Consider the following 144,179-nt stretch of genomic DNA (forward strand, 5'->3'; position numbering starts at 1 on the left):
AAGAAGAGGGATGAACAAATGTGAGGAACAGTGTACTTGTCAGTAATGTACTATTGCAAGGATCTGCTCCTCAATAGTAACACTTCATGCCATTTCATGGGTGCAACCATGGCAGAGTAATAGCCATTTTCTCACGGTGGACTTACCTAATTTGTGGCTTGGCAGAAAACTTCATACTTCAGTCCTCAGAGCAAAGAACTGAAATTTAGGCATGCATCAAAAGTGGTTTAATTCTTTAAAGCTGCTGAGCAAGCACTGTTCTCATGGACTTCATTAGGAGAGCTAGGCCACCTATAAGTAGTTACATACAGACTCTGCAATCCATTTTAACCTTTTAATACTGGTACTTTTGACCAGTGTCCTTTACCTTCTCTACAGTCAATTGAAAAATGAAACACTTGGCCATGTTCCAGACAAGAGCTCAATAAGTGCTCCCTTGCTGAGCAGCCACAGTTACCTTATGGTATTTTTAATACCCTGTGGAGTGCTGGCAGCACCCTAAACCCCTTCTGAGACTTGGAGAAACTGCTCACCTCATCTACACATCTCCCTTGTATTCATCCTGAACTCAGCCTGACCTCTGACTGACCACCAACCCCATCTGACCTGGAGAAGACGTTAGGGTTGTCCTGGGGCCTTGGGCTGTTCTGGTTGTCATGCACCAGGGTTACATGGACGTATGAGACACATGGAGAGGGCCAGGTCTTTCACAGCATACCAGGATCCATTGCCAGGATCCATCCACAGGTGGATTTTTAACCATACGGAGTAGCCTGGTATTTCTTTCTAAAGCAGGCCAGCTGGGCTGCCCCAAACCCCAAACTGACAGTTCTCCAGCAGGTGAGTGACGTGGTAGTAACTCAGGTACACTTCTAGCCAGTGAATCTAGTACCAGTGTTGTCTAGAGTGCTAGCACACAATAAATATTCCACCCTTTGCCAAGTCCTGCAGAGTCCTGAAGACAGAGGATGAAGGTACATCACCACCGAATCAATAAAACTATACTTTGGACCAGCCAGTCTCTCTTTAACTTTCTCTAAAACATCTCAATAGAAAATGAGCCATAATCTATAATACACAGAAAAAAATAGGACAGACTCTCTCACAGAAAATTACATGTTCACAAAATAATTACATCGTTTTCTTGTTAATCACTGAATCCATGTTTATAATTTGGTCAAATCATCCTGTAACCAGTCTGTAATCATGGCAGCCATCTCCTTGCTGGCATCTAGCACAAAGGCGTGGCGGAGCCCTTTCTCACAAAGTCGAATGTCCCCGTCTGGAAAATCCATCTTGATCTCATCGTAGTAGTGCTGTGGACACCAGCTGTCTCCAGTTCCATAGTAAAAAATCAGCTAGAAATCAAAGCACATCAAATCATTAATTTGAAAAGTTACTGATGAAGCAACCAATATCCAAACAAAGAGCACTGAATTATCGGGAAATAAGTGATGCTTCATGACCCAAGATAGACTGTAAGGAATAGCAAATTGGTAGTTCTTGGTTGTTTCCAAGTCTGCAATTATGATGAAGCCAATTAAATGCTCTGTGACTCAGTTTCCTCACCTGTAAAACTGTGGAACACAATACAGGCTTAACTCTGAAAATAGAGATCTGCTGATGAAAGTCTGGCTGTCTTAAGAAATTTGTTATTATGACTCAAAACATCTAGTTGTCCATGGAGTCCATCCCTAACCAGCCAACCTGCTGTGTTTTCCCTAGCTATTAGCTGTTCTCTATGTTAGCTTTCTAGCTATTTCATCAAATAGAAGAATTACCAGTAAACTTGATGCTATGTCCCAGCTGAAAGGGCTTAACCATTATGGCTTTCTTCTGGATATAAACTAAGAGAAAGTAGGAGGTTATTCCACATTTGTGAGTAGCTCAGTCTTACTGGCATCTGTTAAGTGCGATCTCAAACCACCTGTCTGGTTGGGGCCTTAGGTGGAGGAGCACCTATTTTTTTTAACCTCGGTGTTAGATGTAAACTAGAGGTGATTTACTCAGCCATGTTAGAATAGCAGCAATTATGGTTATTCTCAGAAGCAAAACTTTTTTTGCTTGGAGAATTTCATAATCATAGAATCTTAGAATCATAGAATAGTTTGGGTTGGAAGGGACCTTTAAAGGTCATGTAGTCCAACCTCCCTGCAATGAGCAGGGACATCTTCAACTAGATCAGGTTGCTCAGAGACCCATCCAACCTGACCTTGAATGTTTCCAGGATGGGGCATCTACCACCTCTCTGGGCAACCTGTTCCAGTGTTTCACCACCATCATGTTAAAAAAATTCTTCCTTATAGCTAGTTTGAATCTACCCTCTTTTACTTTACAACCATTATCCCTTGTCCTATTGCTACAGGCCCTACTAAAAAGTTTGTCCCCATCTTTCTTATAAGCCCCCTTTAAGTATTGAAAGGCTGCAATAAGGTCACCCCAGAGCCTTCTCTTCTCCAGGCTGAACACCGCCGACTCTCTATCTTATCTTTGTGAAGTGCTGCCTGTGTAGAGCACAGGCACCTCCCAGAGATCAATGAGCAATTTTCTTTTGGGTTGTAATGTGGAACTAAAATTCTATCAAAGTCCATTTCATTTTGATCTTGCCCTAAAAACCTTGTTCAATGACATACATGAAGCCGGTGCTACAGGGCACATCTAAACACAAAAGCAATAAATTCCAAGCAAATATCATATTCAATGAAGTGTCTTTTCTCTTTGTTAGAAACATGGACTGTCACTCTTTCCCAAGCCATCATTTCCCCCCATTTTCATCTCAACTTTGCATACTATAGCTACGTTTTTCAATTTCTATAAAATATTTGAAGGGAGAGTGGTTGTCTGGGAGAGAGTAAAAACCTATGGATTTAAAACTATACAGGAACAAGATTAATGATGAGGACTCTTTATACTAAAATGTTTGAATGCAGGTACCAGAAGGATGTTGATTGCTCAACATATCACACACACAGCTTGGCCCAATTCCATTACTCTCATTTGTTTCGTATTTCATTTCTGTACTTCAGTGAATAATTGAGCAATGCTAACATACATTAGGGGACAAGAAGTTTTCCTTTCATCACAACAATCTTCAATTCCATAATTTTTGTAGCCATGTGGAATATAAATAAATAAATGCACTCAGTGGGGCAGAGGTGGGCTAAGAGCCCAGACTGCACTTCACAAAATGTTACAAGTTTTTGTCTAAATCGCTTCTCTCTTGTTGAAGTGTACCCAAATCTTGGACATTACTGACTACTGGCTGTATCCAAAATATATCATCTCAGTTGCATAGACACCAACCTAGGTTATACTTCTATGTATATGTAAAACACAGAACATAAACCACCCCATGTTAACAAACATTATTGGTTTCCTTTGTCACTCACTAATTGCTGGAAACAAGGTATGTCATTTTGCTTTAGCAGAAAACTTCTTTTGATCTTGCCTTCGACACTAGGAAAAATTTCTACAAAAAAGCCAATGTAAAATGGCCAGCTGCATTCAGGCCTTTTGAAAGCCGAACATATGACCAAATTACGTTTAACCCTGGGCTCTGTTACCAACAGATGCAAAAATAAAGATTATGAAACTGAGAAAAAAAGAAATGGAGCAATTCCAGTTTAATGGAGTAGTCCTTACAGTTATTAGATATTTTGATAGGCTAGTTGTAGAGTCTCATCACATGATGATTTAGAAAAAGATGAAAAGTCATTTACACTTACAAAGGTGGATAAAATACTTGGCTTAGTCTGCATGAACTGCAAAATGGGCTGTTCTCCAGGTAGGGTTGTAAACTTGAGAACTCACAGATTTGGAAATGCCTAAACAAAAGATTTATGTATGTGCGTTCTTAGCTTGCCTCTGGTATATTAGCATTATGGTTTAATCTTTCATTATGTGATCCAAAGGATCCTTGATTCATTCAATCCACTGACAGAATGACGTTCAGCTGATGAGCTGCTATTTGATAGTATTTTTTGTTTTAAATTCTGTGTGTGGTCTGAGGATTTATTTACTACATATTTAATGGTTTACAGACAGAATTTATTTTCTTATGTGCATTCCTCTGGCATGCACCACTACAGGATTTGCATGCTCACATTTATTAATTTAGTTTTGTGACACCTTAGTGGCCATTTTTATCTCCATTTTGCAGATGGGGAGCACATAAATTAATGATGTCAAACTACATACATTAATTTGAAAGTATGTAGTGTAGTCTGAAACACCTACAGCTGGTTTTCCAGTGTGCGTAGCATTACACAGTATTGACTATGCTCAAAAGATAGCACTCCTGGACTTTATTTGCAGGTGCTCTGAAACACTGTCTATCTGTCTGCAAAACAGATTTCAAGGTGTTAAGTGAGATACTCAGAAAAGTGAGGACAAACTGTGACCATCTATGAAAAATATTAATGACTTCACCAAAAGTCCATTCTTGGATGTGAAGTTTAGATGTCTTTACCACTAAGCTATCCATTTTTACTTCATGTAATTCCCAGTTTCTTTCAACAGGCATTTTACCGCTTCTGCCACAAATGAGGTAGGAATTCTGCATCCTGTTGTCTCCTTCATTACACAGCTCTTTTTGTTAATGAAAGAGGAAAAAGTAAGAGTGATGTTTTAGTGAAAGACCACCTTTTAATGCGTACATAAAAGGCGTCTGAATTAAGATCAGTGCTCCCTAACTTTGAAATGCTTGGTAATGCAATACCAACTGGCTTCAGCAGAGCTTGTGTATACAGTCTGCTAGACTTCAAAGGAGGTAAACCAAAACCCAGGTATTTTACATGTGGCACCTACATCTATTTGCAACAGTGTTAGCACCTCTAGATCTGCTGCTTTAGGCCTCTGTCCCTTAAGGTAATGGTGTAATTGAAAGAAGTAGCACTGTCAGCTTCTGGCCAGAGGAACATAGAATCATTTAGGTTGGAAAAGACCTTTAAGATCAAGTCCAACTATAAACCTAACCGTGCTAAGTCCACCACTAAACCATGTCCCTAAGCACCTCATCCACCTGTCTTTTAAAAACCTCCAGGGATGGTGACTCCACCACCTTCCTGGGCAGCCTGTTCCAATGTCTGACAACCCTTTCAGTGAAGAAATTTTTCCTAATATCCAGTCTAAACTTGCCCTGATGCAACTTGTGGCCACTTCCTCTTGTCCTATCACTTGTCACTTGGGAGAAGAGACCAATATCCACCTCTCTACAACCCCCTTTCAGGTAGTTGTAGAGAGCAATAAGGTCTCCCCTCAGCCTCCTCTTCTCCAGACTGAACAACCCCAGCTCCCTGAGCCACTCCTCATAAGACTTGTGCTCCAGACCCCGCAACAGCTTTGTTGCTCTTCTCTGGATGCGCTCCAGCACCTGGGACACCTTCCTGCTGGGTGTCACACTGAGGGTGTCCAGCACAGACATTAGTGATTTAGTTTGGATCTGTTGTGTGTTTTTGAAGCAAATGTCATGTTTGTCCAGACTTACCATGCTTTGGTTCACATCGTGGAGTAGTCTCGGAGTGCATGAACTCCTTTCAACTGAAACTAAGGCAAAGATGCTCTTCAGGATCAGTTAGTGAGCTCCAGCCAGTAATGGACATTCAGTCCATGGGACCAGACAACTGTTGGCTAAAGTAATAACCCTCTGAGATGCCTACATTGGGAACATCAGGTCCTCACTACTTGCTATTTATCTCTACAAATTCTCTTCTATTGTGCTGCTCCTGTTTTTAAGGTAAACATAGCCAAAAGCACCTGCTGAGTACAGGAAGGATAAGATTCTGGAAATTTAGGTTCCATTCCAAGCAGAAAAGGGCAGAGTATTTACCAACTACTGGCATTGCTGTCCAGTTTTTTGTCCAGTCTTTCCAAGTATGACTTCTGTCTTGTCCCTTTCTGGTATCAGGACTGCTCTACCCACCTTTGGCTCGTTGTTTGAGCTCTATTCTCCCTACCTAGTCATTCCCAATTTCCACTACTTCTGCTTCTTATTCTAGTCCCACATTCTTGCCCTGCCAAGTCCAAATTTTAGTCTTCTGGTTTCTCCATCCCATTCTGAGTCTCAATTCCAACTCTGGCTGCTTTTTCCCCCAGCAATTCTCCACTTTTTTATCAGTCTAGAATGTCTATTCGCAGCCCTACTCCTCAAATATCTCTCAAACTATCAGTTGTTCCTAGTGTCAGGGTTGAGTTCAGCATAAAAACATCTAAGTATAGGTAACTGTATTGTGGTGTTTACATGTGTACCAGGCATCCAAATTCCCACTACACAGTCAGGAAAGATATACTCAATAAAGCCGTCAGCTCCACTAAGAACTGAGTTGCCTTGGTGTAGGTGTAGGTACCTACTGCCATTTGAGATGCCCTAGACATCTGAGGCATCTGCATGAGACTGGCAGGTATGACAGATTTTATAGGATACCCACAACTTTCTAGCAAAACAGCTGGATGCCAGATGGGGGTATGCCACAGTGCCCAAAATTAAAACAGATGTCCAGGTTTAAGGGCCAAATTCCACCTTGACTTCTTCAGTAGATTTCTATTGACTCTAATGGGGTCATCTACAACTCTAATGCCTACTGCACCTGTAGATTCCTAGAAGTAAACTCATAAAGCATAATTCAAATGCCCATACATAAATACCTGGTACTGTTAGGTTAACGGTTGGTCTCAATGATCTTAAGGGTCTTCTCCAACCTAAATGATTTTATGATCTCATACAACTTAAGACTGATATGCTAGCATATCCTGTTTGGTCTCCACTGCTGCTACAGGCAGCTCGTGTGTCTCATATGCCGGTCTTGCTTGGGTAGCTCAAATCCACCATCTCATATAGCACCAGAAGCCTACCTTTGGCCAAACAAATGGAGCCTTTGGTTCTTCTTGTCTCCTACTCGTCCTCTCTGTTTACCCCTCACTCGCTAGTTCCCTCTATACTAGCTCAGCACATATCTCCTCTGCACTGGAATGAATAGCTTCCTTCTCCAAGTCAAGAATTTTACTATGAGAAAACAATGTGTTTTCCCCTGAGCCTTATTTGTAGGCATTGTAGAACTCTTTGGACTGAAATAAAAAATAAACAGTCAAGGTAGGATAGACTCTTGTGTCATAAATGCAATTAAAGTTTGGGTACATTATAAACAACTAACTAAGAACAGTTTTATAACAGGAAGACTTGGGGAACTTTATTTGATGCTGCAGTTATTTTGTCTACTTTTTTTGTGTGCAGATGTTGGTGTGCGTGTTCTGTGTGTCTATGTGCGTATGCCTGCAAATCTAAAACTTTAATACACATGTTTCTTAATTAGAAACTGCCAACAGAATTCAGAATTGTTTTCAAAATGCTTCCCTACTAATGGATTATGCAATAAAATCTAAAAACAGGATTGCAATTAAGGTGTAAATCTTCAGTGATCCAGATGGTGGTACAGGGCTTATGAAACCTGACAGACACTTGAGTGTCATTTATAGCGTTGAGGATCTCCCTTTGAATGACAAAATGTCTGTGCTCTTTGCCTATCCCACACACAGCCACAAAATATACAGATGTTAGGATGTTACCTGTATTCCTTATAAAGACAGATTCATTTTAGACATATTTAAACAAAAGTTTCCAGAATCCAAATGTTCTCATCTTCATTTTAACATCAGGAGCTTTGCTACCGTAGCACGCACGCAGGCATAATTAACGAACCACGTGTAATCAGAGGCACATGGGATCTTCATTAATGGTAGGAAACACTGGTGTGCACTATATAATTTACATGGATCTGTAAAGTACACATTTTCCTGTGGACTGTGAATGGCTGTAAAGACATCCTGAGTCAGCACAACCACTGTATCAGCAATGGAAAACTGCTGTCAACCTAAGCATTCAAAAATGGTGAGTCAGGCCCCCAAAATAATGAGACTAGCTTAAAAAAACCCCAGATTTACAAAACAATAAATAGAAGGTTCTTTCCATTTTTCTTCTGGGCTTAAACTTTTCAATATTTGCATTTTTTAACTCTTCTGCCATGTGGCAAGAGGATTATTTTTTATTCTTTTGCAATTATTGAATGCTGAGACTTGCAGGTATTCCTGACTCAGAAGGGAAATAGCAGCTACCACTGGACATGACAAAGACTTTATATGATTCCTGATGCAATACCCTGCTTGTTATGAGTGATCTCTTTCAGGATCTGACAATGACAGCAGAGTAAAGGGGATGTGGGTTATCTTTGTTGGCCATTTCAATACCGTGTTTGAAATAGTTATGCAATTTCTAAGTTTCAAATAGTTTGAAAATAACAGGAATGTAATCGTAAGCTGTTTTACCATTGAAGTGCTCAGAAGTATTTTCAGCCTTAATTCTGTAAAATAAAACGCAAGTCAGAATAGGACTCTGTCAGCCTAGGACCCTGTAATACGGTATGTGTACTCAGACACTGCACAATGATGGCAGCTGCTAAGTAAACATCAGAAGAATCTGAGATTCGTATCAACAGGATGTTTACATTTTAAAGAGTTTCTAAGAAAATAATAAAGATTTCCTGCAGTTGACTCCATTGGCACTTGTTTTAGTATGTATGACAGTTCACAGAAGTATAAATTACAGAGATATTTCTTTTATGCTTCTTCTGTGGGTGTCATAGGTCAACGCTGAAAAACAAATCCAAAAAGTTAAAAAATATTAATTGAGTTTCCTCTATCTCTCTGGAATTTGGTACATGTTATAACAACTTTAGGATCTTATTACATCAGCAGGCACTACTTCAGCTGATGGCAAAGAGTGAAGGACTGCTCTCTGCGGATATAAACCAGCGGCACATGTGCCATGGCAAGCAAGACTGTACCAGTGTCCTTGCTGACAGCCTTGCCTCTGATGCATTAACTTTTTATCAGTATTACTCCCACATGCATTGACTGGATGAGACAGCAGCTTCTCTCTGGGTGACATCTCCCAACAGTAACCAGCGAATAGTTTCATTTGCTCTTGAATAAAATCTAGTTTAAAAGGCATTAGCCCAGAATTCATTTTAGTTTCAATCAAGGTTTATAGAAAATGACAGCTTCTCTGGAAATTACTAAAGTGTCTCCACCTTATCCTGCCAAACGAATAGTATAAATGACATGGGAACAGACTGGTTTGGGACACACTTTTTTTTTGGACTTGCTTCAGTTATACTTTAACTTTACTAATCAGTTTCTGGGAAGAACTCAAAGAGCTGGCATTGTCTTAGGAAGCCCTAAATGCTTTGGGATCTGGTTCTCTGAGACGCCATCTCTCTCGCCTCGTGATCCTGCCGTGGTTGAGATCAGTCAGTTTGATGGCAAGGTCTTTGGAACTTGATTCTCAGCTTGTTTTACCAGAATTGGGATTTCTCAACTTTCCAAGGGCAGTGTGAAGCCAAACTTTTTCTGCTGAACCGTTTTGAGATGATGCAGTTGACAATCTGGGGTACACAATGCTATTTTTAAATACTAACCTGTAGGGGTTGTAGGAAAAGGTGTAATGGGTAGCTCAAGTATTTGTGGTGATTTTATTTAACATAAGGAAGGTGGCCAGTTTTGTTAAACCAACATAAATAATAAACAAAACCAACCTCCCTGCCTGGAAAGGGAGTGGAGAAACGTTTTACTTTCAGAGACATTAAGATTCAGCCAGGCAGAGTGGCCACTTTGCACATGATGTAAGATGTGTTAGTCCTCTCCCCGGTGTCAGGTATGGTGTTCTACCAAATGGGTAGGGTGCAGGCTCCCTGTTTTCATGCCTTTGTCAATGTTAACTGGAAATTTGGCAAATCAAGGAAAGGGAAAAGGCTTCTCTCTAACTTTGCCGTAGTTTGTTAGCAATGCTACTGGCAGCTCTGCACATAGACCCAAGAGATCAAGCGAGGCCACTTCTATTTCCACTTGCTCACAGATAACAAAGGGTCAAACTCAATGCAAAGCAAAAATGTGCTTTTAAAAAGGATGCACAAACAAACCACGGCGATTAACTTATTTATACTATCCATGTTAGTTTTAAAGACTTAAAAGCATTTTGAGGGTATATATTTAGAAGTGTCAGGAACATGAGTATTTCAGAAGTCAAGTCTGTATAAATACCAAAATAAAAACAAACAGACCTGAAACCGCTATTTAAGCAATACTATTACTGGGCCAGATTCTTCCAGCCATATTTACTGCAAACAGTATTTCCCTCTGAATATCAGCCTGACACTGTTTACATTCAGTGGGACTTTATCTAAGGTGAATCAGTCAGATCTCTCTTGCAACAGCAGGATCAGCACCTGGCTGTAAATGGCAATTTTGCCCACCACTGTGCAACGAGCTCTGTGGCAGAAGGAGGGAAGGTAAGCGTTGCCCTCAGCGATTAAGGGGTAGTAAGGGTTGGATGGTAACTTCTTCTGAAGTATTCTTCAGAAGGCTGGGGAAATATTGCTGGTTTTGCTCGCTGTGTGTAGCACACACCTTATACCCGTCCAAAAATCCTGGAAATCCATGTCAGCGCTTCTTTATTGGAATACCACACAGCATGAATGATGGTAACAGGAGCTCAGTTATAGAAAAAGTGAAATATCACAGCTAAGTATATTGTGGTCCATTGAACTTTTTGAATGCTCACTGGGATCCTTTTCCACCGAAAAGAGAAACTGCTGATGCCTGATTAGGCATTCTGGGTGCTTCAAAGAGAAGGTTGTTTTTGTGGTTAAATGACACAGGCACCAAAATCCCCAAGCACATGTGCAACTTCCCTAACTTCAACTCTGCACCTCCAGGGAGAGCAGGCCAAAAAGGATGTGAGACCAGCCAAAAAAGAGGTGTTCTTGGCTCGAGAGAGCACTTTGCACCTATTCAGAAAGAGTGTTCGGAAGGTTTTTCACAAATGTAGGCAAGCAACTCAGGCTGTGGGCAGGCAAAGTATTTGTAGTATTCTTTTAACCACTTATCTTCAGATCATGCTCCCCTCGCTGGGAATAATTACTAAACCCCTGTGATGTCTACAGAGACTCAAACAAAAACACTGGGCAACACCAAAACAGCTGCCTCGGGGGTCAAAATAGTTCTCGATTGCTCAGTTTTAAAAATTTTCTCTAGCAAAGACAATTTTTTCAAAAGAAAAACCTAGCACTTTTCTGTGGAAAGGAAATACTTCATTTTTGCAATTTTTACTCTAAATCTCTGCATATCACTGTTCAGTTGATACTCTTGGATAACACATTTTCTATGATATTACTGGTAAGATATAAACTTGTATTACTTTAAATTCTAAAGACACCACTGAAATAAGCAGGAAGGGGTAAACATATATTTCATTCATTTCGTTTTTTTCAAAAGAGAATTTCTTCCCCACCATCCACAGGCTGTTATAAGCCACCCCCAATACAGATTTCCTCAATCTGAGTGAAAATAGTTCCTGTGCCCATAAACTTCCAGTTTATACGTTTTCCCATCTGATTAAAAATGATTCTTCTCAGACAACAGATATTTTTCATCTTTGTATCTTTACTTCAGACGTTTCCTGTCTTTTTCCTTACACAATCAACATATCATCTGCTACACCAGACCACTGGCAAAACTAAACTGAAGAAGCATGTAAACTTGTTTTGGTTTAACATGCTAACCAAAAGAATCATGATTTTCAGTTACTGGAGGAGATGATTTATGGTCTTAAGAAATTATGAACCACTACAGAAAGTTCACTGCCAAACTGATCCAAGACTTCCTGAAGTCTGTGGGAGCTCTTCTATTGATTTAGATGGGCTTTGGAGCAGATTCTACACTTGAAAATAGGACTACTGTGTATTACACATGAAGTAATGAACAAAATTTATCTCAATAAACATAAAATCTGAGTGGCGATTTTTTTTTAAGCAAAATTTCCTCTGTAAGCACCCTGGTTTTACTCTTTAATGCAATATCTTCTTGGTTACAAGAGGGTTGTAAGTTTACTTGACAGAAAAAGAGTCAATAAGGTTAAGTCTTAAAATAAAGCAATGAATGTTGCATGGCTCAGACTTGAAAAGTTAAGTACTGTAGAGAGCCTCTATATGGAAATATCATTGTCCATCACAGGCACGCTAGTGAATGCCCAACATATTATTTTTCCCTTTCCTTTTTAAATTTTTATTCTATTTGTAAAAGCTCCATGATGCTCAATGCTGATCCATCTTTTAAGAATACGGAATTACACCCACTTCCTTTGGTGCGAGAATTACAATAAACTTCCTCTAGTACAGTAGTATCTTTGCTGGCAGTTTCTGTTAGGAACAGGAGTTGGTGTTATTACAGTGAAAGAACGTAGCTCAGCTGGCTTAGACACAATCAGCTAATAATAATTAACCATCAAAGCTGAGCAAATCTTGTATCAGTATCCCCTATCTTATTTGCTTGGATTTTGTGATTTATCACAACTCCCTGTGATATCGCAATAAGAAGCCTACTACATTCATGTACTGCTTGATCCAGACAAATAGCTTTAGAGCCAATATTTTAAATGCTCTATCATATATTACTTTGTTAGAAGGCAGCTCTCCATCCTCCTCAATACAGTTCCACTGCTATTTAATGTGCACAACTTCTGTCTTTAGAAGACTGTAAGTGAAATACCTCACTTAATTATCCAAATAATATTCCAGCTCCCATTCTTTCAAACTAAATCTGAGCAATTAGCATTGTAGACTAAGAATCTGGGGTCTGGAGATAAAATTTCTCCTGGTCCCTAACTAGTAATAATTATAGTTAAACCTGGGCATGGAAAGATTGGAATAATTTAGTGTCTCTTCTTCTTTCTTCTTCAGATCACAGAATGCAAATAAGATCCAGAAATAACTTTTCTATTCCACAGCAGCTGGCAAAGTCAGGTGTTAAGATTGGCTTTTAGCATATGATCACAGCGACTACTAAACAGTGTAAATTTTTTGAAGTGACAGCTTGGCAGTTCTATAGCAACTTGGACTATAGTTCCTGTTTTTATAAACTTCCAACCTTTATAAGTTAAGCCCATTTTTATTGTCAATATACTTCAAATTTAAAATAATGCCAACTCAAAAATCTTCCCTTAATTCTTACATTCCCAGAAATTACTAGAAGATGAAAAAACAGAAGCATTTAGCTTCATTTTTAGACCTGCTTTTTCTTCAGTTTGCCTACTGCTTATAAGCTCGCTTCAGCTTTTTGTTTTCTTGAGTATGGCTGCCACTTTAAAAGTATGATGACATAGAAGAATCAATAAAAGAAAGTTAACACAGGTTTTAAAAAAGCTCCTGCCTGGCAAGGCCATGCTTAGATTGACAGTCAACAAAAGCACAGATGAAAGAGATTAAGACACCTGCAAACTCTTAATGTTGGCTATGGGCCTTCATTCAGTACAAGAAATAAGCATTTTTGTAATGTGAAGCATCTGAGTAGACCACCTGAAGTCACTGGAGCTGCAGCTGATTGTCACCACTTTTGTCCTCATCCAACAAAGCTTTTATGCTTAACTTCAAGCACGTGTGCTTGTCATTAAAATTTCCAAAAGCACCTGAAGTCCTGATCCTGCAAACTCTTCACTTTTGTACCCTGACTAACACGGTAACCTGCAGAGTCTTACCCTCCATTTCAGGGCACTAACAGGCCTTAGCAGCCTCACCTGGGACTCTGACCTACACTCCCTGCCCATGGGTCCAGGGTCTCCATCTCTGTCCTTTGCCTTTAGTCTCTGCCTCTCAAGCTACATTGGAGGAGTATCTGTCTCCAGCCCTGTCCCTGGCCCTGTGTCCTAGATTGACACTGGACCTACATTGTACATAGCCTGTCACCTGGATGGATCCCACCTTGCAGCTTGTTTTCCACCATGTCTTTGGCCATGTCTGCTGGATGGACTTTGGACCCACGTTGTAGCCTTGTCTCTAGTCCTGTCTTTGGCCCCGTCTCCTTTTGTTCCTGACTGAATTCTCTGGAGGGATGCTGGATCTGGTTCGTTGCTTTGCCTTGTCTGGGACAGTTGGTGGACCCTGTTACCTTGCCTTGCTCAGGTGCTGTGGGACTGGACCCTGCTTGGTGAGGGCGATGCCTGTGCTGGGGTCACCTTCGGCTCATGGCTCCCTTTCCCTCAGGAAACAGGTGGACCCTGCAGCTCCCTGACACTCGGAGAGGTGATTCAGTCAGTAAAATCAAGTGTTTTCCTTGGATTCATTGGGCTTTGGATCAACCCATGGAAAGTTTTAAGACAATGAGACTAGCTGCAGTCTGTAAGATCAGCCCTTCAGTTTCTTCACTGAGATTCCCCCTGAAGTGCAGGAGAACTTTGAATGTTCTGCAATAAAATGTGAAAAACCAGGCATGCCTACTGCAGCCTAGTGTTCCTTGTTCATGTGTGCTATTTCAACCCCTTTAAAAAAACTAGAACTGAAACATCTGAACATACCTTTCAAAGTGCAGAGAAGGCAAATGGGGTAAGTAAAAAATAATTCCATTTTCAGCCAAAAAAAAGAGAAAGACTGATTTATGAAGTGAACTTTGTACCATATATATTTACAAGGCACAAAGTAATCCCACAGAGATCTAGGACCTCTGTCCTAGAAAATTTCATTCTCCAGGGAAAATCTCTGCCAGTGCAAAGTGCTGGAATCATTCTTCCAGCAAAAAGACAGGGATGATACAAAAAATGGAGGGAAGGAAGGGGAGACAGTAAAATGATATGTTTTACTGATTGTCTACTCACACAGAGGCTACACCAAAAGCAGTTTATTAAATGTGACAGTTTTCTGGCTCATAAGCCATCTGGAATTGTCTGACCATGACCACACCATTAAATTCTCTCAGCCTCCAAAACGGGGTGACCACATCAAAACTCCAATTAGGAACAGTTCCTGGCCTGTGCCAACCCCTGAACCGTGCCTGGGAATTGACTGGGAGAATGCTATCTCTCCAGACCAAAACTGTACCAGGATAGCTTTCAACAATAAATCCATACAGACAAGAAAGTTCAGTGCAGGAGAAAGGTCCCTGAAACTACTTCAGTTACTTGTATAGCAGTAGCTCCAGTCTCCCCAGAATGCACTTTCTGTATCTTTCTCTTACGCTACAGTCGAATGGCTGAAACTGTGGAGACACAATCATTTCGCTGACTCCTATTATGTTTTGATGCCATGGAAAAATCAAGCCTGTGGAATTCTGTGATATTAACTGACACCACACAACATGGATGGTACATCTTCTGCTTGATCTGTCCAGCAGCAAAGTCAGAGGATTTGGTCAATCAGCCTGCACTCATGTCCTGGCTGTCTGTCTGCCTGTCTGATCAGAACCCAGGTAACTACTGGCCTCCCTGGGAACCACATCTCAGGCTTAGCAAGAACATAGACTGTTTCTCCTCCACCAAGGCAAACATACTAGATGGGATACTACATCTGATAGTGGTGAATGCTACATCTACAAAGGTGTGGATTAATGACACTTTAATGATCAGCGACCTCTTTAATGGCTTGTCCAAAGTCAGCAGAATGACACTAACATAAAAGCAGAAACAAGCCTGCTGAAATTCTGGTTTTGTACAAATATAACTGGATGTAACATTTCCTGATGAATGTGGGATTCCCATGAAAACTCTGAGGATTAAACAGTTACCTTCTTTAAATTTTGCTTTATGGTTGTACTGTCTCTCTCCACAACCTTCATCATTTCTTGGCTTGCCATATACAAGATGTTGGCTGCAGAAAAAGAAACATGCAATAATGTAAGGACACAGAAAATCTTTTAGAAAAAACAATATGGGCCTAACCCTGCAAAAAGATAAGGCTACTAGAGCAGTCATCATCTTGACAACCCCACTGAAAAGAATCCCACTGACAGAAAGGGCAGAATTTATCTCACCTAACTGAATCATTAAAAAGGAATATAGACTAAATTAAGTCATCCCCCATTAATTATATCCATATTTAATGGAAAGGGAAAGACACCTTTGGAATGTAACTCCATCTATCTTAGAGACTTCTGAATCAGCCCATGACGACTCTCTCTGCTGACCAGAGAAAGAACTTTCATGACTAGCTTTCACTACATACTTTTAAAAAGGTAAAGGTAAGCATAATACATCACCCATGAAGTGTTTGCAAGAGTGGGCTTTTAAATACAAAGCATACATTAAAAGGCATTATTAATCAATAGATTATTAAATTATTGACATTTCAATATGCAAGCAATTCAAATATTCAACATAACAAATAATAAAAATAATGGCAAATACAAGTATCATTGAAAACTGCAGTCCTGCGTAATATTGATGATACTTACCCAGACAGGACTGGACTGGACGCCAAATCTCTAAGCCTTACCTTTCTGGGATGTAAAGTATTAAAAATAGCTCAGTGCAATTCATTGTGAGTTGGTCTGCAAGATACTGTCTCAGAGACATAAATGATTGAGTCTAACATTTGGACACCTAATTAAAAGCAGTCTAATTTTATGAGGTGTTGACTTCTGGCAGGTCTCATGTATGTTAGACAGCAGTGGGAACTAAGCACTTCTGAAAAGTGGGTCAGTTTGCCTGGATGCCTAAATATTCATAAATTTAAACATTTTGACACAGAAGGATCACCCTGTGTCCACTTAGCCTGGCTCCTGTTACAACAGAACCTACAGAAGCTCGGCAAGAATTTTCAGCACACAGTCCAAAACCACTTTGAACAAGCACGTACCTGTAAGATTATGAATTTTGCTGCTAGAATGAACTATTGAACTATGAATTCAACTGCAGAATCAAAAGTTGCTACATGACCATCAATGTTGCATTATGTCTGCAGATAGTGAGAGGTCCTCCAAAGGTTGTTCAGACTTACCTGGTTTTAATAGGCACTATCCATTTCTGACATCAGTGCTGTACTGAAGAAATGTGCAGAGATCACTATCCAAAGAATTAGCACTTCTTTTTACCCTTTTTTTCTGCCCAGTCAGTTTACTGTGCTAATAATATGGCCAAGCCTCTCCTGTCCTTACAATCTGAAGCCTTGCTTCAGATTGCTGGATCTCTCCTTGCTGGATCACAGAGACATTCATAACCTGCATGTGGGAATGAAGGGGAATATTCTTCTCCTTTCTCACCAGTTTGCAAAACCAATGGAAGACCCTGAATGGCTAAATTACCTTAAAGTGTTGCAATTTCCAGGTCCTAGAATGACTGAAAGTATTCTGAACTACTAATTTCTCTCCTGAAAAACAGGAGAAAATGGAAAGACTCTGACAATTTTTAAAATTTGAACCAGAGAAGTTTTGTGCACAAATAGTTAATGACAGTGTTGGATCTGATAATGCTCTGAGACAGGCGTAATACATTTTCACAATGTGTGATAGGGGAGGAAATAGCAATCACATAGGTCTTTGGTGGTGACCAAAACATGGAGTTGGCTGAATTCCAGCAGTGCTCTAAGGAAACAGAATGCCACCAGAGAGATGACTGATGGCTCCAGAGATCAAATGTTGAAAGACAAAGCCAGTGCTTTCAAGTGAAAAAAAAAAAATCCTAGAAAGTAGTATCTACTTCTGAGCCAGCCAAAGAAGATGCAATTCAGTTATATGCCTGCAGAGCTCTTGGCTTTTTCACGTTGAATGCCGCACCTTGAATTGCACCTCGAATACTGTGTTGCACCTCAAATGCTGTGTTCAGTTTTGGGCCCCTCACTCCAAGAAGGACATTGAAGTGCTGGAGCGTGTCCAGAGAAGGGCGACGAAGCTGGTGAGGGGTCTGGAGCACAAGTCTGATGGGAACTGGGGTTGTTCAATCTGGAGAAGAGGAGGCTGAGGGGAGACCTTATCGCTCTCTACAATTACCTGAAATTACTTCTCCCAAGTGACTAGTGGTAGAACGAGAGGAAATGGCCTCAAGTTGCGCCAGGGGAGGTTTAGACTGGGTATTCGGAAAAATTTCTTTACTGAGAGAGTGGTGAGACACTGGAATAAGCTGCCCAGGGAAGTGGTGGTGTCACCATCACTGGAAGTGTTCAAGGAACGTGTGGACGTGGCATTGTGGGACATGGTTTAATGGGCATGGTGGGGTTGGTTGATGGTTGGACTTGATGATCTTACAGGTCTTTTCCAACCTTAGTGATTCTGTGATTCTGTGATAGTGCAAGTTGTTCCTTTCCTAAACAAGACGAAAGGGTTGCAGATGAGACATCATATAGACAACCCAGCAAATTTGCAGGTCCCATCCTATCCTATTGAGCAAAGGGGCCTCCGTGCAGTTTTGTGTCTAGCAACCTGGTCATCTAATCCTGTGGTGCAGTAGGCAAAAGTCTGTCCATCCACGGCACTGCTGAGTTCATGCCCTGACATTGGTCTTCTTTTTCTCAATTCAGCTCCAAACACTGACACATTACACATCTTTGTTTTTAGAAGGACACACATCTTAGAATGCACCTTCAAAAATCATCTAGGAAAACCTTAAATGAGAGGTATGAAAGAAAATGAGGAATTCCATAGGCATTTCATTAATTTCAGATTGATTCCTGTTTCTAACGTGACAAATGTGATGTTAATGCTCAAAACTCCTACCTAGAAATTAAGCTAACTGTCTGTCAAAAGCTCTGTGTCAGAAGGAAAGGCAGAACATCAAGAGCAGCCCTTGCTACCCTAAGTGCTGGTCCTTCAAGTGATGGATGCGGCTTACTATGGATTTACAAGATTTCACAAAGCGCTAAGTGCAAGAGTCTGGATTTGGCAGAGCGTCTGTGGCAGTAGCACTTGTACCAACCCATTATATGAGGTTTTTAGCATGCCAGGCCTTTTACTTTCCAGTCCAGAATAAGGTTCTTCTTAGCAGGACACGGTGGATAGCCTACTTCCAGTCAGAACTTTTGCCATTACCTTGCAGCATCAGCAGTGGATGGTAGGCAGGGATGAAAATACTGGTGGCCATCAGCGCTGAACCTTACACATACCAGTTCATTCAACTTTACTGGGATTCTGCAGGCAGCTCTCCACCTTCAGGTCAATCATACAGCAAAAGTGAGAACAGTAAATACTCCCCTGCTCCCCTTCTCCCATCTTACTGGTTTCTTTGTCCTACCTTTTGTTCTTGGTGGGTTCTGCTCATATTTCTGAGTTGCTTGTGTGTTTTTTACAGTAAAAAATAAGAAATGAAGTGGAATTCACACACTTAGTAAACTTAGATTAGTCAAAAAGATCCTAAAAGTAAAACTGTAAGACAGCAAAGGCAATAAGGACAGTACTTCAAAAGGAACCATCTCTGAAGGCTTGTGTACTGTTCAAGAAAGGGAACCAGGAAGGCAGGATTAAGCTAAACTGGATGAATGGCAAGGTTCAAGAGTCTGTTTCAACCAAACAGAAATCCTTCAAATTTTGGAAACATGATCCTAGGGAAGCCAATAAACAGGAACTTAAACTTCAGCAGGCGTTAAGTAAGAGGAAATTGCAAAGAGCAAAAGTAGGTTTCCAAGAACAAACATTAAAAGATTTAAAAATAAACAATACAATATTCCTTAGGTACATCAGAAACAAGAGGCCTACAGCAGAATTTGTGTAGGCTAAGGGAGTAGCTAAAGAAGATAATTACACTGTTTGGAAGCTAAATGATTTTCCTTTTTTTGCACACACCTTTCTTGTTCAAAACGTTCAGGAGGCTTCTGCTCGCTATAATCTCTTTCTGGCAATAACAATGATTTCTCTTTGGATAGTGAGGTATCAAGAAGTAGCAGCTGTGGAGAACACAGAATATATCAGGGCTGGAAGGTACATTTGAGAGTTTTGAAGCACCTTAGATACAGAATTGCTGAGCTGATAACAATCCTGCTACGTGAGAATCACCCTGTCCAGTGGTTTGGCGAGTTAAAAATAGTGTCTAATCACTAATGATTTTACAAAGCAAAATAGCATTTTACTGATCTATAATTTCTTGAACGTTTCAATAAACACAACCAGATGACAAAAAATATAGGTCTTCTAAAAGCTCTCTGTTATATTTCACACAATAAACTTCGGTTGAAACTAAACAGCTGCAAAATGAAAGGTTGTAATGTGTTAAGAAATAGTCTGTAAGCAAAGAAAAAAGATTAGGATTAGATTAGATAAACTGGTTTTCATCTCAGCAAGGAATAAGGCCTGGATTCATCAAAAATACAAAAAAAGTAGGGATTATTACTAAAATCTGTAAATAATCATTGAACGCACCGGGTGATTTGCTCATTTCTGGGGTGGGTTAAATCACCTCTCAAGATTACTCTCTTTTCAGCGATAAGGTCTTTAGACCTTAACTTAAGTGCCTAAACTGAGGTGGGATGAATCCTGGCCTAAGATTCTAGTCCAGCTTCATATTAAAATCATGGGTAACTTATTTCTTAATGATCTGGTCAATGGATAAGTAGTTTATTGACAGCATTTGTACAGGACACAATGCTAGTCAGTTTGTGAGGACCAGGCAGTGAGAAATGTGAGAGAGACCTAAAGAGGAGAGAGAAAAAAATCAACGCGCTAGCAAGTGAAATTCAAATTGAAGAAACGGTAAGCAACATACATGCAGAAAAATACCAAAATATTCTTTTCCCTTACAAGCTTCTAAATAAATGCAAGGAATGGAATCAGAAACCCAAAGACCTCTAAGATGACTGTTGTTCACTGTGCACATCTACTCAAAATTCCAAGAAAATCATGTATTATCTTTCATAAATAATAGGAAGATGATGATGATACAGAATTCTGCAATGCTATTATATAAATCACATAACATGACCACACCTGAAGAACTATGTATGCTGATAGTCACAATCTCTGTGGGACACCGCAAAACTGAGAATGATGGTAAAAACAGTCCAAGAAGTACAACTAAAGATGTGTTGTTGCCATTATGTTCATGATACTTCATGATACACTGTTTTTCCCTCTCTTGCAGCATAATACATTAAAACTCAAAACAATAAAAGGAAGTACTTTTTTAATGTCATATGCAATTAATTGTGAACCTTACTGCCACAGGAAACTGATAAGCATACGTATTTGCTGCACTCACAAATAAGCATGTTGCCCTGAGCTCCTCTAATTGTAAATACAATTAATGCAATCAATCTTAGGGCAAATATTTTCAAAGGCCAGATAACTCATACTTCCAACAATTTCTCCTTTCCAGTACTGTTCTCTAGGTGTGCTATCATTCTTGCTTGGTTTCCTCTGGATATGTCCAGTGGCTCCTATGTCTCTTGAATTTTACTGACATGGTATTTCAGCTTATGCTGGAGAGTGTCTCTCCCTTCAACAGTAGAGCTGTAGCTCTTTCAGCCCATGTACGTCTTCATATGTACCAAAATCATGTTTGTCACTCTACAACATGACATGTTAATCCACATCAACTTGTGACCCACGATATTCCCAGGATTTTTTCCTGCAGAACTATTGCTTAACCAGTGTTTTACCATCCTTGTATTTAATTTATGTACAGAACAACTTGGCTCTTTAAGGAATGACAGCATTCTCCTCTTCCCGCCCGACCACTTCTCTTAGTTTGTGAAGGTCATTTTGATCCTGTCCCTCTCCAACACATCTGCAGCATATCCCAGCATGGTACTATCTGTAAACTCGGTAAACACACACTGTATTCCGTCAGTCACATCCCTAACACAACTACTGAACAGTAAAGGAATGAAGATAAGACTGTTACAAAACCCTACTAGCTACATCTTTCCAGTTTCAAAAATCCTCCTGAATCCCATTTTCCAAACAGTTGTACATCTGTCTAGTAGTTGTTTCAGATATGTCATATTTCCCAAACTTTGTCATAAGAACATAATGGGAGACACTGTAAAAATCTTCATTAAGGTCAAAATATCCTAAATCTATTGCTTCCCTCTAATCCACATCACACTGTAAGATGTATAATGGCTATAGAAAGCTATATCGAAAGAGATACCATTACACAGCAGGAACAGTAACCTCTCTCACTGCTGTGCAATGTCAAACTGGGCTTCTTCAGGAAAGCTATTTTTCTCAAAAGCTAAGTCACAAGTTCAGGGAGAAATCTCTCTGCTATTTCCTAACGCTATACTCTGCTAACCTTGGCATTTTTTGAATATTTAGTTCTTTCCTTTTACAAAAAAAAAGTTGTTCTGTTTCCTTATTTCATGAACACTGAGCTGCTTTTTCAAAGGAAAAAACTCTCAAGAATTCACTCGCTTTTTGTGTGTAATTAGAAAGTAATCTCAAAAGGCTCCCAGGGACTGTTACTATGAGCATTACAGCAGCTCTGAAAATCAGGCTGTGAGCTGGGCACCACCAGAAGCTGAGACATGCAAAATGACTGGCCTCTGAAATCTTTCTTTAGGCTATGGAGGGGAAGATCGACTTGTGAGATCCCCTTGTCAGTTCTTGCTACCTGGCGTTACAGTCTCTGGAAAGTCTTGAACCTGTGCTAATTCTTGCTTTAGCTGAAAGTCTCTAAAGGTTCCCAGAATCATTACCAAGAGTTCTGGAAAAATATTTATTGGTTTTGATTGTCATGATTTCAAGTACAATATAAAATGCAACCTAGAGCCCATGTGCTGAACTTCCTGAGCGATGAAGCTCTCTCACCGAAATCTGCAGAATTAGTCACTGCACAGAAGAAAGCACATCTGGGAGTCTGCAGGACCCTGGCTCAGAATGCAAACATAGGGAATTCCCATAACGGGCTGTGTGGAAGTTGTATTGGAATTGTGACCTTGGTGTCCATGCTGAAGTTAGGGTGAACACAGCTTCATGCTGTTTGGCATTCACCACTATATCTCACTACTCATTGAAGAGAAAAATATCTGGGGTTTAGTGAAGACAAAATAAGATTGAAATTAGTATTCTGAAAAATCATTACATGTGAAAGATAAGACTGTATGTGGGATGAAAGGTCAGGAGGCCTGGAATTTTTTGAACTATCACTGAAGTCCTCTGAGACACTGTGCAAATTACAAAATCTGTATGTCTCAGTTTCCTCATTTTAAAAACATGCTTCAGGCTGCTATGAGAATGAAATGGTTTTTGTAGACTGTCTTAAAAATACTTGAAGTGAAAAGCATTGTGTAAACATAATGACTACCAATTAGTCCTTGAAAAATATATTTCTTTAACAACAATCAAATTTACAGAGCCAAACTGATCATGTCCCTTTAGAATTGCCCACTACTACCTTGAACATTGCATTTTACAGTGAGCAGATAACAAAATCTTCAAAGCTATCCGAGGAAGAATACATCAAAAACAGAACTAAGGGCTAACCTGTGAGTACCCAAAGTCAAGATGTGTCTCTGTGAGAAAATTGTACCGTTGAACTTCAAATCTTTCTCTAAACTGGCTTAGTGAAGCCAGCACAAGAGGCTTGGAGGTCACAATACTGCGCACACATGCACTTTTGCATATGATCTGCTGCCTCTTTCCTTTTAACAGGAATGCTTAAAGTGAAAATGTTAAATCTTTGAAGGATCAGAACTGTCCTGTAGTTTGAACTAGGTATGTCTTCCATCAATCCCTAACTAATATTTGGTTCAACTGAAATAAGCTGATCTTGTCGTAAAATGAAGGTGTTCGCAGCATTTGCATGAGCTTTATTAAAAGTTGTGCAGTTGATACAGTTTTCTATTGAAAGCAAGCCAGTTCTACCTGCTTGCTGAAGGAGGAACTTAAACAGTGATAAATCATGAAAACATTCAGCATCTGAAGAACCCCACCACAGCACAGCTATGATGACATGTGTAAATGAGATGAACACCAAATACATCGGTTTCTTTGGTAACTTGGATATTCAGAACCCGAAATGAGAAGGGAGTTCTCATGGACATGAAAGTGAGCGCTTCAGAACTCAGCTCAGAGACCCACACAATGACTTGAGAGCACTTTACTTGGCATGGACGCTTTGCAGTATCAAGGCTGGAGCTGAAGCCTAAATCCTGGCTTGCAGAGATTTGACTCAAGAAGCCATCTCCATCCACTGAGGATACATAAACTGCAGTCCTCTCCTGAAAAGACTTTGGCACAAAGGAACAAAGTTTGTTCTTTTCTCATCCTTTGCCTGCATGGCAAAAGCCCAGTACCTCTGCACACTTGATTCCCATCTAGGAAACAGGCTCCTAAAGATTTGGTCTTGAATGAACCTAGGATTTCTAGGAAAGGAACGTATAGAAGCTCTTTAGCTTTTCCTGCCAAAATATTTTTGCTTATTCAATTTGTTTATCTGGTTTAACAGTCTAAAGCCAATTTCAGCCAGGTTTTTTCTTAATTTTTGTGGTCTAATCCCACTCCTTCAAATCTGTACTTATGCATATGGTGGACTGATACGTTATGAGTCGGCCTGGGTCAGTGGGGTAATCCAAAGCACAGAAAGTGAAGCATATGACATGAATCTTTGCAGTATCATGGCCTCTGTAAATATTCCTTCATGTGGGTTTTTCACATAGAAACTAGGAAGGGAAAAGCATTTCTCGGAAAAGAAAGAAAATGTGGTTGCAAAACTACAGAAACTGGCCAATGTACCTGGCAACAGCTGTAGAACCCCAAAGCATTTTTATTACATTCTATTCCATCTCAAGTTGCTGATACACCTTGTAATTCATAACCAAGTCACCAGAGTTTAATAATGAAAAAATCTATTGTTAATTACATAATTATCATAAACAATAAGGCTTTAGAGCTTAAAAGTGAAATCAAAGTTTTAACAGACAAGTACCGTGTTTATCATGCTTTTAACATATAAATACCTTCTTAAAATATCCTAACTTTCTATATGCAGATCTTTTACATACACAGATTACCTTGAAAATGGAAGCCCTTCATTTATTCCCAGGTCAGGCTTATGAAATTAACTGCCAACTTAGTTTCTCCCCATGATCCTGCCAATGACCTTTTTCTTGCCCTGGTAGGATCATTCCCTCTTCATGGATTAAAGGTGATTAAGGATCAGTGTCAGTTTAGTCTCATACATTTGCTAAGCAGAGACGACAAACTGTGCCAAAATGTGTTTGATTTATTTGTGGGGGTTTTGTGGTAGAGGAACCCTGATTGGGCTCAAATCAAGGATCCAGAAAAGAAAAGAGTCCTTTATATCATTGGTAGCTCTTTAACCCAAAGCGTCACAGCAAGGACTTAATATCCTTCAGCTAAATTATTAGTTTTCACAAACAATAACGACTGAAATCAATCAAGCTTTTCAGTGCTTAGGGTTATTTAACCACCAATTCAATTAGCCAGTTGTTAGATGAATACCTGTATCTACTGAGCTGAACTTCAAACACATTGATATATTCACAATGCAGTCAAGCAAGTAACATATGAAATAGAAGATTTCCCGATTTTTAAGAAACACATGTCTAGCAGCATTATCGTTACTTTCTGAAGATTTTAGAGCTATATCCTAAACCAATATGTTGTCAGATGACTCTATGGATATCAACAGATCTATGCTGGAACTTGGAAAGCTGTGCTAATTTCAGGGAAGAAACATGATTCTAACTCGGGACAGATAAACTGTCTCTTTATACTTGATTCTTGAAGCAATACAGAGATTTCCTGTATCTGGACTGAAATACGTGTTTCTCCTCAAGTCTTTAAACTTCTTGCTTGATTATTGAATATCCAAAGACCATTTGCTTGCTTATTTGCAAGAAAAAGATTAGATTAGGGCTAGATTAATCAGAAACTCACACCAGAAACTGAGGGGTCACATTATGTTGTCTGGAAATTCAAGATGAGTTGGAACTATGACTGTATGGAAAGAAATCTTAAAAAAAAAGACTTACACATGGTGCACATATCCATAAAATATAAAAGAGGGTGAAGTATTTCCAACTTAACCCCGATAAACTTTGAGAGATATACATGCCCTTGATTAATTTAAAAATCAACTCCGTGTTGTGGTGCCATGACTAGATCTTGTTCTGTGTAGTTTTGCTCTGTAGTCTGTATCTTAATTACGTAAAAACAATATTGTATTCTTTGCTGGGCTAAGGAGATGAATTTACTGTGACAGAAAGAATAGGCAAAAAGAGATGCCATACTAATGAAACAGCAGAGACAATAACAAAGAAAAAAAACCTTTTCAGCTTCATTGGCTAATGAATTTCAGGAAATAATCAGAATAGTTCCTTTTCCAACAAAAATGAGTGGTTGTGAAGATAGCCCCAATCTGGACGCTTTAATGGATGCACACACACATTCTTTAATAGCTTGTTCATCAGACTAAAATAAACATAAGACTACAAAGGGTTACCCGAGCTCACTTCATTTCCCTACTGCTGTTGGCTTCAGATCATGTTGACTCTATCAACAAGATTGTGGCTGTAGGTGTAAATTTATTAAGTCCCACACATCAAAATATTGCTCTATTTTGTAAGTTAGTAGGAGCTATGCTCTGGAACGGGTACAGGGAGAAACAAGAAGCCAAATTGTTACTTCAAGGTCCAGGCAGCACAATTTCAACAGCATTAACCTTAGAAGAACACACTATATGATTTTCAAGAGTGGACAAATTCAGAAGAAAAGAAGACCACAGCCCTACCTTCATCATGCTTCCCAAATGCAAATCTGGTGCCAGTACTCTTACCGTATTTTGACCAACTGAGCCCCTGAGCAGATGAATACAGAGAGTGGAGAGACTTCTTATGCTGTCTTACTAAGGCCACTGTATATGAAGGTATTGCCTTTTTTCACCAAGAAATGAATAAACTTTCTTTAGCTAGAACCAGAGGAGTTTGTAAGAGACCAGTGATCCTCTCGTGACTGTGGTGCAGGCTGTGGGTATTCTCTGTACTTCTATAGCGTATTCTGAGACCCTGCAGCATGTCAAATTTTATCACCCCTCCTGGCCTCCCTCACCCATCTGCTACTTCTAGCTCCCTTGATTCTGATCCCCACCTACAGAGAACCTATGTTTTAGATACTTTTTTTTTCGTATCTATTCTATTAGCTTTATTTTTCCAGGTTGAATGTAATTTAGTTAATTCATGTATTTTTCAGTCAAATAACATTTTCCAGCTGGTCTCTGTCCTCTCTTGTGTTTGAGGCATTTAATAAAAGACAGCTCATTAAAAAACACAAATCTGAAGTGCAACCAGGCCCAGAAGAGATCCTTTTAGTTATTCAAAAATCTTTTGCAACTCATTTGTAATACAAAGGAATATTAACAGGTAGAAATATCAGAACCTGTAAAAGGAAATCCATTTTACAGCACATACAATACAGCCCATAGGATACAGCCCTTTACAGTAAGAACCTCTCATGACCAAGAAAGTAGCAAGTGACAACAAAGACACTGGAAAACAACAAATACTTAGAACTCTCTTAACGAACTACAACCAAAATTTAGACCTACATACTACTACAAAAGCCTCAGGTCTTTAAGCCTCTACCTCTAAGAGCGATGCCTTTATTAATTGGCACACTATTCTACTGAAGAGTTTTTGCTCCTTTCTTGGAAGCATTTTGTTCTGACTATTGTTGGAAATGAGAGACTGGACAGGATGGACTTTGGATCTCATTTCCAGATATTAGTTCCTATGTAACTCAGTATATTTCAGTTAGTGTATTAATGCTTACATTCATCCAATTTTGAATTAATTTTTGAGCAATATTTGTCAGCATCTCTAAGAAAATATCCTGCTAGGTTAGTACTGTGTCAGCATGGCAAGTACTGAACATCAATTCTACTAGATTCAGGTAAAAAATTGAAGAGTGGCTACAACTTGTTTACCGAGTCCACATTTCTTTCATTAAAGTCTGAGCGAAGCTCTTTATTAGTTTGCCTTCCCTGACGTTAGAGACTTACAGGTTTACTCTTAACCAGGACATAGTATAGTTCTTGCAGACTTCCATAGCTTGATGGTTTGGAAAATGATGATTTACTGTCTGCCTTTAATTGTATCATCATCAAGTACTCGTTCGTTATAGCACAATCTGCTCTGTTGTTCCATAAACAGCAATCTGTAAAGAAAGTATTTCTACACCGGCTTGCTTTTGATAGCCTTTCCTCTTTTCACTGATTGATACCTTTGCAAAATGCCTTTCCTAGTCTATCTTACCCCCCTTCAAACATTACATGCACCACCTTTTGCTTTGACTTATCAATTTCTCAGCTTCTGCTTTGACAATTGTGAAGTCAAATTTCCACAGTCCATTTTCTCACAACTGTTTTCCAACAACCAAACTGTCACTGCTTTTGCAGGTATAAATATGGGCTATACCTGCACCATTGTACTAAAGGGAGCCAGGAACTATTTTGTGGCCCTGAGGCCAACTGGAATAGAATGGCTTGTTTTCACAGAATTAAATTTTTCCTCTACCCAAACTGCTTATTGGGAAGAGTGCATGGCAGTGCTAACTCCTGAACCATGACTGAATACTAGAACAATGCTAGCTGGAGAAGGCTAAAACCATACCAGAAAAGTCATTAATGGTTAAACAGTATGGATGATCATACTCGAGTGTTACCACAAGTCCTACACTCATTTAGCTGATTTCTAGAGGTACCGGCAGTACTGCCCATAGAAAAGCCTGAAACGATGCTTTCTTCTGTCACACAAGGCACTCCCACAGAACCTCCACAAATTCTTAGTCTCCTTCTCCCAGAAGGCTTCACTGACACCTCCCTCAGTAAATCTGCCTGGCAGCAGGATAATTTCACAATAATCTGCTATTACGAAATGCTTGAGAAGTATTTTAAAATATGCAAAACATTGGCAAGTTTTAATTCCCACTCCTGGCCTCTGTAAAGGTAAACTGGACAACATACAAGTAAATTGATAATTTGCTGGCAATTGTAGCAAAAGGGAAGAGTCCTAACTGACTGCCTGATCGGATCTTTTTAGTAACTAAGAATTAGTTATACTGTGTGGGGGTGCTAAAGGTCCTAGTCAGGGGTTGGCTTCAGTGTGTCACAGACTATTCAAACTATCAGGAAGAACATAATTTCTGCTCCACAGATTTTACAGTCTATTTCTAAATCCATGACTGTTCAACATCGAGTTGCAGATATGCATGCAGAGTTTTGCCTCTCCTGCTGAGGGACTACAAGCAGAGGGGAGAGAAAAAAGTAATTTGACTTCAATGGGACAATCATTGCTAAAGACTACTATTTTCATGTGCAACAGAGCTCATCTGTACTTTGACATACTGAAATACAACTCTTTCGAAAGTCCTATAAACTTTAAAGCAAAATTGCTTGAATTGCAAAGTGATGAATCAATCGGATTCCTATGCTAAATCAAAATGTCCTGCAAAACATAGATTGAACTTCTGAAAATAAGTTTTCCTCAGGGGATGTACTACTATCTGGTCACATTTTTTTCCTGGTAAGTTGCCTGTCTTATTGTAAGGTTCTTCAGAGGAGTATAACACTAGTTTCCTTTCCAGTTTATCCTTTGCTCTTGAGGAAGCAATCTCTGCCATTCCTCAGAAAGAGTCAGAAAACAGTGGTAAGAACTAATAATACCAAACGGCAGTGTAATTTCCTATGGGGAAAACATATTTTCTATCGGTAATTATTGCCAACAGCAATCTTGGAAATATCGTATAACTGATTGTTTAAAACATCAAACAGAAGGAACTGCTTAGTATCAAGGATGACTAACGCAGGAACATGTGCTTCCACACATGCACACACACATTAGATAAAATGTTGATGTCTAGAGGTTTACAAGATGTAAACATTGACTTTGGGTTCTGCTTAAGTTTACACTTGAATTTAGAATGAAAACATACCAGTTAATATATAGCCATGATCGACACAAATACGCAGAAATAGCTGCAATTGTTATGACGGACTTCTCCAATCTGCTTGGTATTAAAGTTGCAGGAAGATCAGAACTATACAAGAAAATCAGTCAGCTGTGCTTGAGAAAGCATGGTAGAGGCTGAAGGCAAAAAAAAAAAGTTATTCAACAATCATACCCAGGTGCTTTACAAACAATAGATGCTTTGTTGAAGTGTGCAAAAACCACTCATTTACCTTGTGTGATGAAGCATGTGCAGGTGAAGTGGGGTGTGTGATGGAAACTGAAATGTCTTTGGACTTAATCCTGCCCTAAGTTACTTTGGAACAACTCCCATCATCTTCAAATGACAGAACTATCCCTTAGCTGGAGATATTAATCTCCAGTTTAAGCTCTCACATGCCTTGGCAGATGGCTGTGATGATGGGATTTCTGCTGATTTTTGGTCATGGAAAGTGTCCGCTCTCTTACCCTGCAAGACGGGCATAGAAGGGTCCGGGGTAGGCAGTGCTCAGTCCCACAGGGAGTGGCCAGGATGGACAGTGTCTGCAGCAATTTAGCATTGCCACACTGTGGTTGCTGCCTGAGCTCTACTGGGAAATAATATGCTCTTCTAGACAAGGGTGAGTAGCATGGGAGTAGCTATATGGGGGTCAGTTTAGGTGCTTTTCTGGATTAGAACCTGATGCTGACTCTTTCTTGAGGAACCCTGGTGAAATTCAGCAACTGGACCACCCCTCCTTTGAATGAGATAAACTTCCTCTCAGGCGGAGTGGCTTTGATTGGTATGAACGGTGAACTTTACACCACCCTTTGTTAAACATAAACCACTGTTTTTAAAGCTCATTTTACATACACCTGACCATTGCACTAACCAGCAAGCACTCTCTTGCACCACTGGGTTTGCTCAAGATAAGCCAGCATTTCCTCCACAGGTATTTCTTCCTTGTCACGTTAAAGAATTAGGCAAGGGAGACGGTGTGCACTGGTGGACAATTTCATGACAACAAGCAACAGCAAAGCAGACTGCAATATTGTTTTAGATGACTGTGGGTATTACATTCAGACCTGTGTCCCCTTTAAGCGCATGGAATGACAGGTATTGCATTAGTTAGCAGCTTTGTAAATGTCATTTTCCAAAAAAACCTTATTCCAAGACAGAAATGCCTATACTTTACCCATGGGTATGGATTTAGCGGGTCTTTAAGTGCTTTGCTGGGACTGCATGATGAAGGAGTTTGATGAATCAAGCTAAATTCCCAACCAGTAAACACAAGTTACGACAGAGCCACGAGCTCTACTTCAGATATTCCTTGGGAGAGTTTAGACAGACACCTCTGAGACAAAAGGCATGAGCCTATCCTGCCCCTGAATTCAGGGAAAATAAAGTGTCAATTTGCAGATGACTGTCTGGCACTGGCTAACACAAAGCAACTGTAGCTGCTAGCACTTAACTGGCACGTACTTATTTTCAACATCCTTTCTGCTTTGTTGATCTTACCCCTTCCTTTTTCATGCCATTTGCAACACATAATTAGACTCCCTCCAAATTTGTGGGAATAAATCGTATCCCTGGGGATGAAACCCCACCAGGGGTGAATAAACAATCTCCCCTTCCCTAACCAAATCCCAACTGTGCCTCACATTTCATGGAAATGATCAGCAGTTCCACTATCAAAACATTCACGCCTTATGAGTAATATTTATGATGGGAGTTTTTTACGTTGGATTTTCCCCCCAAGAAGAAAAAGAGGAATAATTAACAGAAATAAACCCAATGAGAAATTTCCACATTATTACTATTATTTTCACAAGGCTTTCACAGGAAAGTAAAAGCTTTTGCAAGTAATAAAAGTCTTTGTTAAACATCTTTCTTTCTTTCTTTTGGAAATGGTGTAAATTATGAAGCAGATTGACTTTAAAAAATAAATAGGACTATAAATACATAAAAGTCATTGCCTTCCTCCAGTAATTTAATACGAGCATCCTACTCTGAAATAAGGAAAAGTTTAGTTCACTCACAGAAAGAATAAAGCAGATGTGAGGTTTTTCCGTCAGCTTAAGTACTGCCTTGGTAAGGTGAGTTGTCCGACTACATTAAACAAACATTTTAGTCAGGCATCACACAGGAAAATAAACAGTAGCAGAGGAAACATGAAAATATTAAAGACTGTTATTCTTTGGCCACTTTTCCTGCAAAGCAGGTGATAAAATATTACTGTGTTTCCACAGGTAAGGAAACACACTCTTAAACACTTTGCAGAAATACATATTACGATCATCACTTAAAATGTCAGAAGTGGAAAGGACTCAACTGTGACAGCACACAGCAGCCTGCCGAGAAACTCTCAGAAGCAGAGGATTTAGCACGCTGGGTCAGGCTGCTGGGCTACCTAAAGGAGCCTTCTGACCCTTGGCAATATCTGGCAGCAGCAAATTCAGATACAGGCAAAAACATCTTGCAAGAGACAGCTGTAGAGTTACCTGATTTCAGGAGAGATGACTTCTCTTGAATCCTAATTAGTTAGATGCTAGTGAGAAGGAGGGAGATTATCTGCTGTATCGTTTTGACCTCTTTATGCCCCACTGAGTATCAAAGAACGCACACAGGAAGAAGACAGGAGTCCTGCTGAGCTTCATCCTTCTTACCCACCTGTGATATACTACACTACACTGTACAAATTTAACATTATTTAGTTTATGCAGATGTAATTTACATACCATGTCAGTAACTTCTGTTGTCTGCGAAATTTTGTCTAGCTATACATTCATGTCTGAAATTCTATATGTATTTTCATTATAAAAGTAGAAAAATATCCTTGAAATGATTTCTGCATTCTAGCCAGAAATTATCTAAAACTTACATTCATCAGAAGAAACAAAACAATCACTTTTTACTACCAGGACTTTGATTTCAGTCAGCCTGGAAAACAAACTTAAAAATGTACTGGTCTAGGTTCAAAGATCTGCACAGCTGTCCAGTGGCGAGGGGGCAGGGAAAGCTTTTATTCTCCTGCCTGCGATGAAAAATGTAGGTGTGAGATTGCAAGGTGCTACCTGAAATCCTTTGCAGTATCAGTTTCTGTCTCTATTTTAAAATGCACTGCATGCACATCAGCCTGTCTAACCAATGTGGTTTGTGGAAGCTGCTCAAGACTAACATATGCATATCTATTTATAAGGTTAAACTAATGGTTAAGCAGGTTCAGTAGATGAGCTGTTGCCCTGGGATGTAGGTCTATGCTGATCAGCTATGTGATGCTGGGCAATAACTCACTGCGTGTCTTGAACGTCAGGTTCTTTTTTAAATGTGCTAGTACAGTGTTTGAAATAGTAAAACCTGGATGAGAATATAATGCGCAACTCTCCCTTGGCCTTGCGTGCCTCAATAGAGAGTTTTAGTTCCATTCAGCATGGAAGGCAGAGCTCTCTTGATTTTGTTCCATAAAACAAAATCAAAAGAGCTCTGCCTTTTGTGCTGAATTTAGAGGTGCTCATCATATCTTCTGTTACTTTTAGGAGTTAAATTTTTATTTCAGTGCAAGAAAAGAACACCATTTTAATTTAAAATCAAAGAAAGAAAGGTAAACTAAATTTTAGCTATGTGATTATACAGTTTTTTAAAATACTCTTTAGGGGGCAAAGCACTCTTATTTCACCATTTCAGGTGAATTCGTTTATCAAGTGCTTACGTAATACTTTAAACACTGTTTTTTAACTCTGAAAAATATGAGCAGAATAGGTGGAGGCACTACTGAGTGCCACGAATACAACACCACGCACTGTCCTTACCCAAGTATTTCAGTCAGATGGGTATCTCAACAGCATTTTAGTTCCAAAAAAGAACTCCCCAAAAATTTTCCGATCTTACTTGTCAGGAAATGGAAGTAGAGATGTAAAATGAATTTTCAAAGAAGGTAGGAAACAAACAACAGGACTCTCACTAGAAACCAGTAGCTGTAAATTCTAACGCAGCCAAGACATGGGATATCTGACTGTCCTGGCAGCAAGGGCAAAGGCTGCATGGACAATTCAGATCACAATGTCTTCTGATGTCTGCGGCAAAATGAACAGCCAGTAGATACCAAGTGGGATTTATCTCCTCTACTTTTAGGTATCTAGTAGAGAGAGGGTCCCTTTGAAGTCAGTAAAGAGAAATAGTCATCTGCAGGGTGTGATTCACCTGTCTTGCTTTAGATGCCAACTATTCGGACAGCATGTTGTCTGCAGTGCTCAGATGAAGACCACCCATAATGTCATATTTAAAATCTCTCTGATTAAGAAGAGAGGATTGGAATAGAAACAGATCTCAAGACATGACAACTCCCAAGGTTAGGATAAATCAAACCCAGAATGCAATTTTCCAGTTGGCTCCCTGGACATAAAATTTTAAAATAACTTAGGCAATGTAAAAGCTTATGTTCCATTTTCAGAGCAACTGGAAGCCTATGTTTCACAGGCTTTTGATACAAATTTGTCTCCCAGATGCTATTTGACAGTTCTGCAAATTTTACCCTACGAGAAAGTTTTTTAGTCTGTGGCACTTCAGAGATGTTTTTGCCATCCTGTACAGCCAACAGAGAGAAGAAGCTACTGCTGGGAGACAAGCCTCAATACATCAGTCAGGACTCTCGCTTCCTATACAGTCCTGTGGGCATAGGAGTGGAGTGCCTGAAATTGCCTTAGCCCTTTTTTCTCTATAAAATGATGGAAATGTAAACACCCCACATGAAATCTGAATGTCTCCACACTTGGAACAAGATGAAATTTGAATCCAAACTCTGAAGTTTAATCTTAGCTCCTTGTCTTCTTACAACATCTCTTGGACGCTTAAAATAAACCAGAAATCTACTGTCTCCAGCCTGCATTCGTGTGACAGCCTAAACTCATCTGAAACCCTCGTTTCAGGTTTCTGAGCCTCCTTCTTCCCAACCTGCCTGAACTGCACAAAGCAGACCTCCCCCTGCCCCAGATCGCCGTGCTCCCCTGCTCCCCGAACAGGTTAAACAAACAGGGAGATTCCTCCAGGGAAGTCACAGGTTCAAGATCACAAAGGACGCACCGTGGTTCGAGCCAGTTGGAGGTTTTTCTTGCTATTGTGCTTATCTGTATCTTCACTGTCATCCAGACGTTAACCTCTGACCTGCCAGCCCGCCTCTCGAAAAAGCCTTGCGGTGTTTACCCGTTATGTAATGTCTGCGCTTTTGTGGAAATTTTACAGAAACAAATGGAGGAAGTTTGCCAGTCAAACGGCCGGACAATAAATCCTGTCCCGTGTAGATAGAATGGTTTACTGTCACTGTAAGTCTGCTACTGGCATCTGTCACCGAAGAAATGTTTACAAATTTCAATGCACTGGAGTGCCAAAGTATTCCAGCATTGCAGGACTGTACATGATTTGTAGAACAACCACCACTGTGCTAGATAGGGGTAGCCTTGTTTTGCTAGCCTGAATAAACAGAGTGACAATGTTTCCGATAACTCAAGGTCACTAATGTCCAATTTTTCTGTCTATTCATCTCCTAGGTTCATGAATACAAGTACCCAAATGCTAGTTTGTTCATTGTTTGTCCATTTTCTGCCCTAAGATATCTTTGCTAGAAGTTTAATCCAGGTAGGCAAACTGCCTTCAGACCCCTTTGCTTATTTCTAATAGGTCCTTTTGTATTTATGCTCTAAGTCTTCCCATCCTTCCTTACAATCGATTTTCTTTAGTCCCTGCTGTCTCTCCTCTGTACTATCTCCCCTTTGGGAAAAGACGTTATATTATGTTACCTTTCTGCACAGTGTCATCACAATGCCTTCTGCTGTGTGGCTGGGGCTTCTACGTATCATCAACTATATAGTTAGGACAACGGAAAGATGAGTTTGGATAAGAAGCAGGAACAAACATAATTTGAAACAGTGGGACAGATAGGTAATATAATTCTTCCTTCACTGAGTCTTTCAACCAAGGGCCCGATTCTGCTGCCACTGAATGGAGCTTTTCACTCTCGATGTCAACGGGAGCGGCACTCGGTCTTGGAGTTCTGCTATAATTAAGTTTTCAAATCTCATTTCCTTTCAGAGGAGAGAAAACATTGTTGTGACTAAGCTTTGGATGTGGTAACAAATCCCTGGCAGGTTGGTTTGTTTTAACGGACGTATTAGTTTTAAGGAAACTTTTACCATCTTTTCTGCCCTTAATCACAGCTTTTATTACAATTACAGTAATGCAACAGATGTACATGCCAAAGGCAATATGTGTATTTTTAATGAGTTGACATGCAACCTTCCTGGAGAGGAGAAACAACTTCATCTGCTGAACATTTCTGAACCATATCTAGCAGTTTATTAAGGGACAAGGAATCAATCAGAAAAACATTTATTACAAATTCAGAGGCTTCAGTAACTCACAGATGAGCGGTCCCATAAGGCAGGCTCAGTTGTTGTGCTAGGTTTAGTAAATTTTTGCTGAATGGTTACATTTCCTATTGTCTGCAAACAATACAAGAGAAGGTTAACAGGCAATATCCGGAGAGCCCTAAGATTGTTAATCCACACATGTGGTCCTGAGTCACTGGGCTGTAAAACATCATCAGTTTCCAAAGACGAAACCAAAGGGGAATTCTGCTCAAGAGAGATGATATCACAAGCCCAAAAGAACTAGTTGCATCAATAAGGCCTATTTATGCAAGTTTTACAAGGCATTGGCTCACAGGGGTTTTCAGTCTGGTATAATGAATTCAGTCAATAAACTGAACATAGGCAGAGATCACACCCTATGAGTAAAGAGGCTTCAGCCTGGTTTCTTGCCTCAATTTACCTTACAGCTTGGACACAGATCAGACACTGGTGCACACAGAAAATTACAACAGGCTGACACGCATACATCAACTGGGCCCTTTCACCTGGGGACTAAAGATCTCGGAGAGTCAGGCTCCAACAGCAGCACACAAAATCCGTCCTGTTAAACTATTCCTGCCACTGCTGTGGCCTGGGCCAAACAGCACTCACAAACAATGGCTGGCCACACTTTTTTGGAGGTTAATGCAGGCCAAGGACCATTTCCAATACAACCCTGGATGTGGATAACCTGTTTTGAGAGGTAAAAGTTTATCTGTGGGGACCAGAGAAGCATTCCTGGCTTGTGGAGATGTGACCCCACAGACCTTCACATACCTTTCTCCGAGACCAAATTATCAAAGGAAGAAGCTTGAAAGCCTAGTGTACATAGGACTGCATGCTTGCTTTCTTCTCAGTCATCATAAAACTGCCATAAATTAATAGGAACGCAAGCAACAAACCATAGGACTCCTATCAGAAATTTACATTATCAACTGGGAGCCTGATTTTGTCAGGCACAGGGTACTGCAGCGGAGAGACTCTCATTATGCCAGGTTTGTACAACGTAAAGGCGGCTGTGTAGGTTTGGCAGTAAGAAGCCTCATTGCCTATCCTGCTTTCAGTCTCTGTACAGCCCCACAGCGAGCCTCCAAGACAGACCAACACATCCACTGATACCCATGAAAGGTATAGGTCCTCGCTGCAATCACAGCTACTCTGGCACATCTGTTTGGACGATTAGTAGGTAAAATTTAACTGATAGAAGACAGAGCACAACTGGAAATGTAGGAATGTGTTTTTGCTACTATTAATGCAATCAAAACTTCCTTCTTGCTATTATTACTGTGTTAGCAGGTCAGTTCTATTCCAAATTGTTTTCAACTGCTAACTTACCAAAATACCTGGAGTATAGCACAATCCACATTCTGGTTTTCATTCTAAACTAAACATAACTTATCTGAAATTATTCCCTTTCTTAAAGCTGCTTCTCTTGCTAGAATGTGCAAAATATGCATACAATGTGCACTGGAGGAACGTTAATCTTCTTTCTTTGTATGCCCCAAAAAGCGCTGAAATTCTTCTGTGCATAAAGTAACTTTTATGTGTCTTTGTAGGCTGAAGGCCCTTTTCTGAATTTACCAATATTGCCATTCAGATGACAAAACCTATAGAGCTGGTTAAATCACAGCTTTAAAAAACAGATGCAAAGAACCCTTTGTGAAAATGATTACTGATTTGTTTTCACCATTCAATATGAATAAAATGCAAAAAGAACATGTAAGCAACATAAACTAGATTGTAAAACAGTGTTTTAATCACATGAGATACTGTTAGTAGTATAGATCAGTTTTCTTCAGAAATATGTATTCTTTGGGGAAATATTTTATTTGCTATTTTCGCCTTTTTTTTCCAAATTGACTCATTTGAGATTTTCCTGTACCCATGGTCTTCATTTGAGAAAAGATTAGACCTGTCCTTCAAAGCTTATTCATGCTTTAGTATCAAACTTTTGCCCACAAAACTACATCAACATTTACTAAATGAGAACAATGCAAAAGTTGGTGTAACAAAAGAAAAAAAAGGTTCTCACCAATGCAGTCCACGCTGAAAAGATTTACGGAGGTTGTTATGGAAGATTCATCACAGGTCTTCATTCCTCGCAGAGCAAACCGCACCAGGGAGGCTTTGACTCCCTCTGGTAGAAAGGAGAGCAAGTAGACGGGCATGTACAGAACGTAACGAAGTTTGCACAGCAAAGGGGTCATGAGCTTTCCTTGAGGGGACTGAGCCATACGCTCTATCGTCGGAAACAGCAGCACAGAGCGAAGAACCTGTCAGGCCATGAGAAAATGACTGTCAGCAAAGTCCTGCAGCACCGCATCCCAGCCTAGGAGACTTAATTTTCAAATGAGTCTTGCTTGAAATGAAGTTGGGTTTCCAGGCGCGTTGCACCTCAGACACACAGGCAGGCTTTGCGGTGTGCCCAGGTTAAATTTTTTACAAGGCGAAGCAAACAAGAAGGTGGTTATGAAATGCTCAGTTCTCTCGGGTTTGAAACCAGTGCCCAGGAGTGGGAGCACAGCCACTTGCTCCCGGAGGATGGTGACCCCACCAGAGGGCAGCAGGCGGGAACCCACCTTTCAGTCCGGGCGCGGTTTTGATGTCAGTAAAAGTACACTGCTTTTTATTTCATCTGCTAAGCTATTTTCTCTAAGTAAACCAACCAACCAAATTAAAAAATGTCAGCCACCGTGACGGTAACTTTACAGTTCGACAACCCACGGGGTTTTCAATTTGCAGTTCAATATAGGTAAACTTGGTCAGGGCAAGAGTCGAAGCGCACGGCCCCTTCACTGACGTGTACAGTGGTGCACGATACTGCTCTTTATATGCTATAATGGAATAGACATATTCTAAAGCTGGTAATTATTTTATGTTATGATAATAGAATAAACTGTAGCCTTAAAATAGAATGACATTAATTAAAACCCCCATCCATGTTAACCAAAAGTGAACTAATATACCTACTCTCAATTATATTTCAATGTTAAGATCAAACAAATATTCTAAAAGGATACCTGCCACTTTTTCCTGGAAAGTAAAAATATATTACAAGAATTCATATCGGAAAAGCCCTCAAAGACACAAAACTACAGTCCCTAACAGAAGTATCAAGAAGAGAAAATAAGAGAGATTCTGGATATTACATTTGCAGATAATTAGGTATAAATTGCTGTGCTTTGTTGGTGACTCCACATAAATAAAACAGATGTAGTTATGTATGTCCACTTACTGCACATATCATTCTATGTATTGCACAAATTAGATTAACATTTTTGTAAAAAGTATTTAAAAAAAATTGCCTTTACTGTCAAATGAGACTGAGCTGATGTATGCCACTGCATCTGTGTGCGGCACCACTGGTCTCAGCAGCTATCCAGTGGAAGGCAGGGCATGCCACCAAGAGATGCTTACAAGATCTGGGCATTGTAACATAGCAAACAGAAGAAATTCAGGAAATATCAGTAACTTGCCATACCGTACTTTCTACAGTATTTTAAAAGCAGACTTTGAAAGTGCTATTTATATCGAATACAGAACTATTTTAAGAAATCCTTTTACTTTCCAGCTGATGCTACTTTGGTTTTAGACAGAGAAAAATACATTCTCAGGGAAATCAATCCTAGGCCTTTTTTTATTAAAGGCAACCAGCAGCTAAAGTATAGGAATGCAAGACTTGTACTAAATTATATGGTAGTTTCGTGATATTTCAGCTAGGAGTTGAACTCAAACTGTTGTGATCTAAAGCAGATTTGACCTGTGTTCCCAGGCACACATTAATCCTTTGACATTACAGTTTACAGATACAGGATTAGTTGCTTGGAGTGCTGTACTAACCACTGGGGGAAGTTGCTAAACCTTAGAGGAAAAAGGAGAAACTGAGAAAGCTGTTACTATGTCCAGTGCATTCCTGCATTTTTTAATGGCACACAAATTTAAAAGATGGTGGTAAGATGGAGGATAATTTTATTTAATTTCTTTCTTTTTTAATATTTTGCAGAGAAAAATAGAGAAATGTAAAATTCACAGTTTTCAAACACTTAACTATTTCTTAGTTTACTGCTAGATTCCCGAGCCAGGACTTTGAAGTGTGCATTTGCCTGCAGAATTGCTTAAAGGTGTAGTTCCAATTTCTTTGCAATACAGGTGTGGATACAACAGATTTAACATATTTTATTATAATGAAAACATGTTCATAAAAAAGTATGTCATATTTGTGTCTTGAAATAAGTGAAGTAGAAATATACAGGTAAAATGAAGGAAATTAATGAGATTCAAATGCTCCACATCAGTTAAATAATTTTTGCCTTGTCAAAAGCCAGGATCTCACCTATATGCAACTTAGACTAGCTGAAAACAAGTAGATGGCACAGAATTATATTCATGTTACAACTTTCAGAATTATTTTAAGACCAGGCATTTTGAAGATGGAGGACGTTGCCTATCATAAGCAGCAGGTATTGTCACAGCTATGAACGCCACGATATACATCATTAAGTAATGTGTAAAGGTCAATGACCTCTTTATTTATGGAAACCCTTCTCATATTTAACAATAGAAGTTTCTCTGATAACAATCAATCAAAATACCAAAAATGTTTCACATAACTAGAGAGGGAAATCCAGATTCACCTGGTTTAAATTACCCCCAATTCAAAGCCTCGTGATTTTTATCAGTTAAGTACATGGCAAGGCAGAGAGCTGGGCAAGTAGAGACACTAGTCACACAGACTTGAGCAGATCTGGGGATCTCTGAAAGTTGGCCAGTGAAATCTACTGAAGGCAAACATGCCCCATGCCCACGAGTCGCTGGGAGCTGTGGGTCGTACCACCTACCCTTGCTGTGCCTTGGTCAACCCGCTAAAACTAGTACATGTATTCTTCCACTACACTGGGATTGTCACTGTTGATTGTTGTGACAATAAACAGTATTTGTAAAACCGTCATTCAATTTATTTAACAGTTATTTATTTAACATGCTATTAAATTGCAAGATTTCAGCACTCAGGATGACGCATACATTAAAGTTCAATGTGTAAGGCTCTTTGGGTTAGTAACCAGCCAGCTGCTGCTATTTCCATCATTACTTTTGAACTCTTTAAATAGGGTTTGAGACCTGAATGGTTCAAGGGACTGTAATATGATACAGTGTCTCAGAAGTTTTAGATCTTGTTAACAACAAAAAGCTAACATTATCTGCAAGCTCTTCACATAATTCGCTGTGGGTGCCAAGGCAGCTCCTAGTCCCTAGTCAAGTGGTATATGTATCACTGAAAAAATGAACAGAGCATGGCCTGAGCACATGCCCAGAGAACAAACTGGCCTAGAAGCCCAGTATGTTCTGCCCTTTATTCCTTCAACACACACCATAGTAGGAAGGTGTGGGGACTTTCGGAGTTTCACTTTTGTCACCACTTATATACTTTGGTGTCTAGAGCTACCATACATCAACTTCAGGTATGTATGACCCACACAGTAAATTTTACAAGACAGAAGGAAGAGAAACTACTTACTTCATAGGAAAAGTGAGCCCTCAAGGCAAAGAATATTAAATGCCCATTCCCTGAAAGTAGGGCATTGATCAAGGAGCTTTGTTTAGGCAGGATCCTTAAATGAGTATGATTCACTTCATGTGGTCTCTGCTTCATATAAATGCTAAAGCAGACAACAAAGGCTTCCTCCAAACTACCTACATAAAGAACATATATGTTCCTGTACATCTGGGCTTTCTATCCAGCTTTTCATCTATCTAAAACAATATGACAAGGTGAGAACTGAGTACTGTCAAATGTCACTGGATAACGGTTATGTCAACATGGTTTTGGATTTGCAGAAACAGTTGGAATTTTTTTAATTTTGATTAAAATGAGAACAGAGTACAAAAAGACAAACAATTACATTTACAACAAATTGTTGTTTATCACTGCACAATTTAATAGTCTCAACCACACCAGCAAAGGATGTTTGTAAAATGTTTAAATGGTTTCTTTATAAAAAGACTAAATCAGATCAAGCTAAAAAAACCCTACACTAATATTTTTTGTTAATGCCTTCTACTGAAAGACTTGAAAGACATTCGTCAGCTACGATTAGAAGTTCGAGTGGGTAATACTACTTGTTACAGGGACTGATAAATGACAGTGCTGAGGATATAACACCACACTTAAAAACTGGATGCCACTTACAACCAGTATTCAGAAAAGTGACTTGATTTTCAGAGCTGTGATGACAACGAGAGGAGCTCAATACTTTTGAAATCAGGCAGTTTTGATTACACACAAGAAATGGTGACAGTTTCAGGCAACTCAGCTGTACCTTCCTGAGATCACATAGACTCTTCAGCTGAGGGCCGGGAGAGAGCTGTCACACCGTGCCGCTTGCTCTTAATGTAGAGGGATGTTTTGCTAAGAGAAAAAAAACGGGAGAGAAAAGCAGGCAGGACATGAAAAGGCAGACATTGACTGGCAGAAAGGAGCAGGAACCATTTTAAAGATTTGTTTCAGAAGAGACCCCCAAGTAGGTGAATTCATTAATTACAGCCAGGCTTTCTCAGTCCCATACCTTGGCTCTCAACGGACAAACCATCCCTGCCCACAACACCTCGCAGGCACATTCAGATCTCTCTACCGAAGTCTCAAAACAAGACTCTGACCCACTGAAGAAAATATCAGAAAGGGAAACTTCATTAGAAATGACCCACAGGTTCACTCTGCTTTAACAGCAGAAGCAGCGGTCGCTGGAGGCTCGTATCGACTTTTCAGCAGGGAAGGTTTTGGAAAGTCTCTGTACCTGCTGCATAATGTTTTCTTAATCACCAGGGGTGCAGAAATGGTTAATATAATAACCACCAACAAAAAGAATGTAAGACTCAGATTCCACACTGGTTACACAACTCAGAGCCTACGAGGAACTCCAGAGATCACATCAGCAGGCAGAAGCAAGGAAGCAATCTAAGACGTTTTATAACCAACCCATCGCACCGACCAATGCTCAGTGAAGAAGCATCCAAGCACAGTTCTGCAGCTCGCCCGCAGACCCTGCAGCCACACACCCCTGCTCTGCAGCAATAGCATCACTACATGCACGACTTCAAATCACAGGGCTGGAAAGAAAATGAGTGAGGAAGTTTTATCTAAAATTCCTCCAAAACCCTACAAAAAGCAAAAGCTGTTTTTCTGTCAAAATTAACACTTCTTTTGGTGTATTTTAGTTCATTCCATGTATTAGTTTAATATTCCTCTGTTCTGTTGGCAGAGGAAAAGCTATTATCTGTCAGGTGAAACCTAGTAAATTTTTCAAAGATAGCATAATGATGCACTTAATGGTAATCTACAGTCTACCCTTGACACGGAATGCCACATTAATCACAATTTCTTTTACTCAGTATGCAGAAATCTGTAGGTAAAACAATGAGGGTCAGGGAAGTATTCCCTGCTTTATAACCACAGCTGTGCCAAGCAGATATCCAAGAGAACGCACAGGACAAAGCACAGGACAAGACAGCGTTAGCTTGGGCTTTCCTCTCACGAGAGTGGGACTTTCTGGACTTGCCCATTCACTTTGCTCAGTCATGAATTACATATAATACAATATAGTATAGTGTAGTATAGCATAGGATAGGATAGGGTAGGATAGGATAATACAATATATGTAGTATAGAGTTCCATTTTAAAACCTTGGATAATTTCTTCAGCTGTTCAAGATGCCATTTGGTTTGTTGTATCAGCAAGCTGTTTGTCACAGCTCCATATCAACAAACCCACATGATTTCATGACAGCAAAAGAACTAAAGAATGAACAAAGTGACAAAAAATTATTTCACTCCTGGTGTGAAGTAACAACATACTGTGTGCACTTTCTTCTATTTTACCTTATGGAACTCATGTGATCCTAAACGAATGTTTGGGCATCAAACTGTATCTCAAACACAGTCAACAGAGAATCTTATCACTGAAAATTTTGAAGTGCTTTGTAAGAATTAAGTCCCACAGAGAAGTCTTAGCATGCTTTTTATGGACAAATAAACTGAAATTCAGGAAGTTAGATGACTCCACATGAAAATATACATTGTGAAAGTAGGAAGATTTAAAACAACCGTATGGTAATTTGCAATCCTCTGCTCAAACCAAAGCTGACGTTTCTGGGTAGCCAAACTGTTTCTGTAAAACAAACTGGTAAAAAAAAAATGTAAATAACCAACACTTTGTAGAAAAGTTTGTATTTTTTTTACCATGAATGTCATGGTGGCTTAGTTCATTAGTGACTGCCTAGTTCAAGAGAGTCTTCTGGTACCATCTTCTATAGCCCCCTCCCAACATACTGCTGTGAGGCAGGGGCATGTGCACTTGAGTTCACACTTTCAACTTAAATTTTCCACATTTCCTATTTATTAGTGCTCAAATTTTCACTTTGGCATCAGATACATTTAATTTTTTATATTCTTTTCATTCTAGACTTCTCATTGTGTTATGTACAATCTATGAGACTAAGTGACAGAAAGAAGGATTTTTTCTTAATTTTCTAAGAAAATCCTTTGTATATGAGGAGCGTAACTTGCTCCCTGCAAAGCTTAATTTGTTTTCCAAACAAATGCACAGTTAATGTATGCAACTCTGTGAACGTGTTGTTAAAACTCTAAATAATACACTTAAATTTTCTCTGATGGGCTGAAGGAACTCTTGCTCCCTGGGAAAAGCAAACTTTTTGAGTGCCGCTAACAGCGTCATGACAATGTCTGTCAACTCAGCTTTACTAAGGGGTATTTGAGTTTTCATAGCCTGAGAACAGATTGGATCAAGACTCTTGATCACACGACCTTTTCATAGGCATACTGAGGATCCAGCTAGGGATCCAGTTCTTCGAGGAAACCAACATGTGCAGGGCTGTGAAAGCATGTGGAAGATGTGCAGATGTTCACAGGCAGAATTTCTCTCACTGTATCTGAAGAAATTATGGTTCAGTTGAGCAGAACTACATAATGCCATCTTTAAGCATACAATGTCCCAGACAGCATTTTTATGTAGGTAAGAGCAGAGTAGTGTAAATGCAACAGGGTAACATCGTAGAGCAATGTGTTTAAAGATGAACATTATTTAAAGAGTCAGGATTTTTTTTTCTTGCTTTTATACAGACATATATGACTACAAACCGTAGTGTCAAAGATAATAAAACATTAGTATGTAAACATCAAATATACTTTTAAGGACTAAGCATAAAAGCATGCAAGCAGTCCATAAGATCCATTTACCAAATAAACTTTGGATTGAATTTTGCTTGACAACTTCTGTGCGGTTACCTCTAAGGCGTTAAGTCTCGCTATTGCCTTGGGTACATGCCAAGTCCAACACATGCACACACACGTACACATACTGCCCAGGTACACACTTCTAATTCTTTGCTGAATAAATATAGCAAAGCCTAGAGATCCCCATCCAGCACGCTGGTTACATGAATATTAACGACATCTTACACTAAAAGAGCAAATTCATAACTAAACACAGTAAAGTAGGCTCATATGCACAGAGCTGAGCTATGGCCAGAACAGGAGTACGACAGTTTTCTTTATGGTATCAGTACAGAAATAACCTAAGCTTTTTCATATCAGAGGCACTGATTATTGACTATCCTATATGATATTTTCCCCTTGTATGCCTTCTGTAAATAGAAAGAGGTGAAACTAGTAGAAAAATTTTTGTCACCTATGCTTGTTGCTTCCAGTTTGCATCGTAGCCTCAATACTGGTAAGCTAAACTGGGCTAGGACCTAGGGTCCAGGACCAAAACTTTTTACTATGTTCTCTGGCATGATTTTGGCCAAAGCCAGCTAGCATGTTACCAGACAATGTCTGGGCACAGGTTAGAAATAGGTTCCTGGCCGCAGACCAGGAACTGTTCTTAATAGATGTGTGTGAAGCAATCACGTTTGGGACTAGGGGGATAGGAGAAGGCTTCACTATTGGAATATAAGCTATATTTTGCCACTTGCTGTCAAGAGCCACGGGATGGGCCCTGGTTTGTTTTATACAGAAGAATAATTTAGATACTAGTTTTAGCATATCTACTTCATTCAGTCAGAAATACCTTGAACTGTTCAGAGGGATTTAATAATAGATTTTGTCAAAGTGAGATTCTAAATGCACTGTATGTCATCCCTGGCAATTATACACAGATCCTCCCTTCTGTTATCAAGAGATCGTTCATCAGATGCTCAGCAAGGAAAGAACAACCTGTCGCTAACTCCGTATGTCTTTACATACATAGGTGTTAATGATATCTTCTGAAATCGCACCATGAAATGGTGGAAAAATGAGTGAGAATAAACCTTTGCCCTTTTCAGAGTTAATTTTGGCTCAGTTTCAATAAGTTCACTACTGGCCCTTCACTGAGGTGCCTAAGTTGGGAGTTAAATCACCCAAGACTCCCAACTGAAGTCAGTCATGGACAGATACTCAGAAGATGTCAAATGAACTAAAACCACTACTGTCTTTAAATATGCCCAGGAAAAATAATCTAAAGCATGAATGAGTAGGAAAAAACCTGGCCAGTAACACAGCTGAAAGGACACATGGGAGATGGTGAACAGCAAATGATACACAAGTTTGCAATATGATACGGTGCAGAAAGCAAGTGAGAGAGAACCTCTGCGAGTCAATGTTACGTACAGTGAGGAAACACATCACAAATGCCAGAGGAAGTTCTGTCTCCCTGGGAGACAATGCAGATTGCATTCTGTGCTGTACATCTTAAATGGAAAGTTTTCAACCAAAAGCCAGCCACAAATACAGCATAAAATTAATAAAAGGCTTGGATGATAAAATTTCTGAAGGAAGTTATATATAGAGAGAAGAATATGAATAGCTTGGCAAAATGGGAGCAAAAAGGCAATGGGGCAGAGAACCGTAACTCCACAAATTTTTAAGGGCTATAAATGCAAAGGATGTGAAATAATATTTTGGATGCGACAAGTGACGTAAGTAGATGTGATGGAAAGAAATGAAAAAATTCAAATGTTAAAGCAGGTATCAGAAGTCTGTGTTGACATCAACTTCTACACTGCACTAAGCTATCAGGTCCCAACTGCAGAACCATTACCAACAGGAATGGTGCAAGAGAGAGAAATGCCACCTTACACGGATGTGACAGACACTCTCGATTTCCAAAAACAGAACATCGTGTCAGGAAGCTGTAAAAAAGTGAACGTAAGGCCCGATAATGTTATTTATACATTCACTTCTCTCATTCAACTACATTGTCCTGGGACTACAGCATATTACATACACTGACTAAACTAATAATCCAGGAAGAATGAAAAGTAGATGCATGGACTTAAAGTGTGAGGTTTTTTTTCTTTCTATCCCTCCTTTTGTGTAAAAGGTTACCACATTAAAAAAAAAAAAAAATTGAAGCATGTTTTAGTTATACAGCAAGCTTGCAGAATCTTTGCAGAGTGGATATGCCCAGGAAAGAAACATACCCTTTCAGGAGGAGAAAACCAATTTGCAAAGTTTTTACCCCTCCTCCAAAAAAAACCGAATGAAACATGAAGTTGAGAACACTGCAGAAAAAATATTTCTCTCTAATTCAAAGAATTCTGTTAATAAAATGAACTTTTAAACACTTTTTAACTTTTTTACCACACAAGACTGATCATTAAATGCAGTCCACAACCATTCTGTGTTTCCTTCCCATCGAGCCATAAGAAATCCTCCAGCACCCAATGACACATTTTATGATGCTCTGGAGAAAAATCCAAATCCCCAAAACTGACGATTCAGCACAGGATGAGAAGATGGTGGACTCACAGCACTACCACTGGCATGGGCCCCTTTTTCTGATATGGACCTCATTAAATGAAAATATTAAAAAAATCCCAGGAAAGGATTTTTTTTTCAGCCAACAGAAAATGCTACCAAAACAAAACACAGAGATCAGTGCCAATGGAGAATTCCTTTGTGATTTCAAATCTTTGATGAATTTTGTTGTGAGAATGTAAACAAGACACACCAGTTGCCATCTATGAGGTTTTCAGTATTATTGGGAACACTGTATGTACTGTCTACCTATGGTCCATCTTTACTGCTTCCATGGAAGGCAATTGAGGCCACAGAAGCTATACCTCAAGTCAGGGCAAAAAATATTTCTTGGACAACTATGGGAAAGTCTACAAACAGGAGTTTAGGTACTGAAATATAAGACATACTTTATACTAATAATTACATTTCATACATAGATATATATGAGAATGAAATTTACAATATATAACTTAAATATATGAAATTATATAATTATACATGGTGCAAAAACTACAGCAACCATAACATATGTACTCTCTTACCTTTTTTTACAGTCCCTTGCATTAACTACTCACATTCACTAAAAACTATATAGTTTTCTCGCTGTAACTTATTTGGATGATTACTTCAGATTTAATATTTTCATGTCCAGAAACCAGTTTCTAATGTCTTTCTTCATTTATATTTATTTATATCCATCTGACCCTATATAAGTACTGCATTCTAATATAACATAATAGATAATTGCATAATAATTCTATTTTTTTTGCTATATTTACTGCTTGTAATGTTTATAAAAGGCACTCATATACACATTCCCTGTGTAATGAGGTTAAATGAGCCAAGCTATCCTGAGCTCCTCCCATAATTTAGGCTTCTATTATCTTCCTAGGCTTTCCCTCTACTTATTTCAGTCTGTATTCTTCTTTCTTGAACACAGCTGGCTAAAAATAACCTTGTACAATAGTACTTACACTTTTCTGTCCTATAAACCATATTATGCTGAACTAAAATGTGTGCGAGTTCTCTCCATGGTGACATAGGTCATTCACCTTCACAAAAGCACTGATGAAGACCCTTGGCCCTTTACCATATACTTTGTTACTCCACACATGCAGTAAGAAAAGCAGGCTTTTCTTAAACCTTATCTGTGCAAATATGACTCATGAGATGTATAAGAAACAGTAAGTACAGAGAATATGAAGATAACATTTTTAAGTCCCTCTCCTGCACACCCAGACTTTTAATTCTTACAATATGTGTACAACAGATGGGGCTGCCTCCTTAAAGTGGTCTGCTGACATAGTTGTCTTCTCAACCTTCTCACTCTTGTTCCTTGGCCAGATTGTCACTCAAAGGTCAAACTAGAGCACAGTCAGCAAGAGCTGAGGCAGGGGAGAAGTGGTAGCCAAGCTCCAATCAATGTCTCCTCCAGAGATCTGCAAAGCAAAGCAACTAGAAATTCATAACATACTTCTAACAAAACAATATTGCCTTAATATTGTGTTGCATCACATCCTAAGCTCAGGTTGGCTGTGTGACAAGGGCTGTTTCCTGTTCGAATGCTGTTTTCCGTTTATCTTTGCCTGATGTCAGGGATGTTTCTGCCTCTTGGCATCTGATGTATTCTCCTTTGTTCATACTTAACTTCATGTTTTTATAGTTAACATTACTTATAGCATAGTCTAATAGATTGGAATACTCATTTCAATTCAATTCAATTCAATCCAATCCAATTCAATCCAATCCAATCCAATCCAATCCAATCCAATCCCATCCCATCCCTATTCTGGATCTGAACAAAACAGGCAAAATGAGAATTATCAAAGTGTGTGAGAGAGAGACCACTCTCATTTCTCTGTGACCGCAGGTACAACCTGCGCAGACCCCTTCTCACCTCTATAAAACTTCGTGACTATTACTGACCTTGAGAGAGCTGATCGACTTAGATATGTCTCCATCACTTTGAAGTACAAAAGAGAGAACTTTGAAGACTACAACAGGCTGGATTCAGGGTAACATAAACTCAAACAACCATATATCCAATGTTCTTCGCTATTTGTATTTGGACATACACATAGAGTATCAGCTATATCGGTTCTTCAGGAAACAGTATACATACATATATACTTGCTTATACATTCCACAGAAGGTTTCCTTAGGAACAACATACATATGAATCTTCCTGAAAACCTCAGAGATGTGTTGTTTCCAAGCATTATAACAGCCTTAACTTCCTTCAAGATACAGGGTAATGAAAGATACAGGACACACAGATAGTCATCTTCTGAAGTTGTGCATCATCTTCACAACTTCACAGTATTCTACTGTGGTATTAACTGTTGCAAAATATAAGGTCATATTAAGATTTATTTTTTTTTAAAGGGAAGGTTAAACAGTTCTACGGACACTGCTGTTCTCAGTGATATTAGACAAAGTCACTATTTGTAAATGGCACATAAATGTAAGTGAGCCAAGCAACAGTTAATGACATTTAAGGTGAAACTCCCTTTTTGTGTATGCTGGTTCATAATATCCCAGCCATCACTTTTCTTGTACCTTCCTTCTGAAGTAGTCAAATGTAATACAGTGGATCACAACAAATTGAATTTTTATCTCTCCCCACTCTACAGGCTCATTCACAATGCCAAATCTTTTCCTTACTTTTCATGATGTAATCAGAGAAATACTATTAAAAAAACCTTAAGGAGCATGTCCTGCTTTTATACTCTGCACCTGGTATACTCTTTTGCCTGAGGTATGTCACCATTTCTGGGACAAGTCAGTCGAAGGCATTCTTTAACTGTAGCACATACACTAGCTACAAATAGCCATGCTGTTCCTTACTAATGAAATGCAGAAGCAAAATTAATATACCGAAGCACCTCGTAGGCAGCTAACCTGTGCTGTACTGTTACAGACTATCCTCAAGAAAGATGACAGGAATAGTTTAAAATATAAGTAGATGTTAACTTTCAACTGATGCTATTCAGTGACAGGAAAATAGAAAAACTCGACTTCCCAGCTGATGGAAAATGTCAGGACTCCCTTGTGTAAACCAACAGAACTATGACCAATTTTTGTCAGCAGCAAAGAATCTTCTTAACTCAGCTGTGTATCTAGCACAGCTTTGCTTCTGCTCTACGTGGTAAAAAGAAGAGAAGAATTTAGCAGAAGCAGCAATTAGTAGGATGCCTTGAAAATAAAAGTTAATGCACCTCTTCCACACCATTTTAAAAATTATACTTTCTCCCGGTCTGTCCATCTATCACTCATATTAACTTAGAGTTTCTTACATTCAATATATCCAGTATTATCATATAAATGACACCTCCTTCAACATCTGAATTTGACCCACTATGTTCAAACATATATAAAACAAAATTTTTCAAATGCACGAAAACTTGGGTTTATTTTTTTACTATTTTCTTTCAGATTCTACCTGATGATATAAATAGCAGGCAATATTGTCATCTGTTTAAAATGCTCTACAGTGATCACAAGGTTTTTCCATGTCCTGGCACCCTCTTTATTTAACATACATTATGCAATTTTATTTGAAGTACGTCTTTAATGCCCCAAGCCTCCAGTGCTTCCTGGCAGTTCCACCTGGATGGAAACAAAACTCAAGGAGCAGCATTTTATTTAATATATTTGTATTTCAAACTGTAGTCTTCAGTGTAACGACAAATACAGTGCTGGGTACAATGATTACATCCTTAGGTATGTAGGCCTGAGTGTCATTTGCACCAAGGTGAGGTGTGACGAAATTTATGTCTACTTTAAGGCCACTTTCCACTGACTTAGCATAAATTTGATTCTGAGCTTTATATGTTAGAATCCTGCATCCAAACTCATTGGACCAGCCATATGAAGAGTCCTTTTAAAATGTGAATCACAATCAGGCTTCTACAGTATTAACTTTGTGTAATATTATTAGGAGTATACTAAAACTTGCTCGCAGAGTTTAATTACAGAAGAACTAAAATGGGTTGAAAATAACTTAGGATATATCTTTTAGCAGCTAGAAGGTGAGACGCATGGAAATCTTGGTAGTATCTAACTTCAGCAGCTCAGAGTAAGAAACTATCTTTGCCAACAGTGGTCACAAGCAGAGTACCAAAAAAGGTAGAGTCCTAATGAGACTCCAGCGTGCCTGATATCCTGTTGAATCCTTCTGGTCCTCTGGGATTCCACCTTCTGTACGGCTGGGTGTGTGATCTTGTTCCTGTTGAAACTAGTGGCAAAATTTCCATCAATGTAATGGGCCCTAATTCTGATTAAAGGATTTATTTTTCTGTTATTAAATATGACAGTCTACAATCAATGTAGGTCTCACCAAAGACACAATATTCCCAGCTCTAGAGACCAAGATTCTCTCATCTATTCTTGGATAGACAGATGAAGACCACAGCTATCGTAAAACACTTATCATGGTAGTTACAGAATAACCTCTTGGATTGAGAAGTAAATTGAGACCTTTGACAATTCCCTTTGAAATCAATATGCTTTGAATCACACGTTTCAAAAGGTTGTCAGTATCTTCCGTAATACCCGACTTCCAATGCTGAAACCTGTTTAATGGCAATAGGAGAGGGACCATCCATACCTCACCTCAGAAGTGGGTCACGGCACAGGAAAAAATTATCTGTTGTTTCATATTACTTGAAGTATTTTCCAGTAAGAAGTACTCCTAGAATTTTTCCAGATGAAACCCAGAATTCTACTAAACATACAAAAGGCTAGAACTCAGAAGTGTCCTCTACAGACACTGCAAACTATTTCTCAACAGGTCAGGTCTACATACTGAACTATTTGTGAATTATTAAAAATATAAAAAATATTAAACACACAGACTGTTCATTACATTTACAAGTCTCACAGGGCTGAAATGCAAATTACTCTGTACTACAAATATTTGGGTAACTGAAGACTTGCCCAAAATGTTTGGAAAAAAAAAAAAAAGAAAAAGCCTTTTTATGGGTTAAGGTAATAATGAGAAAACTGTTCTCCCAAAAATCTGTATCTTATTGTTGGACTGAAAATAGTTTAATAGAGAAAATATTCATTGACAGAGCAGTATTTTACATAGAGAATTAAGCCCCATCAAAGTGGGCAATATCATTCCATCTACAAGGGAAGTGCCAAAGGAGACAGCCAAAATTTGCAACGGTGTGATAATACCGGCAGGGATGGATTTGTTGCTATTATGATTAAAGCATATAAACAGAAGAAGATTAGGAGGGGTGAGAGTGAAAAGAGAAGAAGAATAGTTTATTGGTTGGAAGAAGGGCAGGGAGAAGCTTATGTTGGAATGCAGTGTCACAGTTACACACCATAAAGCTTTCAGTTGCTCCCATTACATGAATGTCAGAATGCAGCTGCCACTTTCCAGGAGAAATTCTTTCCGTTTTCATTCTGGAAGTACAGGGTGGGATTTTTTTTTTCAGTGTAGCACTCCCATGAGATCACCACATTGCATCTGCAGGTACCCCTTATGGTACATGGACCGGTAAATGTGATCCTTATAGACGTGATCTGGGATACTTACCACTTACAGTGAAACAGTAATATACCCTTAAAGTGGAGAGACAGGTCAACAGAAAGAAAGTGCTAAGAATCAGGTTTTCTGTTGTCTTGAACCAATTGCTTTCACAGTCATCAATGTACAGGCATACCTACCAATAAATCTCAATGACAATCCATTCAGTTTAAGGAAAAGTGGCTGAACAATATGAATGAGAAACCAGCCCTACAATTATAATCTCATTTTGCTGATGAAAAGGGAAGGCCATGATTTTCCATCAGTGCCTCAAGATCCTTGGACTTCTATTTTTAAGTGCTCCATTTAAGACATTTTGAAGGGGTGTATTTCACCACTCACTGAAGTCAGTCCTCAAAAAGGCATCCAGTCAACCCAAGCCCATAGTCCTACTTGGCTAGAAGGGTTAGTAGACACATAAGGAAAGCTGAGCTGACATTTGATGTTGGAAGGAGTTCAGTCCATTACCATTTTAACCATTTTAAGTGGCTTATTTAATGCTGTGCTCTGGAGGAAGAAGAGCAGAGCAAGTCCTGACTTGTGATATCAGTGAAGAACAGAAAGGTGAGTGAGCCAGAAAGTATACACTGAGAAGAAATGCAACAAAAATCCGTACTTTGCATTTTTGTGAAAGGAAGAAAAGAAACGAGGAATATTTGAGGTTCAAGATAGAACTTATATCCCGAAGTCTTGTCAGGGTATCAGAAGAAGAGAAAAATAGAGAGGAGGGAGTGAGGAATACTCTCAGTCAGCTTATTTTTCCATTCTTGCATTGACTTTCCCAGAACTGTAAGCATTTTAAATAATAAAGGAAAAATACAAAATTCCTTCCTTCGCAATACTACAGACTGCTCCTAGCCTTAATTATTATGACAAATGGAATATAGGCAGGAATCTGCTAAAATAGCAGAATTATTGTATCTAATTTATCACGCAAATAAAACTGGTCATCGGGTAGGAAGGGTTTTAGTGCAATTGAGAACAAGAATTTGGAGAATACCTTTCAATTGCCAATGCCAGATAAAAAGTCTGAACTCTGCCAGCTACCATTAAAGGTCACAATGCAAATTATATCTATTGAGATCTGGGTTTTGTACCTTTAATTTCAGTAAAATACACTTACAGTAGTCATAGTGCTGTTTTAAAACAGAGGAACAGAAATTTAATGTTTTCAAAAACAATTAGGCCTCAGTTAATTCTACTTATACAGAATTATGCTTCTCTTTGGAATTTGAAATGGAGTGGAATGTTCTTACAATTTTCCAGTGACTAGAAATGTTGTAACAAAGTTATTAGAAGCATATTTTCATTAACATTAATTGAACTTTCCTACAGGACTCCAAAGGTAACAAGTTTATTAAATACATTTGTGGTTCCTGGATTTCCACTTAAATGTATACTTAACACTGAATTCCACATGAAAGGGCAAACTCCAATGATTTTTTTTCCAAAATATCACAGTTAAGTAGACTTGTATCCAAACAAGAGAAATCAAGCATTTCAAATATTTATACATTGAAATAATGGAAGGAAGTGGACTTCTATTACATTTAATTTAGAAGATAACCTCAGTTACAAGAGCACAGAGGGTGATTCTTAACAAGAAATCTAGGGCTTGATTTAGTTCTCTAAACATAGGTGTACAGTCACTCAACACATCTGCACGTATCTGAAAAGATCCATCGTAGCATTGGCAAAAATTCCCCTAAAATAATCTGTAATCAAAGAAATACTAAAAAGACAGGGAAAATAAAATTCTCCAGTATTTACCTGAACTTAATTCAATAGTATATTAGAAATGCCCTAAATGCAGTGAATATGCAATCTAAACTCAAAGATCTTATAACTGTTTTGTATAAAATTTGTGTCTTTTTCCGATTCCTTTCACTCCTGCAGTGAACTCTTCAAACAGGACACACCATTCCCAGTATAGAAGCCAATGCAGAGGAATACATTCTTCCACTCCGGCCTCTAAATTAAGCATCCCTAGACTTTACTTTAAACCATGGGGAATGAACAAATTAACAATATGGAAGAGTAGGAATATGTTTAATTACAACAATGTCCATTCTAAGTAACCTCTTCTAACTAAAGGATCGAAGCCAAGTCCCACCCCACTACTAGACTAACTGTATCACATACAACGAGACGCAAGAGCTGATGAAGCAGTTCAAATTCTTTGTTAAGGGCTCAGGATTGCCAGCGAAATTACATTTTAATACAGAGCTTCTAGGAACATATACTGGTTACTAAAGTTCTAGCCTTTCATGAACAAGCGGCCCTAATTGACCGCTTTCCCATTTTCTCTACTCAACTTTAAATTAGCATGAAAAGTGTTGTTTTCTAGCTCTATTGTCTCCTGTAAAAGCATATTAATTGCAGTAGAAAAACAAAACAAATTCAAGCTATGTGCAACATATCTTGACACTGAATTTTGATTGTTTGGTCCAACTCTCCAAAGACATGAGTCTCCGATTTTCAAGTGCTACGCATATACATTTGCAGCCAGAATTTCAAAAGATCTCACCATCTGGCATAAAAAGTTCTTTGGGAAATCTGGCTTTCAAAATGGTGTTGAGCTCTTTTGAAAACATATGCTATAAATCCTAATTGTTTTTGAAATTCACTTCTTGTTATATGTTTATGATTCCCTCATTTTTATAGAATCATTTCACTTAGTTATTATGATATGAATCCAAATTTTTGGAGATCCAAAATAACAAGATTTTATGAACAAATCTGTAAAAATCTGCAGTACTTAACAAATCCTGTTATTCTGCCATTTACCATTCTAGCCATCTTTTTATTTTTAGTCCTTCATTTCCTCTTCATTCTCATGTTTTACTTTGGATTCTTGATGAGTGATCACAGATTCCACTTTTCAGTTTATTTTTCTTCCTTTTCTGTTTGTACATTTGGCTACTTTAATGTCTTTTAACTTCCTAGAAAAAATAATTTTTATAGGTTTATTTGAAGTCTGGCTACATAGATCTGAAAAGAAATCAGATGTTTCATTAGTAGCGAAATAAACACAAAGTTATTAAAAAAATTCAAGTATCTTGAAATTAAAATTATTGTTCTTATGTTTCCCTACTTTGAATCATCATAGAACAAAACCTTGGTTTTCATGTTGTTTCTATATTCAACTGAGCAGTAAACCACATACGTTAAAGAAGATGACAGAAGTTGAAGTTTTTAAGTTTTAGTGAACACTATGAACAAAATACGATTTTCCTCAGAAAGTCTTCAGACTTCGTTTTTCCCTTTTTCCTCAGGCCTTCTTATTACAGGCTTATGATCAAAACAAGCTAATCTTAAGGCAATGTTATAACTGACTCTGAATCCTCACTCTTAAAAATGTGATCAGTGTTAAAAAAGGAAACTTGTGTTCATATGCTCGGTAATTATGTTCTGATGGATATACTGCTGCTGATTTTGTCAAGCCTGTCTTTTAACTTCTTCACCAGACATCAATCTTCATTAAATTCACACTTGTGATTTTACTGTACTATTTACCAGTGTCACCTGATCGTCAAGATTTCTGAACTGTAAGTTCTCCTGATTCAGAAGAGTACTGAACTATATGTAATCTAGTATTTCCCATTAAGTTCTAGGACTGAGCAGGCGATACCTACCTGCTTCACCCACTTCAAAAACCACACAAGGTATGCTTTGTATACACATGTAGCACTGTTCAGAAATGCATTATTTGTTTTCATGATGCATATAAGGCAGTATTAAGAATGAATTTTATATATATATTTCAAAAGGCTTTTCTAGAAGGCAAAACAGAGCCTTAATACCTACTGTACCTCATCTTTCTGGTATCTCTACTTCTGTTTTTAGGAGAGACACTTAGGAATCAAATGATTAGACAAACTGTCAGTGTATAGTCTTTGGTCTATACTTGGTAGATACAATAAGAGTGAATTTAAAAATGAGTTTTGTTTAATGGAATATATATCCCTTTTTTCCTATTCTCAAGACTGTCATATTGCAGTCTTTAAGCTGTTTGCTTTCTAAACTGAGTTTCTATATTGATGCTTTTTGGTCAGATACTGAACTCAGCCAGGCAAATCCAAAACCCAGCTACCCCCTTTCAGGTGTTGACAATGTGACGAACTACAGGTTCCATGTGGCTAACATAGCTGAGCCATGGTGTACTAACACAATATAACAGAAACATGGCATAAAGCACTAGTGAGCAGAATAAAACAAAGCAATTCAAGGTTAATTTCAAAAAGCTTTCTTTGGACCAGATAATCAGGCACAAGCTTTGGCCAAGTAGGCTGACAAGTACCACAAGCCTAACCCAAACCTTCCATTCATGCTTCCCTGGCATACTCTAGGTTTTGGTTTACAAGTTTAAGATCTCAACTGCAAAGAAGATCTTGAAAAGGGGCATTGTTCAACAGGTAATCCTTTCCAACATGAAACTTTGAAAATTCTACATGTTCCTCATCCTAAAGTTTTGTGTTGCCAAAAAATCCAGAATTTTATCATCATAAGCTGCTAACTTGACTGTCACCTTTCATTGTTTCTTGCTTGCTGCTTCTACAGTTACAAGCAAGAACAAGTCTGGATTGCAGACAGGACAGATATATAAAGTAGAGCCCTCTAGAAATCTCTTTCACTTTTTTTTCTCTCTCTCTCTCCTTTTTTGGGGGGGAACAACTTTAAAGCATAAGTCCTGTTACCTCATTTTAGAGGAAACTGGATAGTTAACGAGCAGGCATTTATACTCTGTTGACCACACGTATTTGGTCAACATAAGAGTCAGAAGATGGCACCATGTGTAACAGACTACACAATGTATGATTAAAAGCTAATTTCTCTGCTTAAGACAAGAAAGCAGAAAACAGAAAACCTGACAGACACAAAGCAATACTGGTCAGTTATCTTCACAGCGTGACTGAAGACTATTCTCAAGTTGTTAATCACATTTAAGTTCCCGATAGGTTTAGTTATTTGCCAATAATTCATAGTTCATGCCACTTTGGCTTGAAGCCAATTTTCCGTGACAAAAATTATATTCTTAATGTGGAGAAAGATGCATGCCTCTCCCTGGTGAAAGCAAAAGACAAAAAATTTGACTCCTTATTTAATTTGCGCTCAGGCATTTTTACATATAGAGATGTATCATCTTCAACAGTTTATTTCTCATGACATTTTAACTTTCCTAAATTTTTTTGTATCCTTGAGATATTTCACATTCTTTTGTCCTCTATATTACAAGGTGGGTTGTTTGTCTGAACGGAAGAGTAATGTCAGGCAGGCAACCTAGACAATGCCTGTCTAGATTCACAAAGGCAGCGTCCAGTGAGGGTTATACAAAAAAATCCCGTCTGCCTGTTGATTGCTGTATTTTCTTGCAGTTTACATTTTTTAAAGCTGTTTTTTTTTGGTGGGGAGAGGTAGAAAAGAATATGATTGGGACTGTTAGGATTAGAAAGTCTGTCATCAAGCCAGTGAAAATAATGGTTGCTAGTGTTCTCTTGGGTGAGTTGACACTCTCAACTCTGCTCCACAGTTATCAGCCTTTCACCGACGGTGTTCTGAAGTTCTGTCGAGCTTTTAAATTCAGGCTGGTGGCCTTTTATGAGTGTCTCACTCAAAAGTCAGTATCTCTCTAACAAATCTTTGTTTGCCATGAACTCATCCACTGTTGCTCTTTGCTTTGCAGCCTCCCACCCTAAAGAGAGAAGGTTTTATGTTTGTCTTAGGTTAGCATGTGAGGTTTGTTTTCATTTTTTCCTTTTTAAAAAAAAAAAATTATCTCCACAAATCTTTGTAGAAACTTCCTTGATGCTTCAAAGATACAGTATCTTCTTTATTTTATTTGGTCCGGTTTAATAAATCATCTGCATTACTTCTCGCTTGTTCCAAATAAGAGAGCTGCACAATGTTTTCATATGCACGAAGTTCGTATTGCTTGCTTTGCTGGCTATTCCACCAGATTTACTGATCTTGCCTGAGGCGTCACTGAGAGAACACGCGCATCAGAACTTTGTCATCTGTTGCAAGGTGGATTATGCAGACTCTGCAATGTGTATACTTTCAACTAAAGCAAATTTTAGTCTAATTGCTGGCTCAGACCACCTGTGCTTCCTTGTATATGCTCCCAAAGACTTGCTATCTATCAAGAATTGATAGAGAGAACTGCCAAAAATATATATATTATAGAAATAGTCCAATTCAGTGACCAACTTAAAACATCCATAAAGTTAAATTAACACACACATCTCACTGAAGGCAGCTGAACTTAGACTCATGATTAAATCTGTGCAAAACTCTGTTAGTCTTTCTTTTTTTGCTACCTCAACACTCAAAGGGGGATGAAGGTGGGTGTATATGAGCCCAATGCTGTTTGCTTGTTTTTTTAATATGTAGCTCATTTATGCAGACGGATGGACTGAAGGAGAAGAAAAATACATCAGACTCAGTTTAGTTTTACATCAGGGCCTAGAAATTCTTTCTTCAAAAGATACGCATTTACTTGAAATGTGTACCAATTCCCTTGTGAGATCTGCTAAGTATAGCCATCTATTTTTTTCCTGCATAATAATTTTGCAAATGTTGTCATTGGGTTTGTGTTACCGTAAGTCTTTACCCATCTTAGTTTTTATGGGGATTTTTTGCACTTTATCATTTAAGCCTGCAAGTACTGTGAAATTCGTATAAAAATAGTGTTTCTCCATTCTGTTTCTCCAGATCATGATCCCTCTGCTAGACATAACCAAACATCCATATTCCACCCATCACTGCAATCCATTAATGAACAAAGAGCAAACAGTTCTCAGCAAGGACAAATCAAAACAAGGCTGTACAAACCAACGACATTTATTCATGCTTCTGCTGTGCTGTAGGTTACACTGCACCCTGGCACACAGGTCTACAGAGTACAATCCTCTACATGAGAGAAGACATTACCTCTCTTCATAAATCTTCTGGCTATTTTTCTATTTTATGCAGTCTCACTGTACTATTTAAGAGATCTGAGATAAGCTTACTTTTGTAAGAGAGCATGCAAGGTTGTAAAAAATATATTTCTTCACTAAGCATATTTTAAACTTTATAATCTTGAGTGAGAACATCAAAAGTGAATTTATCCAGACAACAGCGCTGTAAACTGACTTTGTTTAAAGTACTGTGACATGTAATTTAGGCAATCAACATTTGAATTAGATACTATTATGTTAAATAAGTTTTCAAAAAATGGAATAAAAATTTCTATTCCTATTTATGTCACGTGTCTTTACATTTTCATTTTCTTTCTAATTCCAAAATGCACTAGAACTTCTAAGGATGTCAGAACCTGCTAAATTAGTGTACTTTCATATGATGTTTTCTGTAATGATGACACTACCAGCCTTGGATTACACATATAGGTTCTAATGTCAGCAAAATAGGAAGTGAACAAATGTCATCATTGCCTTCATACTGTCTCTCCTTCAACCATTCATGCTGCTGAAAAGATTCCCTTATTATCTCAAAGGTCAGACATGCCTCGCAGTTTCTGTATGGCTAAAAAAAATCTCCCTCTTTTAATCTCATAGTCTCGTAGTCCCTGTGGATTTCCAGTAATTCTATACTAAAGAATTTTGTTTTCTTGTAGAAATACCCGTATTTAAAAACACTGTGACTTTTGTCTTTCCTAACATTATGAAATTGCTTCCCAAATTCACCATTAAGCTTTCAACACAAGTTCAACTAAATTAACGTAAAGGGTCACTGCATTGAATTCTCTTATCACAATAAATCACTTAGCAGAGGAATTCTGACATGTTTCTCTCTCTTATGGCCTAATTCTACTTTCACTAAAGTTAGGGGGAACTTTCCAAGTACTTCATCAGAAAGAACTAAGTGTTAACCAGAGACAAAAGAACCAACTTGATTCAAGGCAGAAAGGCAGCAGTGAGAGAATCTAATATTAGTCCAAGTGAGATTTTAAACCATTACAAAACAACTTACACACTCCTTCCTCCCTCCCCATAAGTAACTATTCTCATCACACAAAAAGATGTGAAAAACAACCCTTTTAGTAGGTGGGATCTTTTTGCTATGATGGCCAATTATGCATTTGCCAACAGTGGCAAAATAAAATTCTATCCTTGTCCAGTTCAGCTCTTGGAAGAAGCAAAAGCTTAAAGACAAAGAAAAAAAAAAGACACCTACTTGAAGCTTCTGTCTTCGGGAAACTGTATTTCAAAAAGAGAATTATCTCTGCCAGTAAACTTTGGAAAACCTTTGATAACTTACAGAACTGATGTTGACCATCAGACTTGATGAATTAAAGCCTGAGTAAAGACTATCTAAAAATGGAAATATTCCTGCATAACTTCATGTGTGAACACTCTTGTCCAGAATGAATCTAGAATATATTCAAAACCATTATCTTAACCTATTTTGAAAATAGATTAAGCTGTACCACAAAAAGACATTTGGTTTAGAATCAGAATCTTTTTCACGACTTATTCAGGAATAGCTAATTTGCTTTAAACTTCATATTCTGTCTTACTGCAAAACAGTATTTATGGATAGACGTTCACACATTGTTAAGAGAGATTTTTTTCATTTCTTCTGTAAGTGAATAATTATTTATCACAATTTACGTTGCGTACAAAGATACATTGCAATGCAAACTATCTATTGCCATTTTTCACTGTTTTAGTAAAGCTTATTTTAAAACAAACTACTTCTATATACAGGTGATTTCTTACACACGCTGAAAATAAACCCTCCCTGGCCAAGAGATGGCAAAGAGAAGAATGTTTCTGAAATTTCATATCCCAATCAATGTCTTTGTCAGAAGGGCCATGTGCAGAGACATCTTCACACTAACATGTGTTGCAAAGGGCTGCAGGTAATCGGGAAGAAGCAGATTTCTAGACAACAGAAAAAAAAAAAGCTAACAGTCGTGACATCTGTCATTCTGTTGTGTACCTGTAGGCCATCAACGTTTCCAAGCAAGCTGTTCACAACAGATGGAGCGTGGCCTTTTCGTTCAAGTATGAAACCACAAAAACAGGACTACATATGTCATGCTAAAGGTGTGTGTGATTTAGGGGAGCACCAAGGGCAATAGAAGACCCCATTACTAACAATGCAACAACAGAAGATTTGGAATGACAGAAGACTAATGTATTAGCAGCTAAATTTAAAAAAGAATGATAAAACATATTTCTGTCTTTTTCTAACATCAGAAGCAACAACAATTATGTTTCATAGATGAAAGCTCTTCCGCTTTTTTAACTAAGTATTTTGAAAAATTTAAAAAACAAGAAAGAAATAAAGCTACCATGCACATGTAGAAGCATCATCTAAAATAACTATATTCAAAAAGCTCCAAAAAAATGCTTCCCATTGAGGTCATTCAATCCCTGTGACCACTGATATTACTAATAATGGGTGACAAAAATATTTTTATATGGATTAGAAACGGGGTAAACAGACAGAAAACCAAAAGCAGGGACATACAGCCAATTTCAGTAACTCAAAAGGTTAACAAAAAGTGCCCAGTACCTCCTGTTAGACATATTTATTTATAAAAGGGAATGAATAGCACCAACATTTTAGACATCATAAAATAATTCAGAATAGGCAGCAATGAAGAAATGTTTGCATAACTCAAGAAAGCTTGTTTAGTGGACAGCCTCTTGATGGGTGGAAGTCAGTACCGATTTATGAAGAATAAGACACACTGCAGAAACCTTCTAAGCTACATACAGTACCAGATCCTGAACAAGTTGTAGCTCCTCAAGAGAAAGACCCGAATGCAATGTGTATACAGACAAAAGAAAAAACATGAAGATATGGTTATGCTACTGTACAAAATTGTGGAATAGTTAACTGTTATATAATAGTTAACTGAAAATAACTATGTTATTTTCATAGAATCATAGAATCATTTGGGTTTGAAAAGACCTGTAAGATCATGAAGTCCAACCATTAACCTAACACTGCTAAGTCCACCACTAAACCACGTCCCTAAGTACCTCATCCACACATCTTTTAAATACCTCCAGGGATGGTGACTCAACCACTTCCCTGGGCAGCCTGTTCCAGTGTTTCACCACTCTCTCAGTAAAGAAATTTTTCCTAATATCCAGCCTGAACCTCCCCTGGCACAACTTGAGGCCATTTCCTCTTGTCCTGTCGCTGGTCACTTGGGAGAAGAGACCAACACCCACCTCTCTGCAACCCCCTTTCAGGTAGCTGGAGAGAGCGATGAGGTCTCCCCTCAGCCTCCTCTTCTCCAGACTGAACAACCCCAGTTCCCTCAGCCGCTCCTCACCAGACTTGTGCTCCAGACCCCTCACCAGCTTCGTCGCCCTTCTCTGGACACCCTCCAGCACCTCAATGTCCTTCTTGTAATGAGGGGCCCAAAACCGAACACAGGATTCGAGGTGCGGCCTCACCAGAGCCGAGTATAAGAGGACAATCACTTCCCTACTCCCGCTGGCCACACTCTTTCTGATACAGGCCAGGATGGCGTTGGCCTTCTTGGCCACCTGGGCACACTGCTGGCTCATCTTCAGCCGGCTGTCGACCAACACCCCCAGGTCCTTTTCTGCTGGGCAGCTTTCCAGCCACTCGTCCCCAAGCCTGTAGCGTTGCATGGGGTTGTTGTGACCCAAGTGCAGGAGCTGGCACTTGGCCTTGTTGAACCTCATCCAGTTGGCCTGGGCCCATCGATCCAGCCTGTCCAGATCCCTGTGTAGAGCCTTCCTACCCTCAAGCAGATCAACACTCCCGCCCAACTTGGTGTTGTCTGCAAACTCACTGAGGGAGCACTTGATCCCCTCATCCAGATCACTGATAAAGATATTAAACAGAACTGGCCCCAGTACCAAGCCCTGGGGGACTCCGCTTGTGAGTGGCTGCCAACGGGATTTAACTCCATTCACCACAACCCTTTGGGCTCAGGATCCAGCCAGTTTTTTACCCAGTGAAGAGTGCACCCATCCAAGCCATAAGCAGTCAGTTTCTCCTGGAGATTGCTGTGGGAAATGGTGTCAAAGGCTTTACTGACGTCTAGGTAGACTATATCCACAGCCTTTCCTTCATCCACTAGGAGAGTCACCTTGTCATAGAAGATATTTTGTCATTTTGTTATGCTCATCAGATTTCTCAGAAGAAAGTACAGACCAAAAGATTTCTGTTTGGAAGAGAACACAGTGAAGGAAAGATAAGGGAGATGCACATGAACGTGTGCACAGAAATGATGTGACAAGGTTTCCAAGGTATGAACTTGTTTTATACACAACTATTCCAACTTATGTTTTGTTAGGTATTATTTATGAAATCGACCAAGTTCTAGCAATACCCAATATTCTTTGGCACCACTGAGACATAGCAGCAATGCATGGTTCTGATTTATACATCACAGAAATTTTATTTGCTTAAACTGATACATACTCAGAAGTTTTAAACTCTTCCTCCTCAATGAGTTTTACAGGAAGAGCAATGCTTACATTGTATGATAGCTTCACTCATTAAGAAGTGTTAATTTATTACCACAAACGTGCTGGCATTTCAAAAGCATCACTGCAAATGAAAGACTAATGCTGTAACAGACTGAATTTCATTAGCAAGGAAATGTGTCAATCTTTTGATAAAATTAACGATGAAATGGAGTGTTTCAGGAAACACTCAGTAGTGTTGCCAGCAAAGCACAAGGAAATCCTCCAAGTAAGGATTTGTATTTTAGAAGAGAATGCCTGGGGGATGTAGTATATTTATGAGTTAGGCTTAAGCTCCAACAACTGAGAAAATAATTTTGCCACTCAGCTTCATTTTTCAGTTCTGCTGGCTGAATGAAGAGCGAAGAAGATTATGAGGTTAAGACCAAGTATCAAGTAAGCTGTACATTGTTGCATTTTTCCATCTGCACAGAGTAAGGCTGAGTGACTTACATTTTTCCTTCCCAGTGTCAAAATTTTTTTGCAGTCTGACAAACTCTGGATGCTCCACTTCCCATGAACAGGCAAATCTTGTTAAGATTTGATACCCACCATGACAACTGAGAAGTATCACGGTTACATGTGTGCCAGCGAACAGAATGACCAGGAACTATTCCCTGGGCCTGCCATGGAACAGGATGGCATAGGATGGTCTGTGTCCACACGGATGAATTTCCCTCTGCCTAAAACCAGGATATCTGCATCCAAACTAACTACTGGAAATGGTCCTGGGCCTCTGCCAAGCCCAGAGCCATGCCAGGGTGTTGTCTGGGAGTTGCTGGCTGCTTTGGGCCAAAAACTCTCTTGAAGACTAGTCCAAAAACGTCACTGCATAGCTGGCCCAGTACTCAAATCCATGCAGTAGCCCCACTTAGTTACAAGTACGGATATAACCTGTCTGGCCCTTCTCTACTAATCAGACTTAGTTAAAGGCATCAACCTAAGACTAAGTTTGTGTTAAGGGGTCTCCCGAAGAAACCGTTAACAGAATCCTCCCTGAGAGTCAATAGGAAAATAGCGATGGGGTCCAAAACCGAATTTATCCTGGGGTAAACTGGCAATTCCCGTTTCATTTCTCTTTTAATGAAATAAAAAAGCACATTTCACAGAAGTTTAAGAAAAAACCCCACAGTACCCCATTAATTTGCAGAGCACAAGGGCCCAAGAAATTAGCAGCACTCAAAACCGACAGCTGAAGAGCAACCAAGGAGAGATAAGGAGATAGTACTTTCTCCTTTTCATGCATGCTAGCTCAAGTTCATCAGGTTCCCTCATCATTGTACAAGAGAGGGACAATCTAGTCTGTATCTGGTTAGATTATGAAAGGGCTTTAAATTGGGTAACACAAATCAAATCTGCTAAACATACGCTCCAAATAGAAACGTTTACTGAATTATTTGAACAATAAATACAACACATTAACCTCTAGCTCAGAATAATAAACTGGAAGCAATCAAAGGCTCTTAAAGCAGAGAATTTAAGAGTAAAACCAAAACTCATATAATAAAAGAATATCACATAAGAACTACAAAAAATAAAATCAAATGATCTAGCTACTAAAATACACATATGTGCTCAAAATCTTGTGGGAATCAAGTATTCCAGTAAAAATAAAGGGAGAGATGGAAACACAAGTTTCTTATTATCACACTTCATATGTTATAAAAGCTAACAGTTAACTTATTTTTGGCAAAGGGACAAAGGTTGCACAACACTCTGGCTTACACAAATATTTTCTATTGTTAAACGCATCTTAAATGTAGCTTGTCACATATTAACTTCATGCACACAGTGCACCATGCAGTCTAGGAGTGTCCCAAAGATACCTACGTTTCCAAACATTGATGAATAGCATGCTGCCAGTATCCAGTGAGCCAGGTGTAAAAAAACTACTCAACAATTCATGGTTTAATTGAAACCAGATTAAATCATTTGCGTAATAAAAGACTGTACAGATGTTCACCAAAAAAAGTTGATATTTTTGGACAAATTACTGCAGATGATATTCTCTAAAACACTCCCTCTTGAAAAGATAAAACAGCAATAAAAGCTCTCTCAGAAAAAATGCCCTTGTTTATAATCACAAAGTGAAACATGCCTGTGGAAATATATCAGGTTAACCTCATGTTTCACATTTTTAGTTGCTGTTTCCTTTAAAGGAAAAAAAAAAGTTAGACATGCAGTGGAAATGGTTATGAAGAAGTGGAAGAATCTACTCATGCATATATTAAACACAAATTTTACGCTAACACTGCACTTCCTTCCACTGAAGATTTTATAATGTAAAGGAAGAGGCAATGATTTAGCAAGAGTGAATATTTAAGAATAAAAATTCAGTATTCATTCATCATCCGCTAGTAGAGTGAGTTATTACTGAGCACTAACAGCTTGCCATTTCCAGACCTGCAAGGACATGGTCCTGCCTCAGCCTTCTTATTGTTTCACAGTGACTAAGAAAAATGTTCAGATACAGAAGAACATGCAGTAACACCTCCCACTCTCATCGAGTTACACAAACCAAGACGGAGTTGCAGAAGCAATGATATATGCATATGTATTAAATTTAAAAAAAACCTCCTTCACTGTAGTACTCATCACAATTTATATTACTGTTCTTTTCACCAAGTATAGCCAGCAATCTGCTTGCCTTGAGATAAGAAACTGCTATTAAAATCATAACCAGTCTTAACTTTTGGTGTAGTAACATAATGTAATTGCCAAATATCTAGTGATCTGTTTACAAATTATTTAAAGATGAGAGGACAACAAGAAAGTCCTAAATATATTTATCAACATTATTAATCATTTATATTACAAGTGTATTTAAAGGTCCAAATTCAGTCAGAACTTAATTTTCCATCAAACTACTTTATTATATGTTATTAGCATTAGTCATTAATGTTTTTATTTCATTTTAGTTGAAAGTTTGTGTATAGCAGAATAGAGCTTCCACAGGAAAGACATGACATTACCCATAGCCTAAGCATGTGTACTGCTTTGCTAATAATATCACTCCCATTCTACAAGGTTAATGTACCTGAAGTTCTGATGCTCGCTTCATCATCTCCAGTGTGATGTAGCAACCAATAGAATGAGCAATCAGTACCAGCTTTATATCTTTCGATACATTCTTTTTGAGGAAGTTCAGCTTATGCTCTACTTGTCCGTTAAGTCCAAAAACATCCTCTAGCTCCTTAATATCTGTGTCTGAAACATAAAAGAAAAGAAGTCCTTTCTTTTAATAACAGAAATTTCAAGTATCTCATTTTTTTCCACTTCTTTGGAAAACTCTGAAATAATTAAACTTTTTAATTAAAAAAGACCCAACAAACCCCAAACTTAAAAAATTGATTTTAAGTTACCACCACTGGTAAATGTAGACTGATGAATCACATGTACAGGATGTGTAACTGGGGAACAGGGATACAGAAACACATGGAATTGATGGCACATCATCTAGCTTTGTGTTCCCCTTCATTCAGTATAAGACCAAACTCAAGGCAATGGATCAGTTTAAATCAATCCAACTTTACACTGAGACATCAGGACCTACAATAGCAATATTGGCCAGGAAAAAGAGTCCCTTCACTCAAGTCAAAATATCATCTATGTATTTACGCACTGAGGACCTTCAGATATCCAAAATCTCCTGTCTTAAAGTAAAGATGCACATAAAAGTCCCATGGAAGGACGAAAAATACGAAATGCATATGTGTCAACATGGAGCACTAGCACTTACATAAACTACCCCTGTTTAGGCAGGTTCTTATCATTGTCAATCCAGCTACAAGAAGGAAGATCAATTCAGAGCTTCATGGTTCTAGGTTATTGTGCAATTTCATTCCTGTTTTGTCAGGGACCTCCTAAAGGAGCTTGGGCAATCGCTTATGATGAGGACTTCGCTACTTGCTTCCTGACCAGTCAACAAGACAAGGATGATCTGGTGCCTGTAACAACTTACAGCAACTTGGGCATCTTTAACTCCTGCTCATGAGGTGGGTGACATGGCTCTCAAGTTCCCCAATCTAAGGGGGTTCACAGCTCTTTCATCTGCTAGGAAAGTGCTCTACCCACTAAACTGAAAGTTACATTAAGGATACACCACTCCAATTTAAGCTGGACTACTGGATGGAAAAGACTGTAAGAAGAAATACTGAAAAAAAGAATGAAAGAAAAGAGGCAGAAAACATGAAGGAATGTAAGCCTATAGCTTATCTGAAAGAGATGTACTGGTACCAACATCACTTAATCTCTTAAATCCATGCTATTATCTCAGGGCTCAATTTCATACTCCAGTTTAAACCCCTGATCTTTTACACTCCTTACATGCTGACTTGCAATGCAGCTTTAGTCTGGAATAAGCCGAATCTCCTTGTAGCAAGGTTCAGACACATGATGGGGACTGGCTCATTACTGAGCGACGGGCCTACAGACAGCATATAGGTACCTGGCAAAAGCCACCCACCTCTAACAACTCAGAGGCAGCTAACAGAGGTAGCACAGACACATCCCTAACCAGCCCACCAAGTATTAGGTGTTTAACTTCCCACTTGGTTTCTTTTGATGTCCTCTGCATCATCTCCCTATGTGAAAAATAGATGTGGAAGAAAGTATCCGTCAGGCAGAGACACTGTAAAGATACATACACAAAAGAAACTGAAAGGCACTGAAAAACTGCTGTAAGCAAAAAGTAGCTAGCAGCATAGATCCATTTCAGATGTAGTTGGGTTTGTGCCTGCTTGGAGAAAGTGATAACAGAAGTCTTTCTGCCTCTGTCTGTGAACATAGCTCATCAAATTATAAAGGCTGATTGGTTTTTTAAGATGCATGTGGTAAATTTGATGGCAATTGGTCAGTAACCTCAAATGCTAAAAATTACTAATGCTACTGTAGTGAGGTTATCTGGGGGTTGACAGCGATAGTATTCATTGGTAGCCTAAGTGGGCTGGCACTATATTGCCTTTTTGATCATCTGTATGAAACATAACCTTTTGAAGAAGAAGAATTGCTAAAGCATGTGTTCTGATGCCTTTTTTTCTGAGCTTAAACTATTACCACAGAAATACCACATTTCATAAGAAAGAAGTTCTTCAGTTAACTAATATTGCTACTAAAACTGCTACTGATCATATCCCAGCATAATTTATAGTAGTTTACTCTAAATCAAAGAGGGGCTTACTAAAACACACTCAAGGAATGCAAAATTAGATGAAAAGTAATATTTTGCCTATTAGGCTTTCTACAAGTAATGGAAAACAAAGAGCTTGTTCTATTTTCCGAAACCCTGAATAAAAGTCTAAGGCCAAAACATTGTTTTTAAACTTAGTTTCTGTTTTTAGCAAAAGCTGTCTTTTCTACTTTTTATTTATTTACACAGCAGCATAACCTCATGCAGGAGTAGGCTGTCTACATCTCAAATCTAATTAAGGGTATATATAACACACATAAACCACAGAATACTAAAAGTATGATGGCCCTCTGGATACAGCAACAAGTGAAGAGTATGTTATTTTGAGTATATGTATGTTACCGTGTGTTGGGTTGAGCAGGTCAATTTTCCCTTGTAAACATTTGCTTTCATTTCCATACTGTTTTACTCAGGCACTGCCATCTCCAGTGATTTATCAGCATGTCTTTCAATGTTTGGCATTCCATTCATAGCTTTAGTTCTTGAAAATAAGTTATTTTAAAAGAATTTCAGCTTATTTCCAGGTTAGAGCAAGGGAAAAGGAGGTAAAGTAGGTGTATAAATCTTCTAGAGAACTTCTCATGGTTCACAAGACCTCAGAAACCAAGCAGGAACAAAACAAATTTTTATTTATATTGTTCTATCTCATGAGGTTAACGGCTGCTTTTCACTACATAAATTCAATATTTACTACAAGAGATGCTGAACATTGCTGCAATGCAATTAATAAACAATACAGCAAAGACAGTCTAGCGCAAGTTAAGGCTTGGGCTTAACTATGTTAATTATTATGTTATTAACATAATAATAGATTAACATATCTATGTTATATTGGGCTAACACAGATAACTGTTAGACAAATACAGTTAATTATTTCAGTTATTTAAGACATCAGACATCTACTTTAGTATTTTGTTACCTAATAAATATCAGCGTAGAGATTCAGGGCAAAATTTACAGCTATTACAGATTTTAGCAGAGATGTGCCTATTCAGAACCACTTTTGTTGCCAAAGCAACAACTCCGAGGGATGACATGCATCATACAGGTGGGGATTAAGAGTAGAGTAAAAATAAGGGCTTTTTCCTCATTTGCCCGGACTTGAGTTTAGGACTTCAGCATACCCAACTCAAGCCTGTGCATTAGTGCTTTGTTAAGGGAGCAGGGGAGAGCAGAGCAGAGCTTGCAGAAGTGATTTTTAATCAGATGGGTTAGTTATGATTGATGATGATCACAGAGACCTGTTCTACTGCACTTAGCCAAAGCATTCTCAGCGCAGCCCTGCTCAGCACCACTCAGAGCAAGGATGCTCCCACGTCTACTGGCCACATACACATATGATCCCTCTAAGACTGACAGTGAGTCCTGACAGCCGATGCTGACCCCAGAGACTTGTTTCAGCTGTTTAATACAACTTTTCCTTTTCTCCCAAACTACTGGTTTGTTGCCAAACCAAATCACGTTGGCACTACTCCTAGAGAAGCCACACTGGAGGATGAGCGGGCAGTGTGGGGTCTGGAGATCCACATGCAAAACTCTCCTCATCACAGACTGACCCTGCACTCTTGTCAGGGGAAACTCCAGCGTCACATAACCCTATATTGAAGTACGCATCCTATTTTTCTTCCGGACAAATGTAAAATTGCCCATGTCTCATGTCAGTTCATGTTTCCCCAACAGAAATGCTACGCGTCTAATAGTCCAAAATATGTGAAAGCTGGGCTGCGTCACAGGTTTGGAAGATTTATTTATTTATTTTACAGAATAAAATCACCCAGGGATTATCCAAAATCAACATGAATTTCTTGGGTGGAGAAGCTTAAATGGGTTCTTTATATAAGCAAACAGACTTGCACAAACACATTGGCAGTCAGCTCTCCGATGGCTCTGCATCAGAGAAGGGACCAGAGTTACTTCACCTCAGGTGTAGAATAAATGGCATGGCTGAAGAAGAGCTCATTTAAGCAGTTTTCAGATAGCAGAAATTATACAACTTGTACCTTATGCTGCAAACACCCATCTGGGCCAAGGCATGTGATTTTAAGACTTTATTTAGTGTATTAAAAGAAATATTGTATTTTTTTATGTTCTTTGGCAAAGCATTAATTTTCTGATGTGCTTTCGGAAAAACAAATGCGCCATCTTTAATGAATCTCTTTTTCTGACCTCTGCTAAACCCGCAGTCAGAAAACAATGATAGATTAAAATGAAGTGTTTGCTCCAAGAGTAGCCGACAAGTTAATCTTGCTAGGAAAGAGGACTTTGGTTTTCAGGGAAATAACAGAGAATTGTGTTTGTTTGTTTTTCTGCTGTGTATGCAAGGGAAATTCTTAGGCAGGAAAAAAAAAGCGTATCAGTTATACAAGCAGACTTTAGACTGGAGATTCATAAAATTTAGCCTTTCATAAAAAAGTCTCCAAAAATCACAGACTCCTTTTTACTGGATTATTCAAAAAGATACTGGAGGTCAGATTTTCCAACACTACCCTCAAATTTGTGCATATAATTTCTGCATGCCTTTGTATTTCCCTAGTTTCACAAGGGAATGCTTGCGCAACCAAACTCACCGAATCACTAAGGTTGGAAAAGACCTGTGAGATCATCAAGTCCAACCATCAACTAACACCACCATGCCCATTAAACCATGTCCCACAATGCCTCGTCCACATGTTCCTTGAACACCTCCAGGGATGGTGACTCCACCACTTCCCTGGGCAGCCTGTTCCAGTGTTTCACCACTCTTTCAATAAAGAAATTTTTCCTAATATCCAGCCTGAACCTCCCCTGGCACAACTTGAGGCCATTTCCTCTTGTCCTGTCGCTAGTCACTTGGGAGAAGAGACCAACACCCACCTCTCTGCAACCCCCTTTCAGGTAATTGTAGAGAGCGATGAGGTCTCCCCTCAGCCTCCTCTTCTCCAGACTGAACAACCCCAGCTCCCTCAGCCGCTCCTCATCAGACTTGTGCTCCAGACCCCTCACCAGCTTCGTCGCCCTTCTCTGGACACCCTCCAGCACCTCAATGTCCTTCTTGTAGTGAGGGGCCCAAAACTGAACACAGGATTTGAGGTGCGGCCTCACCAGAGCCAAGTACAGGGGCACGATCACCTCCCTGCTCCTGCTGGCCACACCATTTCTGATACAGGCCAGGATGCCGTTGGCCTTCTTGGCCACCCGGGCACACTGCTGGCTCATCTTCAGCCGGCTGTCGACCAACACCCCCAGGTCCTTTTCTGTGGGGCAGCTTTCCAGCCACTCGTCCCCAAGCCTGTAGCGTTGCATGGGGTTGTTGTGACCCAAGTGCAGGACCCGGCACTTGGCCTTGTTGAACCTCACACAATTGCCCTCAGCCCATCCATCCAGCCTGTCCAGATCCCTCTGCAGAGTCTTCCTATCCTTGAGCAGATCAACACAGACGCCCAACTTGGTGTTGTCTGCAACCTTGCTGAGGGAGCAGTCAATCCCCTCATCCAGATCATTGATAAAGATGTTAAACAAGACCAGTCCCAAAACTGAGCCCTGGGGGACTCCACTTGTGACCGGCCGCCAACTGGATGTCACTCCATTCACCACGACTCTCTGGGCTCGGCCATCCAGCCAGTTTTTTACCCAGCGAAGAGTGCACCTGTCTAAGCCACAAGTCGCCACCTTCTCCAGGAGAATACTGTGGGAGACAGTGTCAAAGGCTTTGCTGAAGTCCAGGCAGACAACATCCACAGCCTTTCCCTCCTCCACTAGGCGGGTCACCTGGTCATAGAAGGAGATCAGGTTGGTCAAGCAGGACCTGCCCTTCCTGAACCCGTGCTGGCTGGGCCTGATCCCTTAGTTGTCCTGCACGTGCCCCGTGAGCGCCCTCAGGATCAACCTCTCCACAATCTTCCCCGGCACCGAGGTCAGGCTGACAGGCCTGTAGTTCCCTGGATCCTCCTTCCGGTCCTTCTTGGAGAGGGGCGTCATGTTGGCAAGCCTCCAGTCGTCCAGGACCTCCCCCGTTAACCAGGACTGTTGATAAATGATGGAGAGCATCTTGGCAAGCTCCTCTGCCAGCTCCTTCAGTACTCTTGGGTGGATGCCATCAGGCCCCATAGACTTCTGAGTGTCCTGGTGGCATAGCAGGTCATTAACTGCTTCTGGTCCAACTACCCTGGTCACAGCTGGTGACTGAACATTTGAGCTGAGTACATCTGGACACTGGTCCACTTGTCATGGAGTGACTTTAAGGTCTGTCCCAGGACCTGCTCATACAGAGGCCTCCAAATTACTCATGAACAAGTAAGGGACTGTGTGAAAAGGTGTAATTATATGCCATGAAGGAAAGCGAGGTAAAAACCACTGCCCTACCTGCACTGTATCTTCTTCTTCCCTGGGTCATTTACTCTAGGAGGTTGTACCAGGATATCTAAGGACAAACTCTAAGAAACCTACCATATGAACTCTCCTGGTCAAGAATTTTCAGAACCGGGCCTTTTACAGGAAAAGGACAAGTAAGTATCTGGAGACTGAACCAGGGGACTGGAAAAAGATTCACCGCTTCCTCTGAGGATGTTGCTCATTTCAGCCACATGACACACCACCATACTGCTTTATGTTAACAGTGAGGAGAAAAAACATGTTTAAACACATGAAAATGCAGTAACATCACAGGAAAGTATAGAGAGGAAGAAAAGCAAAGAGGCAGAAGATGCTGAATGGACAGTGATGATATCAAAGCACATGAAAAGGGAAGGCACAAAGCATCAAGTATGGACAACCAAATAGTTCAGGAGAGCTAGCTCAGGGTCATGTTAAGTCCACTGCATCTGCACCAAATACCATTACTGCAACCAACACACAGGGCCAAGTGTTTTAGAGTTTATGCCCCACCTCCTTTTTCCATTGCAAATACATACAAATGCTGGTGGGAGAAGCAGCAGTTGTGAGTGAGTAACTACTGTTTAGATGAAGCAACCTGTGGAAAGTTTAATCTTTGCCTTCATACAGTGACAGGCAGAAAGCAACCCCATGACTAAATTACTTACAAGTAAAGTACCTGTTATCTGTTAAAGCTGGTGTGCATAGTCAGAAATCTAGTTCTGAAAATTAAATAAATCATTTGACTGTTTTTGTTCTTACAGGAAAACACAGTAATCCTTTACAATTGAATGATGCCATCTGAAAATGTTTAAATAGAACGTAAGCTTAAAAACTCAGCTTTCAGGTTTGTGGGTCTAGTATGGGCAAACGTGTTAGAAAATACATCTCCTAAAGATATATTGCTTAAAGCCTGAATGCTTCACTCTATCTTTCATTTGATTATTGAACCCTGGGTAATTTGTATCAGCAAGCGATAAAATGCCAACGAAATGGGATGGAAACCGTGAAAGAATGTTCAATAAATACTGAAGAACTCCTCCTGACGCCAGGAACCAGGTCTTAAAGCATTGTGTTTTAGATTAACCCTTAGACCTTAATCTGGCCCTAGTAGCCTCAGGAACTGTTCATGCAACTTTTAAGATAAACACACCACTCATTAGTGTTTATTGGAATAATTACTTTTTGTAAAGGTATCCTCCACAAATAAATTACCATTTACTCAAGATACTGAAGTGGTTGTATGCATTATTTTCTTTATTAAAAAAATAATGAGACCTTAATTTACAAATTGAACTACTGATTTCCTTTGCTATGTACACACCTATTGCTGGGACACTTGTTTAACACCTAATCTGTTTTTCAAAGGAAGCTGTATCATAATTAAATTAGTAGAAGCATAGTCTGACAGAATGAACTAATAAACCTGACAAATACTAAACCCCAAATTTTTATTAAAAGCATACAGGAGCACACTGAACTTATTAAATTAAGATATCTGTGAGAGTCTGCTTTTTATTTTGCATTCCCAGTTTTGCTTCCCTCTAACTGATTAGAGTAACTATTACCAAGGTATGATGAGACAACAGTACAAACTTTGAAGTAGAATTTTGTTGGTTGTCTCCAATTTTGGCAAGGCAAATGCCATTAAAAAGTGTTTTATCATGCAGTTCTACACCAATCTATGCCTCCAGAATCACTTTAATATGCATAAAGCAAATCTAATATGGGTGTTTTACATAACATAGATGGAAAATTCTTCTGTATTTGAATGACTGTATTTTACAGTCAGTAAGCTGAATAACTACAGGAAGTGCAATTTATACGTATTTTCAATATGATATTTAAAAAAAAGAGAAAAGTAAAAGAAAAAAAACCCTGGCAGGGTAGAGGTTAGAGAACCATCACTGTACGGGAGCAGATCTATATTTCCACTGTGAAGTCACCTCAAGGAGCAAAACCAGAGAGGTCTGAGCCTATGGGAAGCTCATTGTTCATGTTACGTTTTGTGTTTTCTGGACAATCTGAAGCCAAGTGTGAATTCCCTTCTTCACTTGCCCACACAAACAAAACTGCAAGGGACTGCTGAGGCTGACTGCTATGCAAGATGTATCTTGATATAGGAATAAGTATAAAACTCATTGTGACTTTTTTAATCTCATACTTTTTTCAATTCTAGGCTGCACCTTTGATGGCAGCACACTACTTGGACTATTAAGGACCGCTTTCCAGCAGCCCTAATTATTTATTTATGGAGTTGTTCAGTCTGGAGAAGAGGAAGCTGAGGGGAGACCTTATCGCTCTCTACAATTATCTGAAAGGGGGTTGTGGTGAGGTAGGTGTTAGTCTCTTCTCCCATGTAACTAGTGACAGAACGAGAGGAGATGGCCTCAAGTTGTGCCAGGGGAGGTTTAGTCTGAATATTAGGAAAAATTTCTTTACTGAGAGAGTGGTCAAACATTGGAACAGGCTGCCCCGGGAGGTGGTGGAGTCACCATCACTGGAGGTGTTCAGAAAACATGTAGACATGGCACTTCAGGACATGGTTTAGTGGGCGTGGTGGGGTTGGGTTGATGGTTGGACTTGATGATCTTGCAGGTCTTTTCCAACCTTAATGATTCTGTGATTCTGTGATTTTGAAGAAAAAGAGCTGTAACACCATGCTCATGTAGCTGAGTTGGTTGTAAAACTCGAGTAAGGTCATTCCAACTCACAAGATATCCCACTCAGCACACCATTTTACTTTGCAGAATACCTTCTATCAGACAAGTAACTAAAGAAAACAACAGAATGCCCTTACTTTACCATAAGTTAGGCTTTTATCTAGGCATTTTTTCCCAGTTTTGATGTAATTTCATGTCTAGGTGTGCACATCTGCACTTGCAAAATAACAATTTCAGTACTGGCAGCCCTTCAAAATCTTCCAGCAATTCTCTCCTCCAGTAACACCAAAATGAATTAGTTCTATCACAGCTTATTAAGGAAGAATCACTGAACATAGCCTGAAATAGTTAGGACTACATACAAGGAAACAGGTACCAAACAAAACCAGTAACACCAGTGTAGTGGGAACCCCTGTACATGTTACTCTTGCTGGGTGGCTGAGGTCTCTGGGCAATCCAGAGTAACTCCACAGCAAAGAAAAGCCACCACAGCAGTTGTCAACATAACCGGGCTCAGCCTTCCCATACCAGGTGCTGAAGTGAAGCACACCTCTCCGGCACTGCAGGAAAAAATAAGACAAAAAGGGGATTAGGAAGAAAGCAATGAAGTAGCCTTGCATTGGCAGAGACTTCATAAACAATGAGAGGAAGCAGAGCTCATGTACTCTACAACTACCTGAAAGCAGGTTGTAGAGAGGTGGGTGTCGATCTCTTTTACCAAGTAGCAAGTGATAGGACAAAAGGAAATGGCCTCAAGTTGCAGCAGGGGAGGTTTAGATTGGACATCAGGGAAAATTTCTTCACCGAAAGGGTTATCAAGCATTGGAAGAGGCTGCCCAGAGAAGTGGTTGAGTCACCATCCCTGAGGTATTTAAAAGACATGTAGACGTGGTGCTTAGGGACATGGTTTAGTGGTGGATTTGGCAGTGTTAGCTTAACGGTTGGGTCTTTTCCAGCCTAAATGATTCTACTTGAAGATCTGGTGGTTGAGAAAATGAAGTCAATAACAAGACCTTCATGAAAAAGTGTTTACCTAGGTGTGCACTTCCACCTGAAAGGGCTCCACATTCAGTCTGAGCCTCTGGATGGGATCATTGTACCAATAATGTCTGTCCAAGCGACACAGAGAAAATCTTGCAATTTCCATTATCTTGCTGATTTGCTGAGCTTACGCCACAAAAAAAAGCTAGGTTGCAAAAATCAGTCTAGGCCCCTCAAAACCCACTTTGACTCTTCAGAAAGTCTATTTTCTTTGCTTTGCCTGACTAGCAGGTGGTACTCCTGCAAATGTCTACCTTGCGTGTTTCCCTTATGAATACTCATTCCACATATGATCTGAAATAGCATCACCCTGTTTTGCAAAGGCAAATGTGCTTCACTGCTATTTGAATTATCTTGCACCATCAGCCTGAGGCATGTGATACATGAGTCTCTCCAGGAAAAACGTACACAGAGTATATTGTTTCTTAAGGTAATTCTTTACTGAAAAGCTTATCAGTATCAAGATCTTTTCATGTTTGGCCAGATCTAACATCTTCCAATTTAACATGGGGAAAATTCAGTCTTGAAACTGAGGCACAGAACTTTCTTATTGAAGGAAGCAACTAAAAGCAACTTCAGTAAATAGCATAGTTTAACAGTAACTTGCATTTGTACAGTTTAACAATGGAAGGAAAACAAAATAATGATGTTCTGCACATCACCAAGACTGTGTAGATATAGCATGGGAGGTAAAGAAAGGACAGGGGCAGTTGTATGAGTGTTGAAGGGAACAAAAATGTATTAATATCACTTCACAGGAACTGATTTGGTTGGTGTACAATAAACGAGGTGCTGCACCACAGTAGGCAAGTCTAACAGTCACACCTATTGAAAACAGCACTTCGAAACTTCGGGAAGTTTAAACAGATACAAATAGAGAAAGAGAGACTGAGAGCAAACAAGGGAGAGACGAAGTTCGGAGCAAAGTAAGACAGCTGGCCAAGGAAGACAACCGATGTTATTCCACAGGCAGGGAATAAAAAGAATTATTTTGAAAGTAGGAGGAAATGACAAGGAGCACACCACAATGTTAAGAGGGGGAAAGAGGAAAAACCAAGCAGCTGAGAACGTACCTGGAGGGGCAGTTACACAGTAACAAAAGTAACAATACAGAACTTGTACTTCACAGCGACCGGACAGATCAATGGGTGACATTTTCTGAAGTGCTCGATGCTCTTACTGAACCAAGCTAAAAATTAATTTGTTAGGTCAGTCCTGACTTCTCTTGAAAATTCTTCTCAAAATTTTATTTAGAACTGTGATATAGACCAAGATTGAAATGTTCAAGTAAGTATGCCTCTTCAGAATAAAATAACACTATCTTTAAAGTAACACTAAAATAACACTAATGTATTTCCTACTTCACTAGCTACTATAATGACATTAGGATGGCATTCAGTATAACTTAGTTCTTTTTCTTTACTCTTGTGTATATTCGTCTTGGATGATACTATTTTAATAGAAGTATAAAAGAAAGTGTAGGTTTGTATCTTCATTTGTCCTTGGAAAAGTTAAATTTAGTATCCAGAATAACTACCTGCAGTAAACAGATCCGAATTATTTAACAATACTGTCTAGCATCCTTTTTATTTTAAGAAGTAAACGATTCACTTAGGCAAACATAACATATTTCCATCTTTCATCTGTGTCCTTCAAAACTGATGGATTATAAGAAGTTTAAAACATTATTATCCTAGATTCCCTGATGCTGTAAACTGGTGCCACACCGCTGACTGCAAAGAGCTATGTCAGTTTATTCCAGCAGAGAACGTGACCCTGAGCTACCAGCGCTGTGGGCTGCAGCACAAAATGTATGCAAAGTATTTTGCAATGTAGTGCTACCTCACAGCTCTCAAGCAATGCTTCTAATCCCTGCTTGTCTTGAAAAGCCTCGGAAGTCTCTGTTCGGGCTCCTCTTTGCACAAGGAGCGCAAGCTGACAGCAAAGGGAACCAGCTGCGGCTCAGTGGCTCCCGGCATTGATCCCCACTGGATGTCAGAGCAACAGGGGGTCTTGCTGCAGGCTGGCATGACATGAAGTGAATCCAGCAGCAGGGAGAATTTAGTTCTCTGGTCTGACACGCTCCACTGAGTTACACATTCTGCCATCATCGGAAAAGGCCACGGTTTTGATTGAGGAGCACTCCATACTCCATCTTTCATTACTTTGCACAGCATAAGGCAACAGAGAATTGGACAAAACAGCACATGTAAAAGCCTTAATTTATTAAAATCAGCAGCAAAACTGAGGAGAGGAAATGGAATTTCACCTTGTACTTTCTTTAAATGTAGATGATTTCTTTAGCAGTTGCTGATGCTTTAAATAACCATCTGCATGTGCTGTATAGTGCAAATTTTGTATCTTTGGGGACGAAACACATTTTTGTCAAATTGACCACTTTAAATTATGATTTATATCTTCTCTTCTCCAGTGTTCTGTTACACTATTTAAAAATTAATTGGCAGATTTATTCCCTATTACCAAGATAGCAGTTTCCTTTTTAACCTTCCTGAAGAAAATGCTGAAGGTTTCATTCTTAGTTGCCTAGCTGAACTGCCTAGCATAAACCAAGAATGGCAACATGCCAAAGATACTGTGATGGCTTTATTTTTCTTGGACTTTTGCATTATAGCTGAAATAGAGACTACAGTGTCACTGCTACGAAGTTGATCTGTCATTATAGATGAGTAAGGGATTTTTTTGGTTTTCATTTTTACACAGGTGAGATGTGCTACATAGAAAGCAAACCAATTCATCTGTCACCCACAAGCTGTGCCAGGGTCACCGTCAGGCAAAGGTTGATTTTTTTCTTTCATTTACATTAGCAGACATCGAGGCCATAGCTCTTTACAAACTCTTTGAAACTGCCTGCAGCATTACAGTATAATTTATGTAAAAAGACAGCAACCGAATTTGACCTGCACTCTACACATAAACAGATCCAAATATGATCATGTAGAGTTTAGTATATACTAAAGTGTATTCAGAAATACTGAAATTGGTCTCTTCATGATTAATTGCAGAATAAAACTTCTTCCTCCAAATAATGTAAACACTAGTACAGAAGTCAGTAGAGTCTCTGACAACAAATACTCAGTGGTAATATATTCAAAACCACAGTTTTGTTCTGAAAAAAAATGACACTGCAATGGCAAGCCCAGAGAATTTTAGTAGTCTGCTGTAAAATTTAACCCAACGGGGATTAATTTGGCAACTAAGTAGTCACCTGACCACACCAGTAATTTGATAGCTGTAGTAAATTAGATTACTTTAATAAATATATTAATACACAAAACATAAAATTCAACCTTTAGAAAGATAAGAATATGTCTAGCTTAAAGAAAAACAATAGTCCCATGCAGTATCAAAAGAAGGAAAAAAGAAAAACTCCTTCATCCAGCAAGCAGCAAGGAGATCCCCTCGTTCAACCTGAGTCCACAGTACTGTATCATTTTGTCCTTTATCATTTCTCAAAGCACACAGCCCTTACTTGGATCTTGCTGAGAGATTTAAGTAGATGCACAAGAGGTAAGAATAATTCATTAATGAAGCTGATTATCTAAGAATGAGGCTATTTGCAGTTACTTCTTCCTGCATAGTCTGCCTTACAGTTTCCTGCACTTCCCTGAAATGCCTACATTACTCCTTAAAGAAAGGGAAACTCCTAAAACCAAAGCAAACAGAAAGACTGCATGTTCCAAACCTGATTATTTTTTTGAATCTGGAATTATGTTGTGCATTGCTGACGGTTCCTCAGCATTATGACTGTAGTTTACTGTGAATTAAAAACAAAACTGCCATTAAACACTGGATTGATCCCATCAAGATCCGCACCACTTGTTGCAAGCTTTGTGGGCATCAAAATTAAATCTAAAGGTTTATATCATAAAGTAGAAATTATTATTAATAAAAGTATTGATTAGCTTTCTTCCTACAGCTAACCTATATAGTGAATAAATTTTTTGATTCAACTATCAAAACAAACTCAGACCCATTACACCTTCAGACAGAAGGGATTATTCTCTGCTCTGGGGATAGTCCGTTTTCATTCTGTTAGCAGATGTAAATAGATCTTTCAAACTGACTTGGATTAAAAGATTCCTAAGCATTCTCCCTGGGAAAAAAATCTGAATAATCTCAATATTTTGTTTATTAAATTATTTTACTTTTTTACTTTCCCTACAATAGTACAGTAAACATTTAAATGAGTTACTCTGAAACATCACAGCACTGCTCATCTCAGTGAACTGTGACATGCCTTCTAAAGTCAAGACACCAAAAGATATAAATGTTACCTTTTCATAGGGTTCACATTCTGAACACTTTTTTTCCCCCCACTAACAGCCATCTGCATCTAATTAGAAGTGATGGTATCAGCTGGAGAACATACCTATGTCATGGGGTGAAAGGCAGAAAATGATCCATAAACAATCTCAGAACCTACATCCAAAGTTTCCTGGAATGCAGTAAAGACATTATACTCTCCAATGGATGAACGTCAATTTTTTTTTAAAACGTCTTGTTTTCTGGATAAGGATGCAGAACAGTGTATCAGGTTTCAAAAGTTGTTAGTTTAAACCACACCTTTAAAAACAGAATTATATTAAGCTTATTTGAAGATATGGGTGAAAAATTCTGGTTCTTTTAACAGGGGAATTAGTTGAATAAAGTACTAGAGAGGATTAGAAAGCTATTCATGGATATTTTTAATAATATGCCTACACATATTATGTTGACAGACTCAGTGGAAAACCTTGAAAGAAACGGAGAAAATAGAGAACTGATTTTTCATATAGCTGTAATAAAAGTAAAGACAAAGTCCTCTTCTTAGTAACATCAGCAATAATTGGTCACTACTCCATCAAAGTCAATGGAATATGGAGCTATGCATTAAGTGGTACCAAAATCAGCTAACAGTATTTAAGTGATCATTACAAACAAATATGGGGCTGTTACGGTATGACGTGATGAGCAGTTAAAATTGGTATTGTTTTGGTTGACCAGAAAATAAAACAACAGAGCAACTTAGAAATACTTCACATATGGCAAAATTTTATTTACTTAGTTTTGATTTTGAATGGAACAAGTTTTTTTAAACACATGCTTAAAATTAAGCAGAACTGATAAAGTCAATGCCAAATGCCAAGATTTCACTCAAAGGATCTATTTGCATAATTATGGGCATGATTATGGGACCTCTATGAATAATTAACTGAATGTGGCTCAAAGGAAAGAAGTGTTACAGTAAATGGAGTACTGCAGCATCCCTAGGGCTGCTTACTTTTCACACATTTAGATTTAAAACATTCCAGTGGGTTCATAACATGAGATGATCATCTGTTTCTTAAAATAGACACACCTAGCACTAAAACCATAGAGTAAAATGCAGGTCTTACCAGACAAAGACAAAAACCTCAGCACTTAAATGCCTCATAGTAACTTTTACATATGCATATACACTTCCTTCCTTAAGCTGCCTTTTCAAAGACAAGGCAGGAATAAGGTTTCTGGGCAGCAGCAATTGCTGTATCAGGAGGGGCAGCAGGACTGCACTGCACTGAGCTGATGGTTCCTGTCCCCTCCTGTGGAAACAACCAGTTCCTCTGTGCACACCCCAGTGTGGGATCCCTCGCTATTGACAAATACCATGTGAAGAGCTCAATGTGATTAATCAGTACTGAGGCCAGCTTTGTAAACTTTGTAAGCTTCTCCTCTCCATAGATTAAAAAAATTGACACTTCGATATGAAACCAGCGTAATTCTACCTGGATAGCATACTTACAACTTGCTACTTTTTAGTGTATCTACAGTGTGATACCATTGGACTGGGAGACGCCTTGCCATATAAATGTGCATTAAAATTAAGCTGTGTTATGTGTTTTGGGACACAAACATGACTAGAGAGTTCTCTGGGTCTATAATGTTAAAAAAACCCCATAACTGACTAAACCTGTAAAGAAGTTATATTAAAGATACTCCCTCTTTAAGTGACTCTCAGATATTTTAATTTATATGCCCAGGAAGCAGAAAATATTGTTGAAATATAAATTAATGTGAACTAAATGTGTGTAATGTGAATTAAATGTCTGTATACATAGGCTTAAAGCATGCATGTGAGATGCCAGCTCAGCTGCCTTTCTTCTGCTTTTCTCCCTGGATAGTACAAGATGTAAATGCCTTTTAAACACTATCACTGTGCACCTGAATGCGGCCAGATACGTACCATTACTACTGCTGTTTGATATCTAACTGAACAGTGCTGAAGCCCAGGTAAGGATTTGCTGGTCAAAAACCTTCAAAGCACTACAGACACTAATTCTCAGGTGTTTTTGTACTGACTGAACAGATTGCCAGTAGCTCTGATTCACCTTATTCAGCAGTGTAGGTGTTCTCCAACATCGGCAACCATTAAAAACATCCGTACTACCTAAAATAAGTGAAAGTCACAAGCTAGCTAAAATTACCAAATGCATACTGACTCCCTGTGCCTCTGTGTAACTTCTCTCCTTTGGTGTTATACACAACAACAAGGACAAAGGCTGTTAGCTAAGGATGAGTCCCTATTTTTAGAAGCCCAGTTCTTGGAACACCTAACTTTCACCATCTCTTCCTCTTCTGTTTGCAGCAGTGCAGACCGCAATCCCACTCCCTGCCATCACCACACATTCATGGTGGCACAACATGTCTAAGGCCACCACAGCAAATGCTTACACAAAAAAAGTGTTATTGGAAAAGTATTCTTAGCTACCATTAATTCTGCTTAGCAAGTGGAAACTGGTGAGAGAGCCAACTCCATGTGATCAGCCAGCTCTTCCTGGACCACAAGCAAGTGTCTTGGGAATGACCAGTGACCCACAGACCACAGCTTGGGAATCACTGTCCTAAATAACTCACAACCCTCTTATTATAGCACACCATGCTCCTTGTCTTGCTCAGGCTACTATTTTAGGTTTTTTTCCTGCCAGCACAGCATATCATGATGGTAGAAACTTACGGTTCATATCTGCTAATCATGCCCACACTTATATCTGTCACTTGGTAGACAACTATCTAGCGATCAACGAGATGATTAACCTGCTGAAGTATAAATTCAGTTTTATCCAAATGATTTTAGTCGTTGTTTTTGTAGATTTGTATCACGTTAGCTAGAGGCAGAATCTCCCTCATAGTCAATTCTGCAGTTTCATTACAAGTCAGAGGGCTGGAAAAGGAAACTCCATTCAGATGAATTGTAACAACAGCTAAGAAGCAATATATCAAATAAATTCAAGCTGTACACGGCTTCCAAATTTTCCTGTAACACTAGTATTTTTTTTTGATAGAAAACTTCATTTCACTTCAAAACTTCACATGATGATACATTAACATTTTGGGACCACATAATCAATGTCTTCATAGATAATTTATTATCCCTCCACCACTTCTGTGCTTCTTCCCATATTGCTTCTTAAGGATATAATTCAGTTTCAAAATGGTCTGAAGGCCCTACTCTCCCTGCATAAAGAAAAACCAACTCTTTTGATAGACTATAAATCAATTCTTACCTACCTCTTTTTATCACGGAAAATGAACTAAGGATAGTTTAACAGATTTTAAGGACACGCTATTATCTTTTACAGTCCATGGGACATAAAAGATCAAACTAGAATTTTATCTTTTAACTTGGCTATTAAGAATGTCAATCAAACTATCCTGTCATTCAGAAGCTACCTAATACTGATTCAGAAACAAAACAACAGAAAATTCAGTAGACAATCTGTTCCAAAGCATAAACACACCTTGCTAAAACAATAAAAAGTATTTGTATTATGATTGTGTATAGCTCAATACTCATCTGTACAGTTAAGAAAGTTCTAGAGATTTATCTTTAATACAGTTTTTGATGTGACCAAATATTGTCATTAAGACATGACTGATGACTAGCCATTTATTAGGTATATGATATTTTAATGCATCGTGTCTCTTTGATCAATTAAGATATGAATCACATGATTTCATATTTCTACAGCATTTGGCATACATAGAGTATTACCAAAAATCAGTAAATCATTTGATTCTGATTACATTTTTCTTTACTTCTCAATCTTACTTCGCTACAAAGAAAAGTATCCTGGCAATCCTGAGGAGAAACAAAACCAAAAGTGTGTTCTTCTATTCTTATTTCTGTCCAAGTTGTCGGATTTCCTATTTCTTATCAAACCACAGCAGATGTCCACAGAATTAGACCATTTTAAGACATGGTTACGTATGTATACCTGCTGTCTATAAAGCCTTTACTGGCAAAAGCCAACCGGGGTGCTAAAAAAGGGGGGTGAGTGATGTCTTAGAGGGACTGAGTGTCAAGGGTTTCCTATCTAATCTCCTATTTTCCACAGCTTTTAAAAAAATTTTGGGTGAGACTGAGTCTTTTAGTCCTTATTTTAAAATGGGACATTCATAACACAGCATTTGAATTAGCAATGAATATAAAATTAGCAATGAATAATTTCAGGATTTGATCATTGATATTTGTTAGTTTTAACTAGCAGTTTGTTTCCTATCAAAAGAAGTTGAAAGGCTGTCAAAAAGCTTCCAACTGGTTACTATTCATTGCTATCAGAGGAGCTACTCCTAAACACAAGTCTTTAGTCCTTCTGCAGTACTCAAGCATTTCTACTCAACTGGATTTCGTAAGATAAAGTACAGAGCATCAGTCTCCACAATTCATAATGTATTATAATGCCCACTCCCACAAGCTGAGCAGCTATACTGGCATTTTGACAGAATAATTTGAGTGTGAATAAATATGGAATATTTTTTGTCCTAATTTTATTTTTCAGTTTTACCTTTGTATTGTTTTTTTAAATCAAGAAGTTTACAAAGTATTTAAGAGTAACATTGTTTAACTATCTAATTTCTTGAAAAGCACCAAAGTACTTTTTCATTCTTTCCTTAAATTGTTTTCTGTGCCTGTTTAAGGGAAACCATATGTTTAAAAGAGAGCAATCCAACACAATTTATTTTCTTCTGATTTCACTGCCTATAAAATGAAACATTCAGTGATGGCTATATACCATGAAAACATGACCTGCCTTTAGTCTTTCACCTAACTCAAAAGACCACCCATTTAATCCCTAGGAAAATACTAACTTACAGGTACCAGCGTTCAGGCAGTAGCCTCTGTTTTGACAGCAAGGGCACTGAGCTATAGCGTACTTCTCAGACATTCATACAGGAAACAATAACTTGCACTTTAAACCCTCACAACATCTAATAAGTTACTTGGTTAGATGTGGGAGAATATCTTACCAGATCAGAAATCTCAAAAGAAGTGTAATGCAAATTCTTCAGTGGAGTGACACATTAAAAGAAGCTCCAGAACTTAAATGAATAAATCAACTGTGGGTATATCTGCCTATTGTTTTTACTTTTAAGGAAAAATTTGCTGTATCTTATTTATGATCTATTTGTATACATTTTTCCTTTCTTATGAACATGTCTTTATAAGGTAGAAATTAACCAAATGATTTGCAAATACCTGCACCTTAAAAAGACTTACAAAACAATCATAATATATTTGGCATGGTAAATTATCAGAGTAAGTAAGTAGGCAGGGGTTTTGGTAGGTCGCATCTGTTCAAGAGGCATGAACACCTTAATCATTAGGAAAACTATGAGTCAAAGTCTCAGTATCAGGCACTGAAAAGAAAAAAAGCAACACTTAAGATTATATGAACGTTTATAAAACATTTATATTATGCCAGTTTTAAACAAAATAACTGAGAGAGAGCTAGAAAAGTAATCTCCTTTTTGTAATTTTGCCTACACCTAAGGATTGATGTTGGCCTCTTTTACAGTCACAACAGTGTTCAAAACAACTGCTTTTTTAAAAGCTAAAGAGGAGGATAAAGAAGTTGAAATTGAGGTATAACTTTTTTATTGCATTCACAGAGTAAAAATAAGTTTCAATTCTTTTTGCACAGTGCATTGATTGCTAGGAGCAGAATTACAGCAATGAAATGTTCAATTAATGTTGTGTGTCTCTGGAGAGCATAGCTTGAAAGAGCTCTCTGAATAGAAAGATATCATACAGAGTAAAAATGAAGTGTGTAGCTTTATTCAGTTCTCAAATCACTACGTGACATGCCTCCAGTAAATTAGGAAGTAGGCTGTGATCACTGGCTGCTGTTGGAAAACTTTCTTTAGTCTTTCTGAGTTTCAAAATCTACTTGATCTAAATATAACCAGGCATATTACTCCAACACAGTTTCTTTCATTTTAAACCCTTTATTACTTTACAGGCAGCACCATTTACATGTTAAGTGTACTATTTACATACTTCCACACTCTAAATCAGTGGTCTCCAAAGTGGGGTGCGTGCACATTGGGGTGCAGGAAGAAAATAGTAGAAATTCAGTAACACATGTATACAATTTATATTAATTAAAAAAAAGATATATTGGGGGTGCATGCTGAAAATTTTTTTACTGATAGAAATTATTTTTACTGATAGAAATACTGGTAGAACCAAGATAGGACTGCTTGGTCAAAAAAGCTTGTAGACCACTGTTCTAAATGAATCAGTATGAATTCGTCTTTCATAGTAGCTTCCACCCTTCTTTTTTTCATTTCACAGAATCACTAAGGTTGGAAAAGACCTGTAAGATCATCAAGTCCAACCATCAACTAACACCACCATGCCCATTAAACCATGTCCCACAATGCCTCATCCATATGTTCCTTGAAAACCTCCAGGGATGGTGACTCCACCACCTCCCTGGGCAGCCTGTTCCAATGTTTGACATTTGCTAGATTCCAACTAGAAAAACCTCAAGAATCAATGTTGTCAGAGACTGAAATTTTGTCTTTGTCAATTTATGCCCTCATCCTTCTTATCAAGAAATACTGAACTTCCTCAGAGGATTTGCAGGAGGCTATTTCACATGAAGAATTATGAAATGCCCATCAAAAGCATGAAAGAATACATGGAATTTTTACAATAACAGTTCTGTGCCTAGTTCTTTGCCAAAATATCCTCTTTTTCTGGTTTTGTGCAGCTTATCAATAATTGACATGGTTTTCACAATCCTATATAGTGGTCCTTCACACAGGAACTTTACCTTAGAAATCCAAAACCTAGAAGGCAGTGAAGAGCTGCAGAGAACAGAATTACCTGTCCCTATGCATGTGCTTCTGTTGGTCCTTGAAGTTCTGGGTTTTTTTGCTATAATGTCATAAAACGTCAGTTAAGAACTCCTGTGGGATGCAGGAGCAGGAGCAGAACATCATCAATGAGTCCATGACTCCCTATTCCTTTCAGTCAGTCACCTGGGAAATTGCAAAGATGCTCAAGTTTTTGTTTAGTGATTTTGATCACACCTTTATAGTCAATTAATGAAAATTACATTTTTGGCAATAAATAAATAAAAGAAAGGGAACCAGCTTCTAATATCTAAAAGTTGCTTTTGATTTCTTTTGTGTCATAAGGATGAGAGAGAATTACCCCAAATCTCTTCTCCCACTGCAGACAACCTACATTGTCATAAAAAAATGGTAAAATATAAGGCCTTCTAGCCACTTTGTGCCTTCCCTTGAGTTTGTATGAACCATATTTCTTTCGTTACATTCAAAGCTACTGCAAAGCACGGTGTATTACCCATGGCAACTGTAGTAACATCATTATTTACAAAGGTCAATAAACTTATCAGGGTTTCCTTAGAAGACTGGCTTGAAAAAGGCTCCCTATGGAATATTCTGGAATACTGTCTAAACGTATAGTAATGACAGGATGTGAGCTTCCTGCTTCTGTGCTCCTAACAACATAAATATGAAAACGATCTCATAAATGTCTTTTCATTTTTGTTTAAACTATCCATCAGTGGCTTTCTATGCTTTTCTTAGCTCCATGGTGCTACACTAATTGCACCAGTAAGTACAGATCCTGGCACATGATATTGAGAACACATGAAACACCCGACTGGGTCAGGCAAGCGAGTGCCCCAAGCTCAGCAGTGGCAAGACTAGATGCTATTCAGTGAGAGAAACCAAGCCTGGCCCTTTCTGCATCCCTTCCCCTTGAGCTCAATCTCTCAGGCTCACAACCCTGCTGCAAGATAGCACTGGGACCAGGAGCAGCACAGGAAGTATGGAGAAGTTCAGTGTCCACAGCAAGGACCTCAGTGTCCAAAGCAAGGACAGCAGTGCACCTGTACAACAAAGAGCCTGTCTCCTTCAGCAACTGTTTATGGACCAGTTGCCCATGAGGTGGTTTTATCACTTTAAGTCTGTTAATATACTTTGCCCACAGTATAGTGCTTTGGCTGCTAGTCCCCTAAATTTTTTACCTGTTGCATAAAGAAATACTTTCTTTTATCTGTTTTAAACCTTCTAGTACCATTACATGACCATTAGTACCATTAGTTCCATTACTGAATCTGATGTATTTTATTCTGCTTTTACTTTATTTACTGTCATGATTTTGAAAACCTCAGTCATGCTCCTAAGGGGCATTCTGCTCCCCAAGCTGAAGAGCCATTTAATCTCTCATAACAAGGAAGCTGCTTTCTCCCTGTTGTTTTAGTTGCCTTTCTCCATACATTCACCAGCTCCACTCTTGAAATGTTGTCCTTGAGATGCCCACCAGAAATGCACTCTAATATTCAAGATGCAGGTCCACTATGGTTATTTACTATAATAAAACAATTCCTTCTGCCTTGTCTGTAACACTGGTTATGTCCAATGTTTTGTTGACTTAAATTTTGTCTGCCGCTGTGCAATAAGAGAGGATATAAGAGAACTGTCAGCGATGATGCCAGTATCCTTCCTGAGTTTTACAAATGAATTCCAAGTTTGGGATTGCCCAGGCACAGTTAAAGGAGAACTTCTTTGTCAGATGCATTAACTGATATTTATCTACCCTGACACTCATCTACTATCTTTTTGCCCACAAATTACATTTTGTAAGATGCTTCTGTAGTTCCCTGACATCTAATATCTTCCCAGTAATTAAACACTATGAAGTACCATCCACAAACTGAGAAATTTCACTGTTTAGTCTCATTCAAACTTGACACAGCACCAATCCTTATGGTACTTCACTTCTGACCTGTCCATCCTAACAAGCTATCATATCCTTAAAAATCCCTTTTCTCACAGGAGCATTGTCACTGCAAAAGGACATCGTGAAGTCAGCTGGAGGTTTGGTTTCAACTTAGATATCAGCACCCTCTTTCCTGCTGGATGCTCTCCTTCCCCCAGATTTACATTCTCCTTAGCAGCACAGGGGCTGTCACAGTGGGACAGTTGTACAACATCCCTGCCGGCCCCATCTAAAAACCTCTCCTTTCACTAACTACACACTTACAGGCATGATCCCAGGGCAGGTTATGAGACCTACAAATGTTCTCTGCAATAAAATCGGCTCCATTCAGTTCCCAGACTTCTACCTGTATCCCATGGTTAACATTGTACCAGAAATTATAAACCTACGGATTTCTCACCTATTGGGAGACAGTGCTAGCATTTGGTAGTTTGACACTTGAACATAATGACTGGCAGGAATTTAACCAAAGAAATACAGGTTTCATTTTTCAGTTTCAAACTTAAGATTAAATAAACCAATAAAAAGGCTTAAAAGCTCAGGTGCAAAGGTTAATGAGGGAAAGTTATGCTAAACAGCTAAAACAGTTTCTTCTTCAAAATTTTGAGGTTGCTTCACATTGCTGAACCTTTTGGTCCTAAGGAATCATACTGATTTACTGCTACATCACTGCAGCTTGACCAAGTCCAGAAGTCTTCTGACAGTAAGCAGATTTCAGGACAGGATTCACTATTGGCTCCTCCCATCTTACCATGCTGTACATTAACAATATCCACTTAGAGTTGGCTACCATGTCTTGCTGGCAATTTGCATGTCAAAAGACTTTTAACAGATAAACAAGCAACCTCTACCCTGCAAATACCGCATACCCCAGCCTCAGAAAGATTTACTTGCTTCCTGGAAATTTGCTAATTTAGTACAACTATTTTTGAATTCAGAGATAATTAAGCCTCTCCTCAAGTACTCAATCTCTGAATTGGACATTTAATTAAAAAATGTACTTTTCCAATCTACTTTTCTTAACACAAACACATTCTAGACCTTCTTCTCTATAACTTGTCTCTAAAGACTGCAATCAGCAAACTCTCTTCTTCTCTCAATAGCACTTATTTGACCGGAAATCTAATTTACCTAAAAATATTTTCCTCAGTAACTTCTCTTCTCATACAACTGTTCTGCGGAAATATAACGGAGTCATTTAAAAAACATGTAATGCTGGTTTTAATAGGCACAAGTTCTGCTACTGATATCGGGAGGGTACAAATATTTGTATGTACAAGTTATAGTACTGTACCTTCTATCATTTCCATACCACTAGGAGGCTTACAATGTCCGGCATGGCTCACAACCCAAACAGGATACTGTTGATTTAGTCCACAATATAAGGCCTGTATAAAGGTCCTGTAATAACCTGCCAGTCCAGGGTTACCTGCCAAAAAACAAAACATACAAGCACAGTCAATATTAACCTTCCAACAGCAAGTAATCTGCTCAAAAGCAAGCTGAACAGCGTTATACAGCGTTCTGTTAATTTATTTTCTCTAGTACATTTCCAATTTTTATTTTCCCAATTTCAGGGGCTACACTATTGAACTGGTTTAATTCCACTGATCATTGGCACCCATGAGATGCATTTTACAGAATTACTTTGAAATTGTAGAACCTGAAATTGAAGACCAACACAACAGAAAAATCTCCTTTTCCATCAGAGGTCAACCAGCTTGCTTATCTATCCCATCAAGTTATAGATAGGTGAAAATTGGGCAAAGAAACTCCCAGATATGATAAAAATATTCTAAAGACTACAGCGTATATCACTTGATCCAGATGTCTACCCTCCAAACTATCTCAGTGTTACCACTTCAAAGGAGGTATGTGTTATCCTGACAATACAAAGGTCTGTACTGACCCTAAAAGAGAGAATGACTTTATTTTAATCTCATTGGACTAATTTAATTTTTTTCTGCCTGCAACTTCATAGTCTCTCTGTCCTCTTCCACATCTCTTGAGAAACTCTTTCCTTTTCAACGCTCGTGCCCTAGAACCATGGGAGAATCTGTCGTCCCCCTCCTGCATCCCATCAGCTTTAGAGAGAACTTCTCAGAAGAGGCTGGTGTCTGAACGAATCCGGCTTGCCCTGAGAAAGCAGACCACCTTGCTCTAAAATCCACTGTTTAACAGTGACAATATTGACAGTCAAGTACCACTGCTGAAGTAGAAACTGAAATACTGTCCCAAAGATAAAAATATATATCTGGTGGGGATTTCAGGATTTCCAAAGAAAGCTCTCATCTCTAGTCCTCCTTTTTTTCTCTCTCTTTTGAATTATCAGTAGTGACAGTGTCAAGGGACTTAAGTTGGAGACTAAATCCATATGAAGACGAAGCAGATTTTGTTTCTTGATTCCCATGGGATGCATAAAAATTCCACACAGGCATAAAAACATATAATTTCTCTCTATTTATTTATTAGCTTTCCAGGGTAGTTCCACTGATTTCTTATTGTCATTTAGACACCAGGAAAGCCCATCATCTTGGTTAGGACTGCTGAGTTACATGTCTTTCACTCACATGCTAGGCAATTCTTAGTTTGGATATCATCAACAGCAAAAGGCAGTAAGAGCAGTATTGTGTAAAAAGGCATTCACTTTTTAAGACAAAGACATCCCAAAATAACACAAATGTATTACTGAGAAAAACAAACCTTCACTAAAATTGTGTAAACTCCTTTATATCAGTCTGATTGTAATAACAGAGACTGAGCCATGTAAGTTTTGATAGTGACAGAGAAGAAGAATCAGAGCTGTAATCAAATCAGTACTTGTAGAAATGGTGTGTGAAGATAAAAACTAGGTTTATTCCAGTTCTTCTCTTTCCACAGTGGGCATTTTCATTTTGTCTTCTTTTGCTCTTCAGGTAACACACAGTAAGTTCATTGCTCTCCCAAGAGGCATTCCCTCAGTCCAAGAGCTTCCAGAACACAGCCTACTCGCCGCAGAGCAGTGGTGCACCAGGAACCCAAAGCCACCTCCAGCACGGACACCTGCGTAGGAGCTGATGCCATGGCTCACACCAGAGATGATACATGGGCAGAGTAGGGAAGCCTTCCACTCTAGGTAATATATCACACATGCTTCATCCCCCACTTACATGTAAAAAGTGTCTCTGATGGTTTTTAAACACAAATAAAATTACTGATCTTAAAACAACATTATTTTTACTGGACTTCTCAGATTTGGAAAAAACCCAAAACAAAACACCAAAACCCAAAACCCAGAGTATCAGTTATTATATGTTCTAAGCATCTCTTTGTAAGCTTAACTTTAAGGAGAATTTAAAAAAAAAAAAAAAAAGTTTTTGCATATATAAACTCCAGAATGCATGATCAAATTTTTGCAAACTGATTTCCAGAAAAACAATTTAAAATTCACAAGGGTCACAAATCCGTACAATGGCACCAGATTTTCATGCGTCCAAAATATATAATATAGAGGGCCCCAGAGACAATAAAATCAAATCTAGATATCATCTGTCAAGCTCCTCGGACTGATGTTACATAGAGGAAGCCTGTCTTTCAGCAAGGTTGAAGATGACAGTAGCAGCAATCCAAAATAAAGTGTGTCTTTTGTATTACAAATGATCATGATGTTTTGGCACTATGCTTAGTCCTGGAATATAATGCAATTAGGTATTTTGAGATCAAGAAATCACAAAATTAATCTCAAACCCAGCTTTTTTTCTCTACATTTTTTTCTCCTTTAATAACGCAAAACAAGGAAAGGGGAAGAAATGGCAATAGCTGTCTTAGACATTCCGGTGCTCTTTCCCATCATCAGCCAGGTGAACCTCACGTGTAAATATTCTCAGGATTCAGTCATGAGCTGAAGAGTGGTGAAGTAAGAACTGCTTGTTAACAGTGAGGATTTGCATCAAATACTATACTAAGCTCAAGGCACTCTAATACTTTTTTGAGGGAAAGGGGATTTTTATCCTGTGATAAATGTGATGTGTATTTTAGGCAGGTAAAAGAGAAGATCCATAAATGCAAAAGAAACCCCCTTTCCCCACTCTTTGTAAGCATCTGCACGTGGCAAAAGACATTCTGAGGGGTCAGCTGTTAGAACTGCTTCTGATACTTTAAAATGCCTTGAAGGGGTATGAATGAGAACCGCTGGCACAAATGGAAGGGAAAATGAACAACCAAGATTTTAACAGCAAAGATTTCTATAGAGAAACCACCACGTGTAAAGCAGCTATAAATTTATTCTTTATTGAACTTTCAATTTCAATAGAGTTATTCCAGATTTGCACTGACTTAAATATATGCAGATTAATAGTCCCTGCTCTCGAAAGCTTGCATCTGCAATATTTATAAGTGGAGAATGTTTATCTCCTAATATAGCTCAAACTTGCATCTCTGCAACTTCAGTCATTTTACATGTTTTTACTTCAGCTGCTATCTGTCAAAATACTTTAAGGGGAGCAAACAAAAAACCTGAACATATAAAGATTTTCTTCATACAAGAGTTACAGTAACAGCTAATGGAAATAACTGGGGCTTAATATGCACAGAAGTCTGTGATCAACAGTATCTTGGGCTCATCTACCGTGGCTGAAATATTGTTCAATTTTATTTTTTTATTTTCTTGAAAAAGAACTACCAGGTTCATCACAAAGGCACTGACGTAATGCAGTGCTCATTTGTTTATTTTAAGGATTTCCCAATACATCAAACCGAAACTGCCTATGTTCTTTCACTCTGCAACTAAGTGTCAAAAAATGGAAACCATAAGTAAAGGCGGTGTTAACCTCCATGATTTGAAGGTTACTCCAGTTATTTGAATACCACATCAATCCTCAGACACCTCAGGGCACCTTAATCATTCATGCATGCCAGCAAATCTCAAGTTGCAGTCATCTGAACCAAGCAGCACATCTTAAGCAGTCATTGTCAACTGCGCTTAATTTTCAGCAGTGTTTATGTTGTTTCAGAAGTCTTTTAAACAATAGCTGTAAATGGTGGCCATAACAGAAAAAGACACAGAACTACAATAAACTGCATATTAGCTTAATTTGCAAAATATTTCTAAGCATTTCATGGGAAGAGTATGTCAAAGGGACAATTTGCACAGTGAATTAGAACACAGCGGGGCCACTTTATTTCGTGTACTCATAAGTTTCAAAAACCAAAGGACTCCTGCCACTTTTTCTGTCCTCCGTAACACATGGCATTTCACCCACCTATTCCACATTAAGCCCAAAGTCTTTCTATCTTTAATTTGAAGACTGAAATCCACTTTTTCCTTTTCCGATCTGTTCTACCCACAGCTAAAGCAAAATGGTACAGAACGACTGAATGTGCTGTATTAGGAGGTAAATACTCTCCACTTATATATACTGCAAGTACAGGCTTTCAAGAACTGGAACTACTACGCCTCTTTAATCATCCACAGAGTTAAAAACATGAAAGTAACTTATAAACATGCACTTGCCCGCCTTTCACTTTCAAACACTTTCTTGTTAATGCTTTTTCCATCAAATCAAGATTTCAAATACTAAGCACTTCCTTCTTATGAAGACAGCTAGCAGTGGAGAGAGAACAATTTGTACAAACTAAATATCTGCCCCAGGATATCACTGGTAAAGAATAACTTTTATCCTGATTTCACGACTTCCTATACAAAGTGTCACAAAGTCAAACTTGTCCTGTCTTAAAATGAAATACATACTAGAATTTGAGATGTTGCACTTCAGTTATTCAGACTCGGGAAGTTTAAGCTTATATACAGTATGCCATCAGTGCAATTCAATCAGCTTAATTATGAATGCAAAACAGCAAACATATAATGCTCATTTAAAAAGTCACAGACCATAGCTACTCCTCACAAGCAACGACAGCTTTTGTGGCTTACAAATTGTCAAGCATTTTGAATTCTTCTGCAACAGAAATTATTAATACGAAATGTAAACTATAATTAAGAGAGCACTAGCATTAGATAACCCTGTGCAAAAACAATTCACAGACTTACTGAGGAATGTAGAATGTAAACCTCAACAGCAGTATGTTTCAGGTTAGAAACAAAGATATACACCAAAACATATAGGAAAAGCCTTCTGTCCAGAAAGGGGTAGGTTTAAAATATATACAGCTTACTCAAATGAAATTGAGACTAAAACACAAAATGAAAATAATTCTTAGCAGTTCTGGAAGGGATCTCTAAATTGAAAAGGACTTATTTAAGCAGTCTATAGTAAATGCCAAGAGTGGTGGTGAGTGAAAGAGAAGAAACTTCTGTGTAGCTAAATCATCCCAAACAGTGATGAGGTTTCTTGCACCTTGTTTTGAAATAAGCTTTTGGATTCTGTGCACTGTCCTGTGAGATGTTCCCCAGTGTTTTCAGTCGTGTCTCCAGAAGTCTGACCATCTGCGGGAGCAGTAGCTGGCATTCAGCTGTGGTGCTTCATGCACTTCCCTAGCAGTTGCTTTCTGTCTGCTCTGGGACCGCAGCAGAACCATAAAGAATAAAGGCAGCTACATTAATAGAAGGGAAATACACAGCCAACAGTGGGTTTACAGAGAACTTTGAGGAACTGGAAAATATGCCAGCAATTACCATGTATTTAATTTTAGAAATAATCCACAGTTTCAGAATTAAGTATGTATGCTGCAGTATTTATGTTATAATCTCCTGCAACAAAATCAAATGCAGCCTTTTTTTTTTTAAAATGAGCAGCCATAAATCAAATTTGAAATCCAGGGGTGCACAGCAGGACCACACAAAAGTCATTTTTGTGGCAATGATTCTCACTGCCTCTTGGCAGAGCTGCCAAAGCTCGCAGTTCCAGCTCGAAGAGCCTAAATGACAAGTTCCTCGCTCAATGAAACTTAATCTGCCTTTGGCGTCTGAGCAGCCACCATGGAAGAAGATGCAACTCCCCTATGTTAATGAATGGAAAGCAGCCCACGCAGATGTCAGAAGGATTTAAATGGAGCATGTAAAAAACACAATGATGTTCTCACACTTGGGAGGAAACTGCAGAAACTGACACCGCGGCTGATGATCAGACCTTAAAAGGAAACACAGAGGTTCCTCTGACATGCAGGGTCAAGGGATTTCAAATAAAACATGTCAAATAACATTTGAAAGATCATCATAAACTCACGCCAATTAAGCTTTCACCTGTTTGCACGTCTAGGGGACTGGCATTCTTCGTCCCATATTCTGTTTATAGTCTGTTCACTAGGGGAGCGGCATCAGCCAAAGAGCAAACAATTACAAGGACGTTACACAGAAACACACGTGAAAACTCTGTTTGATCCTCTCTAATTCTGGAATCATGAATTTGGCTGGAAAGCACCTTAATATATTTGCTCGGATTGTGAAGATGGGGAATTTCAGAAGGATTCAGCCAGGTGCCTGTAACACAGCTTATTGCAGAGGTTTTTCAAGAACATTTCACTTTTTTTCCCCATATATATACACGCACACGCACACACAGTTTTTAGCTTGATACAACTATAAAACTTACTATAGGATTTTATAATACACATTCTTTAAATGCATTTTGCAGAGCAAATAAGCTTGCCTGCTGTTCCCTAACACTGTTCCACCTTCAGGACAAATGTGGGCTCATTTACCTCTAAGGAAATCCCACCGCAGCCTGATAAACCTGAATTAACCTGCCACAGCTGGTTTTGCCTAAGTGACAACTGTGCTTGAAGCCTGTGAATAAAAATTCCCAGCTAGAAATTGTGACAGGACAGCACATGCCTCTCTTCTCATATGAATGATTAACAGCATCTCTCCAGCCACATAAGATACAAACTCTGAAATCCTGATTTTGCCCACTGCCCACCTAATGGACTTTGTGATTAAGTGATATTGCAAGGGTCATAAGTCCACAGGTGTAAATAGTTACCTCTAATGTCTCAACCAGATAAGATAGGTACATAAATACAAAAAAGCCTTGATTTTATTAATTATTTTTAATAAGTCTGTAAGCAAATGGTTCTTGGAAGGGAGTTAAGATTGAGATATAAAACTGAAAAAATTGAGTTCATAATGGAATAGTGAATATTTCACAACATTTTTTAAAGGTAGAAACCAGGATCTTCCAGCTTTTACAATTAAATAATTTTTGTTCCGTTTTCTCCACAGCAAATGAAAAATTAACACGTGTAATTGGGTCTCTTGGTACACACACATACAGAGTCTCTCAAGCATCTGCTTATGCAGATGAAGACAGATTTAACTACTTTTAACACCCCAGATGTGGTTGGTGTCTCTGATCCAATCTGCACTACAATTGACACCGGCAGAGAAGATGCAGTGAGCTCTGCACTGGGCCTGGAATTCTCAGCAGCAATTTTTCAGTTGGCTTCAGGGGCTGAAGCAGAATTGGACCAGCAGAAAACAAACCTCCTTCTGAAAGAGGGGGGTAGGACAAAGGAAGTGCGCAAGAGGAACAGGAGACTTGGTGTCAAACGGGTTCACAAATAAGCCTAAGAAACACTTCTGAATAACAGCAACTCTGATGAGACAACATCAGCAGGAAAAAGACAAAGACAAGAAAAATAAACAATTCAAAACCAAGATAACCACAAATTATTTCTTTTGTGCAGATAAACAGATCTGCAGATTTGATCACTTCTGAATAAAATACAAGGGGGAAACAAACAATACATTCAAAAGGCACCAGAAAGTACATTTTCAAATCTGTATCACAGATTTCTCTATGCTGTACCATTGGTCAGAGTTACGAAAAAGAAAAGCATAGGTTTGGGGGCTTTGGGGTTATTAGGTTTTGGGTTTAGTTTTGTTTTTTTAAGATAGTTTTTACAATAAAATGACAGATGGGAAAAATATCAATGGGGAACATGAAGACAGCTAATTTCAGAAAAAAAGACTGAAAATGTGTTTCTGCAACTTTTTTGTACCAAGACTGTTAAGGGAATGCAATATTTGAGACGAACAGTCTAAGGTGATTTTGCAAATGAATTTTGCATTTGCATTTGTTATCAGTCTTCAGAAATGCAAGATAAAAGATCAAACTGTTCTGCATAAGGATAAACCAAGATTTACCAATCCACAACCTTAGGAAAAAATTCTTTGCATTGACACCAATGTATCTCTAATTGAGGAAAAAGGCCTTGTAGTTAGGGTATCAGTACTGGTCCTGAGTAGGGGATCCAGGAAGACTTCAACCCAAACACTTAATTCAGGCAAACACCTTCCTCATTCATAAACACACGTCACTTCACAAGCACACGTTTAGACATTTAATACCTACTGTGAAGAGCTTCTGCCTCTTAAGAAAAGGCTGCGATAAGATACAAAATATCTAAAACTTATAGGTAGAAGGTAGTAAGTATGTATTACTACATATTTATTTATTCTTATTTGAGTTTTTAAATCCATCAAGAATAACCAAGGATTGCTTTCAAAAATGGAAATCGGGACAATGATCAAAATCCTCAGTCATACCTGTAGCAGGAAAACAAGAGCAAGAGCTATGACTTACTGAATTTTTGGCTCTACTGTTTTCCATAATCTAGATATTGAACATAATGGGTCAAATTTATTTCTAATACAGCTTCAAGGACCCATAGGAGTTACTGTCGGGATAGAAATGAGGCCATGTGTTAATTAGAATCTGAAAGGAGATATTTATTTTTTATTATTTTCAGAGATAACTAAGTCAAAATATTTAATATCACTGCAAATCCGTATCAGCTGAGGTACTTCTAGCAGCAGCTGCCAGGAAGGAAGAAGTACATTAAAGCTACAGTACCAGTGTATAAACATTTTAATTGCATTATTTGTACAGGATGCACATGGAAACACTTGATTTCCTTCATAGGTAGGTCCTTCAGTAGGTAATTTCTTTTCCCCTCCCGTCTCAGATGCCATATGAAGAGAAACAGATCCTTTTTTAAATGGTCAAATCGAGCTGTATACCCTAGAACACAACTTTTCCATAACTCCGGCCAACTTGAGCCACTGAGTGCTGCGGGAGAGAGATCACTTCCTCTCCCGATCACGCTGCATGCAGCCAGGCAGGAAGGATCCACGCTGAAAATGATGCCTCATTAGCAGGGAGAGGACACAGAGAGAAGACTGCAGATTGAGAAATTTCAGTAAGTGACTTCAGTAAGTCACATCTGTCACCCAGATTTGGTGGAGGGAAATACTGTCAAGCACAGTTGGTTGTTCAACCATCCTGTCATTACTCTGCCTCCTCAAACTTAATAAGCTCAAATGTGCCAAGCCCCCATCAGAGGTACTTCTGGAACACTGGGAAATTCAATAAAAGTGGCATATTTCAAGCCTAGATCTGACATGCAGGCTCCTCTTTGCATGAGGAAGTTTTTATTTTTTAATGAAAGCTATTTTTTTCTTTTCTAAAGACAATGGAAGCTGGTGGGCTGACCCAGTAAACAAAGCACAACTGTCAGCATATTTTAAAATATTAGTCACAAACAAGTAGTCCATAAGCAGTAAAAATAATGGAGAGTGGTGTCCTAAGAATTGAATTTTCTAATACATAATATGGGATAAAACACACCTGCACCTTTCCTTCAGGGGGTACTCTACCAGCATGTATGTCTTCTAGGCAAACTCCTATTTTTTGGTATCATTTTGAGTCCCCTATCTCTCAGAAAAAAAATGGGGAAAATTGACCAATGTATTTGAAGTTTTATGGGGGCTAAAAGTAGAAAACAAATAGGTATAGACAAATTAGTGTTATCCCCCAAGAATAATATTCTCATTAAGTCAAACTATTTAGCTCAGTGAAATAAAGGGGAGAGCCCTCAGAGAACCTTGGTCTGAGTTGAGACAGCACTCCCACTGACAAGTCCTCAAGCACTTGACAGAGAGATTTCATTATTCCCATTTTATAAATGAAAAATAAACAGACCAAATAATCTATGCATGAAAATTAAAGCATTATGAACCACTAAGAACTCCAGCAGGTAACAGTACCTTATATGCACTGTCATCTGAGACAATACATGGTCAGCTGAAAATAAGACTGATCTCATAAGTAAGCCATGAATAGTCATACTAGAGACAAAAAAGTGGCTAGAAAAGTTGGAATAAGTGGCTTTGGAAGTATCAGGAAAATACGGTTGGGGTTTTTTGTGTGCTTTTGCTCCTGTTTAACTGCAAATTTAAAAAACATGTTCATGTATAATACATATCCCATGCAAGCATGCGAATCAAAAGTGTTCTGCTGTGTTTATGACTCACTGAAATAGAAAGCTGTGCTCTTACCACCTTATCTGCTGATAAGACCACCTGTCATCATCGGGAAAGGGGAAAACATGTTATCTTGCTCTGTGTAGACCCTTTTACGTGAATTGCTACACTACACGAACTTTGAACTCTACAGTGTAGTCTGTTCTCATTGATTGCTTTTGCATCAGGTATACCAGTTACTGGAAATTAAGAAAGCTCCTTTCCCACTGTCAATTTTTTTATTCAGGAAGAAAATAATAATAATTTCAAAGCAATGTAAAATACAAATTCTCCATGTCAAAATCTGAGAACTCAGGGTCAAATGCAAAGAGTTGGTGGCTTCATGTGGAGCTGCAGTGTCAACAAAAGCAGAAGCCACAAGGGAGAGGCATTCTCAGCGAATCACTAGCACCTGGTGTGACTGGTGGGGTACCAACTCCTTCCAGAGAAGTCTCAAGACTGAGCAGGTGTACGCATCTATATGTGCTTCATGTTGTGGACTGACACCATAATTCAACAACAGAAAGTTCTGCAGCAAGTCCAGCTGAAGGAACTCCCACCTTTTCCCTTGACTGTCATTCCCACCCCCCTACCATGGCCCACCAGCCCCTGAATTACACTGGCACAGCTCTGTGGGGCCACGCTGTGAACCCAAAGAGGGAACTGTTCCAGCTTTAAAAAGACCCCAGAAATGAATGTATGTATTTATTTAATTCACAGCATGATCCCTCAAACTATTGTTCTGGCATAACCGAGGGGTGGAGTGGCGCAGTGTGGTGGGAACAGGAATACCTTATGCCAGTATTGTTGACAAACATTTTGGATTGTGAAATAATGGCCTTAAGAAGTTTTCTAAGTGCTCCAAGCACTAAGCTTTTAGATTTCCAGTGCCTGGTGGGTCTTAATATACACTCTAAAAAAAAGGTTTAACTTCCACGCTACTTTAGACTCAGCAACATCTGCTTTATACCTTACTTGATGGTGCTAAAAGCTACCTGAAGGCAAGAGCTCTATGAATAGCCCAGTCCTGCCACCCAGACTCCTTACAGGCTGCCCAAATCCAAAGAGAGGTTCAATTACTCACGTCTCATCTGCTAATAAAGCAGGGAATGGTGGAGACTTTCCAGGCAGACTCCTATTAAGTCATGTTGATCACATAAGGTCATAACAGACAGGTGGGATACAGGGAAAGACACTCTTGAAAATTTTAGGAACACCAGCTAGTTTTCCCAGAGCCAGTCTGAAGAGCAGTCCAGCAAGCAATGCAATAGATTCAAAGCATCAAGCGGTTGCTTCAAGTCCTATGCTGTAGTTGTGCAGGAGAGGCCACGATAAAAGAGCACAGTGTTTCTCTTCCTCTCTCCATGAAAGGGCTGCAGATCCACTGCCATTCTCTCCTGGCTAACTTGCAGTCAGGCATGATGTTCTACAGTGAATACTCCGCTCAAGTATAGTATCTTCAGGACTAAGTTTAACTTCAAGTACTGCAAATACCAGAGAACAGATGAATGCCGCTGCTAAGCTAATATGTAAAAGAGGAACCTTTCTTAAATAATTAAAAGTGAATATCTGTGTACAGAGAGAGAGGGGATTCTGCTCAGCTGTTTGAATAAAAGCATCTAGCTCAGGACAGAATTTTAGATGCAAAATTGAGACTTTTTTTGCTTCCTGTTGATTAGCTGCATTAGATGCCAGCTGGATTAGATGCCATTCTGAGCTGTGTAATCCTCCACATGCCTTGTTAAGGGAGCCAAGACTCCAACCAAACGAGAGTCATAAGTTGATTGCCAGAGCAGGTGTGTTAAATATCATCATCATCATTTTTGAGCACCTAAATTTCCCTTCTTCTCGGCTCCATTGCTTCAGCTGAGGATGGACAATAGCAGCACTGCTCTACTTGGGAAGGTATGGTCAAAGTAAGCACAGGTAATAGAACCCGTGCATCATCTTATATCTTACACTAGTAGAGGTAAGTGAAGATATATACATAAAGCACAGTGTTAATATGATGGAAAATATACATCCACACAGAAAACAGCTTTTCAGCCTCAGCTTCAGGTCATCAAAACTATGTGATATAGGATTATGCAAAATAAAAAGTGCAAATTAGTGTGTAAACAGGAGTCCTATGTACCTTTTTTCCAACATTATACTCTATGACTTTCACCTAAACAATTCTCATTGCATCTAAAAGGATTACTTAATTCAAACCACCAAAATCCAAAGTTAAATGAATGATTCCTTTAATAAAGACCTGAAGTGCTTAAATGTGATTACTTATTTTCCTTTATGACCTTTGGGTATTTACTGCTGTACAATCAGAAGATGATGTATGTCCTGGCACAAGAATTTCACACAATCAGTAAGAGCGGAGCTGCCCATGGAGTTGGTCAATGATTTAAACATTCCAGGAGAGGAAGTATTTGTTGTCTCACTCTAGGCAGCTGTGCTTTTATTGTTAATTTATTTACTGAGTGTTAGGTGGTTATAACTGAATGCTAGCTTAGAGACTTGGGTGATAGATTATATAAATTTTGCAAATGTGAACAAAGAAGATTTGTTTGGTGGTTTGGTACACAATTTGTGAGGATGACTGGGCATCTGTTGAAAAGCAACCCAGTGGAAAAGCTGGGAACAAAAGCCCCAGCACTACAATCCTTACACTCTCTGCTCTAACTGGACTTTATTCCACTCCTCCTAACACCAGTAAAAGGTATTTTTATGATCCTCAACAACCAACATAACCAGTTAATCACTGTCACATGAACAGTCTTATAAAACTACTAATTTTTTTGTGATACGCATACAGTAGAGAAACAGTCAGTGCTTACCTATGCACTCAGATGATACCCTGAAGCCTGCTAGTGCATGGTATAGCTGGCTATTACAGCAATAAGCTTTCCAAAAAACACTATTTTTTTTTTTCTAATCTTTAAAACAGCTCCCTCTTCTGGCATACTCCTTCCATACTATGTTTAAGTACCATACTTCATTCCTTACCAATTTTTAATTCTATTTGGTTCCTAACGCTCAACAAACCCAATTTCAGTGTTAAGGCACTTGCTACGCAGTATGGCTGTGAAGGCAAGGAGAGGGTACCTTAAATTACAGCTCTTGAAAGAGTAGCTAATTCTAGTCAAGTATTTATCTAATATTATCCATAGAAGTATCTTTATTACCTTTTGAGGGTACCCCAAAATCAATCCAGATCAGAATCCACACCTGGACAAGAAGCCTGGATGGCCAGTCCCTGGGTCACACCGGCAGGATCACTGAAGTCAGAAGGGAACACCCAAGATCTCCTAGCCCACTCCCTGCTCACGCAGGGTCAGCTAGGGCTGGTTGCCCAGGTCTGCACCCAGTCAAGTTTTGATTATCTCCACAGCTGGAGACTTCACAGCATCTCAGGGCAACCGAACCTCCTAGTAGGCAGAAATGTTCATGGCAGTGCCCATCCCTAGCTACTGATTACACGAAGTACCTAAGAATTTATGGTCCTTAACTTTAGCATCTTAAATAGGTGTTTAATATTAGGCTGGATGAAATTGGGCCTTAGATTCCCTTTCTGAACTAGGTGACATGGACCCAGCCTGACCCTGCAAGAAAAAAACCAAAACCAAAAAAACCCAACAAAAAAAAAGCCAACAAAACACGCCACAGGAGAGCTCTCATAATGAGGCTGATAGTGACAAAACTGCAGAGGTAAAAGATGAGGTGAGGCTGGACAGACATTTTTTTCCTACTGCTGATGCTCTGGCACTATTCAGTCAAAAAAACCCCACCAAACCACAAAAACAGAAAGAGGGGGAAAAAAAAGCAGCTTTTACTGCCTAATGCATTCAGATAGAACAGGTTCTCAACTTTGTTCACAGAACTGTTGCTGGAGCTCATTTAGTGACTGTGAGCACAAAGCATATTGAGCAGAACATGACCCTGAACTCAGAATTCTTTTTGTCCAGAAGGTAGAAAGTCATCTTTCCTTTTAACCTGGCTGTTCATTGCCAGCAGCGTTCCCCTTTCCTCCAGTGGTATTTCAAAAGGTAAATAGTGAACACTACCGTGCCCTGGGGGAGGAGACACTGGCTGCTGACGTAAAAAGTAGTGTCTGAGAGGATGGAAGCACCTTTCTTAGGTGACTCAGTGGTCTCTACTCCAAAATCAGATTTTGCTTCACATAAATCAATAAAAAGAAGATAGATCAGAACTGTTTAATCACACATTAAGTACCAAGATTCACGTACAGGATTCTGGATTACATTCTGGCCAAGGCTGCCAGAAGCTGCATGCTGCAACCTAATCTGCCGACACTATCAGTCCTTACTAGATCCAACGCAATTCTTGCAGATGAATGGTAATAACATATAGATTATGTAGGAACAAGCATATTTCATCACATAAATTTTGTATAAATTAAAGCACATTCTAAAACCAAATTAAAGAGAATGGGAGTAAACACACTTTACCCAGTTTGTAAAAGGAAGAGATAGATTCTTTTGTTATTAAGCAAACCCCTTGGTCTCAGTGGGGACAGTAGACCTCTGAAGAACTATTAATTCCAGTGATTGCTGAGCAGAGGGAATGATTAACAACTTTTAAAAAAAACATTTTAGTGGGAGCCAAAACCCAAAAATATAAAGGAACTAAGCTTCAGGGCTATACAATTAGTTTTAGTGCAAACTATTATTATATAGTGATTCTTAATATTACTTTTCTTATGCAAATGTTGAGGGTGACGATTGTTAAATATCAAAACAGCAGGTGAAGACAAAGCCAGATAATGTATTGAAAGCTTTTCAGCGTCCTTACATTACAGTCAAAAATAGAAGTTCAAAGACTTTAAAGCTAACAGGAATTCTCACTTCAAGGGAGAACACATTAAAGACTTGTCATAATTCAGGCAAATTGTTTGCACTATTTTCGCTGCTGAAAAATACTTAAGTAGTCTTCAAGTGACAATAGTCTTGTTGAAGTAAGTACATGTAACCACCCCTAGGAAAATGCCAGAATCCACGCCCCCACTTTCTGTTGTGCAAAAAACCATAAGCAACTCTTGATTCAGAGGATTAGCTCAGGAGATTAAATCTTTATACTTTAAAAAAAGTGTCTGGTTAAGTCCTCATCGGCCCTAAACATCACCAAGTCACTGCAGGAGTTGGTAAAACAACAAGATTATCCAATAACCCAGCAGCAACCCAACTGCAAGCAGGCACATCAAGAAATTTGGCAAGCATAGGGATTCATGCCAAAGAACCGAATTCTGAAACGATTTCTGCATACTAATGAACAAAACTCGTGTAGCATGCTTTACCACAAAAAATGTTATTTGCATTACACATTGTCAGTCATGAACTAAGCTTCCTGCATACAAGATTGCAAATAACAGAATTGCATCATTTACAGCAAAAATTACGAAGCCTGGAACGAAGGTATTGCAATGCACTCCTGAAATGAAACGCAAGAAAAACTTGATGAACAGCAAAACTTCATGAGCTAAACAGCACAGTGGTTTTAAAGATGTACTGTATTTATTTACAAGGTTAAATGTTTCATAAATACACAGACACAAATAGACAGACACTCTTAAAACAGTAAAAAAAAATTCCATTACACTTGTGGATCCTGGTTTCCAATGAACCCAAGCAATGTTAAATATTGCTGTAGTATATTTTATACTTCGCTGCTAATTTTGCACTGAACAAACACTGCAAAAGGGAAAATAGACCTTTATGACACAAGAGGAAAAAAAGTAATTCCTGTCCTTTCCATAACGCCTACATTTTCAGAAAACCATGGACCTGATCCTTCAACTGTACACATTTAATTTTACTCTCATGAGTAAATCTCATTGATTTTAATAGAAAATAATTCATATTAAGAAAAGCAGACAAGTATATGCATATATTCTAGTCTGAGGAAAAACTGGGTCTTTTACACAATAATTACTTCAGTAAACACACTGTTACTCCTATACAGAGGTTTTGCTTACACAAGGAAAAATGTTACAGAACAAAGAAGTGCACATTAAACATTTCAACTATAATATAGCAAAACATTATTCAAATGATAAGTTTACACAGCCAACAATAAAAAATATTAGCTTGTTGTAGTTAAATGAGATTGAACTCTGCTGCATGTTCTGTAATCCAATTGCTTCAAGCACAGTGAGCTATCAGTCCTCAGGAGGCAGAATCCTGCCTCATTTAAAGTCAATGGGAATTTTGCCATCGGTTTCAGAGTAGAAGAATGTTTTGGAGTCAGCTTCCTCCCCCTCCCCCCTTTTTTTAAAAAATAAATCAGACCAGAAGGAAATCCCGCCATTATGAAGAAATTTGACTAAAAACCAAAAAGAAAATAAGTATACAGGATTTATTCGCAAATCTCTTGCAACAATTATATTCCAGCAGAAGTTGAGAATTTTGTCATTTTTCTCTTCTATATGCACCCCTCAACCCCATTTTGGTTGATTACATATAAACAAAATCATATGCATGAATTTCATTAAGACTGGAAAAGTATGTACCAGGGCACTTTCACATGTAGAACAATGTACCACATGCAGTAGGACTAGCCATGCTTGGCTCAGATCACTGAACACTTGGCTGTGCACTCTCCTTTTTGAGTGAGAGTTGCCCTTATCTGGGTATTTCTCTCCTTTACCTGTACCAAGCTATCATTTTGCGCCCCCTTTTTTCATTCCATAAAGAATCTCAACTAGGCATACATGCCTTTCAAGTGTGAAAATAGCTGGGCTCCAGAAGGGCTCCACATTTCATACTCGGGAAGTTACAACAGCATGAGGGGAATGCTATCTAATCCTAACCGTTTAGGTACACAAACATGTTGCCAGATGACCCAAACGTCCGGACCTTTCCTAAGACTGCAGTTTTGTGTTGGCAGACAGAATTCCCCTTGAAGGCTAAAAATGGGACATATACCAGTAGGAAAAAAACATTTGATTTATGAGAAGCAAAACTGCATTATGTTATGCCAGGTCCTAGTCAGCCACAGTGAGGAGCTTAGGTAACTTGATTCACTGCTGAATTTGGGTATCTACAATGAAGATACCATTATTGTGGCTGCTGTGTTTTTTAATTGTTTTCTCAGTAAGATAACTTCCAGTTTGTTACCAACATAATTCTGAAATAAGAGCAAAACCATAAATCAGCTGCTTGCAAAAGCTTGCAGACCATGACAGAAGCACTCAATATTTCACTGATGTCTATTTCTGGATACCTATCTACTTAATGTAAGATGTTGTTACTAAGGAGTCTCCACAGAACTGTTCTGCAGGAAATGAGCTCCATGTAGGCCTGCCACTACATTTTCTTGCATTAAAAGTTTCCTGTAATGAATATAGAGCCCATAAAGTCTGTGTGACTTGGTACATTTCGAGCACAATAACTTACATGCCTTGTAGAAGTACCTTGCCTTGGATGCTGATGTTTGACTTTTGTGCTCTTCCTCTACAAATCTTTCTACTGATATATTAGCTTTACAGATTTACCGTAGTTACAGGCCCTACCACCAATGCAAACACAAGGTTATCACAACCTGAAGACAGATGAAAGCTCCAGAACTTGGGGGAAAAAGAAACATTTAACTTAGCTGTTCATTTAAGCCTTCCAGAAATGCCTTAACTGGAAGAAAGCAGCAACTGACAAGCATCAAATCAGGCTTGTACCTCTGGAAAACTGTTTTGATGATTTGGATCCATAGAGATACTCTTTTACTAAAAAGTTACACTATACAGTAGCTTAAAAAGTTCTTCCAATGAAACAGTAACAAGATGTAATTACAAGAGGCTTATTTCTTCAGTTCCAGAAAGGATTTAAACTTCATTGTCACTGGGTTAAAAGTTACGCTATTATTCAACTCCAGGAGGCAAGGGCATAAAATCATTGTGCCCAAAGAAACTAACATAAAATATTCTATGGAGCTTTGAAAAACCTTGCAAAACCCTGAAAAATGGAACCTGTGCTCTCTTTCACCTCTGAGCAAGGACCAAGCCACACACTGGCCCATAAACAGCAACAGAGTATACTTCAACAGAAACAATAAGCCAAAAATCTGGATAATCAGAAGAGTCATTATTCACATCACTAATTTTGGGGAAGCAACAATAGTATCTAAAACATTCAAATAAACTATAGGAAGCATTAGAAATTTGCAAACTCTAAGGCAGTGACAAAGTCACAATATCTGTGCTCGAGCAAGCTTAAGTTCTACTTTTGCTAATGGCAGAACTCCTACAGTTCATTGGTAGACTTCAATGAATTTAGGACTTCTCCATTAAATTTAACATATACTAAATGAAAGTTTAGAGCTTTCATTTCAAGACGACCAGATTTAAATATAACTCAGAACTATATGATGCTCATTGAGTTCAAGAGGCTTACCATAAAAATTCATGTGCAAAAATCTAAGTTAAAAAACATTTACTGTAAAAAAAACCCCAACTTTAAAAAACTACCGTATCCAGAATTCTCAAATACTGTAACTTTCATCTTTCACTTGGCACACAGCTCACAATGTAGTACCACTTTAATGTGCAAGAAATAAATGGAAAGAGAGCAATGGAAAAAAAACCAAACAAAAATGCAATGCTGTCAGCAAACCACCATCACAGAGTAAATGAGTAGAGGCATCCTAATTTCTCAGTTTTCTCAGTTTTCCCTTACGGCACTGTTACGAATACAGATAACAGAAGTAATCAAATACAACAAAGAAATTTCACCATTGCAATACTAGTGATTTTTTGGCCATATGAACAGGCCAAATTCTACCACTTATCTAATGAGGTTTTTGAAACTGAACATACCCTTTCCAATCATCGCATTTCTAGACTTACAACAAAAAAAGACCCTTACCAGGAATAATCATGAATAAGAGCCTGGGTAGATTTTTACTTTCATCTTTTGAGAGGTCTTTCCAGGGCCCACACTTTAAGACATGGGTAGCAGCTCCACAACAGTAGATAAATTCTTCATGTAATGGGACTGGCTCTTCTGATGCTGACCTCATATTTGCTGTTAGACAGAATAAGATACCATTATAACAGATCAGCAAATATTTACATAGCTGGCTCTTTGCTATTATACCTTCCCATAGAATAATTGTGAAAAAAACCCAAACCACACTCCCCAAACAGCTGTCATCTCCAGTAAACAGAGGCCCAATTCAATATCTGATGTTTGAATAGGTTGCCGAAGTTGATACATGTTACTGTTACATGAGAGAAAGCATCTTTCAGTTTCTGTCACAGAAATATATGGTGATGAATTGGACAATAAGATCTATTCTACCTTAAAGACAAATAATTTTAAATTTCTTATTCACACTGTCCACTGAAGAGATTCAGTTGAAACCCATATGAAGGCAAAAAGAAGAAAAATACCAACCAAACAGACCTACTGAATGAATGTCTTCACAAGTTCTGTATGCCTCAACTATGGGAGCACAGCATCACTTAAAAACAACCACCAGAAAAACACCCCAACAAAAACCAACCAGAATAAAACCCAAAAGAAAATACCAAAGGCCAAAAGGAACATGCTAATTACTAGACTGCTTTCCAGCACTAGGTGGGCTCCTCATTTTAAGTGCAGCATAACTTACTTCTCTAGAACTTTTCAAAGGATTAAAGGAGGAGTCTTTCTGTCAGTTAAAGCTACTCACGATTTGATCAATTCAGGCAAATATTTATACTCACCTTTAGAACTTTTCTTAAATTATTTGGTTATCTGAATGCAGTGATGGGAAATAAAACAGTATGCTGTATTTATCATATATGAAATGATTATTAGGCTATCACTTTAGAACTGGCTGATTGACCAAATTCCTGTATCTTTCCTTCAGTAAAAAAGCTACTTCATCAAGCGACTACTTATGAATTAAAATGTCATCAAGATGAACTATGACATACACAAGCATCTGCCAAAATAACCATTTACCATTTGCAACTACAGGTGCAGTTACCAAATGAAGAGTAAGAAGCCTGCCCTTGTTCGAGTATGATCACACACGTGCATCGCTTGGAACAGAGACCAGTGCTTGGTAAGTCCACAAAACTGTTTGTATCAACTTCAAGGGCTATTTAAGCTCCACAAAATATTTCCAATCTTATAAGAACCACATTTCAGGCCTCTGAAACAACAGATCTGGCTTAAACAGAGTTGAAAAACTTGGTTAAATTCTTACAGGAATGACTATGCATTCTTTATTCAACACATGACTATCTATAATGGAGAACGCTGTCCAACTTAACTGTTTCAAATTAAATTAAATTGTCATTCAAGTCACACACAAGGGCAAAAAAAATATTGTCTAATGACTAATCTAACAGATTAGTCTTTAGTGTCTCTACCTAGTACACCCGGACAGTTGACTGAAATATGTTATATAGTAAGCAAAAAAACCCAAGATTATAGACCGACAATTCTCAAAAGGAACTCTCAAGGATTTCATATGCAGCCACTGCAGGAAAAAACTTTTTAGTAAGCCTCATCTTGAAATGAACAGACAAAAGTGCAACCACCTTTAATGTTATTTAAGAATATGATCTTTCCCAAGTTCAAAAGCCACTGTTTCCTGTATAATTTATATAGCAGCAATCCATCAGCACATGGAATTAGGATAAATAATTCAAACAAAATGAGAATACGATCAAATAAAACACAACAAAAAAATGTTACAATAAAACTGGATATTGTTGTATGCCACCATGATCTTTAAAATATCAAAAGCATCTAGTTAAGGATAACATTAGGCCTTGCAAATGTTTTTGCTGAGTGAAAAAGGACCATTCATTTTTCAGTACAAGGATCTCAATTCTGTTTCCTAATCAGTTTGTGAAGTTTTAGGCATGTAAACTGAAGCCTAAGACCTACAAAGTTTGCAGGACCATGAAGTGGGGGGTACTATCTTCACAAATAGTCACTGGAAAACTCTCAGTGCTACACAACTTAAAAGGAACAGATCTGGATGAAGATGTCGCACAACGTTAAAACAACAGGCAATGCAGAAGAGACAGATAATGCTTTATTTGAACTAGCAAGAACTACCTTGAAAAAAATCTAGTATAATGTGAACAGAAAATGCTTCTGGAGGGAAGGGAGAAGTGTTGTTTAATACTTTCAATTACAGCACAATTCTCAGGATGAAACTTTTTTCCCACTTCCCTACTTCACCCCCCCAAAAAGTTCATTTAATGCCAAAAGAGACATCTTCATAACTTCATTATTCACCATGTTATCATCTTTAACTCACAGTGACTGGAACATAAATAATTGAAGCGAATATCATCAAACTATAATAAGGTAAATTTTGCAATGCATTAGTCCTGCTTTTATTTCTTCATTATTCAAAGCTGAAAGAAGTCAAGAGCAGCTCTGACACAGAAATCCAGTTACATCAACAACCAATGTAAACATTTAGCCTGTCATCTGTTTTCTGAGGTGTTTACAAACCAAGAAGCAAAATAACAAATCCTTATTCAAGAAAGTAGGTTTTATACAAAGTTTCTGATCATGAAACAATAAAATCAGTTGTAAAGTTTCATTTTGAATTTATTTCACTGAACAACTCCAAATGGAAATCCCACTGACTCTTCATTCACAAGAAGCATTTGCAACATAAGGTCATGAATTAAGCAATGAAAAAACGAAGCTCAGCAACACATTTTGGACAGGAGTGGCAGGCTTTTCAGGTTCACACAGACTCTTGTAGTAGCTTTGGTCCAGTTTTTAAACTTATCTTAACTTCTAATATGCACAATGTTGCAGGACCTGAAAGCAAGACTGCACGCTAGAAAGGAAAACTTTTTCTGAAAAACTGCCCATCTGAGACAATCCCAAACAGTTTCCTAGTACTAACTCAACGTAATATCTGAGGGATTTTTATTTATTTAATGTTGGGTTTTTAATTTGTAACTTTATGGCCTTTAGTAATACAAAATGGACTGAAGAGAAAACCAGAAAAGACGGTGGATATACTCCTAGGATACTACTCAGACCTGTTTTAAGGTGAAATCAGTAATACCCAAAATTACCTCTGGATCTCCTTCCCTCTTCATAAATGAAGCTTTGAAGAACAGTATTTCCATTATAGACATCTATCTTTGGCATGAATTGCCTGCATTTCCCCTAGAAATATCTTAAGATGGCCTATCGATTTCCAAACACATTTAGTGGGCAGAGGTCTCGAGAGATGAGACCCCAACCAGCTCAGTCAGCTGGCGGAGAGGGCACAGTTTGTGCCGCAGCTCTAAGAAAGCTAAAGAGAAGATAGAACCATAAACTTGACCGGTGGGAGTTTTATGTGAGTCATCATGAAGGAAAGTAATAGAGTGAGATAAAGAGATGCAACTAGATAGGAAATCAGGCCTTATTACATCCCATGCAATATTTTTTTCCTTCTCTCCAACCCCTGCCCATAAACTCTCTAAACATACGTGGAAAAATATTACAAGAAAGGCAGCTTCTGTCAACAGTACTTAATCTACTAACAAAACTTCTGCTAGAATACATAAACATGGGCTTTGGCTTACCGGGTAGGGCTTTAGCACTAGATTAACACACCCTTAATGTAGGTGTCTACCTGAAAGCAAACTCCTATTACAGGATACAAAGATCTAGGAGGCAGTGGATGGACTGATGAGTGAATAACCATGGGACCAGCCACTAGGTTTCTACCTCAGGATAAGACGAAATATCCCCTAGTTAGCAAAGCCTATAATGTGAACTTAGACATACACATACAAACCAACACATACATTTAGGTGTCTTACTACTGATCTGGACTGCACCTACTGTCATTGTTTCAGACCAGAATATTCAGGAACAGAGTTATCCACAAGGAACAGATTACTTCCACCATATCACTAAGTCTCTTCATATTAACCTTTGGTTCAACTGACTCCAAAGTAAAATGCTGATAGCAAAACTAAGTTTCCTTTGCACACATTGTGCTTAATTATTTATGACACTGTCCTGATAGCATATTAACTGCTCCATCCTACACTATTACTTGGACTTGACATTTTATTTGAAAGTTAACTTGGGAATAACAAAATTTGTGATCTGCATCCAAAATAATGTTTAATGAAAGAATTGTCACAAAGTCAGTCTAGCACCGCATAACGTAACCAGAGTAAGGCGACTAAGATCTGGCCTACAAACCATCCGATCACAAGACAGGACAAACAGGTTGGTGTACCTGATCTGAAGAATGATGCTGAAGTGAGAGACGCAATGGTAATCACAAGGGCAAAGATAAGTTGCATAAAACAGTGGTGGAAACAAAGTAAAGAAGAAAGGACCACTGAAGCAGATCTGACGTATGAGATTCCACACAGCCATAAGAAATACATCCCAGGGTGCCCATGGCCAGGGTTACTGTGAGGCCACTCTCTACCCTTTGCGATATGTCTCAATGACTGGGGCCTGAAAACTGCAAAAAGGCAACCATCATGCACGTATTCAAGATGAAGTGTACAGGGGGCTACAGGCCAGTCATCCTCAGCTCAGTTCTCAGAAAGCTATCAAAGAAAATCCCCCCCAAAGTAGTACCCAAGCACATGAAAGCAACTGGGAGCACACCCTGGATGGATTTGGTGAGGGCACATCGTGCTCGAATAACCTCATTGCCTTCCATAATGAGATGAGTGGCTCAGTGGATGAGGGGAGAACACTAGATGCTGTTTAGCTTAACTTGAGCAAGGCTTTCTACACTGTCTCCCATAGTATTATTCTATCTAAGCTGGTGAGATATGGACTAAGTAGACTATTAGGTGCTCTTGGGGGGAAAAAGAAGGAAAACATAAAAAGAACAAAAAAACAAACAAAAAAACCCAAACCACAACACAAAAAACCCCATTAACTTACCAGCAATGTCCTTCAGGGATCAGTATCAGGCCAATACTGTTCAATGACTTCATTAAATATCTGGACAATGGGACAGTATGCACTCTCAGCAGGTTTGTGCATAATACCAGATTGAGAGGGGAGGAAGATGCACGACTGAAACGCTGGAGAGCAGGGCTGCTATCCAAATGGACCTTGACAGGCTGGAAAAATGGGAACCACATGAAATCTAAGGGCAAATGGAAAGTCCTGCACCTAGAGTTCAGTAATCCAATGCAGCACCAAAGGCTGGGGGCTCAAAGGCTAGGAAGTGGCTTTGCAAGGAAGACACTAGTGGATGACATGTTGAAAATGAGTCAGTAGCGTGCCCTTGCAACCATGAAGGCCAAGTGTATAGAAGACTGCATTAGCAGGAGTAGCCATCAAGTTGAGGGACGTGATTATCTTCTTCTGTTTGGCACTGGAAAGACTGCATCTTGAGTACTGTGTCCAGTTTTGGACTCCTCAGTACAAGCCAGACATCAACATATTAGAGACAGTCAATTAGATGGTATGGACGATGAAACATGTGATGTATGTCCAAAGGACAAGGACTAACAGTCAAAAGTTGCAACGAAGGAAATTCCAATGACAAAGAGGTTTCCCCACACGCACAATGACGATTATTAAATAATGGAAGAAATTGCCCAGAGAGGCTGTGGAATCTCCAACCTTGGAGATATTCAATGCTTGACTGGACAATGCTTTCAGCAATGTGACCTATTTTGCCCTTTTTGAGAAAGGGGCTGGACTACAGCTTAGGGATGACCTACAGAAGTTGGATGTATGTCAATTCATGAGACTGGACTAGATACACCAGAAAGTGCCAAAAGAATTGGTTGATGCAATTGCAAGGCTGCTGCTTATCAAAGAATCATGGTAAATTAGGGGAGCTTTTGACAGCTGGGGGCAGGGGGTGGAGCAGGGAAAAAGCCAGGGGAAAAAAAGTATCTAAAATCAGCCATTTTCAATCAAGAAAGGTAAGGAGGAGCACCCAAGGTGCTACAGGCTGATCTGGCTCAGCTGAGTCCTCAGGAAAATCACGGGAGCATATATGCTTCTAATCACACAAAGGAAAAGATGTTAATCCAGGGAAACCAATTTCCCAATAGCAAATCATGCTCAAGCAATGCGATTGTCTTCAATGATAAAATACCTGGCTACAAGAATGAAAGAAAAGACGTAGATGTAATGCACACTGCATTATAAGACTTTTGGCACTGTCTCCCACTGCATTCTCCTTTCCAGGCTAAGGAAACGCAGGCTGAATAAACTGACTCACATAGTTTGAAAACTATCTGAACAAGCTTAAAAGGTAGTCAACTACTGGCTGTCAGCTGAATGGCAAACAAGTCAAGTAATCTTGGGTCAATACTGGAGCCTATAAAGCTCAACATTTTAATCAGAAACCTGGATGATGAGACAAAAAATGCAAACAATGCTAAATCATCTGGGATGACGGATACAGCTGGAGCAGAGCTTCAATTCAGAGGGTTGTTTCCTTGACAGCCTTAAGGACTGGGCCAACAAACCCCTTATGATGCTCAACAGTGTAAAGCACAAAGCTCTGCACCTGGAGCAGAACACAACGCATCAGAAGCAGCTCAGAAATAATAGGCTGAGTAGCAGCCCTTGCTGAAAAAGATATGTTTGTCATGATGGATGCCAAACAGCAAGACAACAATGCGCCCTCAACACAGTAAGGCAAACTATGTATCAGACTGAAATTTGAGAAGCACGGCCTGCAGTTTGAGGGAAGTTGCTCTTCCCTTCTACTGAACAGTAGTGAGGACATACCTGCAATATTGAGCCCAGTTTTGTTCACCCCACCAGGTCAAGAAGGACATAGGGAAACTTGGGACGGTCAAGGAGATGACTACCCAGAGGATGAGCAGCCTGGACACGTGACCTCTAAGGAAAAGCTTTAGGAACTGTGCTTTTTTAGTCTGCCAAGAAGAAGATAGGCTGTAATTGAAGAGGAACCTGGAGCTATTTGAAAGAGACCTGCAAAGATAGCATAGCCATACATTTCTTTGCAATGGCAGATGGTAAAACAAGAGGCAACAGCCAGAAGTTGTGTCTTGACAGTTTAAGACACTACAAAAAAATTCTTTGCTAGGAAGGCAATGGAAGATTGTCAGGAAGGCAGTGGAACCTCCTTTGTTGGAGGCTTTTAAGACTCAGCTGGACAAAACAATAATTTTGGTCTGAACAGAAGGATGAACTAAATTTTCTCCAGAGTTTTCTACAAATCAACAGTTTACAATTCTTATGGCCCTAAAACACCAGAAAAAGACAAAGGGTGAGGTGCAACAAGGGTCTCAGCCAATTTTTCTAGTACCTTAGCAAATGCAGAGGGCTTCATGAATACAGTAGGTGATAATAACTAAGTATACAGGTCAGAGAAAAGGAATCTGAACTAGATCAGCCCTCCAAAAACATAGAAAACTGAAGCAGATGTATTCCATGTATTAGCTGTACCAGCTTAAATAAAAAAGCAACACTGCCCTAATTGGTGAGCTTACGTGATTGAATTCAATATCACAATGCAAAAGAATAACTGGAAAAATAGAAAGCGAGATTCCTTCAGCTACCTGCTACGCTAAGGCTCTAATAATTTCTGCAACATTATCCCCAGAAGAAAATCATCTAGACTCGACGTAAGCTCCTTGATTTGCAGACTGGAACTAACATGCTTGTAGCTAAGAACTAGAAGCTGAAGGGACAGACTGACCAACCTGGTAGAAAACCTGCGAAGATGAACAAGGGGAGGAGGGGGGGAACACAGGATGCCTAGATCTCATCAAGGATTTCTTTGGACAAACGACAGACAAACAGCGAATGCCAGATTTTCTACAGAAAAACAGCAAACGTAGGCCAAAGACTGTTGTGACATCAGTCACAGATCTTGACCAATTCTGTATGAGAAAAGCAGCAGCAGCAGCCGGTAGCACATAAAACTGAAACATTTCTTCATTGTACTTTAGACTACAATTCTCTGTCAAAGTCATATGATGGCAAGGACCTGCTAGTCCCTTTCACATTAGTTCTGAATTGGTAAATAAAAACTATTAGGTCTTACTTGTAAAAGTGAGCAAAGCTAAAACGTTAACACTATGGACACATCAAACGAAGCAATGGAGTTATATGAAATAACCCAATAAAACCCAAAGATCTATACCTAAGACAGTTCAGAGCAGCAGGCTGTTTTTGTCTAAAAAAAAAGTGAAGTAACTAGGCAGCCTTACTTTCACGGATCATTCAAAATGATCTAGCAATCTGATGCCTTCAATTTGTTTTCTTCCCGTGTCATTCCTCCCATGCCCCTCCCTCAAGCAGTAAAACAGCTAGGAGAATTTCACTGATGACTGTGCAAAAGTATCTGTGAAATGTGTGGAAATGGGGTACAACTTACTCATGCTTAAAGCTGTAATGATTAAAAAGCTGAAGTGCAGAATGAAAACTGGAATCTGTTTTCATTTCTGAACCTTGTACAGAGACACCATACAGGGGACTGTGCATAGACCTAAGTAGGAAGAAACCTAGTTTTAAGAACTGGACCTACAGTATCATCACAAAATTTGGATTTCATTACCGCTAATAACCTTGTAGCAATAACCAAGAAAGCATGTACTGTCTTGGTGAAAGAAAAGCAGGGAAAATAACTTCTGGGTACCAATTCTGTACTGGACAAACAGTCCCTTGTCGGTGCCAAACATTATAAAATGAGTTACTGAGACAGCTTTTCAGCAAAGCAGCATAGGACTCACAAATCAAAAAAGCGTTCGCTTGGAAAGGTCCAGATTTTGTGGATTCAGATCAGGAATATGTGGATCTCCCATCAACCTTGTTCCAACAAGGTGCTTTGCTCTGGTATGAACAATTCAAAAGAGTTTCAGGGGTAAGGAATCAAGAAATCAGAAAACATTTTCAGATCCCACAATGATACATGTCTACATCGGTCTGGTACAAAATTATTCAAAAGAGAGGGCGGTCAAAACCCTGGGGAAATGGATTAGGAAGGACCACCATAACTTTTGACCAATCTTTACATCTCACTGAGAGTTTTGGCTTTAAAAAGTTCAGCATACACTATTGACTAAAAAAAAAAAATTGAGCTCTTGTTAATTATCGTAACAGAACTATTACAGCACTCTTGGTCTTGATTTCCACACTACTGTCAAGAGGATGAAACAGCAAATGAAAGACTTCCAAGGGAATCAGGCACAATGGCAACCTTTATGAAAGTAGTCACAAGCTTGAAAGCATCAACTGTTGGTCTACAGCACTCAACAAAATTGGCAAGGGGATCTGACGTTTCATTGCAGTTCTGGCAACAAGACACTAAGTTTTACGTCTGGTCTCTTTTTCTCCTTTGGCAATCACAGACCTCAGTTTTTGTTTGTGCTGACGCTCCTTTAACAAAGGTCTCAAAAACCCAGTTATGCTTGCCCAGTGCTCAAATAGCAGAGTCCGTGTCCCTTGTTACTAGCTACATCAAAACGTCCTCTATTTGCCATTGCAATGTTAAAACTTGGTTAGAAACACAGCACTGGAGTCATAGCAAGCATGAGCAAATCCTGAACAGTTACGCTGGTGTGGCTGGGGGTCCACTGAGGCTTCATACAACACCAGCACCTATAAACGTACCTAACAGAAAAAAGACATGACATTCTAAAAGTGGAGTATGTTTTATCAAACACATTTCAGCATACAGTGGAAGAGGTCCTACATATCATGTCCTGTCAATCTATTTATTCATGCCCAGATGGTAACTTTCACTTCTGAAAAAGAGCTAAAGCATCACGAACTGTTTGTGAACTGTTCAGAGCTACCAGCATGAAAATCACCCCAAAAGAGTGTGAGTTTGTTTTGTTTTGTTTTTTCTTAAAGTAACTTCATAAGCATAATTAAGGTAGGGAATCCCACAGATTACAAGAAAGTGGCAGCTATACTCCTAGCAACTACCCCATCTCCCAGTTAATATGCAAGCTTGTTGATAAAGCTAATAATGTTGATGACCTAAAAAGAAATGAGCAAGAAATTCATTGCTTAAAGAAACAAGCACACTCAAGGAAGTAATGATGGTTCCATTTGCATGAAAACAAATAGGATGGTTTAATTTGGTGTAATATGGAGTATTTTCCAGTACAGAAAATGGGATTTTGGGAAACTTCTTAGTCCCAAAGGACTTTGCACATAGTATTGAGATCTACTGGACAAATGAAGTAACTTTCAAAGACAGCTTTCCCTCCAAATACTGCATTAAAGTATTGGACCCAGAGGAAAATCTTGGGGAGTTTAAAACTGGAATCTCATGGAGGAATAAACAGAAGGTGGTAGGCCCGAATAACAGGTGGGTATAATAAATATACTTTAAATACATGTTCTGAGATTAGACTGCAACATTAGCAAAACCTCAGTCAAGTAAAGATAGAATTTCTATGTGAGAGAATACAAAAAGCTGCTGCTGAAGTACAGTGTCTTCATGGTAAAGAAGGTTTCCAGGGAGAAAACGATGCCAGGTCTCTTCTGACCAGCAAGTTTCACAGAAACAGCACTCATGTCAAGAGAATCTCGTAAATAAACCTTCCCAGCTGCCTGCAGGAAAACCAAGCAAAAAGCAAAAATTCTACATTAGAAAATCAAAGGGAAATAAATCACAGTTTGGAATGGATAGCATGAGAAAATTGTCACAAATACAGTAAAGTCTGCAAAGTATGCAATTTGTTTAATTGCTTATTTGAATGTGGATTATGTTGAACATCAGTATTTTGGGAGCCACTGGGCAAAACTGAAATGTAACACCATGACTACAGACTGGGTTGAAAACTTGATGAAGTTACAAGTGGGAATGTTCTACTTCACGAACAAGAACCCATCACGCTTATGTTTGGATACAGAGAAAAGAAACATAAGTGGTCTTCAGACTTCAGCACATATCACCACCTGAAACAGAGCATGCTCAAAATTGAACAGGTATGTGAATTATGTGTTGACAGAGCCTTTCACACGATATTGCTTCAATAGGAGAGAGAGAAATAGCAGAATATACTGCAAAAAAAGTGAAAGAACAGATAATCAAGGACACATGCACAAGAAGAAAGAGAAAATGGTATAGAGAGAGAGAACACATGCACATGCAAATAGGTTTGCTTGTGGTCTAAGGGTTTGGAAAAAATGCTTTCTCACTAAACAAAGATGATGCTTCTTTGCCATCTGATTCCTACTATCTCTAGGGAAAACGAGAACTTTGCACCTTTTCAAAAGAAAAAAAATTCAAAGAACTATTTGGCTCTGCAACTGTATGCTCTACACTTTTATTTTTTCTCCTACATCAAAAAAACTACAAGCCCCACATTTCTGTTGGACAGCCATTTAAGTCATACAGGTAATTTGGACTAATGACAGACAAAAGCAGTAAAAAGCAGCTGCTATCTCATCTTACATTAAATAGCTCCTTTTCCACCTCCTACCAGAATAAGATTCACTGCTCAATGGAGAGCACTATTCTCTCTTTGTTCTTGTAAGGCAAAGCTCAAAGAGCATAATGAATACTAGCAACAAACAGATATCAAAGCAAAAAAACATACAGTAATCCAATTAGCATCACACTGTCTGTGATTTGGCTTCCCCCATCCTTCTTTGTGCTGTTCAGCATGAATCTCCCTATGGAACTATCCCTTATTTCTATATGTTTCTTCCATACTTCCACATTAGTTGTTCTCCTTTAGCCTAATATATGCTTTGAATTCAAAACACTTTTTTTTCTTTTCTTCTTCTTTTATTATTTCAACTTGCATGTGTTCTTATATCAACTATTTATCTCACCTTCAACTTAGCTCTCTAGCTCTGACAGTTTTCTTGCTTTCTAACAAGGACATAAAAGAATTAGTCAAAATACTGTCTACTTACAGTGGACCAACTTACTAGTCACAACAGCATTCTCCAGTAATCTCTCAACCTGTGTTTGCTGCTTACCACCTCCTCCTTATGTTTACTGCAGCAGCTGTACATTCTGATACTCATTTACTAACCTGAACAGTCTAGGAAGGCACTGTGAGCAGAGACATGAAAACAAGCAGGCTGTATGCAGCTCTGTGCAAAGGACAGGGGAAATCAAACCAGAGAATTAATGAACAGGAGACATAAACAAGAGACTACGAAGAATAACACCAGATAGCATTAGATCCCTTTCGGAGTCACTACAGTAATATAATTGTCTATACTATTAATATGAGGCCTGGAGTCCAAGCCCTTCCCAGTAGGAAGCAATGGTGACGTTCATCATTCTGCTGATCAGGTGGTTGGGACAGGGAATTGAACAGCCAGGCTGGAGAAAATGGTACAGCAGCCAAAAAGTTTCTCACAGAACCAGTGCTGCAGGAAGGCCTGCACACGCCAGTGCTCTGACATACAGACCTACAATTCTAATAACAAGAGGATCAAGTCAATTCAACATGCTGGAAGCACTGCTAGCTTGTTCCTCAAGCACAAGCGCAACCCTTGAAGTATCACTATTTTGCACAGGGACCCAGCTCCTCCCCTCAAAATAATCTGGCCAAACCCTGACAACACATGACTACGTACAAATACATACATAAACAAAACCTGTGCTCATCACAGGTGCAAATAATAATCCAGTTATCATCTGATACTCATTTTATTTCCAACTAGTGCTACAATTTCTTTTGAGAAGTAAAATTTGGGGGGTCGGATTTCCACAAAAAGTTTGTATCAGTAAAGGGTTTGTTTGTTTTTTATTTAAATGAGAAATTTGAGTAAAGAATCTGTCTAAAGAAAAGGACAACAGGAACAGGATCTAAACACAACCAGGAGACGCGACGGAAAAAAGAACGAACCAAAAGAACAGCATGGTTACTGGCAACAGCAGGAGGAAGCAAGAATACTGAAGAATGAAATGAGGATACTGATGAAAGAAATCCTGCCATACTTGGAGTTGTAGCATCTCCGGTTAGATGCTGTTCTGGCACATCAGGATTATCTAACATATGATAACACTTACCACACAATGCACAGCTGCATTAGGTAGCTGTGCAATCTTAGCTAGGTAAATAAACAGTTCTCTCATTCATTTCAGTAGACAACTATGTACTCAGGCTAGTATTTTGGTTTGAAAACTTGAATTTGTTTCAAGCTTAAGACTCTGTTAAGATCAGACCTTTCATGTTACACATTTGTTTCCTACTAAGAATATTCTTTTATCAGAATGACTTACTTCCCCCAGTGTAACCTGCTCGCAAACCTTACCGGGCATTTAATGTTACCATTCAAAGTGTAAGCTGGAATCAAATTTAGTCAAACATTTCACTGAAAATTCACAGTATTACATAGTGGTTTGTCAAGAGCAGAAAAAGCACAGTTATATCACTATTAAAAGCATGCTCGATTTAAATAAGCAAAAACTACCTGTCCTCCTTATCCTGCATGCATGTTGTCTGTACAAATGCATACACAACACCACTAAAGCTTAAACCTTGAAATTCTGCTCCTAATACTTGGTAAATATCACCTAGACGTTATCCAAAATGGGGACTACCCCTTCTTCCAGACAAGGTGCCCTCATTATAATAAACCACAATAATGGAAAAAAATGTAATTTAAAAGAAATCAAAGCTATCAATAAAATCCCCAAACAGTAAGAACAGCACTATTAGGAAGCTTTAGAGTAATTCTTGTCAAATTTACTGGTATGTTTTTTGGCTTGGCAGTCATATTGGAAATTCTGTTTTACGATTACCCATACACAATTTATTGTCTTTGTGAATCACATGAAGCAGATAAATAGGTAATAACCCATCAGTGCCTCTTCTAATTTAAAAAGTAGGATATACCAAATAGAAGTAGCAGGAAGTGTGTTCGAAACCAATGGAGGTGCCTCCTGAGTTAGCGTGTATTTGACCCACAGAACTACTTGAGGCTGGATGTTGTGAACACTAGAGCTCCACACAGGTGCAGGGCACGGTTGAGTTGATGGAGAAGAAATCCACTGTGGAACTTTAAGTCTTCAGTACGTCTGTCACAGAAAGTTCCTGGGCTGCGCTTTGTTGCAGGCTGAGTGGATACTTACAGAGTGGGACTACGTAAAGAAGAATCATATATGCTTGCCTCTTTCACAAGCATCTGCTTAGGGTACTGTCAAAGATTCTTGAAAGATCACTGACTTCAATTGCTTTTACACAATCCTTGTAGTAATGCCATGATGGAAAATATTAAATGTTAGTGCTGTCGCTTACCCAGTTCTGTAATGTGTGACCACTTCCCTCACTGACATCATAAGCAAGCGCCACGAGAAAATAGGGAACTGCGATAATTCTAATTAATAATTCAAGGCTTCTAGTCTCCAAGACACACAAAATAAAAATTCATATCCAGATTCTACAACAGGTCCATGCAGATGGACCCTCAGACTTTAACAGGATATCAAAGTCTCAGAGGGCCAGGAATACACTGCAGCTTAAAAAAAAAGCATCTGCATCATTCAAGCCGTTCAAGTCTTCTGACAATAAGGCTTTAATATTATACTTAAGTTGCAAGAAAAGAAGCTGCTTCATCATTTTTACAAACGCAACAACAAAGTTACCAGTAAGGAAGCCCTCAACAACTGTCACGCCTCAACAGTGCTTCATCATTATCATCATTTCTTTTACCATATCACTGTTCACACTGCTTCCTGAACCTGCCACTCACCTCCTGCCTGGCACAGACATTTTTTCTCTTTTGTAACGGCTACCTTCAAGCCTGCATTTACTAACAGCGATGCTGCTCAGGAACCAGTACTAAGAACAAACCTGACAGACAGAGGGTTCCTGAAGGAGGGTGTGTACGCCTGCTGGGCTCTCTGCTTTTCCAAACCAATTAGTTCCTCTATTAAAAGACACTTCTTCCCACTTATAAATCTCATCTCACTTTTAACTTCTAAGCATTCTTAATCCCACTTTCCTCATTTATAGGCCCTTCAGGCCATGGACTTTTTCTTCCTACCTGTTTTATAACTTGCTGCTTAGATAATGAGCATCACTCAGCTCCAAGAGATGTTTCCCAGGAACAAGTACTGACATATAGAAAAAACACTACAAGTAGCATCACTGCAGTTACTTTCTGGAAAAGGAGACACCGCTTAGGACTTGTTTCTTGAAGCCTCCTCCCAATCCAAGGAAAAACAAGTCAAGGGAGCACGTAGGAAGTGTTGCTTACTGCACGGGATGTGTTACTCCATCCTTAACCTTACGCCCAGAAATCAGCAACGTGGTTTAATGGAACACGATTCTACAGACCTGACTTCTGCACGGCCGTTACATAAGGGCTAGGGGACACTTCACTGCTCAGCGAGGCACCGTGTCAGCCCCGCCGCCGGGTTACCGGCTGCCGCAGCACACAGAGCAGCGAGGCCCCAGGCGCACGGCCGCTCGCTGCGCGACTCTCGGACCCCACACCGCCCACCGGGCAGGGGATGGGAAGGGAGGGGAGGGGAAGGGAGGGCCCCTCCCGGCGGCCTGCGAGGGGTCCGGCCGGCCCCGCCACCCCGGCCCACCGCCCGCCCTCGGCGGGGGCGCAGCCCCTCCGCGCTGCCCCCGCCCCACACGGCGCCCCGAGGCGGCGGGGAGCGGAGAGACCGCCGCGCCGCTCAGGCACCTACCTTCCCCCTTCGCAGGCTCCCCGACACCCAGCATAGCAGCGGCGAGGCAGCGGCCGGTGCCAGCGACGTCTGCCGAAGCCGGGCGGAAGCATCCGGCGAGGCCGCGCAGGGCGGCGGCGGGAGGGGGCGGGCGCGGCTGGGCCGCTCCTTCCGCCTGGGCCGCGCGGGGTGGGCTGAGGGCAGCCCCGCCCCGCCTGGCCTCACGCTTCCCGCCTCCCGTCTCCGCCGCCCCGCTCTGTGAGGGCGGCGGCCGTGCGAGCCCGCCTGAGGAAAGGAGGCAGCCCTTCCGAGGCAGCCACCCTGGGCAGCGCCTGCTCTGCCTGGCGGCCTGGCCCCTGGGGCGACAGGGCGGCCCTTCCCGCCGGAGCGGTGGCCGGTGGCTGGCGCGGGGCCGCCCCCACCCCAGGCGAGGCGCCGGGCGAGGGCCGGCGGCCGGGGCCCGCAAGGGAAAGGCGGGAGCAAGAGCTGAGCTCCCCCAAGACGCACGTCTTGAGGGTTTCCTTCAGTTTCTGTCATTCATGCTTGCCCAAACCTCACAATTTCTTTGGGAATTCTGGCAAGAAAAAAAAAAAAAAAGGTAGTTTTGAGCAAAATAAGCTAGGGTGCTTAAAAAAAGTCAGAGAAAAGGGTAGCAGGAGCACAGCCTCATCCTTCAACGTGTTTGAAGTTGCATCTAAAGGAGGAAACTGGACCTCGGCACCTGGAGTGGAACACCACGGTAAAGCAGGCCCCCCAAAAAAAAGAATTTGAGGATCAACTTGCAAAAGATATAAAAAGTAACCGTAAATCCTTTCTCAACCCACCAGGATCCTGCCACGGAGTCTGTATGTCCACTAAATAAGGTGTGAAAGTAGCTCAGGGAAGATAACACTGTAATGAAAAAACTAAACCCTATGTTTGTCAAAGAGAACCTTAGGGAGGTTTTCAGGCTGAAATGCTGCTTTTTGGAGAAAAGTGTTGGAGGAGCTGTTTCCAGTTGAAGTCGTGGTAGAAGGTAAAAAGAATTGAATAATAGGAAATTGGCAAGATCAGATGGTGTTTATCCAGGAGTTACAGAGGGATTCAGGCATGAAACAGTTGGGCTGCTAAGCATGCTACAGATGGCGTTGACAGACCGAGGACGGCTGCCTGTAGCCGAAACCTGAACAGCTCCAAGAGGAGCCCCTAACGTCGATGTGCATGTTGTTCAAATCAGTGGGAAGAATAACAAAGACAAGAGCGAGTGGAACAGGAATAAATACGATGCACTGGAGAACCATCAACATCATTTTTTATGGAGGAACATCGTACCTCAAAAATCTGTGGGAGTCTTTGGAGGAGCCAAGTTGACCACACCTGGCCAAGGCAGTCTGGGTCAATGAACTTGGATTTTCAAAAGATGTTTGGGCAAGAGCTCTTATCAGAGGTTCTTAGAAGACTCAGGGATAAAGGTTACAATCTTCAGATGGATGGATACCCAGTGAAAAGATAGGAAAGAAAAGGTAGGAATCAATTTCCATCTTTTTCAATGGATTGGCGTAACAGATAGGGTCGTACAGGAATTTGTGTGAAGATCAGCACTGTTCAACACAGGCTGGAAAAGCAGGCAAATAACGGAGTAGGAAAATCTGTTGTTCACACTGAGTTACTCAGGTTAGTAAAAATAATTGTCAGGTTGCAGAAGGCTCTTTGAATTCCTACTGAGAGCAGTAAAATGATAGACACATGTTGACATGTGAGATAAAACTGACCGTTTAGATGGAATAAAAGGCTCTTAACAAATGATTGCTGTTCATGAGTGAGACCTTGGAGTCACAACAGATGCTCTAAGAAATTTCAGTGCTTTGTGTTTCTAGTGGTCAAAATCAAATAAGATTTAGTAACCATTTGGAATTAGATGCTGTAATTCTCACTCTGTGTGATGGTGATGTGCTCGCAGCTTGGATGGGGTCTGCAAGTCTAGCAGTTCCCACCTCTTAGAAAGGGTGCGGTAAAGCTACAAAAGATAGAGAAAGGTGTGACAAAGTTTTTCACAAGTCTGATATTCTTCCACATTGAGAGCACTAAATAACATGGAAACTGGAAGACAAGCTGATGGGAGAAGGAGGTTGGAAAAATAATGACTAAAGCCTATAGAATGGTGTGCGAAAATGAGTTGAATGGACAGTGATTCCTCATTGTAATTTCTAATGCAAAACCTGTGGAAAGAAAATTAAGTTAATAGGCAGCAGGAAGTATTTTAATGTGGTCTTAAACTTCATTGGAAATGTCACAGATTCCTAAAAGTTTACAGGGGTTTGCAAACAGAGAAGGAAGGTTTATGGAAGGGAAATATTGTGGACATGGCATTGTGGGACATGGTTTAATGGGCATGGTGGTGTTTTTTGGTTGATGGTTGGACTTGATCTTACAGGTCTTTTCCAACCTTAGTGATTCTGTGATTCTGTGAAATCCATCAGGGGCTATTAAACATGAAGATGCTGCTTAAAGGCTCAGGAAGCTCCAAGAGCCATCAGTCTTCTGGAGGCTGTGCCAGGGAAACAGCCCAATGTGCTTGCCCTTTCCTTGGCACCTACTGTTGGATGCTGTCAGAGACAGAATGGGCTGTTGATCTGATATGATACAGTTTTCATGTTCCTATTTGCAACTAACATTGCTTTTTCCTGAAATTCAGGTCAAGTCCTGCAGGTCATTTCTTATTCCACAACTCAGTTTATCTAACGTGTGTTTAAAATATCAAAGAGCTATCTAGGTGCTTGAGGTACTGTTGATCAGAGTACACCATTTTATTAAACTGTTTATAAAACTTGATTGTCAGCAGCAGGTAAGCTCATGGGTGAATATTAAAATAATGACTGTGTGTATTACATTTGATATGAACTGGAGTTGGTAAGTTCCTGCAGTGAAGTCACAAAAGATACTTTCTTTCACTTTTTAGAAGAGTGAGGCAGTTTGCCCTGGTCTGTTCTGAATGGACGTTCAAAGGAATCAGAATTTCTCAGCTTGGTCCTGGATTTTACACATGAATTTCTGTTCTTGAAATCATTTCAATGTTTTTGACATTCAGGTTCCCCGCTTAAAAGTGTTAATAAAACCAGCCTAAATCGTAATGGTTAGATGCAAATTCCAAGGTTGCTGGCATTGCCTCCTTTCCTGTAAGAACAACAACATCAGTCTTTTGCTCAGCAATTTGTGATCTGATTGCTAGTTGTGGTGAGGGCAGATGACAGAAAGTGGAAGGAGGGGTTTTGAACGGTCATCCCAATATGATCATGCCAATATTCTGTTTATCAGCGGTTGTGTTGTAACTTGGCTGGGCTTATTTTCTTAAATTTATTTTAATAGTTCAGAAAATTGGTTGTTGTTGTCCTCACAGGAGAAGTATAATCCATAGTTTTATGTGTGGTTGGTATATGTTTTTTAGAGGGCAGGTTCTCAGTGACTTTTAATTTCTTGAGTGAGACAATAAAATTGCTGATCAGCATGAATTTTCATAGTGGTTTCCCTTGGGGAAGTGACTGCATGAACAACTCTCTCACTTGGCATGAACCCCAGAGGGGTGGCTTAAAGCATCTCATGTGCGTTCTCTTCAAACAGGGTTCTGTGATGCGTTTGCATTGCTCAAGACACTGCTCATATGCACCAATATTGTAGTAGTAGTAGCAGTAGTAATAATAATAATAATAATAATGATAGTAGTAGTAGTAGTAATTCAGGATAAGCTAGCTATTTGTTGATTTGTTTTCTGTCTTAATATTTGTAATGTGCATTTTTTCGTAGGTATTCTTTGTGAATTAACAAGTAACTTCATGAATTACAGACCTGTGGTTGATCTGGGTATTTTAATGTAGTGAACACATAATGAAAACAGAGGTTAATCAAACCAGTATCAATGCTAAAGAATCAATAATATAGTGGTGGAATGTGAGTCAATAAAGCAGGTGAGGCGGGTGTTTCGAGTGCAACATGTTTTGTTTAATAACCCATCGTCTCAGCTCATCACTTGCGTAGCCACTGTGTACTCAGCTGTGACATTAGGCAGTCATTCCTTTCATCTCCATAATTGATTTTTAGATATGTGTTTTCATCACTTATATCCTCACATAAGGGGAAAAATCTCCTTAACCTCTTAAAATCATCAGTTCTTCCATTTCTGAACTTATGTCTTAAGCTAAATTTCTATGTGTGATATAGGAATCAAAGATTTTGAATCTTTGCAGTGTTCAAAGATTGCTTCAAAGGTTCATTATCATTCAATCTGGAAACTGTATTTTCAGGACATCCAATTTCTCTTTGTATAATTAATAAGTTCAGTAGTAAAGCGGGACAGTATATATGAATACATATGTATATATCAATAAGACACACCTAATGATTTTTTTTTTTAGTAGATTATCTGTAAATATGAAAACCAGTCATCTTTAATATTCACCAAATTATATAAATGACTTTACTCTCCAGCTCTTTGTTTCTTCTGTTCTCTGGTGCTGTGAATGCAATGGACAAGTGTTTCTGGTCTGTGTGGCTCCTTTTTGATGGACTCACAGATATAAATGTGATAAATTAAAAGCGATAGAGGGAAAGGTGATGCCATAAGAGTAGCCTACAGTCAAGATAAAAGAATCCAGTGATTCTTTCACAGTTAAAACATTTGTCTTCATGTTGCTAAAGCATAGTCTTTTTGGAGACAGTTTACTAAATGTAGAGTTACAATAACGATAAATAGGATCTGTCACAGGACACTGATATAATTCTATTTGAAGAAATCCATACGTCTGCAGTCGCTAATATTTTAAATTACCTGTTTAACCAATGGGAGTAAAAAAGGGTTTCTCTGCATCTTTATGTCCACCTTCCATGACATTTTTTTATCTATATAGAATCCTGTTTTCTTTTTTTTTTTTTAAATTATGTTTCCTTTTCTGTGAACACATGCTGCACTAGCTAAATGGAGACATTTGACTGCACTGGGAAGGCAAACAATAGATTGCAACATTTGGATCCTGAATAGATTTTCAGTAGACTATTCACTGCGTCAGTATTACATATCTCAAACCTCTATATAACCAAGATCTTAAAATTAAGAATTTAAAAATATACATGGTTCATATAAATATTTAGATTGCTCATGGAAGTAGCTTTCACACTGAACAGTTCAGCTATTGTGTGCATACTTGTTTTGTCTTAAGAGAATTTTTCAGAAGTATGTAAAATAAATTCTTTGTGGTTTTCAAGTTACGGGGTTTTTTATTACAAAGCAGTTGGAAATGCATGTGTTTTAAAATTATGAGATAATAGTGATGTCCGAGAGACAGCGAAATGTTTCAAAAAGTAGTTGCATGATCAGTTCCCAAAACAACTGAAACAGAGATTGCAGATGAATAAAGTTCTTCCAAGGCCTAAGCAGGTTTTACAGGTAGTTAATGTAAGAAAGGGAAACTTTAATTAGGAAAAGGTTATTATTCCACATCTCTATGGAAAAAAATGGACTTGATGTAGTGTTGATTGGCTCATTGTGCCCTAATGTGTGGGCACATGCAGAACTTGTGGTATGCATTTGAGTATGTTCATGTCATAAATGGCAGCAATAATATTTTAGTATGTATTCCTGTATTATAAGACTAAAAAAGCTAACTGTAAGCATTTGGAAATGAAAGTTAATTGGAGGTTGTATATTTTTATATATTGTATATATGGTATTGCTCTCATGTGATTCTTTTTTTAAGTATATAAACACAAAAATTTGAGCATGTGAATGGTCTCACATAAAGCAATGGTCCCAGAGCTTCTGAGCATGCATAGACTTTGCTTACACAAACAGCCCCCTTGAAAACAGCGAGCTTAAAGCGGCTCACATGCATAAAAATTTTGCTAGATCAGGGTGGAATAGAGTAAGTACATTTAAGGGCCAGTTTAACTCAAGGACAGGAGAAAAAAGAATTTATGCTGTGAAAGCTTCGGGCAGTGTTTTATAAGGTCAGATCTTTCTGAGTATTTTGCATGACTCCCCTGGTTATGTTTTTACTGCCACATAAAACAGGACCAGTGAGTGTCCTTCAGTGTTGGACCACTGATTGACCAGACTGGTTATGTGTTAACCTGTTTTGGGCCCATGAACACTCTTGTGAACAATCCTGGGTGCAGTGCAGTTTACGGGCTTGCATCATAAGCCATGCTCAGGAGGCAGGATGGACAAGACTGCGCCAAACACGGTGTTTTCCACCTCGCATGGTCTTCAAAAACTGTCCTAGTAGGCTTTGTGCTCTCAACCATCACATACTCTCATGCTGCATACAACCTAGGTTTCGTGAAATGGAGAAATCACAGTGGAGGGCTGCAATAGTCTTTGTATTTTTCAGGCACTTATAAATGAAAAAAACCCTACACAATATAACAATTGTGCCTAATGGCCATAGCGATAGCACCTGGGTCCAAAAGGAGACTTGGGCCAAGTACTAAGAAGTGTAGATGTGGCCAGACTGTGGCCACTTGTCTAGTTAAGGGACCTTGGTGCTATTTCATTTAACCGCAGGGGCAAGTCCTCTGACAAGGCCCAAGTATGAATGTTTTATGTAGCCAGGTACCAGGAAGGCCTTGAGAAATATTGGTGTTGAAACAAACAAGCCTGGAATATTTTTGCTGGCAACAGAGAGACACAATGGCATTCAAACGAGTTTGAGAAGTTAGTTGGTAGTATCTCCAAGCACCAAATAAATCTGCAGGAGATAGGTTCTTATGGCCAGGGCCCTGGAGACCATCTGCTGGGTACTTGTTTAGTAATGTAAATAACACAATAATTGCTATGACCTATATATTTAAGGCTATTTTCATAGTTCAGTTTAAAATACTTAATCCAACGAAAGCACAATTAATGTCCAATCAAAATATAAAATACCCTTTACATGTCAACAGTTATATGATAGCAAATCCTGTCGAGAAACAGATGGTAGTGTCTTTGTTAATCTTGCCCCACAGATGAGTGGAAATTAGTTTTCAAGCAGCAGAGACAAAAAAAAAAAAAAGGCATATATGTGGAAAATAACATACAGAATTAGCTGGAACTGCGTAAATACGTGAAAAAAGTTTCTGGTAAAACTTCCTGAAGAGACATTTGGTTCTTGAAAGTACCCACTAGTGTAAAATGTATTTGTAGTTAGCTGTTAATGCAGCTGTGTGTACTGGAACAACTCACACAGCAACTGCCTCATATTTAATAGCTGCAAACTGTAATATGAAATAAAACATTGAATTTCATGAAAGTAAATTCCATTTATAAGTACATTTGAGAACTAGTCAAATAATTTGTTGGGTTTTTTTTTCCCTTGCCTTCCCCTATTGCTATCTAAAACTGACTATGGGAACTGTAAGTCATAAATCACACCAGGGTTTGGCCAAGAGTCTTCATCAGAGATTTTCTGGTGTTTCAGAGGGTGCAGGTTTCAGCTCAGGTACAGAATTTAGTCTGTTGCAAAAAGTCAGCTCTAGCCTTAACTGTTGCCTAAGCCCCATGAATCACTTTTCTGCTTAGCCTTTGCAGAATAGTGAATTTTATTCTGAACTGTTATTTATGATTACCTGTATGTGGTCTCCCACTAAGCAATCATAGACCCATATGCAGAGTTAGAGGGAGACAGTGAAATCTAAACCACTAGAAAGTGGTGAACTTTCCAAACACCTTTCTACACTTTTTAATTCTTGTTATTGATGCGGCCAAGTACTTTTCCCTTGAGGTCAATATGCAGCAAAGTCCTGCTATGATAATGTTTTGGGTTTAGTCCCTCAGCAGATTGTAAATTAAAATTCTTTCTGCTTCAGTCCTTTTAAATATACAAAATCTTTCTCTTTTACAATAGCTTTTGCACAAGTTTAGCTATATTAAATCCTCTAAAAAGCTATGTATGTTGTGTCTGTACCTTTGATAATAATGCAATATTCTTCATATTCTGAAACTGTATTCTGTTGTTCAAATACAACCCAGTACGTGACCACTGCCTTTTAATTTAGTGATGTCTTATAGTTTTCACTTAATGTACGCCAGTGTTACATGAAAGAAAGTTTTAACATTTTCAAATCCTCTTTCTCCCTTCCCTGCCACCATTATATTGGTGCAGTACTTTATAGGGCGGAGTAGGTGACTTTTTGATTTTCTGTTTCCTTGTGTAATTTTGGAAAGAGATGTAGTTCCAAAACAAACATGAAGTTTAGACGTCAAAAGAACGAGAGGTCAACATATCTGCTTCTGAGTCTTGCACAACTAGTGAACAGAGTACATGGACAAGTGTAGGTAGATATAATTTTACTCTTAAAGTAAAGCATGGGACAGATAAAACGAAATTTTTATTTTTCACCTTTTTCATCTGCACTTTTAAACTACACTTACAGATCCACAGACTCACAGGATGGATGATGTTGGAAGGGACCTCTGAAGATGGTATAGACCAACCCCCCTGCTCAAAGCAGGGTCAGCTGTGGCAGTTTGCTCAGGGCTTTGTGACCAGTTCGGTTTTGAATGTCTCCAAGAATGGAGACTCCACAAGTTTTCTGGGCAACCTCTTCCAGTGTTTGACCAGTCTCACAATAAAAAAGGTTGGTTTGGGGTGTTTTAATTGAATGTTCTGTATTTCTCTTTATGCCCATTTCCTCTTGTCATGTCACTGGGCACCACTGGGAAGCATCTGGCTCCATCTTCTTTACTCGCCCACATCAGATAGTTACACCCATTGATAAGATCCCCCTGAGATTTCTCCAGACTGAAGAGTCCCAGCTCTCTCAGCCTTTCCTTGTAGGTCAGATGCTTTCATCCCTCAGCCATCTTTGTGGCCCTTTGCTAGACTTGCCCAAGTAAGTCCATGTCTCTCTTGCAGTGGGGACCCCATCACTGGGCACAGCACTCCCGATGTGGCCTCACTGCTGCTGAGTAGAAGAGAAGGATCACCTCTCTCAACCTGCTGGCGATGCTTTTCCTAACGCAGCCGAAGATGCTGTTAGCATTCCTTGCTGCAAGGTCGCATTGCTAGCTTACAGTCAACTTGTTGTCTACCAGGACCCTCAGGTCCTTCTCTTCAAAGCTGCTTTCCAGCTAGTTGGTCCCCAGCCTGCACAAGTGTGTGGGTTTATTCCTTTTCCTGGTGCAGGACTTCACACTCGCCTTTGTGGAACTGCATGAGGTTCCTCTATGCACATCTCTGCAACCCATCGAGGTTGCTCTGAATGGCAGCACTTCTACCTCCACTCCTCCCATTTTTGCTAAGGGTGCAGTCTGCCCTGTTGTCCAGGTTGTGAATGCAGAGGTTAAACGGTATTGGTCCCAGTATCAACCCCTGGGTGCACTATTAGTGTCTGGCCTTCAACTCAACTTTGTGGCACTGATCACAGCTATTTGAACCGAGCAGTTCAGCCAGCTTTCAGTCCACTTCACTGCCTATTTATCTAGCCTGTACTTCTTCAGTTTGTCCATGAGGATGTTATGGGAGACAATGTCAAAAGCCTGACTGAAGTTCTCTTGATAAGGGAGGCTGTGGCAGATGTCTGCTATGATGTCTCCTGTGTTGATCTCACCTTTGATCCCTGTCTGCGATCTCTCATCTGACTACTCTTTCCAAAGCAAAGCTTCTTGCATTCGAGCCTCTCTTTTGCAGAGATCACGAAGTTATCCTCCTTAACTTCCCAGTCTGTTCTTCAGAAAGAAGCTTGTCCACTGGCTAGTTCTGGCTCTTGGTTGTTGTTTTGCCATGGTTTCTGGCACCGTTTCCCAATATGCAGTGCATCAGATTTCCTGACAGTTTGCATGAAAGTGCCTAGAATGACTCATCCGTTATTCTTGGATACATCTTCTGCTTTCTCCTTGTACCTAGTGTTTCTGACTTCACAGGACATCTTTTTCCCCTGTACAGAAGAAGGGAAGTTCATTCTGGTTTATGTTTTCTGTCATTTAGCAATAGTGGAGAAGCTTTTCCTGGATGCCTCCCTCCAGAATGCTGCCTGTAAACAGACTTTTCAGGGAGTCTTCATCTTTCTTTCTGTAACATTACTCCACTTTTTCCTTGACAAGCTTCTAAAAGATGGCAGATGTTCCTTCTGGCTTATAGACAGACACTGGTGTTATTATTTGGGTCCAAGGCAGGGACATTTACTACATCATTTGGGGAAATGAAGGGGAGGACGCCAGGGGTTATGGTCTGTCTTTGTTGCTCTGGGATACTTATCTATTTAAAAAGACAAAAAATGTAACAAATATACAAATGTTAGTTTGTGGATTGCTAGCAACCAACTGCAAACAAACTCCTGTTAAGTTACAAGGTATACCAGGATAATAAAACCAGGCAATTCTGTTTCAGTGATACTCTTTAATGTTCTATGGTTATTTTCCACTGTAGTCTTGGGGAACCTGTTGGGAATTTTTTTGGCTGGGGAGTGTGTGCATTTCAAATAGTTGCTATTTTCAAGATGATGATTTTTTGAAGTAGCCCAGAGGTGGAGTTAGGCTGTTACCGCAGCTATTCAGCCACCAGCTTTTTTGCTGTTGTGGCAGTTATGCTGTTCATTCTGTTCGCAGTCATTGGAAACTGGATTCAGCTGCCTAAACCTAGGCATCTAGTGCTATTTGAGATGTTCTTGTGCATCTAAGACATCTGCAGGGGTCTGGTGCAGATGAGACAGGACCTATCAGGCACTTTCTGGTCTGGCAGCTGGTGTCTGAACATCTCAGGACGCTAGCGACATACACTGGGACATCTCGGCTAGCACTTTCACATACGTTTATGCAACTGAATCCTATCCTGGCAGTCAGCCATCACTGAGTGAATTCCAGTGAGCAGCACCACATTATCAATTAAATTAAAAAAGCCTCTAGAATTAACAACATTTCCAAATTGGCCAATAAGTTCACCAAGTTACTATGGCTGAAAGAGGGCAGAAGACATATATGCATACCTCCTCCTGCCCACTGAAACCTGTACATGCAGAATGTGATTGCATATGCATTGGGTTACGATTTTTGGGAAGACTATAAAAAGGTCTTTAATAAAGTTATGTTAGACATGGGACAGAAATAAAAAAGGCTGTGTGTTTAATTAAGAGATCAATTCCATTTACAAGCTGGGAAGGACATGCACTAGATTGTACTTTAGACAAGAGGAAGCATTTTCTAACATTTGACGTATTTTTAGAAGTTCGTAATAGCCTGTATTACAAAAGTGACATTCTTGCACTGAGTTTTAAAGTGTTAACTAGCCTCAGCATAAATGTACATTAAAGCTGCCCTTGTTAAACCTGAAGTGGAGCTGGAGGCATTGTACTAATGTAAGTGCCGAACTTTCTCTGCTAATTCCTGGGCAGGAGCCCTGTAATCCTCTGGGAAGATGTTTTGACGGTCCGTTTCATTGCTGAAAGCTATGCTGAAAGGAATTTCCTGCCTTAGATTTCAGAGTTCTCTTGGAATTGCTTGCCTTACTGGGTAGACTGACTCTTCAGCAGGCGGGAGGGAGGTGGCTATGGTAGAGCAAGGCTTGCTCCATGAAACTTGGCCTCACTGAGGCTTCCAAGAAAAAGAATGGAAATTGGTCACTTCTTTCTTCAGACTCAGAAGTCAGCAGCTTGAGATCCCATAGCCTCGGTTTACATTTTTCAACCTTTTCCCCTTCCCTTGTATTTCTGTTGTGCCATCTGTATAATTTAAATAGAACAAGGGTGTTCAAGAATTTGCTATCAGCTTTTTCTAGGTCATATTTCTGAAGACCTCACAAGCATCACGCTGCCATTTGCCAAAAAATTAACATAAGATAAAGTGAAATTCCAGTGTATGGCTGGAAAAAGTCCAAGTGAGTGCAATGTGTACATAATCAGACTTTCAGCTTCTGGCCTTTGCTAAAGGTGTTTCCTTTGTTACAACCACATCTTTATTATTTGAATATCTCATGCCATTCTTTTGATCACCAAATTCTCCACTCCCCCTAACTTCTTCCTTTCTCAAATAAAATAGAAAAAAATGTATGTTTTGCTAAAACATACTGGGTTTAATATTAGAATTTTTTCATAGGGCTTCATATTAATTAAGCTTGCAGTATATATTTTGTTAATTTTAAATCTTACATTGCTGAAAAATGGCAAAGAAAATTGGAAGTGATAAAAATTAACAGTTTTTTGGACTGCTGAAATTCAAATTCAACTAAATATAAACATTTAGGATGTTTTTTCTCCTTGAAACTGAGATCTTGAGCAGGGAACCAAATCTTTCACATCTTCAACTGACTAAATCTAGCTACAGATTTATTTTAAGCACATAACCCTATTCCTGATGAATCTTTAATATGTTTATCTTCACAATATCCCTGTGAATGTAGGAATTGTTGTTGTCTCTGCTTAGAAAACAAGCACATTGGTTGCATTAGGTATTGAAACAACCTTAAAATCTAGCCTGACTAGAAAGCCCAGATTTTTATATACACCTAGATTCTTGCCTGAGTTTTCAAAGATGTACTTGAATTATTTGTGAAAATCAAAATTCTGTGATATTCCCAGATACAGAACAAAGTCTCCGAATTCATGTTACCATGAGTTAGTTGCTTTTTCCATCCAAAGCAGTACAATGTTGTGAAACAATTCTTTTATTCTACCACTGAAGGGAATTTCTCGGAATGAAGTTTTCCCTGGTTTGGGGGACATACTATTGTGAATCTGAGAAGAAAAGCCTCTCTTCCCAAGCTACCATGTTCTCTGGGTACTCAAGCTGAGTCTTGCTTGGCTACAACTGATCTCTAAATTTCTTTTCCTATCTGTACTTGTCTGGCAGATGATGAGCCCTAGCAAATGAGCCAGCTGCAATCTCCTATTATTTGTTCAGTTAACCCCTGTGCTGCCACATATCAGCCACAGGAGCAAATGGGTATGATTTATATAGGGTTTTGTTATAGCTTGCAGATACTGAGTATTAGCAAGTTTTGAATCAGCACCACAAGCCTCTGATTGCTTATGTTAAAATCCTCACTTCGGATGCTGAGAACAGAAATTAGCAAAATAATAAGAGGTTTCAGATGGTTTGGGGGAGTTTTCTGTTTCTGAGGCTGCCTTTTCTTGCACTTCTTAGAAAAAATTAATTAAGCTTTAATATTCTGGATACATTTTTTAAAGTGTAGTCTTATGTTTATATTATTTGTCTAATAGTATTTGTATGAAGTGGCCGCCACCTGCATTTCATTTATCTTGTGACATGCCTTTCCTGCCTTGATCTAAAATTCTTCAGAACACAGAAGAAATTACTATTTTCTGCTTGGACTTTCCTGGCTAGCTCTAGTTTGATTGTTGTGGGCCTCTTAGAGCCTAAACAGATAGCATACATTCAGCACATGGGTTTTTAACTAATTACTAATGTTCCTAGAGCACTTTGAAGAGAAAAAGCACAGTACATGTGTTAATTATTATTAAGAACCTAGCTTTGAACATCATGTTCTGATATGAAAAATGTTTAGTGAGTCCTCACCAAATCGTAGTATTATAAATGTATTTCATTAAGAGATCATTAAGACATTAAAAGACATCATTATTAATCTATACATGATCTAAGCTTGGCAAACCTCTGTAATCCAGACTCATTATATTAGCATGAGTGCCTTTCCGGCCAAAAAAGTGCTGAGATTTTGCATGGTAGCGTTTCCATTTATCAACGATATTACAGATGAAATAAAAACTCTGATTTTTGGAAAATCTCCCTTTCTAGTCCCATTACTTTTTCCTGGGCTTGATATAGTACAGTTGTTTTTTCTGGCATTAATGCCTTTTAGGTTCAGCATTGCACACATTATTTGAATTGAGTAGTCTTATACATGAAGTGCAAAAGATCTTCAGCAGGCTCTATCCAGGGGTTTCTTGGATGTGCATCAGTGGATTTTGTGGGAGAAAAAATCCTTCTGGTAAATAAGAGTAATACATGTTCTTTGATAATGTGTTCTAGAGAAACTGTTAATTTTTCTAAATTACTAATTGTGATGTGTAGCACAATAAATAGACTGTTGAAAATTATGGTGATTTTGTTTAAAGTATGTATGCTGAAAAAAAGATTAAGTGATGAACTTCTAAAATGAAAAATCCTCAAAGAAATCTGCTAAGAAAAATCAAAAAAACACCAGCCTTTTCAGTTCTCCTGCTAGCTTTTATCTGTCATTTGTAAGTGCACAGTTGTTTCTTAATTAGAGCTTTTCTGCTTTGAAAACTAAAAGTGTGGCCAGCCGCTCACATGTGAAGAAGAATCCCAATTTTTTTCTTATTGCAATTAAGTACTCTAAAACACAGTCAGTAAAGGAAATATTTTCTTAAAATGTGAATGCAATTTTACAAAATAAATTTATATGCTTCTGAATGTGACCATGCATTTTCAGGGATAATTTGATGTACTCTAAGAAAGCATTAAAAAGATGTTAAATCAATATAAGAGTAAATCTTTCACTTTAATATAATGGCCAAGATGCACAAAACCCCTTTTGCATGTCATTGCACCATATCATAATGATACTGTGCAATCATCATGTCAATATTCTTGCTTATAAATTCTAAGTATTTCACCAAAATCATCTACTCCTGCCAATGCATTTACTTTATTGTAAAATTCATTTTATTCAGAAGAATGCAGAAGATTTTTGGAGTCCTATGCTTGCAGAGTCTCTCATATTAGGTCATTTGATGTCGTCACTTAATATACTGAAGGACCAAAGTGCATAGATATGCAGCACTGGATTTTGCGAAGTTTCTAAGTATCTAATTCTAGGTATATAGTAAAAATCTAGGGATTTTAGCACTGACTTCCTTTAAGCTTTTTGTAGCAGAGTTCTGGTTAATATGCTGTCTTGGAAAATACTTTCTTTCCAGTTAAGGAAATGTATGCCTACTTAATAGTAGGCATACTATTAGTAATAGTAGATAATAGTAGATGCCAAGTCAAAACTGTTGGGATTCAGATTCAGATTCAGATGCAGGCATCTAAATTGAGATGTCTACAGTATAGGTATCTGTGTATGACCTAGGTAAGTAAACAAAATATATGGGCTTGATTCAATTGTCCGCACTTAAGTGTCTGCTGCCACTTGAGATGCCCTTGGGCATTTGAGACAACTGCAACTGATTGGCAGATGTGACAAAGAGTCTGTGGGAGCTCCTTGGCCTTCTGGGGAGGTGACTGGAGCCAGGTGGAACCCTGGGCATTGTAAATGGAGCCTGTACATAAGCAACTGACCTAGGTGTCTACTCTAAGATGAGACTACTCTAGGCTGCAGTAACTGTGTTGAGTAGACCTCCACTGGCTATAATAGGAGCTTAGACATCTATCTCAGTTGTAGATACTCTTATATGGTAGACACCTAAGTTCAGATATTTGAGGCTGAATCCCATTGCTTGGGCTCCATTCAGTTGCCTACAGATGTATACATAGCTATTTGAGATGCTTTACAATATACGAGACAACTACATTAGGCTGGCAGGTGAGACATAGAATGTAGGGAAAAAAAGTGCCGTACTCAAGCAGCATCTACATGCTAGACAGTAAATCCTGCTTCATCTAAAATGACATGAGCAGCTTATGTGTGTACAGCTGAATCCAGCTCCTTATAATAAAGAAGTGTATTTTTGTCATCAAAGCACTTTCAGTTTCCAGACAAAGGCATAAAGTCTTCCCTCAAAACCTGAGCATAGTGTGAAAGGTTACTTCTAAGTAAGTGGTGAAGAGTGTTGCATACAAAGAAAAATACTTGAGGTCCTCAGGAGAGCGTGTCATGATGATGCAGTTTAGACTGAGGTAGTTATATAGGAAGCTGTGAAATTTCACTGTTTCTCCAGTAGAATAACAGGTCTATCAACCACAGAATTCGGTATCTACACTATAGTTTTGCGATGTAAAAAAAAATCCACTACAGGCTCTAGTGGTACCAGCCAAGTGAGCTTGAGTCCTGTTTTCAAAGATGATGTAGCACTTTTAGATTAAGGTTTTTGTGGTTGTTGCACAGTGCCATATTAAAGATTCTTGAGTTGTTTCCAAATAAGATGGCAGGCCTGTACATCACAGCACTTTTGAAAACTGATACCCTTGGTCTTGCGACTTTAGCCAGACACATTTTGACAAATATTCTTGCTACGAAAGGATTAGTGATACCTACAAAATAGAAATTGGGAAATTGTTTAGTCTTTTTACTTTACTTTCCTGTTTGTAATATTAAGCATACAATGCAAATATGATCAAAATAATATCCTTTTTTATTATTAAGAACTATCTTATGATGCAGTGTTAAGATTTTCTACCAGAAGCAAGAAGCTTTGTACAGAAGAAGACCTGCTCCGTGTAAATAAGTGGAATACGTAAGACTAGCTATGGCTGCACTTTTTGGTTGTCACAAACTGACTGACTGACCCATTTATTCCAACCAGGTCAGTCAAGTCATAGCTCAGTGTTATGGAACACAGTCTCAGGTTGAGTATCAGATAGCAGACTAATATACTGCATTAATCTTACTTGTTATCTTTTCCTCTCTGCCCGTTCTTTCCCATTTTTTGTGGTTTTGATTCTATGTTTGTTTTCACTGTTCCATAACAAAGATTATCTTTACAGGACACAAATTATAATTATATATGCACATATTTCCTATATCATTTACCTATGACTGGTGTTTGAACTCTTAGGTTTTTTGCTATATTACATACATTTCGTAAAGAATAATTTAAAAAAACCCCTTAACTGATTTATAAGCTTTTATGCTTATCACTCAGAACAACGCTCAAGAGCATTTGGCTATGATACTAAACATCTAGTCACAGTCGAATTAAAACTTCCTTAGTCAGCACTCACTTAGATTTTAATATCTTAAGCCCGTATGCATCAACCAATGGAGCAACGTCTTTTGTATAGACGTTTCACAGTTTCTCAGTTAAGGTATTTACCTAACAAATAGAATTGAAGGGTCTAGAAAGTTATTTCGTACTCTAAGAAAGTATTCTAACCATCAAGCTGTCTGGCAGCTGAAGAGAGAAAGAAGTAAGATGGTTCATACCTTACCTTTGTTGATGAAGCTAAAACATTGTGTAGTATAGCTACAAATGAGGCAGTTACGGTGGCTGGAAGGAGAGGAAGCACGAGGAAGCCTGACTTTGCAGTTTACTCAGTATTCACTGCAAAGGAATATGGAAACTGGTTTTATGTTATCCAGTGACTGTCTAATATAACCATATA

At 39.0% G+C, this 144,179-nt stretch overlaps 1 protein-coding gene across 2 annotated transcripts; it reads right to left on the reverse strand.

The window, feature by feature from the left end:
* Positions 1 to 1,079: 1,079 nt before the first annotated feature.
* LDAH (lipid droplet associated hydrolase) lies at positions 1,080 to 111,457 on the reverse strand. 2 transcript variants are annotated; one of them, XM_059835340.1, is made up of 6 exons: positions 111,304 to 111,457; positions 92,492 to 92,626; positions 67,915 to 68,084; positions 38,113 to 38,353; positions 15,598 to 15,680; positions 1,080 to 1,358 (listed from the first exon to the last, which is right to left on the reverse strand). In XM_059835340.1, exons 1-6 carry the CDS (start codon positions 111,455 to 111,457, stop codon positions 1,167 to 1,169), a joined length of 975 nt encoding a protein of 324 aa, XP_059691323.1. In that variant the 3' UTR covers positions 1,080 to 1,166. The 2 variants fall into 2 exon arrangements, with proteins under 2 accessions (XP_059691323.1, XP_059691324.1); XM_059835341.1 differs by lacking the exon at positions 92,492 to 92,626.
* Positions 111,458 to 144,179: the final 32,722 nt, after the last annotated feature.

The sequence above is a fragment of the Gavia stellata genome, chromosome 2 (genome assembly GCF_030936135.1).
Source record: "Gavia stellata isolate bGavSte3 chromosome 2, bGavSte3.hap2, whole genome shotgun sequence".
Lineage (NCBI taxonomy): Eukaryota > Metazoa > Chordata > Aves > Gaviiformes > Gaviidae > Gavia > Gavia stellata.

What these genes read in the sequence shown, in the direction of transcription:
- LDAH (XM_059835340.1), bottom strand. Translation starts at nt 111,457, where the DNA reads ATGAGGTCAGCATCAGAAGAGCCAGTCCCATTACATGAAGAATTTATC. An exon ending in TTTCAGCGTGGACTGCATTG is followed by an intron (nt 15,681 to 38,112) that starts GTGAGAACCTTT and finishes CTTTTTCTGCAG; the next exon opens with CCAACATCTTGTATATGGCA. An exon ending in TAAAGCAAAATTTAAAGAAG is followed by an intron (nt 1,359 to 15,597) that starts GTAACTGTTTAA and finishes TTTGATTTCTAG; the next exon opens with CTGATTTTTTACTATGGAAC.